Source organism: Sapajus apella, unplaced genomic scaffold, assembly GCF_009761245.1.
Source record: "Sapajus apella isolate SASKATOON/1434 unplaced genomic scaffold, GSC_monkey_1.0 scaffold3, whole genome shotgun sequence".
Taxonomy (NCBI): Eukaryota; Metazoa; Chordata; class Mammalia; order Primates; family Cebidae; genus Sapajus; species Sapajus apella.
The window spans coordinates 24,525,982-24,651,238 of record NW_022436943.1 but is presented as its reverse complement, the minus strand read 5'-3'; the positions used below and the strand labels follow the sequence as shown (position 1 = coordinate 24,651,238).

Below are 125,257 nucleotides of genomic sequence, written 5' to 3'. Positions count from 1 at the left end.
ACACACACACACACACACACACACACACACACACACACACACTCTCTCTCTCTCTCTCTCTCTCTCTCTCTCTCTCTTCACTTTCTTTACCTCTGTCCCTGGCTCTTATTTTCCTCCTTCCTCCTTTAAGTGAGTGATAAGGAGAAAGACATGCCCTAGTTTCTTTCCCTGGGCTTCTCCAAACCCCATTTGGCCTCTCAATCTTTCCCATCCTGGGATCTCCACCGAGAAACTCAGCTTCATCTTGTCTCCCAGCTTATACTAGCCTAGACTCCTTTGAGTGCATTTGAGAAAATGCAATATGTTAGTAGGCATTTTTATTTTAAAAGATAGGATGAGTTTTTTTTTTTTTAATGCTTTAATTTATAGATTCTAGATTTTGATCCCAATTTATTCACAGGTTTTCTTGGTCAGCAGTTTCTGGGTACCTCTTCCTAGACCCCTTTCCTTTGTGCAACTCAGGTCAGAGTGCATGCTAGTCTTAGCTACCTGGCCTTTCATCCCCTGTGAATTCAGGATGACCATGCTGCTGGGTCCAGGGTGGCTTAACTATTATTGATCTTTTATATATATATAATTTGTTTAGTCACTTAGTTTAACCCTCTGGTCTATGGTTCTTAAGAGCTCTATGAGCTCTTGTATTAAAAACAAAACAAAACAAACAACAACAACTTAACACTTTTCTTGATGACCTACTCTGAGCCAGGCAATGTGCCTTGTGATATGGAGAATACAATGCAAAGGAGGTGTCTGGCTGGAGTAGTTCAGAGCTTAGCGAGAAAGAGGGACAACATCCATACAATTGCAGTAGAATGGGGCCAAAACTTTGGTAGATGTTTAAATTTTTTTGAGTACCCAATGCCCAGGCCTCTTTTCTATTCTTGGGTAGCCGGCAGAGGTTGCAAATTTGTGCTAGGCAGGGCTTTCTTTCACTTTGTACGAACTATAGGAATTCGTTCTTTCATATCTCCAGCAATAAAGATACCAGCATGTGACCATGCTCAGCCAGTTTAATGCTCCTTCCAAGGATTTCTGTTTTGTTTTGTTTTGAGACAGAGTTTCACTATGTCACCCAGGCTGGAGTGCAGTGGTGCTGTCTCAGCTCACTGCAACTTCTGCCTCCCGAGTTTAAGCAATTTTCATGCTTTAGCCTCCTGAGTAGCTAAGATTACAGGTACACACCACCACGCCCTGCTAATTTTTTATATTTCTAGTAGAGATGAGGTTTTGCCCTGTTGCCCAGGCTGGTCTCAAACTCCTGAGCTCAGGCAATCTGCCGGCCTTGGCCTCCCAAAGTATCGGGATTACAGGCCTGAGCCACTGTGCTTGGCCCTGCCAAGGATTTTGAATCCAGATGGAGAGAAATAAAGATACAGGGACTACTATTGAGAAATGTTTTAAAGACTGTGGCCGCAGCACTCAGTCTAGAAACTACATTTGGTTCTAGCACATTTACCAATGTACTCCAGACTTCCAGGCACTCCATATCTTCCAATATATTTATTTTCATCTTTAATTATTTAGAGGTATGTCTGTGTGTTGTGTGTTGTTTTTCTTGTTTGAAATCAAGAACTTTGATACAGAAATTAATAATGGGGAGTGCAATGCAGACAACAGATCCTTAGAGATGGGAAAAACTAAAATTGGGAGGGGGGCGGTCTGTGAAACTTGCACTAGTATTGGTTATGGGATTCTGGCAACCATGACATGAAGTGATGAACACTAATTCAGTGACCACCTATGGTCACTTGTAATGAAGCACTCATTGAAGGCAAGATTTCAGGAACCACTTTACTGCTGACACAGAATAGTATGAAGGTATAAGAAATGAAAGAGTAGTGGGTAAGGTGGATTCTTTTAATGGCACTAGAAAATCTAAAGAAAGAAAATGATAGGTCCAAATATATTAATTCAGCCTTTGGCTGTTTCCTAAGTCTTGGGGGAAGAGGACTTTCTTTTGTTCCTGTAACTCCCTTGCTGTGTGAAGCCAATTCTTCTCAGGTCTTAGCCATCTGCCCTCCTCACTTCCTCAGCCTAACTTATCAATAGAATAGCTGCCAACTTTGAGTGGGGCTCAGGACAAGAAGATGCTCTCTGGCCGATATAATCAGAAGCACAGACAACTAACTATAATGGTGAGCAGTGCTCATGGCTCACAGCCAGAGCTGTATCTTAAAGGAAATCGTGCCATTGATTAGTTCAAAGTTTCTATCACAGTGCCTGGGATTCTACCAAAACCACAACATTTATCTTTTGTGAACCAGCTGAGCATTTGCCCAGAACTTTAATGTTATTTTTGCATGAGTAAATGTGCTCTAAACCTCCCCCAAGTCATTTACAAATACAGCTTTGAAACATAGGCTGTTTGTTCCTGACTGTGTGTGGGTGCATGCATACACACACAGATATGCACACAAATAGTTCCATGTGTAAACTCATTGAGCTTTGGTTTTTGCTTTGTATAAATATCTTTTAACTCAAGTGCATGTTTCTACTTAGCATAGTGTAAGATGCATTGTAAGCCTTTAATCAGTAATTTTTGTAATCAATAATTTGCTGAATCAAGACATCAGCACTAATAATCTCTAATTCCCTCAGATTCATAATGCAACATATTTTATTTTCCTCATGGATTGAATTTCTTCCTTGCTTGGTTTGACTCCAAACTTGTCAAGAGTTCATATCACAGAAAAAGTATCCTGTGGTGAAGAAAAATGAAAACATGTTTAAATTGTTGCATCTCTCTTAAATCTTTCTTTTGAAGGAATGCTTAACTAAAGGAAGTTAGCTGGCCACACTCACCTATAAAATGCCTTCTTTCTTAGGCTTATAGAGTTAAAATTTTATCTTTTAAAATTTTTTATTTAAGATGAGGTACTGCTCTGTCTCCCAAACCGGAGTGCAGTGGCAAGATCATAGCTCACTGCATCCTTGAACTCCTTGGCTAAAGCCATCCTACTACCTCAGCCTCCCAAGTAGCTGGGACTATAGATGTGTGCCACCATGCCTAGCTAATTTTCTCCTCCTTCTCTTCTCCTTCTCCTCCTTCTCCTTCTCTCTTCCTCTCCTTCTCCTCCTTGTCCTCCTCCTCCTACTCCTCCTCCTCATCGTCCTTCTCCTCCTTCTCCTTCTCCTTCTCCTTCTTCCTTGATGGGGTTGCCCAGACCAATCAAACTTCTGGCCTCACGAGATTCTCCTACTTTGGCCTCCTAAAATGCTAGCGTTACAGGTGTAAGCCACCACAGTCAGCCTGAAATTTTATCTTTTGAAATTAGTATGGTGTATCAGTTTTTAGAGGGCCCATTTCTACATAACAAGGGAAATTAAATACCTTTTACTGCTACAAAAATAGAATTAGGTACATGTGGTTTAATGAACAGATGTGGTTTTGGATGCTTAATAATATGTTTCATTTGTTAAGGCATATCTTCTATAGAGGTGTAACTGATATGAACTTGTTGTCACTGGAAACCTCTACTTTCTGAACAAATTTTAGAAATGAAATAAGCCATTTCATAGTGGAGTTGGGAGCTCTCATGGTAGGGTCTATGTTATAACTGAAACTTCTTTGAAGAGTTTATTCGAGTAGATATAACCTTTGTTTAAACAAATGATCTATTTGATGTAGATGAGGAGTTGGTAGATTTTTTTCTACAAAGGGCTAGATAGTAAATATTTTAGGCTTTGAAGACACTTATGGTCTCTGTTTCTCTTCCTCCTCCTCTCCATTCTCCTCCTCCTTTCCTTCCCTTTCCCTCTCCCAATTCCCTCTTCTTCGCTGGAGTCCCCTCTTCTTCCTCTTCCTCTTTTTCCTCCTTCAGTCCATTAAAAAGGAACAAACCAATTCTTTGTATACAAAAACAATCTGCAGACTGAATCTGGCCTACAGGGCACAGTTTGCTGACCCCTAAGGCAGATTATTATATTAGAATAGGGTAGGCAACAATAACAATTCTAAAATTCTGAAGTCTCTGTGGCTTAATATGTTTATTATTTATTTTACATCTGTACAGGTCAGGTGGCCCTCCTTCATCTTATAGACCTACTAGATCCTCATCCACCATCCTCAGACTTCCTGCAGAACAGGGCTGGGACCAGGATAAGGTAAGCGAGCTCTTCAGGGCACATAATCCAAGGAGGTCCCGACTCTTAGGTACATGAGGGCCTGCCTCTGAAGGGGAAGACAGAGCTGGGGGATCACAAGGCACTTTTTAAAAAATATTTTTTAGAACAGTCTTAGAATTACAGAAAAGTTGAGGAGACAATACAGAGAATTCCCAAAAATCTGTATCCAGGTTCTCCAATTATTAGCATCTTATATTCGTTTGGTGCATTTATTATCATTAATGTATGAATATTGCTACATTAACATTAGCCAAAGCCTATACTTTATTCAGATTTCCTTAGTTTTTACCAAGTGTGCTTAAAAAAAAAAAATTCACAGGATTGCATCTGGGATACCACAGAACACTTAGTTGTCCTGTTTCTTTAGGTTCCTCCTGGCTGTGACTGTTTCTCAGTTTCCTTGTGTTTGATGACCTTGACAGTTTTGAGGAGTTCTGGTCAGGCATTTTGTAGGATCCTCTTCTATTTGAATATGGTGTTTTTCTTACAGTTAAACCATTTTTGTGCGTTTTGAGGAGGAATACCACAGAGGTGAGGTACCATTTTCCTCACATTGTATCAAGGGTACACATCATCAATATCAGTTATTGCGGTCAACGTTGACCTTGATCCCTACACCGAAGCAGTATTTGTTACCCTCTTCCCATCTTCCCATACTGGAATCTTTGGAAACAGTAATGAAGTGTAACTTGCACCTAGGTAGTAGAGAGTAGCTACGTAAATTATTTGGAATTCTTTTGACTGGGAGTCCTGACTCTTTTTTCCCATTTATTTTCTTATTTTTTGTTTTATTTTAAATTGACAAATAATAGTGGTATGAAATGATCAAATCTGGGTAATTAGCATATCCACCTGAACTGTTTATCATTTCTTTGTTGTGAGAACATTTAAAATCCTCTTTTAGCTATTTAGAAATATGCAATACATTCTTATTAACTATAATCATCTCGCTGTGCAACAGAACAGCAGAACTGATTCCTCCTGTCTAACTATAACTTCGTCCCCACTGATCAATGTCTCTCCTTTCCCTGTACACCCCTGCACTCACCAGACTCTGGTAACCATCATTCTACGTTCTACTTCTATGAGTTTGACTTTTGTAGATTCCATATATAAGTGAGACCATACGCTATTTGTCTCTTTATACTGGGCTTATTTTACTCAGTGTAATAACCTCTAGGTTCAGTCAGGTTGTCAAAAATGACAAAATTTTCTGTGTTTTTTAAGGCTGAATAATATTCATTGTGTGTAGATATCACATTAAAAATTTCATCTGTTGATAGACACTGAGTTTGTTTCCACTTCTTGGTGCTGGTGAATAATGCTGCAGTGAACGTGGGCATGCAGATATCTCTTTGGCACACTGACTTCAGTTCCTTTGAGTGTGTACCCCACAGTGGAGTTGCTGAATCATATATATAGTGTTTCTACTTTTATTTTTTTGAGGAACATCCATACTGTTTTCCGAAATTGCTATACTAGTTTATATTCCCACCAACAATATATAAGGCACTCCTTTTCTCCACAGCCTCTGCAACACTTAATCTTTCAATCTTTTGATAATAGCCATTCTCACAGGTGTGAGTTATATCTCACTGCAGTTTTAATTTGCATTTATCTGAGGATTGAAATCTTGAGCATTTTTTATATTATATATGTCTTTTATATTATTTATGTCTTCTTTTGAGAAATGTATATTCAAGTCCTTTGCCCATTTTTAAACAGGGTTATTTATTTTCTTGTTATGAAGGTAGTATGAATTCCTTGTATATTTTGGACATTAACCCCTTTATCTGATAAATGGTTTGAAAATATTCCCTTTATTTATTTATATTAGTATGGGATCTTAGATATTTATTTTATACTTTGGATTATAATTCAGTACCTTATTTTGTGGCTTGAGTTGTTTAGTTTTGGACATTGGGACTCTTTCAGCGGGCTCCTTTGCTTCTTTGATATAAGTAAGCACTTCCTTATTTTTTGGCACAAGAGGATCCTTCAAGTTCATATTTTCTGCTCTGGCTTTAGAATCAGCCATTTCTCCAAAGAGCCCTGGTTCCTTCTGTTGGAGAATGGTATTAGAAACCAAGATTTGGGTGTTAGGTGTGCTCATTGCTACTGGGGTATTATTGCAACTCAATCTCTTACATTGTCATGCAGCATCTGGAAAACTCTATGATATACTTGTGAAAGCATGAGAATAAAAAGGGCAAATCAGAGTTTAGCATTATTACAAACATAGTTTTGACCTCCAGGACACCCTTAAGGGTCTTGTAGCTCCAGGGGTCGCTGAAGCACAGTTTCAGAACCTGTCCCTTATTGGATTCCAGCTTCATTATGCCACCTTGGGGGAGTTATTTAATCTTCTGTGGCTTAACTTCTTCCTCTTTCAAATGGGGAGAAAAACAATGCTTACCTGAGGGTTCACGTGAGGATCAAAGGACAATTCATGTGAGACATTTAGACCCCAGCCTAGTACAGAGAAAACTCCACAGTCATCAGTATAATTTTTAAACAAGCACAGAAGTTGATTATGACAATTTCTGATCTGTGATAGGGTATTTTTCACGTATAGGATTTAATTTTATGCCACTTCCTTGGTCAGGAATGCAATATAATCTTTTAAAAAGTAATGAATCTTTTAAAAACTCCATTACAGTTTTTTAATATTGATAATCTCTTTGTGATCAGAACTGGGGAAAACATGTTCTTCCTCTCCCCAGGTTGAAACATGCCCGTGTATGACAACTCTCCAAAGATAGATCTCATTTGCTCTTTACTGTTGCTGTTGATCTGAATTCCTGAAAGTCCAGGACTTCAAACACTGTAATAATTCCTTTGAGACCACTGATTTTTCAATGTTTCTTTCATTTATAACAATTTTGCATAGTTGATCTAATTGCTATAAAATAGTATGAATTAAAACCACCAATCAAGAATATTATCATGGAAAGCTGATTATTTTTCATGGTCAAGTTGCAGTGATTTTCTCTTAACCCAGGGTGTATGGCATTCACATTTTGTTTTATTGCACCATGTGAGTTAAAATGAAAAAGCTTCACATCACTTAAGTAACAGATGTATGATGCATGCGAAGTTGTGCAATCTTGTGATAACTATCTTAAATGTAAAAGAACTTCAAACGACAATAATGAGAGGTTAATCCAAGAAGTATTAACAGATTCCTCCTTATCCACCCTGAAAAGGGAAGCATTTATATAACTAATTAGTGTTCCATAGTAAATAATCCACTGACATTTATAAGAAGCATTCCTATTAGAGTCTGGAGTAAATATTATGTTGCATGTAAAACTATAAATAGGATGAATAGTGGTACCAGGCCCAGTTTTAAAATGCTATGGAAAATAAATGAGCACTGTCTGGGTAAAATGGGTGTTCTATGTCCTCTATATACCAGTGTCCAGCTGCCCAGCTCAGGTTTCCCTATAGCTGCTGTGGAAACTTGATGATTCATCTCAGTTTCCAGCATGACTCTACAAGGTGGCTAAAAAAGTGAGTGAATGTTTCTCTTGTGGAAACAAAATGTAGAGGACAAGAGAAAACAAAATTTCTAACTGACTTAGATATGTAGATTTCACCTAGCTTTAAGTAAATGTAGAAAACAGGGTTTTCTACATCATAGAATTTGAAGTTTCTACTTGTAAAAACTTAGACAATTTGAAGAGAGTTTAAATAAGGAAACCTTATGTTGTCTCAAATAATTTTTATAACAAATGCTTTTTGCCTGCAAGATCTGAATATTTGGTGACTTTCTTCAAAACTGCATATCAGTATAGAAAGAATAAAGCACAGAGTAGAAAAGTAAACAAGGAAATGACATCTCTACATGGAGAAAATTTCGTGAGCTCAAGATTTGGGTGAAGCATAAAACAAGTGCTCAATTTAAGACATAGTTAAGAGGGAGTAAAGAGAGGAATAGAAAGGAGAACCAGTCTTGGTGTGGTGGCTCAAGCCTGTAATCCCAGCATTTTAGGAGGCCGAGGTGGGGTGATCACCTGAGGTCAGCAGTTTGAGACCAGCCTGATCAGCATGGAGAAACGCTGTCTCTACTAAAAATACAAAATTAGCCAGGCGTGGTGGCACATGCCTGTAATTCCAGCTTCTTGGGAGGCTGAGGCAGGAGAATTGGCTGAACTTGGGAGGCGAAGGTTGTAGTGAGCTGAGATGGCGCCATTGCACTCCAGCCTGGACAACAAGAGCAAAACTCTGTCTCAAAAAAAAAAAAAAAAAAAAAAAAAAAAAAAAAGAAAGAAAGAGCCAGTATTTTTAGGGCTCACCCTGTCATGGCCAAAGCAGCAGCTGCCTTCCCGGGATATGAGGAGCCCAGAGATTCTCACTTGCTCCATTCCTGAAATTCCCACCATGAGAGCCACACATTCTGATTAAATCCCTTTCACTGGAATGATCCCATTCCTGTGTGCAACTATGTATTCATCGACTTAGCCCTTTACTCATTGATTAAACATCTGTGAATAATGGATTGGGCTACAAATACAAAGATGAAACAAACATAAGAAAAAGCTAGTTCCTATCTCAATGAGTTTATAGTCTGGTAGAGTGGAGAGAGGAAGATAAATGACATTTTAGTGTGACAGGTGCTTTGATGTGCAAGAGTACAAGAGATGCAAGCCCAACCCAGGTTGGAGTATGGTTGGAGTAGATACAGGTAATCTTCCTGGAGGGGTGGAGGACAGGTAAGTGTGGGAAGAGAGGAACGGAGTCCAGAGAATGGGCCTCAGGGCTTCTCACAAACAGGAGAGGATGGGGGCAATCATGTCTATCCTCTAGTTCCATGAAAGCAGACTTTACCCAGTGTTTCCACTGCTGAATCTTACCGAGGATAGAGTGTGGTACACCCTGGATAGCAATATTTGTGCATATAGGTGACAAATATTCACAGATCACCTGTTATGTACTAGGGATACTGCAGTGAACATGACACACCCTGATTTCTCCCCTCATGGAGCTGATCCCCCACTCCCCTACTTTTTTTTGAGACAGGGTCTTGATCTGTTGCTTAGGCTGGAGTGCAGTGGCATGATCATAGCTTACCGTAGCCCTCCACCTCCCAGGCTCAAATGATCCTCTCACCTCAGCCTCCTGAGTAGCTGGGACTACAGGCATGTGTCACCACACCCAGCTATTTTAATTTTTCTTTATTTTTTGTAGGGATGTGGTCTCCCTGTGTTGCCCAGGCTGGTCTTGAACTCTTGGGCTCAGGCGATCCTCCCACCTTGGCTTCCCAAAGTGCTGGGATTACTGGCATGAGCCATCACAACTAGCTGAGCTAACACTCTTGTTTAAAGGATGAATGGGTACCTATTGTGTACAATTTATTCAGAAAATGATTACACTAAAAGCTCAGATTTCAACTACTCAATATATCCTTGTAACAAAAATGCACTTTATGGCCCCTAAACCTATAAAAATGAAAAAAAAATCTTTTAATAGGAATGGATGGGGCACAGCATGGTGAATGTAGTTAATAATAGAGTATTGCACATTTCAAAATTGCTAAAAGTACATTTCAAATGTTCTCAGCACAAAATATTTTAAGTATTTGAGGTGATGAATATGCTAACTAGCTACATTTAGTTGTACTCATAAATCATAACATCACTTTGTACTCCATAAATGTATGCAATTATAGATGGTCAATATTCATTTGAAAAATAAAAATTGAATAAATGGAAATGGACGTGCAGAATGAGTTTAATTTCTTTTAGAGCTCCCTTTCTAAAGCTGCATAGGAAATGTAAATTGGACATATGGTAATTAAAAGATAACTGTGGTTACTTCTGGATACCTGGAGATGTTTATATTTTAATATTCTATTTCTGTATGCTTTAGTTTTACACAATTTATTGCCTTAGTAATTATAAAAATAATAAAGATGCAAAAAGAGAAAAGCGAGTATATGCTTGTGTAATAAATGATACTGCATTGATTTTTACACAGATATTACAGAAAGTCCTGTTCCTGTTTCCTGGGAAAATGTGAGTTTTTCATCTGCTCCCTGACTTTTCCAATTGCTGGGTCAGAATCCATTTCCCCTCAGTTTTAAGGCTGAGAACGTTTTAGCGCTTTCTGCTCCTTTAACACTTTTCTGTTTCTAGAATGATTGACAGACACTATTGCTGAGCTAACTGCATTCTTTTTTAAAAAATTCCCTCATCAAACACAGGACATCTGTAGTTCTTAGGATAATATTAGACCCATAATGTTAGATACTATATGTTGCTAATATGATATCTTCTGTGTGAACTATGCATCTGTTCATCCATCCATCCACTCATTCATTTATATTATGTGCTCTAGGGTGTCTGAATAGTTTAATAAGAGATACCAACAAGTAATCAGGCCAGAGCAATTGGATGTCATGGTGCTCTGGGAGCATACTATAAAAGCTATTTGGCTAAGATGGAATTAATTCAAACTTAGCAGAATGAGGAAAATGAAATTTTAAAATATTTATCATGCATAATGGTTATATTTTAAAATTTCTATTTAAAACTAAAATTATTTGAAGATTTTTGACAAGGCAAGATAGCTGATGGCCTAAATTATTAAATAGCCCTGCTACAGATCATGTTACCTACATGGACCTATGCTTTGAGGACGCGCTCCAGAATTGCACATTAGATAGGGTAAAATAGTACCCTAGGTGGTAGATAACCAAGTAAAGCAACAGTTTTGAAATAGTTCCTTCTGATTTGGGTGGAACTCTTAGACTGGTGTGAAAAAAATCAGATGCTCAATGTAAGGCATAATCAGGCAGGGAAGTGGTGCATGGCAGCATCTGCTAATCACAGAGACACACCAGTTACAAGGGCTTCTGCTGCTCCTTGTGCATGGTAGTTTTTCATTGCGTGCCAAAGTCCTTCCCCATGAGCCAGTTGCCATGAAAATCCTCCAGAAGGAGGAGCTTCCTGTTCAGCTGTGCCTCTATTATCCCTAAAAAAATGGAAAGGAGGCTACATCCACTATTAATGACATCAATTGATATTCCCATACTACTAATAGGCTTAGAAGAAAGAATATCAAGATGACAGTAAAGTCATGAGAAATAGTCCTTGCTGCATTACTGGCTCCAAACTTTTTTCTAGGTTAGCCCACCATGGTGATGTGCACCTGTAGTCGCAGTTACTCAGGAGGTTGAGGTGGGAGGGTCACTTGAGCCCAGGAGGTCAAGACTGCAGTAAGCAGTGATTGAGCCACTGCACTCCAGCCTGGGCAACAGAGCAAGACCTTGTCACAAAACAAAAACAAAAACCAAACAAAACCCAAAACTTTTTTCTAGGGCTAATATGCCCTTGAGGCTGAGGCTACCCACGTCTGTTGTTGTTCTCACATGAATCTTCCTGGGATGTGAAGGCTGAATGTGGTCAGCTGCAGAGGCCCAGGGCACGGTGCCCTTGGGAATCCCTGTACCATGGAGTCCGTGTCTATAATTAACTCTTTGCATTAGGAGCAGATAGGACTGGGCAGGGCTGATACTCATATACTCAGTAAACCTCTGAGCAGAGGACCAGCCTTTAATTCCCTGAAGCCACATTGACACATAGCATCTCTCTGAGGTTGTTCAAGGTTCTGACTATTGAGGAGTTCCATCTTTTCTGATTCCTGTTGTCTAATTAGCACATTTGCTTGGAGGCGGGTGGTCTTGGTGGTGGGGTTGGGCAGATACAGACTTGCAAGTAGGAGTATTCAAGGTTATTCTCCACCTGGTGGTTATGATGAATGTCACACCCAACCAAGGCCAGGGGCATGATGACTGACTAAAACAGTGGCTAGGGAGGCCACTTAGTGTCCTGTTGTGGATTTGACCCTGGCCCACCAGCTGTTCTGTTAACCACTGCTAGGCTGCCATTCCAGGACCTGTGTGGACTGCTCCAGCCAGAAGGTAGGTGAGGATGGGAGCATTTGCTGGAGATCCCTGACCCAGTCATCTCTCTCTTTGGGATGAATAATGGAGGATTACACCTCTTGCCTCCAAAGGATTCTTGAGAACAAAACCCAGATTTCTTGTCTACACACTGTATTTCCTGCTTATTTCTCTGAGGTCTAACACACTGTATTCCCTGCTGATCCCTCTGCTCTTTGCTTAACTCATGCCAGCTCTGCTGCTCCCTGGGCTGATGGTAGAACACACAGGCGGAATCCTGCTGCTGGGCATTTGTGCCTGCTTTTCCCTCTGCCTGGGGTGGTTTTCATGCCTTCACCATTCAAGTGCTTCTTACAAGTATCTGCTCAACTGTTGTTTTATCAGAGACCACTCTAAAACACTACCTTCCTGCCTCCTCTTCCTCCCTGCTCAGTCTGTGTTCCCTTCCTGGCTTTGTTTCTTTTCTTAGCACTTCCCACTACTTGACTTACTTTGTGCGTTTGATGTTACATGCTGAATGTATGTCTCCCATCACCCAAATGCAAGCTCCTTGAGAGGAGCAACGTGGTATCCCTAATGCCTAGAACAATATGTGGCCCCTGATGAGTACCGCCAAAGGTATTTTGGAATGTTCGTTGAATGGGTAAGGGTAGTTTTCCCAAAAAAGTCCTCTTCCTCTAACCTTCACTGTCTCTGCTTGTTTACCTTTTATTCATTTTGTGATTCATGGCAATGAAGCTTCACCCTTGGCAGGACCATGTTCTTTTACGGTTCTTTTTAGTTCCTATTTGACTTGACCTTTCTGAAGCAATTTATGCTGTGGAAAGAATACTATGGGCTTTGGAGCCAGTGAGGTCTGGCTTTGAATCCTGTTTCACCCCTTAGTAGCTATGTGATTCTGGGCATGTTATTTCACCTTTCTGGGCTACCATTTCCACATTAGTTAAATCAGGATACTAATGTCTCATTCATGAGATTTTCCCGGGAACACAAAGTGAAAGACACATGTGAAATTCCTGGTACAGGACTGAGTACATAATCAGAGCTCAATAAATGTTAGTTCTGTTGCTTTCTTCCCTTTTCTACTCCACTTTTTTGTGACTCCGCTTTCTTCTCTATTATGTTTCTTCTCTCTTGTCACTTCTTTGTGTCCCTTGCACACTTTTCTTTTTCCTTCTCCCTACCTTCTGAACTATTGTGTTTCCCCAAATCTGTCCTCAGCCTTGCTCTTTTTCTGCTAATGTATGCTCCCTGGGTTATCTCATCCACACTTGTCATGCAACTAGCATCTATCACTGATTCCAAAGTCCGCAGGCCCATCCCAGGCCTCTCTCCTGGTCTTCCAGCTCATACTTCCCAGGGCTGGCATCTCCATCCACATGTCCAATGGGCTTCTCTACCTCTGTGCATCCCGACTCAACTCATTCACCTCCCCCCAACCTCTCCTCTGACTTGGAGCATGGGCCCATCTTTCCAGTTGCTCATTGGAAATTTGAGTCAGTTTTTACTGTTGTCTCTCCTGTGTCTCATATCACAAAGCCCAATAATTTCTAATTGCCAAATATACTTTAAACATTTTCACCTTATCTGCTGCTTCCTTAATTCAATCTCTAATCTTTTCTCACCTACTTGACTGCTGTTTTAAACTATTCTCCCCATTTAGTGTGTTCTCTCTTAAATAATCTTCTAGAGTAAACTGGAAATCTGATTATATCACTTCCACTTAAAAACAAGATAATTCAGTGGTTGCCTGTCAACTTCGGGACTGAGTTCAAACTGTTTAGCATAGCAAACAAGACTTTTCATGAACTGGCCCCATTCCCAGCTACACTTGCAGTTCCCCCAACATGCGGAGCTATTACAGGCCCCCCGCCTTTGCCCAAGCTGTTCCTGTTGTCTGGAACACCGTCCTCTTCCCCTTGTCCACTTGGCAATCTCTGCTTAAGCCTTGCAGTACTCAGTTTCAACATCACCTCCTCTTTGAATCTTTGCTGCACTTTCTAAGCTGGGGCAAGTGCCTGCCTGGGAATATATCCCTTGTATTCCTATGATATGACTTACCTCACTCTCTGTAACCCCCTGATTTTCCTGTTTCATGTGCACTCCCACAGGCAGGAATGTCACAGAGCCACTCACCTCTGATTCCCCAGCACTTAGCACAGCATCTGGCCCTCAATAGATAATGGTTGGCTGAATGAAGGTTGGGGTTAGTGTTTGTTTTAGTAGAACAAACTGGTAATGGCCTAGCTCACCCTGTCGGGCTTTGAAGCTGTTGATAAGTTCAGCTTTGCCTCCCTCCACCATTGTTCCCCATCGTATATTGCATGTGAATTCATCGAACACTTGATTTAGCCTTCAGCTTCTTTTGTTTTCTTTTTAGAACGAGTTCATTTTTCCTCCTCAATCAAATCTGAAGGAATACATTAGACTAGTTTATCTTTAGGCTCTCTTCCCACTCTGATATACCATGATAAATTTCTGGTGCGAATAGAAATAATAGTCCCAAAGGCCTGTCCCAGCCCTGTCATCAAACAGCTGTAGGACCTCACTTAGCCTTCTTGAGCTTCGACTTTCTCTTTATAAAATGGAAGGAATATTCTTCTAAATGTTTGTGGGGATTAACTGTGAAAGCATCAAATGCAAGGCAATATTTGCAGGGTGTTATACCCCATATTTCTGTACTTTATGCATCTTGAAATAAAGAGGGACAAATGCCACATAGCTGCCTGGTCATGCTATTTTGGATCAGGAGAGGCCATATCAAGAACTTTGGGTGAAGTCGTGAGGAAATAGTGCAGTCCTCAAATAACTCAGAGCATTCAGAATATGCCAGAAGAAAGTGGTCTAAGAACCTGTCTTCTAAAACCTAGATGAGCTGAAATGGAATCACCTGGGGTGAAGCTATGAAGACTGGGGAGTTGTCCACCTTGCTGGATCTCTCTGAGCAATTTTGCTGGGCAAGTGAAGGGTGGTGTCCTGGAATGTTCTGCTGATGTCTTCCTCTGAGACCACTGACAGTCATGGATAAAGATGTCACTGCTGTGATTTAGAAATCCGGGAAATCCTTGAAGAGTGTTGCAAACTAAGAGCCCCAGAAGCTATCTGGTATCATGGCTACAAAAAAGACCTGGTCAGGACACCACAGCCAAGGATGGAGGCTGTCTGTGGACAGACCAGTTCATTCGAGAAGACTTAGTGAGCAAGTGGTATGAGTCAGGTCCACTGTCAAGCGCTGGGAAGGCAAAAATGAATAAGAGATGGCTTGTGGCTATAATAGAAGTTAAAGAAGGGGTTTGGTATCACCAGGATCTAGAGGAAAGGATTGCCACAAGAAGATGTGGCCCTTCCCACAGTGACTGAATACCAGAGTGCCACAGGGACACAGGGACCAAGGGTGTGGGAAGCCCAGCCTGGTCCCTACTTGTACAGTCCCCTCTCAATAATTGCATGAGTGACAGTTACCTGTTCTCCCATCTCTATGCCATGGTGGTCCAGGGACCTCCCAAAGGTTCAGATGCAGAACTGTGGGTGTGGTTTGGTCTGTGAGCAGCTGGACAGAGCTATCACTCACACACATGGTTCCAGTTGATAGGCACAAAAGGCCCTCCTACTTAGAAATAACTTCCCCAGAAGCCCGTATTGCCTGACCTTTCACTAATACAGATTCCTTGCTTCAGACTATCAATGAATGACCATTAAAAATAGGACTAATTCTGCAAATAGTAATGATACTGCTTTGCAGCTATTAAGTCATTTCATTCTCACAACAACCTAATGAGGCAGGTATTGTCATTATCCCCAATTTACACATGAGGATATGGAAATGCAGAACTATGAAGAAACTTTTCCAAAGCAGGTCACACGAGGAAGTAGTAGAAGCAAGATTTGAATCCAGGCAGACTGATGCCAAATTTGTACTATTAAACACTATGCTTTTCTAGAAAGAGCAGCATTGAACCTTATTAGTAATTAGTTCCTTAGTTTAAATTACAGCAGCTAATATTTAATGAGCATATATGGTGTGCCTGGCACTGCACCAAGTGGTGTTTATTATTAAATTTATTGTTAATAAAACCCATAGAGTAGGTACTACTATTTGCATTTTACAGATGAGAAAAATAAAACTTAGGGCAGATAAAGAATTAACTTAAGGTCATAATATAAGCAGGAAATATGGAAACAGAATTTGAAATCAGGCAGTTTAACTCCAAAATTTACACATCCAATGGCTACCTCTGACTGTGATGTACAATTGGGTGAGACCAGACACTTGTGAGCTGTCATGCTCAGTTTGTCAGGGGGAGAGCAGGTGTTGTGGGGAAGGTCAGTCCAAGGACTCTGTGGCACTCCTGGGGAGAAGAGGTCTTGGGACACTTTTCACCCCTCAGTTCCATCTGGGGCTCACTTTTCACACTGTCCAGCTCAGAATTTGAAGGTATGGCTTTATTTACTAAAGCCTTACCTACCAGACCCAACATTCTATCACTGAACTTTAAAACAAAAAAGGTTAAGGATCTTCTATTTCAACATCCCACCCAATGCCACACGTAATCTCCCTGACAGGTACCAGCATTCTCATTTACAAGAACTTGTCTTTCTCGAGGCGACCATTCCTCCGTTACAGCTCGCTATGGTAGTCAAATTATTGAACTGTAACCTCTCCTCGTGTAACTTCCATGTCTACCCTCCAGGGGCTAAATGAATCAGGTCCCTCTGAGGCAATCAAGAAAGCTGTGTTCTCTGCTTCCACAAGACCTTTGCTCCTGCTATTTCCTGGAAGGCTACTTCCTCTTCTCCAACCCATTTTGTTAATTTTGACTTGTCCTTTCACTTCAATGCGGTCATTTCCTCAGAAAGCTTTCCCTGACTTGGTCAAATCTCCCAATGATATACTTTCAGAATATCATTGTCTTAGATCATGTTCTTTAAAAGCAGAGCCTGGGGTGGGGTATGTGTGTTGTCATGGTTTATTGAGGGAGTGCTCCCAAAAAACTGCAAGGGAGTAAGGGAACCAAGATAGGGAAGGAGAAAGAGCCACACAAGAATGTTGTTTCAGGTGAGTCTGGTTCAGCCTGATTTGGAAGGCAGTGCAGGAGGGTAAACTGAATCTGTCCTGCCTTGAGGCAAATGTTGGGGGCTCTTGCACTACCACCTCTGTCAGTGGTTGGCCATAGGCTGTCATGGATGGGTGAACTTCCAAGCATTTCCTGCAGGAAATGTCATGGGCAATGCTCTGGAAAGGCTGCAGGCATCAGCCATTAGGCAGACTGGCAGCAGCTACATGGGCTTGCCCACCAAACAAGCTAAGGGCATCCCAGAGGTCTGAGTGGGGCACCAGCAGTGTGTGCTACAATCACAGCCTCTCCTTCATGGAACTTGCCCAAGTAAGACTTTTACATTTATGTGCATGGTTATTGGATTGAAACCTGACCCTTCTGTTGGAGCATAATCTCCTTGTGGTCAGAACCTGATTCTTGTTGAATTACTTAGCGAGTTAGTGTCTTTGCTTGCACGGTTTCCACAGTGCCAAGCACAGGGCTTGTAGATAGTTTGGTGTTCAGCGAGGACTAGTTGAGTGAATAAACAGATCAACACATAAATGATTGAAGCCTACTTCCTCTTCTAGATGGTAACAGTCTCGTTTATGTCCATATCTCCTTTTCTACTTTTCAGCTTTTAGACACTTTCAATTCCCTTCTGTCTTAGAGAATCTTTTCCTTTCTGGCTTCTTTGAATTACATTTTCCACCCTGTCTAGGAATCATATATCCTGGTTATTAACAAGCTGTGGTGTCTAGAGACATTTATCGAGTGTAACAACCCATAATTCCCAGGGGCCTCAAAGAAAAAGACAAACAGCAGATATCCTTTAGATAAGGTTCTTTCATGTTCTTTCAATGTTCCTTTCTGGATATCAGGGTAAACAGTGGTGAATTACAGTCATTTTTCTTCTCCTGCAGATTTTCATGGCTAACTTTACATTGGCCTTTTGCTGTATCCCACTACCCTGCTTTATACTATTTAGACTGCTGAGGATTTTTTATTCATTTTTGCTAATCTATCTACTGGCTAACTAAATTAGCCAAATCCCATCTGTTGTCATATAGATTGTTGAGGTGTCAGGGCCCAGAAGCAATGGGATGAGAGAAGCCTAAGTGTTGATGGTTGAGAAGCTGTTTGGAACCTAAATGCTTTTAGAATGTTTAGGGTACTGGGTATTGGGTAGAGAGTGTTCTAATGGGCGATAGAAGGTTCTGAGGCACAACTAGTCTGGCTTAAATTCTAGGAATGACTCTATTGGATTAGGAAATGGAGTTCCAATTGTGCTTTGCCTTGATGAAATATGTGCATGTGTGTGTTTTAATCAGTCACCCTTATTCATAGCTTTCAAATTCGTAAGCTTTCTTAAACACCGTGAGCTTTTTTTGAGTGTTTTTTTTTTTCTTCTCATCAGCTGTCGTCAGTGTTAGTGTATTTTATGTGTTACACTAAGGAGATAATTCTTCTTCCAATGTGGCCCACGGAGGCCAAAAGATTGGGCACGCTGTGGTTAGCAAGATGCTTGGAATATTGTGTCTCATTGGTGCCTACACACAAAAACTGGTCCCTGGCAGAGCTGTGAGGATGTTCACAGTGTGAGGCCATCTCACTTTGCACAGAAGGACTCTAAGTCACAAAGAGAATATGGAGAGGGTGACATTAGAGTATACCGGCACAACATGAGTTTGTGTTAATGAATTTCTCTCTGTTCCTGGGTATAATGTGTCACACCTAATACTTCCAGACTGGATGCAGGGGTGCTTCAATTTACTGAACAGAGTCAGAGTTGGAAATGGGATTTGGAGGTTAGGCCTTCCATACCCAGTACTGTAAATGCTGTGTATGTGTTTGGCTGATAATCCTTCCGTTTCTCGGTGTTGGCTCCCTGTTGTAGAGGCAGAAGCTGATGACTTTGAAGCTGCGTTACAGCAGAAGATTGCCTGAAGAATGTGACCATTATTCTAGCTTCTGGAAAATGTAATCATGAGGATTCTCACTTAGGTCGTTGAGCTCCAAAGACATGGCTCCCTAGGCCTGCAGTTTTTATACTGGCTGCCAGTCAATTTTAGAATTGGTGTCAACATAGAAACCTCTGCATGGCCTTGGAGTCTCTGATCCCGCAGTCTGACAGATCAGATTCCAGGATGATGGGATTTTGACTGTCTCTAAATTTCAGGCAAAGTCAGATGAGGACACCACAGGCAGGTGTTCTCATATATCCTTGGTTATAGCTCTGTCCCTTTGAGTTTCAATCATTCAGCAGAAATTCATATCCTTTTATGTATTGTGGTTTAAAATATTTTTGATTGTTTACTGCTTGTTAGGCTATGTAAAAGGCCTAATGAGATATACTAAGAAAAACAAGGATGTTGGGCTGTGCTAGAAAAAAGAGGACTTATATTTAATGTTTTGGTTAACTGGAGAAATAAAAAGAATTTATGGAATGGAATAGCTCCCAATCCACTGGCTGGGGTCCAGTGCCCTCATTTGTGTGCTGCTTACTAGGTTTCTAAAAAAAAAATTAACTAGTTTTTTTAATTGAAAAAGCAATACATGCATTAGTCTGGGAAGCCACCTGAAGAAAAGCTGAAGTGCTACTGCTTAATTGGGAGGTACAATGCCAAGGCAGCAGGAGCAAGGGAAGGCGTGTTGCAGCAGGAGCAGGGGAAGGCATGTTGCGGCAGGGAAGGATGGGAAACAAACACCAGGTGGTGTGTTACTGCACATATACATAGAAGGTGGCTGCTGTTCACAAGTGCGTCAGCCCCACGGAGTGGCTCTGGACAAGATATGGAGAAACACCATGTCCTGCAGCAGTCCACGGAGGGATGAATGATGAAGACATTTATTTGTTGGTTCTTTCTCATTTCCTGTCCTTCCATAGTTAAAGTTCACCCTATGGGGTGTTATTGGCCCTGTACCCTTAGGTTGCATCCCCTGACTGCTTGCCAGCTGTTGTAGAAGGCAGACCCCACAGGGTATCACTTCATCTGAAGCTGTGGGAAGAACCAGAGACTTTGACTGTTGATCTCACATGGGTGGACCAGTTTGTCAAAACAGCAGTAAGTGGGTAGGGCAAGTGAAAGAGGTCAAGGAGAGGGATGAAGCTAGAGAATCTGAGGTAGCCCATAAGGTGGATTCCATATAGACATGGCAAAAATTTCAGCGATACCAAAGAGTATACAATAAGTACATTTTCCCTCCAACCCAGACCACCAAGTTACTGTCAGTAGTTTGCCCCAACATCTTGTGTATACCAAACATTCATCTATGTTTATAAGATCATATGTTACAAGATTTTGCTGCTTGTAACAGAAACCCCACATACATGGCTAAAACACAAGAGAAATTTATTGTTCTTTGTCGTGTAGAAGTCAGAGGAAGGCAGGAAGGCAGACTAATGGCAGCTCCCTGGTGGTCATTCTGCTTCATCATGTTTAGCATGGTTTCTATCCTTGAAGCTACTTTATCTGTGCAAAAGAAAAAAAGAAAGGACAAAAGATTGTCTCCTAGCTGTGGTGGTCTCATTTAAGCAGCTTTCTCAAAGGCTCTATCCAATAATTTTAACTTCGATTTCATTGGCCAGGCCTAGCAGCAAAGGAGGCTGGGAGGCTGACAAATAGAACCTTTTAGACAGGTATTTTGCAGCCAAATAAAATCAGCGTTTATTTAGTAAAAATGAAGGAAAGAATGAATATTGGGTAGACAACTAGCAGGTTCACTTTACACAAATTCAACACCTTGCTTTTTATAATGTAACGCATCTTGGATATTGTTCAAGAGTAATGTATGCAGACACACTTCATTAATTTGAATATATGCATTGTATTCTACTGTGTTAAAATACTAAAATTTACTTAATATGTTCTCTATGGGTAGATATTTAAATTATTTATGATATTTTAGCTGTTAAAAACAGCACTACAATTAACATCATTAGACATATATACTAATTATTTGAATATATATTTCTAGGATAAATTTACAGATGAGGAATCACTAGATTAAAGGGTTAACTGCATTTTGAATTTTACTATATATTGTCAAATGGCCCTCCAAAGTGCTGGCATTAATTCTCATTCTCACCAACAGTACATAAAAGTGCCTATTGCCTTCCACCCCAGATAGCAATGTGAGTTTTTGAAAGTTATGGCATTTTCCAATATGTTAAGTAAAAATGGCATCTTATGAATTTGATTTTCATTAATTGTCTCATTAACCTTCTAAGTGATTATAGAAGTGGTCAATTCCACCTATTTTCTAGCCCAAACCAGTTGGATCAATGGGTGATTATGTTACTCTTTACAATTTATAGAAAGGAAGATTTAGATTCTCAGTGTGTAATCCATTCTAGTCATGAAACATTTTTTAAAAAGAACAGCTTTATTGAGGTATAATTTACATACCCTAAAGTGTACAATTTAATGTACAATTCAGAGGTTTTTAGTATATTCATAGAGTTGTACAACCACTGCCATTATGTAATTTCAGGACATTTTCATCATCTGCAAAATAAATCTTGTACCCATTAACGATCATTCCCATTTCTCTCCCTTCTTACAGTCCTTGGAAATCCTTCATTGACTTCTTTCTGTGGATCTGCCTATTCTGAACATTTAAATATAAATGGAATTATACAATATGTGACCTTTTGTGTGTAGCTTCTTTGACTTAGCATAATGTTTGTCAAGGTTCATCCATGTTGCAGGATGTACTAACACTTCATTCTTTTATTCCATTTTTCATTGTGGTAAAATGTACAAAACATAATATTTATTATTTCAAGCAATAAGTATACAGTTTAGTAGCATTAAATACATTCACAGTGTTGTATATCTATCACTACCATCCAACTCAGGTCTTTTTCATCTTCCCAAACTGAAACTTTGTACCCATTAAACACTAACTCCCCATTCTCCTCTCCCCTGAGTTCCTGGTGACCACTGTTCTACCTTCTGTGTCTATTAAGTTGACTACTCTGGGTACTTCATATAAATGGAATCATACAATATTTGTCCTTATGTGTCTGGCTTATTTCACTTAACATAATAGCATAGTGTTTTCAAGAACATTCATATTGCAGCATATATCTAAATTTCATTCCTTTTAATGGCTCAGTAGTATGCTACTGTATGTATATATCACATTTTGTTAATCCATTAATATGCTGATGGACATTTGGGTTGTTTCTACCTTTTGGCTATTGTGGCTAATATTGCTATGAACATTGGTGTACAGATATCTGTTTGAGTCATTGCTTTCAATTCTTTTGTATATATGTCAGTGCGTGTGAAGCAGTATCTGATGTGGTTTTGATTTGCATTTCCCTAATGACAAATGATGTTAAGCATCTTTTCATGTGATTATTATTTGCATAATTTTTCCTCAGAGAAATGTCTACTCAATCCTTTGCCCATTTTTTAAATAGACTTTGTTGTTGTTGTTGAGTTAAAACAATGCTTTAAACAATCTGTATTTCCAATACTGTTGATATCGTCTCCTGACTGCTTATTTGTCAGTTTCCTTTTTCCTCCTATTATCCCCCTGTGTCTTAGTTTGTTCAGCTGTGGTATCATAAAATACCATATACTGGGTACTGGGTACTTTATAAGCAATGAAAATTTTATTACTTATAGTTCTGGAGTCTGGGAAGTCCAAGATTTGGTGTCTAGTGAAGGCTTCCTCTCAGCTTTAAGATGCTGCCTTTTAGCTGAGTCCTCTAATGATGAAAGAAGTGAACATTTCCCTTGTACTTCTTTTGTAAGGTCACTAAACCCATTCATTAGGGCTCTGCCCACATAGCTTAATCACCTTCTAAAGACCCCACTTCTTCATGTCATCATGTTGGTGATCAAGTTTCAACACATGAATTTCCTCAACAAGTTTAGACTATAGCACCTTGCTTGGATGCTCTGCAATCATCCACCTCTTAGCTGTATCTGCTCTTTATAGAAGATCCCTTGATCAGAGTCATTCATAGCTCTCCACTGCCTTCTTATTTTTATTCTTCATACCCTAATAATTCCAGGTTACTCTTATTATTTAATTTTCAAGCTTTTAAGACCTCAGGACTTATTTTTTATGTAAGATAATTCTGAATCAATATGTGCCCTGATATTAAATTTGTAGTCAACTTGATGCATCTAAAATACATGTATATGATCATTTTTTTTTTTACTTTGTTTTTGTCCTGTTCCCTCTTAACCAGTTTTGTCCTGGTTAAAGGGACATAGAGCCCAAATGAATGGCCACTGGAAAATTGGTTTTCTTTTTTTTTTGGTTTGTCATTTTTGGTTAGTTATCTTGGTAGATGTGAATTGGTATTTCAATATGGTTTTGATTCGCTTCCCCTAATGACAGATGAGGCTGAACATCTTTTTGCATGCTTATTTGTATATATTCTTTGGAGAAATGCCTATTCAAATCTGTTGCCTATTTTTAAATTGGGTTATCTGTCTTTATATTTTTGAGTATAAATGTTCTTTATATGTTCTAAATACAAATCCCTTAAAAGATATATGACTTGAAAATATTTTCTGTCATTCTATAGGCTATCTATTCACTTTCTTGATGGTATTTTTTCTTTTTTAAAATTGTAGATTCAGAGAGTTCATATTCAGGTTTGTTACATGGGTATATTGGAGAATGCTGCAGTTTGGGCTTCTATTGAACTCATCACTCAAAGAGTGAACATAATACCCAATAGGTATTTTCTCGTCCCTTTCTCCTCTCCCCCCACTGGAGTCCCCAGTGCCTATTGTTCCCATTTTTATGTCTGTGTGTACTTACTGTTTAGCTTCCACTTATAAGTGAGAACATGCGGCATTTGTTTTCTGTTTCTGCATTAATTCACTTAGGATAATGGCCTCCAGCTTCGTCCATGTTGTTGCAGAGTATATGATTTCATTCTTATTTATGGCTAAGTAGTATTCCATGGTGTATATGTTCCACATTTTCTTTGTCCAATCCACCATTGATGGACACTTATGTTGATCCCATGAATTTGTTCTTGTGAATAATGCTATGATAAACATTGGAGTGCAAGGAGTCTTTTTAATAGAATTATTTCTTTTCCTTTGTGTATATACCCAGTAGTGGGATTGCTGGGTTAAATGGTAGTTCTATTTTTAGTTCTTTAAGAAATCTCTGTCCTGTTTTGCATAAGAGTTGAACTAATTTTCATCTCCATCAACAGTGTATAAGAATTTTAATCATAGCCATTCTGACTGGTGTGAGATGGTATTTCCTTATGGTTTTAATTTGCATTTCTCTGATGATTAATGATGAGCATTTTTTCATACGTTCATTGGCTGCATGTATGTCTTCTTTTGAGAAGTGTCTGTTCATGTCTTTTACCCACTTTTTAATGGAATTATTTGTTTTTTTTTTGTTGTTGTTGGTTTAAGTTTCTTATAGATTCTGGATACTAGTCCTTTGTCAGAGGCATAGTTTACATGCTTTCTCCCATTCTGTAGGTTGTCTATTTACTCTGTTAATTGTTTCTTCTGCTGTGTAGAAGCTCTTTGGTTTAATTAAGTCCCATTTGTCAATGTTTGGTTTTGTTCCATTTGCCTTTGCAGTCTTAGTCATAAATTATTTGCCTAGGCCAATGTCCAGAAGAGTTTTTCCTAGGTTTCCTTCTAGTATTTTTTAGTTTGAGGTCTTGCATTTAAGTCCTTAATCCATCTTGAATTGATTTTTGTATATGGTAAGAGGTAGAGGTCCAGTTTCATTTTTCTGCATGTGTCTAGCCAGCTATCCCAGCACCAGATACTGAATAGGGTGTCCTTTCCCCACTGTTATTTTTGTCAACTTTGGCAAAGATCTGTTGGTTTTAGGTATATGGCTTTATTTCTGGGTTCTCTGTTCAGTTCCATTGATCTATGTGTCTGTTTTTGTACCAGTACCATGCTCTTTTGGTTACTATAGCATTGTTTGCAGTCAGGTAAAGTGATGCCTCTGGCTCTGTTCTTTTTGCTTAGGATTGCTTTGTTTATTTGGGTTCTTTTTGATTCCTTGGTGGTGTTCTTTGAGCACAACAGTTTTAATTTATGATAAAGTCCAAGTTATCTAGGGTTTTGATTATTTTGTTTTTGTTTCTATTTGTGCTTTTGGTGTCATAGCTAAGAAATCATTGCCTAATCCAGGATTATGGAAATTTATTCCTATATATTTTTTTTTGCTAAGAGTTTTATAGTCTTAGCTCTTACATTTAGGTCTGCGATTCATTTTGAGTTAGTTTTTGTATATGGTATGGGCTTAAGGTGAAACATTTATAAGACCATTTTTATGAAGCAGAAGGTTTTTTTTTTTTTTTAATTATATCTAAGCAGTATACTTCCTCCCTTAGGTTTAGCTCATTTTCCTTCAGTAAAGATTTGTTCACTCATTCATTCAGCAATGATTTGTTGAGCAACTGCTTAGTGCCAGGTTCTGAAGAAGAATAAGGAGTAGTATCTATTTCCAGTGAGCTAACATTGGAAAAGTAAAAAAGAGAAGGAAATCAACAATTACTGCATGCTACAGTAATAGGAGAGGTGCTTAATTCTGCTTGAGGAGGTCAAGGGAGAGTGCTTCTCTGGAGAAACAATGACTGACTTAAACTTTGGAGAATGGAGTAAAATGTATCAGGTGGATGAGTGTGGTGGGAGAAAGATGATATTCCAGGAAGGTGAAAGCACATGGAAGAAAGTTACGGAGTCTATGAGGAAGCATGGTGCATTTGCAGACATGAACTGTGCAGTTATTTTTCAGGGCATCATACTGGGAAGTTTTAGTACAGTTCTGTTAGCAACACAAAAATAAAACAGAAACAAGAAAAACATAGGTGAACAGACCTTGTTCAGGAAGTCCTTTGCTGTAATGCAGATTAGAAGTTATTAAAGGCTTACCTGAATCAGAGTTAGTGAAAATGAGGGGGGACATAGAGTCAAGGAACACTTAGGAAAGTTGAATTGATGGGAGCTGGTAAATGATTAGATTTGGACAGTGAAAAGGAGATGCCCAGGAGACAGCTTTGGAGTATGGGGGGATTGGAGTGCAGTTCACTGAGATGATGAATTCAATTTGGGACCTAACTATGGTTTGTAAACTTATGTACCACATTTTAAGTAACTTTGGACCAGACCCAAACCTTTCAAGAGTTCCAAATAATGTCATTTAAGTGCTTTAGTCTTCAAAGTCCAATTCAGTTCTTTTACATTTGAGTTATTAAAATAGAAGAATTTCTTATGCTTTTGCTAATGTATCTCTGAATCAGGCTCATATTCTTTTCCCTACCTCTATCCTGCCTTTAAAACTTTTTTTTTCCCTTTTCAATACTCTTTTAAAATTTGTGTTGAGCTAGCTTACTGCAGCTGGGGAAAGAACCTAGGAGTTCTGATTCCCAGCACTGCTTTTCCCCACTGCTTCCCTGTGTAGAGTTTTCTCTCCATGTTGAAGAGCTTGTCAGATACCAATGGATGCAAAAGAATTTGCTTTTCTATTTGTTCCCTTCATAAGAGCATTGCGTGGAACTAGCAGATTCCTCACAAGGAGAAAACACTGCTTGTTAGAATAGGAAATGCAAATAATTGGCATGCTTCCTTTCCTGTCTGCCAACACTGGCCTAAAAACAAGCCATCATTGAGTGCAGCTTTTCCTCAGTGCAGCTGTGGCTCCCAGCACTCAGTGTCTGTTCTTTGGGTATTAGAAACACATTGATCTGAGCTGTAAAGGCTGATGGCTAAAGACAGTTCGATTGCATAAGTCATCTAAGAGGCTCTAATTAATGAATCACTGTTCGGTCAGTGGGGCTGCCTAGGTGGTGAGTGAGCTGCCTCTTCTGTTTCTCTTTTGCCATGACCCAGCATTTCAATGGCAAGGTAGTGAGCATCCTCACTGTTGGGCCAGGAGACCCAAGGGGAGCCAGAGAGGCAGTGTGTATATGTCTCCTTCGCTAGAGTGTACGCTGCTTGAGGACAGGGGAGTAGAATTTATTTTTGTATTTCCCATAGCACCTAACATGGTGTTCTTCCAGGAGAAAAGTTAGTTCAGCTTAATTCACCTAAGTAGCCTTGCTCTGAGAAGGTGGCAGATTGGCTTCATCTTTGACACTTTCTCTTTCTTGGCTTATTCTTAGGTGAGCTAATGGGGCTTGGAGTAGGCATTTGAGCCATGACTCCAGATCTCTAGAGAGAGAAGGCACAGGATTTCCTTCTCCCTGGTATCTGGAGAGGGCTGAGGGACTGGCAGAAGAGGAGAGATTTTCTCACCTTGAGGTCTAGGGAACACTAACCTTTCCTGGTTCCCCATGGAGGTTGAAGCCGGAGAACTCCTACCTATATTACTTTCATCTGGTGATCCCAATGGCCCCGTCTCTGAGCCTCAGTCATGTGGTCCTGGTGTTCTGGCTGGCTTGTGGTTCCATCTGCCCATGATGGTCTACCTTCCACCCATCATTGGTTTTCCCATTTGCCAAAGCCCCCAGCAGCGTAACTTGGTTGCTTATAGGGCTAGGGTGGTCACAAAATCATGAACAAAGAACCACAGTCCCTGGATATGAAAGGCAAGTGGGATATCTGGCCCAGGTGACTCTCTCCAAAGCTCAGCTCTTTCCATAAACAAGGTAAAAAGGAATTTGAACAAAATACATCATAAAAATTCTTAAGGCATTGAAATCACAGCATTAAAAGGGCTTTCTGAAACAAAAGAACTATGATTTTTAAAGAAATTCAGCAGATGCACTTTGAGCACTTAGTATTAAAAAAAACCCTTATGCTAAATGCTATAGATACAATGATGACTTGGGTTGTCCCTTCTCTTGAGGAGTTTACAATCTACGGAAGAAGACAGACTTACGGATAACCAGACATGGTACACAAGGAGGATGACATCAGAGCTTGTGTAAAGTAGGAAGAAAGTGTTTTGCATATAGAAGCAGGAGCCATTAATTCTAAATGGCAGATAATGGAACATTTGTAGAGGAAGTGTTGTTGCAGCTCAGTTCTGAAAGATGAGAAAGGTTTCAGCAGTGGGAGGATGAGGGGAAGGACAGGCAGGGCTGTGAGGAGTGCTGGGCTTGGGAACAGTGTGTGCAGGCCTGTGAGGCTGGAGAGAGGTCACAGGAGCTGGAGCTGGAAAGTGGATTTGTTCTACAGGTATAGAAGCAGCATCAGACACCTAAGACTGGCATCAGGCACACATAGCTTTCAAGGTTCGTTCTGTCACTCCCAGTTGTGTGGCCTTCTGCAATGGCACTGTTACTGTGAAAAGAGAAATGCTATAAGAACTAGGAATAATATATGCACAATGTTTAAGGTACATTGTGGTCTCTTGGGGTAGGTTTGCTGTCTGAATAAACAACCCAGAGAGGCATGGGTATGTTATCTCCATTTTTATCGTTGAGCTATTCAAGATGGAAAGAGTTGAAATAGTTTGTTTAAGCTATTTCAACAAGTAACAATTCCTGTCCAAATGTGAGCCCACCTTTTGCCCCTTGAAATACACTGCTCCATGGGGAGAAGGCATGACATGCAGAGAGGCAGTATAAATAATATGTGTCGCTGCCTTCAGAGCGTGCAGTCTGGCTTGTTAAACATGAAGGTTGGACTGCAAAACAGAAGAGGCCACAGTGAGGCAGTGCTAGAGGGGCTCAGAGGAGGCACAGTCCCAGTGAGGGGCAGTGGTGGTGGGGGATACCTGGAGGAAGTAGAACTCTCCCCTGGAGTTGCTGAAGAGAGCAAGCAGAGAGGGAACCCCTAGGGGTGTCCTTCGTAAGAATGAGGGACTTACTCCTCTGGCTGTCAGACGTGCTGCTGGCCCTCAGCCGCCAGTCCTTTGGGGACTGTCTCTGTTGAAGAGACTGCCTCTCCCAAAGTCCCACCTCCTTCCACACCCAGGAACTAATGGAGCAGGGCTTATAGGCTTGCGTCTTTTGCCCAACTTCTGCTAACTCTGAAGGCTCTGTCAGAGCTCATGGTCCTCATGGAGTCAGCTAAGGTCCTCTTTGGGGCTGCACCTGGGGTAACCACTCCCTCACCCACTCTATCCCCACCACAGGTGCTGCTGGCCCAAGAGTACTAATAGGCGTCTGTATGTCTGTGAATCTCTGTTTTAGCTTCCCAGGGAACCCAAACTGTGACATCCAGATCTGGATCATAGCTGGTAGCTTTGGACTGCAGCTGAGTCTGCAGGATGCAGCCCACCCCTGGGTGCTGGGTGGTGAGAGATGAAATCAATATAGGTGGCTGATGGATACCCCAGAGCCTGCTAGTGTGCCCTGGCACAGGACCTGTGGCCTATCATCCCCCACCTCCACCCACCCCCTTAACATTCTTTTCTGGGAGGGACACATTCTTTTATGCCTGATGGGTCAGAGCTTAGGGTATGCGTGTGGCAGGGTGGGGTGGTGGTCAGGGCGAGGGAGGACTGCAAAGTGGAGATGGCCGTCTTTTACATGGCTCTGTAGCCCTCACTCAGTGGAGAGAGGAGTGGAGTGTGGGAAAGGAAACCTGCGAGGGACTGGCTGAGAATGAGGCCCAGCATTGAGCTGGAAGGAGAATCAGTGTCCGAGAAGGACGCCTAGGTAGTCTCAATCTAATAAAAACCTGGGCTCACTTTTGATGAATATGAAAATATCATGCTCAGTTATAAATATTAATATAAGAGTACTTTAAGTGATTTTTTCCCCCTAAGATATATATATTTTTAATATATTTAGGGCTGGACATGGTGGTTCGTGCCTGTAATCCCAGTGCTTTGGTGGCTGGTGCCTGTAATCACACCTGAGGCAGGAGGATCATTTGAGGCTGGAAGCTTGAGACCAACCTGGGCAACACAGTGAGACCACACACACACACACACACATACACACGCGTGCACAACACATGCACACACACTTTCTTATACATATTTCATAACATTGTGTTATATATTCTAAATCACATATACTATATATATTGTTATATACTCATATAACATGATGTTATAAAATATATATATATAGTATAATAAAATGGTTACTATAGTAAAATAAATGAACATTGGGTTAAAACATAATTAAACAGGCATAAATAAATAGCACATCGTAAGACGAAAGCAGTTATGCCTGAAAGGATCACAGATGTGCAGAGTGGAGAGCCCAACTTCTGCAAATCCCCCCAGGAGAGATGGTTCCACTGGGATTTATTTTCTGTAGTTTGGATCAAAAAGCAAGTTATTCTTCATTCTACTTAGTGAATGTAATACTATCATTTATAAAGTAGAGACTCCCCATTGGAAGCACAGCAGCCTGAGGCTGTGTGTATGTGAAACTGGAAAATCTGGCTGGCCCAGTCTGTGGGGATCCCCTTAGTGTTAAGCAGCTCCTTGGGGAACTTGGGGGTCCTTCAGAAGTCCTCTTGCACTCCAGTCACAGGAGGGCACAGGCCTGACAAAGTACCTCAGGCCTGCGTGGCGTGCCTGTGTGTGCACAGATGTAGCCCTCAAGTTTCCAGTGAGTTTTTGGAGTGATTTACCAGAGCCTGCCCTCTGCCCCCTCCCCTGGCTGATTTCTCATGGCCAAGTACTGGCCACTGAAAAAAACTGAGACCCAGCAGGGGGCCTGGATCCCATGGTGGAGGTAGCCTCTGACATTCTTGAGACACTGAGACCCTTAATCAAAAAGAGGTGGATCTGATCCTAGGAATACACGGGGACTCGTTTCCCTGTTTTTTCCAATGTGTGGGGCAGCAAAGCTGGTGCACGATTTTGAATAAGAAAGCATGAGGCTCAGAGCTGAGTTTTGGAAAGATTTGGCTTTGTATCTCTGGCAGTCCTAGCTGCAGCAATGGAGAGGGCAGATTGAGGGCAGGGAGACCAGTTTGGATGTGTCTGTGACCCTCCAGCTGGCAGTAAGGAGGAGCTGTTGCAGTAAGGAATGGTGGTTGTGGGAATGGAAGAGGGGGATCATCTGAGGCACACTGGAGGCAGCAATAATGGCTCAGGCACAGAGAAGTCTGGTTTTAGCCCTGAGGGAATGGTGGCTGACAATGCCATTAAAAGAAACTGGGAAGTCAATTCTCACAAACTCTGTGAGACAGGCTTCAAAAATAGATCTGGTTTCAAATTCTAGCCCTATTACTACCAGCTGTGTGGGTGCCACTGGATATACAAGTTACCTTAGGGAGTCCAATTTGGTTTTCTTTTTTGTTTATTTTTGAGACAGAGTCTTGCTCTGTCACCAAGGCTGGAGTGCAGTGGCGTGATCTCGGCTCACTGCAACCTCTGCCTCCTGGGTTTAAGCAATTTTCCTGCTTCAGTCTCACAAGTGGCTGGGACTACAGGTGCATGCCACCATGCCCAGCTAATTTTTATATTTTTATTAGAGACGGGGTTTCACCATATTGGCCAGGTTGGTCTCGAACTTCTGACTTCATGGTCCACTTGCCTTGGTCTCCCAAAGTGCTGGGATTACAGGTGTGAGTCACCGTGCCCGTCCCTTGTTGTTTTTTTAATTTGTAAAATTGGGGATGATGATGATGATTTCATAGTTATTTATTGCAAAGAATAAGTGAGAAAACATCACATAGCATTTTCAAGAGGACAGCACAAAATTGGCACTCAATAAATGGAAGTGATGAAATAGAGTCTGATTAGTACAATTTATGAGGTTGTAGAGGAAGTCGGCCCCTTAGAGGAGAGTGAAAGGTTCTACTCGAGCTGCTCAGGGAAGGCTCATGGAGGAGCCAGAGATTGTGCTACTGTCTATTCAGGGTCTTTGAGGTCTTAGAAGCCCAACTATTCTAAGCACAGAAATGAATTTATTTATTTATTTATTTATTTATTCCCCTTTTATTTATTTTATTGCATTTTAGGTTTTGGGGTACATGTGAAGAACATGCAAAATTGTTGCATAGGTACACACGTGGCAGTGTGATTTGCTGCCTTCCTCCCCATCACCTACATCTGGCATTTCTCTCCTTGCTATCTCTCCCCAGCTCCCACCCCCCACCATCCCTCCCCTATTTCCCCCCAACTGACCCCAGTGTGTAGTGCTCCCCTCCCTGTGTCCATGGGTTCTCATTGTTCAACACCCGCCTATGAGTGAGAACATGCGGTGTTTGATCTTCTGATCTTCTGTCAGTTTCCAGGTTCATCTATGTCCCTACAAAGGACCCAAACTCATCGTTTTTGATGGCTGCATAATATTCCATGGTGTATATGTGCCACATTTTCCCTATCTAATGTTCATTGCAGCACTGTTTACAATAGCAAAGACCTGGAACCAACCCAAATGCCCATCGATGAATTAATTTATAAAACAGTCTCTTATTTTTCAGAGTTAGATGCAAATGACAAGCATGGAAATTATTGATAATCTCTTTCATACATAAGGTTGAAATAATTTTCTTCCTCTTTTTGCAATTTTAATAGCAGCTGAGATTTTTAAAACAGGGAATTAAACTATAATGACATTTATTGTTTCATAAATATGAAACATTCAACAATGTTATTAAGGATGCAGGTTCTTTCCCAATTCTTGTTGGATTTTTCATCTTATACTTGTTGCCTCATGGTTGCAAGATGGCTGCCATAGCAGAAGGCATCACTTTTAAGTTCAAGACAGACAAAAAAAAAAAAAAAAAGGAAGGTGCAACACCATTGAACTCTCTGATACCTAGACCTCTTATCAGCAAAACAAGTTTTCTTGAAGAGTTTCATTGGCCAGAATTAGGTCACATGACCAAGGATTAAAAATGTCTGAGAGGAAAGCAAATTATCTGGCAAAGAGGGACAGGATTGCCTGATAATGATTCTGTACCCTAGTGAAAGATTGTTAAGCAGCTGAGATTCTGGCAACTTAGAATTTTGGTTTATCCAGTGATTTATCATTTACCTGTAGACCAATGAACATTTTCATGGATGACTACTGTTTTCTAGAGGATCAGAGAACTGAAAAGGCATTTGAGAAGAAGAGATGTTTTTGCCTTTTTGGTTTTCCAAGGCCTACAGATGCTTTAATTCTGTTTCCTTTTTGTCTTTTCTTTTCATATTTCAGTAAGTAAGTAGAAGACCTCTCCAATTAGATAATGAAAACATATTGGTGGACTTCAAGATTAAAGTTTGTTGTTGCTTTTTAAATTTATTTCTGAGTTCAGCACTCAGTTGCACTGGAAGATGAAACAACAGGAAGGAGTACAAAGAAGCTCGTGTCACCTCCTGCAGGAAAGGGCTGTGCAGTAGTGATCAGCAGCAGTTCCTCTCCTGCCCTCAGGCCTGAGATTAAAAAAAAAATCTTTATTTCAATAGAAGCTGAGATTTAAAAAAAATCTCAACTGCTATTAAAATTGCAAAAAGAGGAAGAAAATTATTTCAACCTTATGTATGAAAGAGATTATCCTTCTGCTAAAGAAAAACCCTCCTTGCCCATCATGTTTCAGCTGAAGATAGCTTATGCATCTAAATATACTTAACAGTAGTTTAATTTATCAAACTCCTTGTTCTAAAATGAATTAGAAAAGTTGTCTATTTGATTAGATATTCAATAACTTCAGCGAGTTACATAATAACTTCAAACACCTTTGTAGTAAAAAAGAGCTTCAAGTAGTGAAATTACAAAATAGTTATTGTTTTAAAAGGCAATTTTAAGAAATCTTAATTTAAAAAAATCTACTGAAGATGGGCAGTATGATGGTTGCACAAAAATGTGAAAGTACTTAATACCACTAACCCGTACACTTAAAAAATGGTTAGAGTGGTGTATTAGACTGTTTTCACGCTGCTGATAAAGACATACCTGACACTGGGAAGAAAAAGAGATTTAATTGGACTTACAATTCCAAATGGCTGGGGAGGCCTCAAAATCATAGCAGGAGGCAAAAGGCACTCCTTACATGGTGGTGGTAAAAGAAAATGAGAAAGAAGCAAAAGTGGAAGCCCCTGATAAACCTATCAGATCTCATGAGATTTATTCGCTATCATGAGAATAGCACCGGAAACACTGGCCTCCATAATTCAACACCTCCTCCTGGATCCCTCCCATAACACATGTGAATTCTGTGATATACAATTCAAGTCGAGACTTTGGTGGGGACACAGCCAAACCATATCAAATAGTAAGTTTTATGTCATGTATATTTTACCATACTAAAACAAAAATTTACTGAATGTACCCTTGTTAAGCCTGCTTAACAAGAGGCCTGCTTCAATGAATAGGTAAAAAAATTCGTAAAGTGAAGAACAAACAATTGCATTTAAGTGTTTTCTTGTCTCTCTACACTTAATACATATCTTGATCACAGTGTTCTCTTGAACCTTGGACCTGTATATTCTGTCTACTTGGCATGTCTCATAGACACCTCAGGTTCACGTGTCTAAAAGTGAATTCAGTGTCTTCAGTTCACCTGTGGATACGGGCTCCTCCTCGTCTGTTCTCTATCTGTGCAGCCAACTACCCAAGCCAGAAATCTGGATGCCATTCGTCAATCCAACTTTTCCTTTTCCTTTATCCTCTACATCACTGATCACCATGTAGGTTAATTCTATCTCAATATTGCTCTAATCTGTCCACTTCTCTAACCTTCACAGTTGCCACACTAAGGTAAATAAGGACTCAGGAACTCTTATCTCTGACATAAGCTCCAAGCATCCATTTTGCCATGTACTGATCTTAATATGAGTCTTTCCAAGGAAGTAAGAAATCCTTTTCTCATCCAAGGTAGATGATCTGCTGGCCTTCTTGGAGATATTATCAAGTTGCTTAGCAAACCAATTTTACAAAGGCACTCAGCCATAATTTTTGAAAAATGGAAATGACTGATCTCTCAGCAGGACTTTGGCATATGCTTAAAACTTCTTACCCTTCAACAAAATATTCAACCCCCACTCCCCTTTTAGCATAGTGACACTGACAGTGTGGGAAAAAAGTATTGGGGGATCAGGTCCTCAGGGAGTGTTAGGGAAAATGGCTATCTTACAGTAATGTGTGAGTTGTCCAAGGACAAGTTTATTTTAGTTTCATCAATTTACTCATCAATTAATTAACACTTATTCAATATCTATATGTATGGGACACTGTTAGGGATAGAGAGATAGGACAGTCTCTACCTGCAGAAAGCACACGGCCTAGGGGTAGAGACAGATGGAGAAGCCGATGATTGCTTTGCAGGGTGGAGTGCTGAGAATAGAGCAAGGTGGTCTGGAGTCATGGAGAAGGGCATTTTTCACAGCCAGGGATGATCAGAGAAAGCTTTCCAGACCTGGAAAGTAAAGAAGATCTGAATTTAAGATCCAGTCCTGATCTCATATCTGGCCCTTTTCCCATTTCAGCTAAGAATGTAATCAATGTGACAAGGCCCTGGACTTTCATAGTCTCAGTATTATTTCACTTTGTACTTCCTGCCTACCAGTCAGGCTGAGCATCTTCTCATGTTTACTGACCCTCTGCATTTCCTCTTCTGTGTATCGAGTTTTATCATTTGTGGAAAATTTTAATATTGAGAATAAATCTCTGAGGCAGATAGGGAACTTGGTTTTTGCTCTTTGAAGGATTGATTTCCTAAGTCCTCCACACATCTACAGACAAAATAAGAATCAGGATGTGTTTTCCTAAAAGCCTCCTTGCTTCCTGCCAGTCTCTGCCTTCTTGCCAGTAATCTGGCTTCCTAAGGGAGGTCAGCAGGACATGATGGAATCTGTATGTACAGACACCATCATCATCTTTAACAGTTTTTTTCTTTCAAAAGTAAGCGAGAAAGTCAACCCAGATGGACAGAGGGAGTTATGTGTAGGTTTGCAAATGTGAGAACTGTCTGATAAATCGAAGTATTTGAGTGTGCAAATCTTAAAGAATGAGGTCCAATTTCATATCTGGTATGACAGAAATGTCTATAAACTACTACATGGATTTGAGAATAACTCTCATTCATGTGACAGAAAATGCATTGCCTTCAACCACAGTTATCAATGTCCCAATTAACACAAGGACTCAACATTTCTGCTATCTTGCCTCATGGCAGGCAGAAGGACTTTCCAACTGTGCTTTGTGTTTTAAATGCCTGGTGGCCAGAAGACAGAATTAAAGCTGCCTAAAATGTAGGGGAAGCAACACTCAGGACTTAGAGCCAGAAGTACCTGGGTAGGACTCTTGGCTCTGTTACTTACCAGCTGTGTTCTGTTAAGCAATTCTCTCTACCTCTCTGTGCCTTGGTTTTCTCATATGCAAAATAAAGGAAATACCTCCTAGCTCTCTGAGTTATTATAAGGATTAAATAACATGATAATAAATGGTTATACAGATGTTAGATATGTGTACATATTCTTTTCCAGTCTTTCTTCTCTTTACTATATCACACACAGCCAAGCAAAAGGCCTTGAGTATGTAGTTGATGCCTAATACTTGTTGATTGCTTTACTAAATACTACAGCAGTTCCTTTAGGGACCACTTTGATGTGGCTGCCTCATCTGCAGCATCGGTATCACCTGGGAACATATTAAAACTATAAACTCCTACACCTAATCAATCAGAAACTCAACAAGCTGTTTTCACTTCTAGGCGATTCTAATGCTTGTTAAAGTTTGAGAAGCACTGAAATAGTCTCCTTTCTATTATGGTCAATATAGAATGAGTTTGATAAAAGAATGTTTTACTGGCCTGGGCATGGTGGCTCACCCCTATCATCCCAGCACTCTGGGAGGCCGAGGTGGGTGGATCACCTGGGGCCAGGAATTCAAGACCAGCCTGGCCAACATGGTGAAATCCATCTCTACTAAAAATACAAAAATTCACTGGGTGTGATGGCAGGTGCCTGTATTCCCAGCTACTCGGGAAGGCTGAGGCAGAATTGCCTGAACTCAGGAGGTGTAGGTTGCAGTGAGCTGAGAGTGCACCATGGCACTCCAGTCTGGGCGACAACAGTGAAACTCCGTCTCAAAAAAAAAAAAAAAAAAAAAAGAAGTTTTAATGACGTAAAAGCTAATATTTAAAGTCCCAGGAGGTGACTTTCATCTAATGTCATATTTTCCTTAAAATAATTGATATGTTTAAAGTAGAATTGTTTCTTGTTGCTTATTGAAGAAAAGCACAAGAGTTTAGCTTAACACAGGATTTGAGATAAGCTATCTGGACGTCTACACTGAACTGGAATAGATACGTTTTTATCTTTTCTCTTCTTTATACATATGAATCACCGAACTTATAAACTAATGGTTGCTACCCTGACTACTCAGCTATGGAAGATCTAGCATGATACTTTGCCATGCTATTATTTCCGATTAAATATATTAATTTTATTTAAAGCCAAAACCATTTGTCTGTGTTCATAACCACAGTGATTAAACATAATGGCTAGGCCCGTTAACACATTTCTGCATATCAGTGAAAATCCTGAGGCTCTACACACACCAGGAAGTTTGTTTCTACAACCAAGAGTATAATCATTGTGGCAAGCCTTTGTCAGGCTCATTTCCTATGCACCTTAATTGTATCTTTTTATCATGCAGTCTTTGTAACAGACATTAAAGCATGGTTGTACCTAGTGGATATAATGAGTACTGTGTTATTGAATATTCCTAAGCCTCTTATGAAAGCTGCATCAGTAATCATCAGTGTATCTTCTGATTACCATTAAAAAACTTTGAATTTTATCTGCCCTTTGCTTTGGAGAAGAAACCCATTTAATTTTGTGAACTGCAATTTGATTCTGCATGTAGAGTACATTTCTTAGGGCAGGACCTGATGCTTAACGACCTAAGGCTCATAGGATTTTTTATTTCAGTGAATTTAAAGAAGCATCAATTAAGCATATAATAAATGTTCGATGTAGAAATAAGTAAAAATTGCTAATAAGGCCGGGTACAGTGGCTCACGCCTGAAATCCCAGGACTTTGGGAGGCCGAGGCGGGTGGATCACCTGAGGTCAGGAGTTTGAGACTAGCCTGGCCAACATGGAGAAACTCCGTCTGTACTAAAAGTACAAAAAATTAGCTGGGTGTGGTGCTGGGCACCTGTAACCCTACCTACTTGGGAGGCTGAGGCAGGAGAATCACTTGAACCCGGGAAGTAGAGGCTGCAGTGAGCTGAGATCGTGCCATTGCACTCCAGCCTGGGTGACAAAAGTGAACCTCCATCTCAAAAAAAAAAAAATGCTAAAACTGACATTATTAACATAATAGTATCTACTCTATGTTGAGAGTCTACTATGTGCTGAGGAGTTTACTAAAGTTACCTAATTTGATTGTTATTAAAAACACTATGAGGCAGATATTATTGTTCCCATTTTGACACCAAAGCAATCCTTAGAGTGTACCAGAATTGGACACATGGTGTTTGGTGCAGGCATACCATATGGGGATGACTCAAAAGGAAGTGTATGCTTGGTTTCATAAAAATGACATCTGAGAAAGGAAGATCAGGATGCCTAAATTCAGTTATTCTTACACTTCTCTAACTGAATTAATATCCCCAACTAATCTGACCTGACTGTTAAACTTCACTGGTGAACTCTGAGTCTGAGCATGCTACTGGTGTGGCGATGCTGACAAGGAGCTATGGTCAGGTGAGAGGGAGAGCTCAGGTTTTGCAGGGGACTAAGGGACTAAACTGTACTGAACACACAGGCAGTGTTAACATTCCTGAAAGCTTGCAGCAGGGGAGCAGAAGGTTTGGAGTGCTTCCTTTATAACCTACTCAGGTAGTCTTTAGAATGTCAAAACAAATCCAGGTGAATTGTTGATGGTTTGAGTGAACCAATGAAAACTCCCAAATATAGCCTGCCAGGGCATTTTAGATTAGTAATACTATTTTGTGAAGAAAAAAATGAACACTATTATTAGTAAAAATGGAAAACGATTTCTATACACAATAATTTGAATGGAATAAAGCAGACACCGAGACACAAAAATTATGCTGAATTCCCCACATTACTTGCCGTATCATGACAAATTGAATGTAGATAACATCAAACCTTAGTTTGAGCACATAAATATCTCATTCTTTGGTGCTCTATTGTGTGAGATTTTATAGATTCTTGCTTTGTTTCAGTGGATAACAGCACACTTCCTTTTCGATAATGTATGAATTAGAATGTTTCCAATCTTGACTTTTTATTTAGTCCAATTATCTGATGTAAAACTGCCTTTTTTTTTTTTTTGAGATGGGAGTTTCTCTCTTGTTGCCCAGGCTAGAGTGCAACGGCACGATCTTTGCTTACCCCAGCCTCCGCCCCCCAGTTCAAGCGATTCTCCTGCCTCAGCCTCCCAAGTAGCTGGGTTTGCAGGCATGTGCTACCACGCCTGGCTAATTTTGTATTTTTAGTAGTAGAGATAGGGTTTGTCCATATTGGTTAAGCTGGTCTTGAACTCCTGATCTCAGGTGATCAGCCCGCCTCAGCCTCCCAAAGTGCTGGAATTACAGGCATGAGCCACTGCATCTGGCCAAAACTACTTTTATGATTTATGTGTAGTTCTTAGGCCATGGATTCCACCACCTGTTGGTGCTATAGCAATTCCATGTTCGAGCACCTCCTTGGGGGCTTTATCCACTTCCAAAGCAGCTATGTGACTTCTAGGTAGGTACTTGCTTTACTGGTCGGAAGCAGTTGTTAAAACATGTCCATAAAATAATTAATCATGTCCATAAAATAATTAGATAATCTTTGGCTTCTCCTGACCTTTGCTTCCGCTTTTATGTGCAGATGATGTGATATTTGTGACTCTTTTCCTCCAAATATATGTTGTAAGTGGTAAGGCTGTGGCATATACATTGCTGAAACCAAAGACCTCTGTTTTCCCATAAGCAAATATCATCATGAATCTCAGTGCACATGTTTAATATAGTTCTTGACATTTTATGAACGAGTTTGCTTGGGTTGAGGCAGGGGACAAGGAAGAATGTATACATCAGTGTTATAATCTTCTGTTCATCTCTGCCTCCATTCAACTCTTTACCATACTAGGCAAACAGCTTTATCAACCACCAGCTGAACAAATTTTAGGGCCTCACTTTCGTGTTAATTCCATGATGGCTTATCTAAATCGGACTTCAGATTCAAGAGAATATCAGGGAAGGTTTATGGAATATTGACATAAGGTATCAAAAGAATACCACAACATTGGTCCAAACCTTTTTATGTCTTCTAGGTTTTATGTGCAACTTCCATGTTAATTATTGAGCTCAAGTTCAAACACAGATACCAAGTTCATGTATAACATGCCTCTTTAAAACACCATTACATAAATGTTAAATTTTGGTAATGATAGTTTGTATTTTATAAGGTTCAAACATATTACTATATAAATACCTTGCTAAAAGTGATAAAACAGTAGGATTGTAAATATATGCTATTCAGAACTTCTAAAAGACTCTGCTGTAGTAATATCAACTTAGAGGCATTAAGGAGCATATGATAGAAATGGGCTCATTCAACCCACACTGCTACCTTGGATTCATGGTATTTCCTATCATATCCTCATGGGTGATGGGTGGCAGTGTGGAATAATGCTAGCCAATATGTGAAATGAAAAAGCACAGGATTTAGTATCAGATCTGGGACTCGGATACAGATTTTTATGGTTTTATGGCTACGTGCTCTTGTGCAAGTCATTTAACTGCAGGAAAACTTTCACAGGGAGATTGTAAGAATCCAATGAGACACTGATGTGAAAGCTCTTTTTAAATCAAATGTCTCGTATTCTCCTATACTGGAAAACACATGTTAGCACAGAGAAGTAACTGTAGGTGCAGCCTTTAATTTTCCCAGCAAAACTCACTTGTCACCGCTAAAGCAAGGACATCCCATGACCCATGACCTAATTAGCCATTATAAAAAGACCCTGAGAATGGAGTCTTACTATATTTTCCAGTATGTCTGAGACACGAATAGGAATTTAATAATTTTATCCCTGCTTCTTTCAATCAGTTAAAAACATATACAAGGCAGTTACTATGTGCCAGGCACCATAGTAAACACTTAACATAAATAAGGTCATTTCATTCTCACCATCACCCTGTGAAACCAGTACTGTGACTATACCAACTTACAGATGAGGAAACCAAGGGCATGGATTAGAGAAGGATCCACAATCAATCATGACCAAAGCCAGAATTTCATCTATATTGACAACATTCACCAGTATTAATTGTCTTCTCTGTCTTTGCTATTTTCTCCTATTCCTGTAAACTAGACCCCTATAGAGGCCATTGCATTTCAGCACTTTTGGGGTGAGAGCAGACTGTCAGAACATATAATTCTTACACCTGGAATAACCAAACACAGTCTGATGAACTGTTACACTGTACTAGCAGAATATACCACATCTACAGCCACCTATTAAGTTGGGAAGATGAGGCCATGTAACTTTCTGAAGCATGGCAGGAAAGCTGCAAATGGCAGGGAGGGTATGCCTGGGGAACCTGCTAGCCACAACTCTTGAGAAACAGTTATTGCATTAAAAGGGCATGTAGAATATTTTCCAGACTTCCCAACCACACAAGCTTCACCCTAGCTTTGGCATCAGTGCTCAAAATGTGTGGCTTGGACACGAATCTGGAATCAACAATCTCTCTAGCACCTTGTGCTTCCCTTCCCTGCTTCCAAAGTCTGTTCTGCATTCTCTTCCTTTAGGATTTGCTAGGAGACCAATTACTGAAGTTGAGTAATCTGTTTAGCCCTTGAGGTGATAACTCTGTGCATTATTTATATGAGGGGCTCCAATATCTTAGCCATCAGCAGGGGTGATGAATCTGAGAATTTAAAATCACCATGGCAGCTCCCTGGGAAGCTGTTTTGGAGATGGTTCTTTTATCATAGTGCACAGGTGGCTTCCCTATGTGTTGAGCGAGCAGCTTAGGCAGGTACGTTGGATGATTTCAAAGGGAGCACAGCGGCTGGAAGTCCCGGTGCTGGTGGGTTTATTCAACCCATATTGTGCTTAACCTTCCAGGAGTGCACCTAAGCGGCAGGGGTCACAGCAACATATTAATTTATTTGAGGCACAATGGTAAAAAAAAATTCTAATTAATTGAAAAGTGCCCATGTAGGAGGGAGATTTACTTCATGTTTCTCTTTAAAAATAAAAGCAGTCTTTAAACTCTGGATAAGGCACTAATCCAACTAATGAAGGCATTAAGCAGAGCAATGAACCTTATTTTGCAAAATTATTTGAAAGGTCCAGGGTGAAAGAAAGGTAGAAACAATTGGGGGAGCAGTATAATTACCTTCTGCCACATGGTTTCTTTAAGCATTTTTTCCCCTTCTATTTCTGCTGTTAATTTTTCAGCAGATCTCTTTCAACACCACCACCAAACCATTCCACATAACTAAAGACAGTAATTTACTCACAAAGAAAACACACCTCTGCTTTATTAATAACCAACTTTTTTTTTTATTAGAGCAGATACAGTTGTGAAAACTGTACATTATACATTTTGGTTTCAAGGATTATAAATAAAGGAACTCACAGGTAGGGAGTTCTTTTTCACAGCAAGAAACTTTAAATAAAGTCATGTTTTATTAAGTACATTGGCAGACTTCATGTGCTGTCCAAAATGTTGAGTACAGTATAACAACCCATTAGAAAGAGCCTTCATGTAAAATACAGCTGTGCACATTTTAGAAAAATACCAACAATTTGAGCTTTGTTTTAAAAAAGCTTATAAATCATACATATATTTATAAATGGGACCAACATGCTCACTTTATAAACATATCCTCTATCTGTTACCCATTATTTCCAAAGCATTACACATTTTAAATAAACAATAAGATTAAATATTTTATTATTATTTTTTTAAAAAACCAGCTTTCCCAGCATAAGGAGCTATGGGGTTCGGGAGGGGCGGTGAGAGTACTGAGACTGACACAGAAACTTTAAACGTTTGTTCTCAGGTAAAAACAGACTTTCCTAAATTTAAAAGTCAAAGCAAAATGTAAAAAATGAATATACAAGTTGTAATTTTTCATTTGCTCTCTTTCTGCCTTCTTCTTTATTCCATATTGGTCACACCCAGGATTTTCAACATATTGCGCTTCTACAAGAAACATCACTGGGTTACTACCCTGCAGGTGACAACGCACTCAGTGCACATCTGTGCTAACCAGGGAATTGTGTGAACTGTCTCTTCTGCATTGAAAAGGTAGCTAATATGTAAAAAACAAAATCTGATGAAATCATGCAAATCATGAAAATATTTCAGAGTAGCTCCCCCTCTGCAATGTAATGTTTTTAAAAAGACTTAATAAGATAGATACCTTTCCTCCCCTGATTTCTTTTTAAGTAATTACTTTGATAAAGACCCTTTAGTTTCTCTACGTAAGCATGCTTCTGAATAATAAAGGGTAAATTGTAAAACAGCAAAACCCCAGAAATGTCAGAATGACAAAAGACTGCAAAAGACACATATTTGAAATAAAAATGTCTAAGCCTATAAAATTTGAAATGAAATTACAAAAGGACTTTGAAAAACAGGAAAGGCAGAAAACTGAGAGGCAGTGATTGAACAAGGCTTTATGTTCTACCTGAATGTATTCAACAGACATTTAAGTTGGAAAAAGAAAACAAGAAAGAGCAGAGCAGTTTATTAATAGCATCTTGCTTAACTTTCATGGGAATTAACACAGCCACCGACAAGATTTTATTTGGTTGTAAAGTACGTCAGCAAAGAAACTGAATCCTTTAAACACTGATTACTGCAATCCATGCAACGTTTGGACTATACTTCTTAGAATTCTGTTGTCTTTCAGCTTTTAAAATTTAGCACTTTCTAAGTGCATAAATAATTCACCTCAGTAATGTTAAAAATATTTAAAATTAAGTTAGTTCTTAGGAAGGCATAGTGTCTTCAAATTGCTAAATTTTAAAGATAAATAACCTTTTACAAGTGTAGGAAGAATAAATGACATAAAAGATGGTATATTGCTATCAAAATAAGCACATTTTCACTAGCATTTTGTTGTTTCTTTTCCTTGAGATGCAACACGTGTATTTCATCCGGCCAGGACTGCAGGTGGTAGATGACTATACATCATATTTAAATCAACAGCAAAAATGAACAGAGTCGTGCACAAGCAAACGAAACGTTCTCTCCCAGAACATTCCAGGAGATGTTAAAGCAGCAGGTCATGGCATAAGACTGGTGAGTGATGCTGCTACCTATTTCTTCTAATGAGATAGGAGTGAATGTTGGAACCACGTCCACAGCAACACAATCCTCCGACCGCATTCCTCGGGCAGTCGTTTCCCCAGCTCCCTACTAAAAACGTCAGATGGTAAAATAGTAAGGCAGCTGTTGACTTCCATCAAGAAAAAAAAAAAAATGCAGCTCCATACATTTCCAGTTTAGTCACACTCTGCTAGGACAGATGGAGTAGCCAATGCCAAGAACTTCGCCGGATGGGGCTGCTTCAGCAGATTTTAAAAAAGAATTATTATTAAGTTTTGCTCTCCAACATGGCTGTGTGCTTCAGCTCCCAGAGGACCCCAAAGCCACAAAGCATTCCCAGGGGAACCGAACAGGTCCTCTGGCTGAATTTTCCAAGTTTCATCTCTCTCGCGATCCCATCCTAATTCCAAGCCTCCTTCCCTGTGTCTGAGTCTGCCTGGGGTCGGCCATTTAAAGGGCTGACGGCACCACTGCAGAGAACTGTGGGCTAACACCACTAGTTGTCATGACTTCACTGAAGGGTCAAAACAGTTATAGCATTAAGTAACTATGTTGAATCACATTCAGGCATAGCCAAAATTAAAGTGAAGGACAATATGTCATTGTTAAAAAAATAGTAAATTTGAACATGAGAAAAGAATGTTATTAACTATGATTTTTAGATAGAAATTAAGGCGATTCTTACCTGTCCTAATTCCAATCAAGTTAGAAAGTGAACAAAAAGAATGGCCAACCCAATATTCAACAGCATGACAAGGACAATCATGATTGAATTAGGGCCCTGAAAATGAAACAGAAAAAAATAGTTGTAACTTTTCTATGTTAACATCAAGATAGCACCAAAGCCAATTACTGAAAAAATAAGAAAATTAACACGATTGCAGTAAATAAGGCATAAAAGATGATAGCAATTCCAAAAGGTATAGACTAAAAATGGCAAGACTATGTTTAGATGGAGACATTTCAGAACTTTCACTTAAAAATGAATCCAGGCTTGAATTAGTTTAAAAATGTTGTAAACAACTGATCTTGATCTACTTCATTCATCTCAAAACAATGGACAACAGCATGGGCTGAGACGCAGCTCACCATAACCAGGCCTGTGAACTGCTGGGAGTTAGAGGTGCATTTGTTGTTAGGATGAGTTGAGATGAGGAAGAGCTGCTTCCTCCTCAGGGAAGTTAGAATATGACAGCAAAATCTGTAGGACAAAGCTGACCCCAAGGAAAAATTCAGGGAAAACTCAAAGCGAGGTTCTCTACCTCTTGTTTTCTCCCTGGTCCTCTGTTTGGACACCACCCTTTCCGTTAAGTAAAAGCTGTAAGTGAGAAGTTGGAGATGTTCAGAAGTTATCTTCAGCCCTAGCTTTTTAAATTTTTCTAACCACAACCACAACATTTCAGAAATCAAGTTATATTTTACAAACTATAGGATCCAATTTTGATAAATATCATAATACCAGATAGTCCAAGGGCCCCAAATTTTACTTGTTTAAACAAACCAACTTCATATAATCCATCTTTTCAGATCTGCTCCATGAAGAAGCCACCTTTATTGTTATTGTGTGGTATTTACTGTTAAAATAGTGTCTAATTCTTATATAGCATTAAAAGTGTTCTAAACTGGCTTTACGAGGCAGGTAGTTTTATTGTCCTTATTTTACAGATGAGGAAACAGTGGACTCTATTAGGATGTTGAAGGAGACTACACTGAAACAGTGGCTTCAAAGGTATTAATGTTTTTTTTGGATGTGGGGTAAGTGAATAAGGGAGACTGAAGCTGTCATTAGTCAAACACTCATCACTTATTCAAGAAGGTCTCTTCCCTGACTGAGGCCACATCCCCATGGTAGAGGTCAGAGGACCCTTCCCTTTCTGTATAATAACATGTTTCATACTCCATTGTCCTTTGTTGTTTAACGGCTCTTTCTCCCCACAAGACTCTGAGCTTCAGTGGCAGGGGCCCTGTCTTATTCCCCGCTATGTACCCAGTGCACAGACACATGACATTGCCCAATTCATTCAGGCAACCAATATTTAATGAGACCCTACTATCTTCCAGCACTTTTCCAAGTGCTGTGGATGTGGGTTGTTTTGGTTTAAGACAGGCTCTTCTCTGTCGCCCAGGCTGGAATGCAGTGGTGTGATCTTAGCCCATCATAGCCTTGACCTCCCAGGTTCAAGCTATCCTACCACCTCAGCCACCTGAGTAGCTGAAACCACAGGTGCATGCCACCAAACCTGGAGATGAGGTCTCACTATGTTTCCCAGGCTGGTCTCAACTTCCTGGCCTCGAGAGATTCTGCCATCTTGGCCTCCCAAAGTGCTGGGATTCCAGGCGTGAACCACAGTGCCTGACCCAAATGTGGGTTGTTAAACAAAACAGATTAAATCACTGAATTAAATGAAGAACAAACCTGGTAATGAGTAAAATGGGGGAGGAAGAGGAAGTAAACATGGGTCCCCTTTAAGTGGGGACTATTTAGGAAGAGGAAAAGCATCAGTTCTTAAACCCCAAGTAAATGGGAAGAAAATAAACATTTTATTGCAGGTTTTTATAATGCCGGACAGTGGGCTAAGCATCTCTGACATCTCTGAGTAGATTTTTTTGTTTGTTTGTTTATTCTTTACGTGTGAATATTAGTTCCATTTTACGGAGCTTAAGAGGATAAGTGTCTTGCTCTAGTTTCCTCAGTCAGTCTGAACATATAGAACTCGACTTAAGCTTTAGTTTGGCCATTTCAGAGCTCCATGCTTTTTTCTCTATATGTCTATTAAAGATGCAGGCCTTAGTGTAAAGGCAATTTCCCATTAAGTTCTTAAAAAATGACATTTTCATCTATATTCTTTAATTTCCACAGTATCAGAAAAATATCAAATTGTGATAATAACCAACTGCTCTTTTAGAATAGTTGTGTTCTAAATTAACAGTAGAGTCCTAACCTGTGCAACTCCTCCATTATAGTTAATTTAGAGCATAGAAATATTACAGGAAATTCTTTTAACTCAGAAAATAGTGGAGATGCTCTTTCAATGCCACAACTGAGCACAGATTAAGGGAATGGTATTACAGGCTGAGCATCCCTTACCTGAAATACTTGGGACCCTAAGTGTTTGAGATTTCAGATTTTTCCTGATGTACAGGTTGAACATCCCAAATCCAAAATTCTAAAATGCTGCTATGAGCATTCCCTTTGAGCATAATGTTGGTGCTGGAAAAGTTTCAAATTTTGGAGATTTACAAAATTTTAAATTTTTGTGGATACACAGTAGTTGTATATATTTATAGGGTATATGAGATGTTTTGATACAGGCATACAATGTGTAATAATCCCATCAGAGTAATGAGGTATGCATCACCTAAAGGGTTTATTCCTTGTGTTCCAAACAATCCAATTATACTCTTTTAGTTATTTTATTTTATTTTTTGAGGTGGAGTCTTGCTCTTGCCACCCAGGCTGGAATGTAGTGGTGCAATCTTGGCTCATTGCAACCTCCACCTCCTGGCTTCAAGTGATCCTCCTGCCTCAGCCTCCTGAATAGCTGGGACTACAGGTGTTCACCATGATGCCTTGCTAATTTTTGTATTTTTAGTAGATTCAGAGTTTCACCATGTTGGCCAGGCTGGTCTCGAATCCCTGATCTTAAGTAATCCTAGCCTCCCAAAGTGTTGGGATTACAGGCGTGAGCCACCATGCTTGGCTCTCTTTTGGTTATTTTTAAATGTACAATTAAATTTATTGACTATAGTCACCCTGTTGTGCTATCAAGTACTAGATCTTATTTGTTCTAGGTTTTTTGCATCCATTAACCACCCCCCTTCTCCCCACGTCTTCACTTTCCTTCCAGCCTCTGGTAACCATCCTTCTACTCTCCATCTCCATGAGTTTGATCGTTTTAATTTTTAGCTCCTGCAAATAAGGGAGAACATGCAAACTTTGTCTTTCTGTGCCTGGCTTCTTTCACTTCACATCATAACCAGATTTTGGAGCATTCTGGAGATTCCACGTGTACTACTATATACTTTGATTAGATTTTGTTCATGAGTGTTTTAAGAATTTTGGATCATTTCAACCCTTCTGGGCTAGTGGATTTGTTTTATAATTCTCAAAGCTAATTTAGTGCTATGAAAGATGAGGAAAAATACACCTGGTTAGAACAATATAACATAGACTTCGGTGTCTTACAGTGGACCCAGGAAAGTGAAATAGCAGAGAACGTCCCTTCCATGAAGACCACTTCTAAAATCTAAGGGGTGCCTGAACCTTAACTCCCATTTCATAAATCCTTATAAGATTCTGTGAATTTATCTAATCCCTTTGAATTAGTATTTTGAATCTGTATATTCTCTTGATTTGAATTTAGTTTACTATCTTTTCTTCAGTTTTTAGCTCACATATCATTGTACTGGCAATCCAGATTCCATGAATAGTGAATGAGTGCTTTATCCAAAATGAAACATCCATACATATATATTTTTTCTATTGCACACACGCACATTTCTCCTGTATATATTCTAACATACACACTCATATATATTTATCCCACCAGGGTAGCTTCACTTAGAAAACTATTTTTAAAGGTGACTCAGTGAAGATGAGAGCAAACTAGGCATGAAAGAGTCAAACAGCAACCAGGTGAAAAATGAAAATCCGGGATGCTATGTTCAGTGACAGATACCGAGCCCTGGCCTCTGTGTTCTTTATATACCTAGGCACAGGATACAGGGTAAAAAGCTCTAAGGTAAAGAAAGTCCCATAAATATGACTGTGGTGGCCAGTTGTAGCTTAAAATAGCAAAATGAAAAAAAAAATCAGTCTTGCTTTTCAAGACTGACTGGGACAAGTGTAATACAAGAAGCTGTAGCGGGGCAAAGGGTAAGTCTTGATTGGAAGAGAAATTTTCAGGCGGTAAGAAAATAAAAAACAGGAAAGCAAAATACGGAAAGAAATCCTAACAAATGAAATTAACTTTTTTTTATTTAAGAGATTCTCACTCATATTTAAAACTGTGAGGAATTTTCTGCTAGAAGAGTTATTATGGTTTATGTGAAATCTAAAGCTTCCCTAGTTAGAAACACATGAGAAGAGCCAAGTTTAAGTATTAATAGCAAAGTTTAATTATATGTATTTACCTTTTCTTGGGGTGAGGTTCAAACTAATTTGATGGGGATGCTTTAAATTTTACACAAATTCAAAAGAAATACTAGATAAACCACACAGCAAACTTGGGAACAAATCACAGGAATAGCTGAAAAAAAAAGTGCAGTCGTTTTCCAGAATGGGCTGAGATACCTAATTGGAAAACTCCTCACTTGTCTACCTAACGGTAAGACGCTAAAGATGCCTCCTCTGATCCTACCGGAGTTGTCATGTTGCAAAAGACCTACAAAAATCTCAGGATCACATAGATGTGTGCCCCTAGGACATGAGTCCATATGCAACCATTGCCCACAGGGGTCACAGAAGTTTCTTGAGGAAAATCTTCCTCAAGGAATAATCAATGCCATAGCCTCCCTTCTCCTACCTCTCATACTCAAGTTAACTAATTTCCTGTGTTAGTCTGTGTCCCAGGAGATTTTCTGTGTCTAGGAGATCAATATCCAGGAGATCAATATCCAGGGTGATCCTGAGGATGGATCAAATCTATTTGAGTATTTCTGAACTGCTTATGCTTCAAATAGCATTGCGTTGAAACAAACATCATTATAATAGCCGATGTTTTTTGAGCACTTATTCTTGTGCTAGGCACTATGCTAAGAACTTCTAAAGTATTAACTCATTTAATGTTCACAACAACCCTGTGACAGGTACAGATGAGGAAACCGAGGCACAAAGCAATTAGTAAACTGTCCAGAGTCACACAGCCAGTAAGCAACAGAGCTGAGATTTGAACCAAGGAAGTGTGGCAACAAAGTTCAATTCTGTGAATTTTAAAATTATTTACAAATGTCTAACTTATACAGTGTCTTTTTCTCAAAACTGTATGTAGTACTCCACTGTCTTAAAGGTCATCCACTGACAACCTTTATGATGACTGTGTCACTTCCTAACTCTGGAGTAGGGAAGGCAGCTTTCTATTATACTATTAGGAAGACAATGTTAATTGTTAGAACCACATAAAGGTGTTGAGTCAATCTTGAATTTTGCAGAGGCAGTCTAAAGCTCAGGGTGGCTACGGACCTGCTGGGGTCTCCTTTTCCCCTTGGGGTGTAGAGGGGAACCCTAAGGACCAATTACTGTCATGGAGTATGCTTGGCTGACTCAAAGTATCAGAGGATTCTGCACATAAGTAAAACAGATTTTTTTTCCTAAATGAAGAGGCTATGAATTTATATCATATATATATCACTGCTTTACAGAGAGCCTCTTTCAGGTAAGAGCTGGGTAATTCAACATTTTTTCCCCCATCACAGCCTAATGTATAGGACACTGGGGCATACGCTTCCCCTAGAAGTCAACTAAAGCCCACAAATGGGTACACAAGGTGTAAAAAACATGGCCTTGCATTGTTTGAATTTTGCCCCTTGTAAATCAGGTAAACTAATATTGATATATGCGAGGCCTTATTAACCTGAGGATATGCATGCTGAAAGTTAAATGAGAAGTAACCATTACATTTAACAAATTCAATAGTGGTTATTATAGTTGTAGTATCAAGATACTGACATATTAAGGATAAAAAAATCTTTAAAATGAATGCTTACTGAAGAGTCAGAGTCTTAAAGTTAGTCTGTTTTGAAAATAATTTTTCTCCATGTAGGTGGACTCTTAGGAAGTTAGCTGAGTTAATCTGAATAATTTATGTTTGGCTAATTAAAAAGTTGAAAATTTGAAAAAAGAAGAGAACCAGAACTAGTGTTTTATAGATATTAACAAAATAAATGCACTTAAGAAATTTCAAGCATAAGTTAATTGAACAGAGAAATTTTAATTGTTTAATCCTGTGAATAAACAGACAAAAATAAGAAACTGATGGCTGTGCTATATTCTTGTTGGCCAAGACACTAGTTCACACCATTATGCAAATATGTCTCTGTAATTACTAGTGAACACTAGGTGTGCAATGTTCAATACCTCTGTTCTAAAGGGATGTGACCAGCTCAAGAGGTCAATGATTAATTTTTTAATCAATAATTAGTTAGCTTCAAATTTTATAAGCTCTATAGAATTTGATAAAATACTAATTGCATATATTATTCAAAAAAATCTCATTTGAAAGAGGGTATATAAAGATTTTTCAATAACACAGAGCTTTTGTGGCTGAATAATAAATATCTTAAATGCTCAAGATGAATTGATACTAATAAGCCACATCTACCAGAAAAGTGAAATTTTAAGAGTTCTTGCACATTGAAGACAGAAGACCAAATAAATTCTCTTGAACTGTTGGAAATTTTTAGTTCTCTTTTGGGAAAGAAAAATGTTCGAGCTGCGAAGCCTGGCTAATGAAAATCTAAACTAGACATGTATGAGAAGAATTCACAAAGGCTAGAGGAGACTTTCTTTTGTGTAAAGATGCTAACCGCTGTGGGGAAAACAGGAGGGCTAAGAACTTGGTGGCACCCTTTTCCTAGAGTTCTGAGAGTGGCTGGCTCTTGGCAGGCGTCACGATTCCTTTCCAGCAATCAGAGAGCAAGCTACCAGGAAGCTCACCAAGACACACTGTTAAAGCCTTGCTAAAATGTGCTAAGATGCTGTGCTAAGCTGGTCAGGTCTTACCTACCTGAATTACATCTATAGTGGGGCTGAGTGAACACAGGGGTGGTGGGGGGAATTTCTGCCTAGAGAGCTCTTTGCTGTCTCAAGCTACAAATGTGTTATGTGCTGCTCTAAACAACCCTGTGCTCCTAGAACCTTGGTTAGCTTGGCTGTGATCAGGATGCACAGTGACCTCACATAGCTCGCTGAAAGAACCAAAGGGAAGACAGAGAAAAACAGTATTTGCAGGACTTACTGAATTGGCTTCTTTTTCCAAAGCAGGACATGAATCATTGCTTGCTGGATTCTTTGGTATAGCAAGTTCAGACTTCTTAGCTTTTGGCTCAGCTTTGCTTTCTTTGGCAACTGGTTTTGTCACAGATTTGGAGGGACTCCACTTGTTAGCGGATGGCTTGTGCACCAGTGCTGAGGAAGACTGGCTGGATCCATCGCCATCCTCCACGTCTACTGGAGGGTGCTGGGGGGCGTTCAGCTTCACGTAGTAGCCGTGATACTGAGAATGCAGCTCCCCATTACTGGGGTTAGGGATGTGGTGGCGGCCAGAGTACTTGGACTGGGGCATAGCCACTCCTGCCTCCTTCGTGGGAGCCTTTGACATCAAGGGCTTATTGACAATGGCCATCACCTGCTCATCAGCCACACTCCTTTTGTCTTGGTTGAGTCTTGCCCCTGAGCTGGGGTTTTGCTTCTTCACGGCCTTTGGGGAGGAAGTGGGAGAGTGGCTGTGCATGGGACTTGTCTCAGGAGATCTTGGGGGTGTCGTGCCTTTGCGATAAAAATGAGGAGATTCCTTTGGTGTAGGTGGCTTTTCTGGTACCTTTTCTTCTGGATTTTCTTTAGCATCTACACCTTCCTGAAATCTCTGTTTGACGTAATCAGGGCCTGCCAAAAAAATTAAAAAAGAGAAAGGTGGTGATAAGAAGTACAAAGGTCTGTACTTTGTATATATTTTGCTAAATCAGATTAACCTTTTCTATTTTAAAAAAGATATATTCATAAGTCTTTGACTAAGTACACATTTCATTTTCTAGGGGAAAAGTTTATTTATTATGGAAAGGCTGCTTTTAAGATAATACAGAATATAGACAGTTCTGGCTTCCCTAATAATTACATTCTTTCTGCCTCCTTGCAGAATACAGAGGCAAAATTCATGTTGATGGAACACTGGTCGCAATATCATAATTAATCTGCTTATTCAAATTATGTGGTATAACTAAGACATAGGAAGTATATACTTGTATAAGGAAATAAGCTGACTACTATATGTGTATGAAAATTTAAAAAAGTACACTGCAAGGGGAGAACCTGTAGATAACATTTTTAATGATCTGTCATCAAACACTCGTTAAAACTTTCCAGTTTGAAACAGCTTCTGAGGCTTAGGTTGCACTACACAAAGTCACTTCCATGTAGCCATTCACAGCTATGGAAAACATGGATTTGCACAAGCCGTGTTTTGTAGGTATCAAAGTCTAGACAAGGCAGTTGTCTGGTACTATAGCTTCAGGATTTTTTTTCCCTTTTTCTTATATACCTCAGGATTATTTATAAAAATCATGTTATTTTTTTATAAATGGGAACAAATTTTCATTAAAAAAGTAGTTATTCTTCTAAGAGAGGAGGAAAAAAATGAAAAAATAAAAACAGCAAAAAAAAGTATCCCTGCTGCATTGGGATTTTATGGGGAGTGGGCTGTAAAGAAACAGGATGTGTGCCACAAGATGTCCAGGCCCTGGGAACTCAAGGAGGCCTGTGGTCCAGAAAAGGGTGGCTCTGGGGCTGCAACAGAAGCCTCAGACTTCTAGGGCCTTCAGCTCTCAGCAAGTCATGTGCGTACTTTGGCTACCACTCCACCCATCTGCCACTTTTCTCCTCGTAAGGTGAGGTCAAGGTCACATGCAACGCAGTTGGCCCTCTTCCTTGCAAATGGGCAGAAGGTGACAATAAACTCTGGAGTATACATGGAAGACACTGTTCCCACCGACATGCTTATAGAGAGCTGACAGGCTCTTGTCAATTCCACAGCACTGCATCTGTTCATTTTCCTTCCTGCCTTCCACCTTCAACCCCAGACAAACTCACTAAAAGATTTACACAGGGGCGGAACACCAATTATCCTTAATTATGAAAATACATACTGCATACTTATACTTTCAATTGCTGTTTTTTTTATGGTGGTCTGAGTAATAAGTTATTGTAATAAGACTGCTATTTAATTATACAAAGAATTTTCCAAAATGTAAAGCCTCACCAAAATCTTAGGGAGTAGGTGTTATTATCCCTATTTTACTGAAATGGAAACAGCTATAGCAGCTGAGAAATTAAAAAAATCACATAGCTCCCATGTCTGTTTTAAGAAAAAACATGATGCAACACATAATATTTTAAAGCCAGCAACAAGAATTCCTGAGCACCCACCATTGCAAGTTATACTCAGGGCACAAAACATAATAGTATTATCACAGTTTCCACCTTCTAGAAGATACATCCACTCCTTGGGATTCAAGGTTCCCAAATCTGTCAAGATCGCACATCGACAATTGAGACTTGCTTTCTAAACTGGGTAAGCGCTCCCTTTATGTAATTGACAATTTTCTTTGAATTCCTCCATCCAAAATGGCAGTGTGAATTCTCAGGCCAGTGAAAGGTATCTCGAATGACGAAAAGGGGCAACTGCAAGCATTCAAAAGGTGATGTCCTTCTGTTTCTGAATTCTTTCTTGGTGCTGTGTGTATGGACATAGCACCTAGAGGAAGCAGAGCAGCATGAGCACAAAAAAGTGGTGTTTTCTATTAGCCAAACTATCCCTGCTCTTTAAAACTCATCAGGTCATTGACACTGGTTTGTCATGGAGAGGCACCTTGTGATCAACTGCTGATGTATTTTAACAAAGTCCCTCTTCTTCTGTGATAAAGTATATTCTCTAATACATCTCGATGCAGTGTGATGCTTACATACTTTTCCCTCACTTCTCCACCCAAAATTTCACTACAGTTGGTTTTCTTTGTGTTTTACTGATATTTGACTTCATAGCATTACTAAAATACCCATCTAGGTATGGTAGTGAATGTACTGTGCAAAGATAATTAAAATAGTCAAGTGTCTTGGAGACAATGGACTTTTAAGTCACTTCATGCTGAACCAATTACACGAAATACAAAGTACTTTTAACATCTTCGATCTAAGAGATAAATGCAAGTTATTTTTGCAAAGAAAAATTGACAATATCTGTTATTAAGGCACATTAAAAGCTAATGTTTAACTTAAATATACAGAAAAGAGTGAAAAAATAGATTCTGGCGAACATTATTTATTATACATTCCCAAAGTTGGGGGGAAAAGATAGAGTCACTGTGCCCTGAGAAATGAAGCTGTCACAAACCCCATGTGTTTCATTTCAAAGATGTGAGACCATTAAAGCATAGCTTACAAATTTAGGATTTAAATATTTGTGATGGCCTCATCACAAAAAAAAGTCATTTGTTTGAGGTGATAAATAGGTTAATTAGCTTTATTTAATCATTCCATATTGTATTAAGAAATTGTAACATCACTTTGTACGTCACAAATACATACAACTATGACTTATCAATATATACATTAAAAACATTAAGATGTATCCTAGTGACCGTCAGTACCACCTGCCTTTACAGCAAAAAGTAGATTAGAAGCAGAAATGGGAGCTGCTTTGACAGATTCTAACAAAAGTGACAGCTATCAGCAAAGGATTTGACTGAGGAAGCATTAACAGCTACAAGAAGCCATTTATTTGGCAGAAACTCAGGCAATTAGATAATGGTAGCTCCCCCAAAATTAATAGTAATAATTTTTAAAAGTCAGCCTTTAAAGGAATGTGCTTTAGTTATCTGAAGAAAAAGCAAAAACCTTAATACTTGAATGCAAAATTCATTTTCACATGCTTTTAATAAGTAGTGAATAGAACTCTCCCTACCTCTTAACTTATACTGCCTATGGATAGGTCAAGGTGAGAATGATTTGGCCACTGGAAGAATTTATATTAATGAACTTATGAAGCTAAATTTTGGATTCCATTGAAAGTACTTCTTGTGATATTTATGAACTCTCAAATACCAGTCTAATCACTTCTTTAACCTTTAGAAATCTGATGTGTCACCTCTTTGGACACTGTTTTCTTATCTTAAATGTATTAAGAAAGACACGTCTTAGATGATTGTCATGCCCACTCTGCTAAATTTAGGTATACTCACTCTAATTGATCTATAGGGCTTCTGATGATATTCAAAATATGTTGAGATCAAATAATTTACTAGAATGGTAGAAGTACATTTTAGCGTCAACTTTCACATTTAAAAAATTTCTAGCTTTATTATTCATTCTAAAAATGTCTGGGTAAGAGAAAAAATGCACTCCCAGGCAGAGTCACCTATGCTTGCTGCCTGTCAGAGCATCGAGGTGCTATGCCCAGAGATCTTAATAAGTATAAATTGAAGCCTAGAAATATTTATGTTTAACAAATGATCCAAGTGATTCTAACGCACTGGGTTATAGGCATTTGACAGCATGCAAGAAATATGTTGAGTGGAGGTGGACATAGCACCGCCTTACATGACTATATCCCGTTGGAAATGGTTCCAATGTGTTGCAGTCATGGAAGGCCTAGCCAACTAAATGAGGATATACGGTTAGATTTTCCAGAGGAAGATTAAATGCTTTTAAAACAAGACATTTAATATAATGCAGAAGACAGAAGTTTTTCCTGGACTATTTTCTCTTGGAAGGCACATGTTGTGCCTGCTACTTGTTCTGTGTAGTAAATGTGTGTGTCAGCATTGCAAAGCCAGCAACATAAAGTTGATGAGATGCAGCAGTTCATTAAAAAGACTAGTCAGAATACTGCCAGGGAGGGAAATTATGACAAATGTTGCTAGTTGTTGCAGTCAGCATTTTCATCTGTTTTTATAGACAGTATATATGAATCCCAAAGGATTTTTTCCCCCTAGAGACTCACTGGGAGGAAGTCAGATACAGGTCACCTGCTCACAGATATGGCTGCCACACAATATGAAAAAAGAAACAACATTCAGCTTGTTATCCACCAACACTCAAAGGTTACTTGTTACAGTTGGCACGAAGGCTCAGAACAGATATGGCAGATGGTGGCAGCAGGGTATCCAGCTAATTCTTTGGAGGTGAGCCTTGGTGGGCTGGCTCGGGCAGGAGCACCATAAAGACTTCCCAAAACAAATGTCTATGAGGGCAGCATCAATATCAAATGCTTTGTAGCAACAAGAGTAGTCATTAAGTAGAAATTAGGCATTTTCTATGGAGACTTGACAATCAATGAAAAGAGGACCAGACTGAAAGAGTCTAAAAAGATTGTGTAACTGGTAACAGGGTCACTTGTGTTCAGTATGGGAAGAATGCTCTTTTCCTATAGAACTTCACAGTCCCATCTATAACAATCCTGCAGTTCTGTGACCACAGCCATAGTGCTCTAGTCTGCAAACTACGGGACATCCTTTCCAGTACCTTGCACTTGGCTGGCACTCAATACCCATTTGTGAAACTGAATGTACCGGCATGCATACGTGGTATGAGTAACCAGCAAACTCATGAATTATTAATTTCATGTCAACTAGTGGATTATTCAGTTTCCCTTTTTAATGAAAAAGTTTATTCAGAATTTTGGGTTTGGAAGGTGAGCATAGAAGTCATCTATTCCAGGATGCTTCCCTTTTCTTAACCACATCTATGACATATTAATGATAGGCCTAGACAATTATGTAATGAAGATACGCTTTGATTTCTAAAGTCTTCTAATTCATATCAGAAATGCAAACTTAGTTAACACTGGTCCATAATAAGCTATGCTAAATACTTCACTCTAAATAATCGATACACTGTGTGTATAAGCACATTTACACTTAAACATGGGAAGACAAAGCTTGTTGGCGATGCTACCCAGAGAAGCAGGCTGGCTCTCTCCCAAGAGGGCTCCAAGTACTAAATTCACCACATTCCAGTGCAGTGTTTTAATTTCTTTAAATAACGCTCAGCCCCTGCCCCCATCAATAAATATAAAAATTTTATATGCTACTTAATATCACTTGAAATTAAAAACAAAATGAATATCTCCATCAAAAGAAATTAAAAATTTATTTTTCTTTTGAGACAGAGTCTTGCTCTGTGGTCCAGGCTGGAGTGCAGTGGCACCATCCTGGCTCACTGCAACCTCCGCCTTCCGGGTTCAAGTGATTCTCATGCCTCAGCCTCTCAAGTAGCTGGGATTACAGGCATGTACCACCATGCCCAGCTAATTTTTGTATTTTTAGTAGAGATAGAGTTTTGCCATGTTGGCCATGCTGGTCGTAAACTCCTGGCCTCACATGATCTGCCTGCGTTGGCCTCCCAAAGTGCTGGGATTATAGGCATGAGCCACCACACCCGGCCTAAAAAGAAACTGAAACAGTAGGAGAAAGAGCCACAAATCTAGTCTCCTGATCTTCCTCCAGTGCCCCTGTCCCTCCTGCTTCCTCAGTGGTCACCCTCTAAAGCAAGCTTGTGCAACCCATGACCCAACACAAATTTGTAAACTTTTCTCAAAACATTGTTTTTTTTGTGATTTTGTTTTAGTTCATCAGCTATCATTAGTGTTAGTGTATTTTATGTGTGGCCCAAGACAATTCTTCTTCCAGTGTGGCCCAGGGAAGCCAAAAGATTGGACACCCCTGATCTAAAGGCTATGTCAGCTTTGCTGGCGTAGAAACCTGATTTTACCAGCATTTTGAAGCAGAGCCATCCCTTGGGGCAGACCCATGTTACCAAAGCTCATAAGACTGATGTACAATCCTAGAAGGCCAATTCACTAGTCTACAACAAGCAATGTAAATGTCACATAGGTCAAGGGACTCATGCTGATACCACCAGTACATGCTCTCTCTGTTGGCAGACCTCCATGGAAAGCTCAACCAAAATTAGAAAGTTACTGGTGAACATGGAATCAGAAAAAGAAGCATGAGCTGAATCAAATATCTAATGGCATCAAGCTGGGCTAGCCTGATGCATCCATTTCCTGAGTCAGGATGATCTTGCCAGTAAAGCCGTATGCCGCTGGGCTGGCCTGGTTCCCCGCATCCTTCCCCATAATAGAAATGTCCTTGCCAACGTGAGAGCAATCCTCCAAGGTTCTGGCTCAGGCTTCTCCTCCTCTGGACAGTGTTGGGATGAACACTGCCAATTTTTGCCTCTGTGACTCTCTTTTTTTCTATACTTCCTTGGTATATAAAAATTGGTGACCAATTTTTCCTTAGATGTTTTAATAACCCAATCAGGTTACAAGGAAATCTTGTGGTTCTTAAAGCATCTTATTACTTAGGATCACCTGATCTACCTCTATGCAGTTTCAGGGACTCATTTTCAAGTTGAACTCTCAGAGGGCAATCTTCTAGGTTCTTGGGGGATGACTCACTGTGTCAATCCCACTAACGGCAATTTAGGTTTCTGTGTATGTACACAATTACTTATATATATATTTACAAATATCCATTTGTATGCTTTTTGTTTATTAGAGCTTACCCCTTTGAAGGAGAAAGCTATGTCACATGGCTATGTTTTTTTTCTTTAATGACTAAAGTTATTCTTTAATTAAAAAAAATAATTTGATTAATCTACATATAATTTATTAGCAACCTGTTTTTTTTCATTTTTCACTTTTATAATCAAGAGGCTATGTTTTTTCCTTAGTTTCTAACTGAATTATAGAACGATACAGTTTTAAACTAGAAAATGTAAGCTTAAGATGGAAAATATCTGAAAATACTGCCAACTCCTGAAAATAGGTAATTTGCCATGGAAGTGTTCAACATGTAAGCTATGACAGGCATCCTTTATTCTAGGGTTAACAACTTCTACACACGAACACTGCATTCCAAACAATGGAGACTTTTATATCTGAGATATGTAAATTAGATGGCCAGCCTATTTTAGAAGTACTTGAAAGCCCTTTTTGAAAATGTCTATCTGATTTGCTCACCCTGTACATGCACAGTGGAGAGCATGAGTTATGCTCCCTTGAGAAGATCAATAATATCCGCGACAGAAAAGGCTTTCTATACCGTTGCTGAAGGAAGTGCTGGCTATGGGTCAAAGAGGACTGCAGCCTCCACCCCCAAGCTCTGGTCTCAAATAGACCTGCTGTCATCCATGCTACTGTGACGTATTCATTATTGATGGACAACTTGCTTATATGAAACTGTTTTAGCTAAGAAAAGGGTGGAATTACATTTTCCCACAATATTTTTTTCCCTTCAAGTGCTTTATACCAGAAAAGGCTTTTAAAACCATTCAGTCTGAGAAACTGAGATGATCTTTTGTATCATTTTATCTTGGTAATACCTAATAGAAATCTAAAGGGACCCCATTCCCCAAAAGAATTAACAGAACTGCGAAATTACCATCTGCAGACAATAGTGAGTTTGTTTTCTTTCAAAGTTGCTCCAGCCCAGTGTCTCCTGATCAGTCAGGTTCTTTGCAATGGCTGCACTGCTAGGGAGGAGAGAACAAACTCTCCTGGGTGGCTGTACTCTTTCCCCGACTCTCATGCCCTGGAATAGCTAATTTGCTAATGTACTTAGGTATCAGGGAAGTATGAGTTCATTTCACACCAGAAGAGCGTTTATTCCTACCAGAGGTCACTGCAAAAAATGCATATATATATTAAATGATTTAAATCGCAACCAGAGGTTTAAAAGAGATGCATGTGAAAGAAAACACCCTTCTCAGTGGTTGCTTTGGACTTGAACTCTTAAGAGAAGTCACTCTGTGACGATGATACCTATCATTCAACAACCATTCTGGGTCCCTCCCCAGCCTTTCCCTTGTAAAAACTGAATCTTCTTTGCCTGGCCTTTTACTGTGTTCTTTCTTTGCAGGAACCTCCTGCCCCCATTCTCCAGGTCATTTCTCATTGCTCCATCCTCGATTATACCCAAGTTTCTAGCTTTCCTATGAATCTTGCCATTTCGTTCACTTTGACTTAGTTGTTTGTTAGGACTCAGTGATACCCTGTGGGTTCCAATAGTGTATACCCCTTACCAGAACCAAATACGTTTCAAACAGCTACCTCATGCAGGGTGCTGGGCTAGGGACAGGATGCTAGTTATACAGCTTGATTTAATAAAAACCAATGTGGAAAAATTCTTTACCAAGAAATGTAACTTTTGAAAGAAATTGAGAACATTTATTTTGGTTTCTTTACCTAGAAGTCTGTTGATGCCTCAAACGATCATTAGAAAGATGTTCTTTAGAAAGCAATGGAGAATATATATAAAAAGGTGAATACTGCCTTTTTGAAATTCAAAACAAACACACTAGTATATTATAGAAAGGGGTGAAGAGAGCCTACTAGGAAACTACTAGAAGGTGAATTAAGTATTTAAACCTATTGTAAATATTTGTTGATGGCTATTTTGTAACATCTGAGAGGCAGATAACCAAGATCAATTTTTTTTGAGGTTGTCACTTTTATTTTTTCCATCATGACATGCATTTTCCTCTTAATCTGTGCAGATTAATCTCTTTAAGTGGTATGCTGCTTTACTTCCTAACTACACTCCTTTGAACTTTAGTTCAGATACGTTAAAAAAAAATAATCACGGTACTGACTGTCTCTTCCCTGACTGCTAAAAGTGCCTCTGCATTTGGGGGTATTTGTTACAGAATCTGTGGCTGTCACTAACACAATTTCTTAGAATCAGATACTTCTTTTAGATTCTTGTCTAGTTTATTGCTATCAGCTCAAATTTTGTTGGTCATATGTAGGGGGGAGGAAGGGCGATACCCTGGGGAATAACCCATCTCCAGGGCTAACGCTCAGACTTTGGCTGATATTTATTACTACAGTTGAACATTCCTAATCCAAAAATCTGAAATGCTCTAGAATCCAAAATGTTTTGGGCACCGACATGATGCCACAAGTGGAAAATTCCACATGTGACCAATGGTCACAGTCAAAACGCAGTCAAAACTTTGTTCTATGTGTAAAACTATTAAGAATATTGTGTAAAATTACCTCTGGGCTGTGCATGTGTCTATGAAACATAAATGAATTTTGTGTTTCAACTTGTGTCCCTGCCTCAAGAGATCTCATTATGTATATGCAAATATATCGAAATCTCAACAAATCTGAAATCTGAAACACTTCTGGTCCCAAGCATTTCAGATGAAGGATCCTCAAGCACACACACCCCTGCTTGTTTTGCATAATAGTATTGCTGGGGTTCAGGAAGCACAGACTCTTACAAATTGAAAGGAAAAGGAAAGAAAAGCAAACCAAAGCCAGTGCTCCTGCCTCGTCTGTCAAAGGAGCACTGTTTTACCTGGTTGGTAGAAATCAGGCGACAGCTCCCTGGCCACAGCTCTCGCGATGTCGCACTCCTGGCGAGCGGCCAGCGCGGCCTGGTCGGCAGCGTCGGCCTTTGCTCTGGCATGTGCAGTCCTACGTGGGGCACAAAAGGACAAGTCAGCACAGGTGACCCCTTGTTATAATACTTACACAGAGACAAGCAAATTGTAATCTGGGAAAAGAAATGTTAATTATGATTATGGCCCGATACGCACAAGAGGAAAAAATTTAGAGTCCTATTGCTGTGAGAGTTCAGTGAAGGTGACGCAGATGAAACTAAACTACCCATGAATTGCCTCAACCCTCCTCTCAAGGGAAATGAAAAGTAAGAGCAGGGTCTGTGTAGCTTGATGCTAAGTGTGGTTTTCAAAAATTACTGGATCAAATTTCCTGTTGACTTTGGTTGGCATTCCTCCCCACCCCTAAAATTATGGAAAGTAGAATTAGGACATAGGAATTAATACAGTGTTTATCTATGGTACAATCAGTATAAGAATTTGACTAAGAAAGGTGTGCCCGCTGGCATGTTGGTGAAGCGGCTCTTTGAAGAAGAAAATTAGCGAAATGGTGATTGGTAGTGTTTACTCATATCCATGGTGTAAATGCTCTCACCATGGCCAATTTCAGGTTACCAGCATGATGCGTTGGACATGTAGCAGGGAGGAGGTGTGCACTATGGGCTTTCACCAGCAGGAGCAAACCACAGGGCCCGCTCTAAGAATGTGCTCAGAAGGGTTCCCGAGAAGTCCATTTAGCTGACGTTTAGGCATGTTTCTTGTAGGAACAAAAAAGGAGACTGTGAGGCAGAGCTGGCAAGGATGAAATGGATCTTTCAGTCTTCCATCGCCTCCCTGGCCTGTCCTCACTCACAGAAACCTCTCATCTTTCTGGAGGACTAGGGTTACGGAAGAGGTGACAGGAAAAAGAATAGGGCTTCCTATGGCTGGACCGGGGAACGATGTCTACCAGCTCCAGAGAGGGTTGAAGGGAAGAAAACAAACTGGTTTGTCTGCTCTGCAAGGGGGAAGGCCTTGTCCCTTTAGATGGAGACAGAATTTGTGATAATCTTTAGATGATTATGGGTACCTGTTTCTCATGATTTTGCAAAGTTTCTGTTGTATTTTATTAGCTCTAGGCAGGGCTACAGATAACTAGCAGTGAAAGCTTAATGGAAGTCTGAGAAAGTGCTTACACTTATGTCAAAGACAGCAGGAGAGAGGAGGAGTTGGGGAAAGGCATGGGCTTTGGATGCTCTTTAGGGAGAACACACAGGCAGCAGCTGGAGGAGGCCAGCAGGTGGAACTCCTGGGACCACACTGCAGGGGAAAACATGCTGGGGAGCGGGCCTGGTCTGAGATAAGGGGGGCAACTGGTAGGAGGTCCGTTTTTCATATTACTCTTTTTAATAACCTCTTCTCATCCTGTGCTCTCATGGGGCCTCTTTCATTCCTATTTAGGCTCTAAGCAAGCCAACAGGCTTGATATACTAGAAGTAAGCTTTGTGAAGACTGGGACTTTTGATTTTTGGTCCTCTTTCATAATCCCGATGTGCAGAACACTACCCAGCACATACAATTTATTGAGGGACCACTTTATGAATAAAAGAATGAATGATGCTTCCAAAGCTGGGTAGTTCTTAGAATGAACAACAAAACTATAGAGATAGTAAAAAGATCAGGAGTTGCTGAGAGTGTGGGGTGTAGTAGGGAAGGATGAATTGGTGGAACAGAGCGAATATGTGGGGGATCTGCATATTATTATTATTATCTGCATATTATCTGCATATTATCTAATATTATTCTGCATGATACTGTAGTGGGGGATCCATGATATTACATATTTGTCAAAGTCTATAGACTGTACAACACAAACAGTGAAGGAAGCCTGATGTAAACTATGACCTTTAATACTAATGTATTAATACCAGTTCATCAGTTACATCAAATGCACCCCAAAATGCAAGATGTTAATAATAGGGGATACTGTGTATATGCATGAGGTGAGGAGAAGAGGTATATGAGAACTTTGTGGTTCCTGTTCAATTTTTCTGATAACTTAAAACTGCTCTAAAAAATAAAGTCTATTAATGAAAAGTGAGTGGATCAACTTTGAATCATCAAAACTGCTATTTCTAAACCATGGAGGATGCTTTAGATTATCTGTGTATGGGGTATCAGGAAATATGAAATGGAAACTACAGGGGAGGGACATATCCCTAAACAACTGGCTGTGGGGATAACCCCACATGGGTGCCATTGCTGATCTATGATGGGAATGCCTTAGTCCTGTGTGTTGTGCCTGAGAATCAATGGATGCCCTCTGCTAATGTTATTTCAGTTTCTCAGAATCTAATTTTTTCCCCCAAATGATTTTCCATTTTGTCTGCTATTCTTAGCTAAAGCCTAATTATGTCTAGGTATCATAATTAATGAAGCCATAGGAGTATAGCTTTGCTGCTTTATAATATAATCTCCTAGTCCTTTAATGATAAATTTACAAAACTCAAGTACAAATAACTTATTCTGATTCAATCACAACACACCACAATATAGTCAAATAAAACAGTAGTATCTTTACTACTTTTTATAATGTGCTAAATTAGAGAATAGACAAATACAGCTTAATCTTTATGCAAATATATTTTGGAAGCACAGCATCAGGGCAGCCTGCTAGTAATTAACCCTTTACTTTTTTACTTGCCGTTTCCTGTATGACCACACAGCAAAGGAGTACTGTTCTATCTATCCCAGCTCTGTGGCTCAGTACTACTGCATAGCTGGCCAGATGAGTCAAGACCACATTCAAACCTGAATCCTGAAGTCTGCTCAAGAGCTTTTAGAACTGATGACAAGATGGGAAGAACAGGAACCCACTCTGAGTTTGCTGTTTACACCAGCCTGTATGACTAAGGCCACTGGGATGTCTAGATTTTGCCCAGGAATAATCTGGACTTGCCTTTGGCTCATATTCGTGAATTCATGTGATCACATCCCAGGCTCAGTTCCAGAGTGACACAGGACCCCTGTAATCAGTCAATTGTGATTGTTCTTGCATTGGGGGGTGGAGTTCAGGTTAGGCAGTCTGGAAGAGATCAGCTGAAACAACTCAAACTGGATGCCCTGATACTGTTGCTGGTCACAGGCAAAACGTGCATACACCGAAGGGGCATACATGCCCAAAAAGCATTTCATTTATCAAAAGACTGCTAACATTTAGAAGTCTTCAGACCCTCAAGAATCTCCAAATACCATTATCACAAATACTTTCTCCCATCAAATATAGTAAAAAGTAACTGAAAAGCCACTTCTTTAAATTAAGCATCAGCTGTGGACTTTCTTTTAGGGCTATATATTTTGAACAAATAAACCAAATTTTTAACTTGTGAAGAGCCACACCTTATGGGTGAAGACACCACAACGGTGCTGGGCTGTGGAGAACTGGGCAGCTAGTTATGCTCACTGAGAAGCTATGGGACTCCCTCCTGGACATAAGCTCTGTAGAGGTCAACTGTGACCAGCTGCAACGGTACATGAGGAAATTCTGAATGCCAGGCATCACCTGTACTTAAAAACTTAATGACAAATTGTTTTCCTAACCAGCAATTGGATGAGTTAGTATCTGAGGTTTTCTTTGCTTCAGTGACTCAAATAGTGTTTCATGAGCTCTCTAGTGCGCTTAGGAGAAAATAATCTGTTTCCTTTTCTTAAATGTATAAGGCTTTAACAAAAAGCATACTCAATCATACATGGAACATGTTGAACATACTCTCCTCCTGCTGAGGTACCTGGGTCCCTGAGACATCTGTCCAAACTCCTTTCAATCTCTTACACATCTGTGGCCTCACATAGCTGATAAAGATTTTCATCTGGAATGGAGAATAATTCTGCTAAAGGTAAAGTGCTATTTCTACTTTTTATACATTCTTTTCTCAACAATAAACTGCTTCAAAGTTACGCTGATTTTGATTTTTAAAAATCTGTGACATTAAGTCTAAGTTAGTTTGCTGATCTGACTCTTAAAACTTGATAGCAGAGGCCACAACCTATTTGATTCAGGGGCTGTCCTTGTGATTTGCTTTGATGTCCAAGTATTTGAAGAAAATTATTAGAAAAATTTAAAAATAAAATCAGTTGGCACATAAAAACCCAGGTCTTGGATGATGGCAACACCATTCTTGCAGTTGCTCAAGAGAAACCTTTCAGTCCTCCTTGACACCTCCCGTTCTCTCACATATGACATCCACTGTCAGCAAATCCAGTGGGCACTACCTTCAGAGTATATTCCCCCCACCCAGCCATTTCTCGTTCTCTGGTTCACTGTCATCTCACCAGGGTTAGTGCAAAGGGAAGTGACCTCCCTACTTTGATCTTCCTCCCTGCCATTCTATTTCCTTCCAGGTGGTCTTGAAAATGGCTAATAACCAAAAATTCATTCCTGGGTTATGGCACCATGGGTAAGAAAATGCAAAAAATAGGAGCTGTTAGCCTTTCTTTTGGACTGTGACATTAGTCATTTATGAGAGACCTAGATTTGAGAAAATCAATTATCCTGTGCAGACAGTTGCAGCCCTGAAGAAGAAATCAGTCTGTTAAGCAAGGAATACTCTTGATAGAGACAAGAACCAACTGGCTTTACAGTGTCAGTTTAAAATCATAGGTATGATTTCCGAGTTACCTGCACCTAGTAAGAAATGGAGTGTTTCAATCTTGATTTGGTTCTCTGATAAGACAGACTCAGCAAGGCCAGCATAGGTACATGGAAGGCCCTGAGATGTCTGTCCCATCTTCTGACTTGCAATCTTTTATACATCTACTAACTGACGAAGCTGATAAAGACTTTGGTCTGGAACAGACAATAATTCTGCTAAAGCTCCATCCTCAGTAAACTTGATTTCGGAAGACGAGTTATGTGAACCCATCTTTACCACCTATTCATTACTGAATGTTAATTTTCTCCACAAATTCCTTTTGTTTAAAAAAGATAGGATCTGGAATAATAACTTTAAGACAGAATTCTCATGTCCTGGTTTAAAACAAGTTATATCACCAGTGAATAGTTGTCCTCTTTGCCAAGGCAGGAGTTCCTGTCTTCCTTTTCTCTAAAAGCCATATCAACTTATTTATATATAAAATGTAAACTATTGTTATTTAGTTATTTCTAAATAATATAAGATGTAAACTATTATGCCCCGTGTTAAAGTAAGGGGCATAATATCTCTAATGAAGTCTGGTATTTGATATTTCAAGGGCCCAAACTTTTGCAGAGGTGTTATGATACAGACTTTGAAAGTATTAATAGCCAGAGAGTAGGTGAGGCTATTCTGAGCCACAAGTGATTTTTGTCAATGAGATGAAAAGTTAAACCACATTACTTTATCATACAAATGCATCCACAGATTTGTAGGGAGAGGAGAGGAGCCGAGATTCACGTGAAGAATGTTCATATACCTTTTGTAAAAGGCTACGCCTTATGGGAAATCATTGTCATACTTACAAAGATCTAGGTGATACACTCCTCTTAGAGTTTGGTGCCAGGAAAATGTGGTCTCTGATGCTTAACTGCTGTGCTTCCTTCTATCATACAATATGTACAATAGGATCGATTGTTTTTCTTTCTGTCAAAGCTACCAGGAAACTTGGAATAAAACTATCTTCAACGTATGCGCATAGTAATCCTCTCTAACCACATGACTTTATTTTTATACCTCCAATATCAGGAATTCTATCATGTATATAGCTCATCATAGTGTCCTGCAAATATTTTTTGGAAAGCAGGATAAATGAAACAAAACATCCCTGAATCAATAAGCTCTTATAATACTAAGTTTTCTGAACTCTAGCCCCCTGTAGTGTGCTCATGCTCAGGGGATATATGTAATTATTTAGGCATAGCAGCATCTACTATTCAGCCTCCTTTTATAAGATTTCTTTTTATCTATCACCAGAACATTTTTTAAGCTTGGAAAATAAGTACTTATTTTTAATTAAGTACTTTATAGACTTTACTCCTTAACATTTAATCAAACTTAACAATCTTAAAGGCTATATTCTCTGGATAGGCCAGGTCAAAGCCACATTTTTAATCCTTGATTGGCATATGCCAAATAATTGGATATTCTGCTTCACTGAGCTTTATAAAACTTATCTAAGATTTACCTTCCCATGTTATGTATGCGTTGATAAAAATATGATGTAAAAATATTTAAGGGATGTTTTCTTCTAGAAATGATTTTTGGAGAAAGGTCCTTTACAATGAGGGTCATTCAAAAGTTCAAAAACATTACCATTAAACAAAATTAAAACTTCTCTTAAAACATAATCACTGCAACCCACTGAATGGGAGAAAATGTGTGCAAATCATGTATCTGATAAGGGGTTAGTATCCAGAATATATAAAGAACTCCACACTTCAACAACAAAACAACCTGATTGAAAAATGGGCAAAGGACTTGAATATCAACATTTCTGCAAAGATACACAAATGTCCAATAAGCACTTAAAAAGACACTCAGCATCATTAAACATAAAGGAATGCAAACCAAATCCACTATGAGATACTACTTCACACCCATAAGGATGGCTACTATATAACAAAAACAAAAAACAAAAAACACAGAGAATAACAAGTGTCAGCAAGGATGTGGAGAAACTGAAGACCCTGAGCACTGCCAGTGGAAGTGTAAAATGGTGCAGCTACTGTAGAAAACAGTATGGTCGTTCCTAAAAACATTAAAAGTAGAATTAGCACATAATCCGCCAATTCTACTGCTCAGTATATACTCAAAAGAACTGAAACCAGAGTCTCAAAGTGATATTTGTACACCCATGTTCATAGCAGTGTTATTTATAATAGTCCAAAGGTGGAAGCAATCCAAATGCCACTGAAAAAAATAAACAAAATGTGTTGTATGTATTCTAGATACCAACTCTATCAGAGAGATAATCTGCAAATATTTTCTACCATTCAGTGGGATGCAGTGATTATATACATACTGGAATATTAATCAGACTTAAAAAGGAAGTTCTGATACATGCTCCAACATGGATGAATCTTGAAGACATTGTGAAATAAGCCAGTCACAAAAAGAAAAATATTACATGCGGTACCTAGAGTAGTCAAATTCATGGAGACAGAAAGTGGAACAGTAACTTCCAGAGGGTTGAAGGAGGGGAGAATGGAGACTTATTATTTAATGGGTACAGGTTGTTAGTTGTGCAAGATGAAAATATTCTGAAGATTGGTTGCATGACAATGTGGGTGTACTGCTGAAATGTACACTTAAATGGTTAAGATGGTAAATTTTACGTTATACATATTTTACAACAACTAAAAATAAAAGAAAATCACCTGATGTGCTACATTATTTACAGACCATCCTATATGTCCAGAGGAAGTGAGGAGAGAAAAACCAAAGGCTGGGCTCTCTGTTGAAAAGTTGCTGCATGCAGCCCAGCCCTGGCATGCTAAGAGTCTAATGGAGGAAACAGCCGTAATGTAAAGCAATAACTGATGGGCATTTTAAGGAAAGAGGCGTCAGAACTTTGTAACACATGAGCAGGCATGTCTATTTCTCTAGCTCTTAACATAAAGCTTGGCAGAGAGGCTGTCTTCAACAAATATTAGCAGATGAATGAATAGGTAAAAAAAGAGAGAAACATAAAAGATAACCCCAAGATTTCTAACTTGGTATACAAATAGATGACCTTACTTATGGTCTGAGGGTGATGGATGACAAGTTCTGTTTTAGACAAGTAGGATTTTACATGACATCGGCATCTGTATTTAGAGATACAGGGTTGCTATGCAAATTAAAGGTCATGACTCTAAATGGAATTATGAGCTTCATGTCACAGAAGATGAATTCAATGCAAGGTGGTTGAACTCACCAAATAAGTGAGCCAAAAAAGCAAAGAACTGAGGACTGAGACAAAAGTGTCCTTGGGTGAAGGAAACAGGAAGGTAAATGGAACAGCAGTGGCATACAGGTGAAAGGGGAACTTCTAATAGAGCAGTTCTTGTTCTTGGATAAATCCTGGGCTTCTTTTAGGAGGTAAGTGGGCCAGATCTGAATTTGCCTTATCTCTGGGGCAGCTGCATGTTTCTCAGGCTGACTGGCTGATTTATGTGCAGTCACTGAAATAAGTCAGTCCTGGAGAAGGTGAAGGCTAGGGAAAGCTTGCTGAATTTGATAAGAACTTTTCAGAGAGCAGTTCTCATATGGAGGCCACCCCAGAAGCCTGACTAAAGGGAGTTGGTGAGGAAGTGGGCAGAGGAAGCTGAGGAAGCAGGTGTGGGCCACATGCTGGAGACTTTTGACCCAGAAAGGAAGGAGGAAACTTGGAAAATAACCAGAATGATTAGCTGGGTCAAGAAAAAAGACGTTTTACTCGTATTTTAAGAAAGTGAGAGCTGATCCTGTTGGGAAGTGGGAAGGATGCCCAGAGAACAGGAGAAAATGAAGCAGCTCTGAAAAGGTGGCAAATGCTGGAGTCAAGTCTTGGAGATGTAAAAGAAAGGAAACAGGAAAATATGTAAGAACAGTGAAAGGGGTGGTCCAGTGGTTTTAAGGATCCTAAAACTTGAAGGAGCCTAAGCTTGAAAAAGACCTAAGTGTCACGGGCTTTAGAACCAGGCAGATCTGGGTGCACACCCCACTTTCTCACATTTGCTGTATCATGTTGGTCTCAATTTCACCTGTAAAATGGGGAGAATACTACTTTGTAGTGTTGTCCTGGGATAAGGACGGATTTATATGAAGGACTTAGTACTAACATAGAGAGGTACTTAGTAGATAAATGCCCATTATTAGTCTTCTGTGGAAATAAATAGCTGGCAGGGAGAATCTGGGGCTTAAAGGAAAGAGGTAAAGATCTGGAATCAGCACTGTACAGAAGTTCTAAGGAATGAAAGGCACATTAGAATCCCTATGATTCTGCCTCGTTCTCTAGCAGGGCTGTCTCTTCTGGGAGAAGAAGAAGAGGGATAAGGTGGCTTTGATGGAGGGTCAGAGACATGGAGCAACAAGGATGCGGAGCACCCATGACAATGTTCTGGGTAGGAAGGAAGTATACAGAGCCAATGGGGGCCTTTGGACCAGATGAAATAGAAAGGGTGAAGTTAGGATCCAGTGAAAAATCAGGCAGGCCAAATTATTTTAAAATGGATGCATATTCTATAAAATGATACTAGATAGAATCCTGACTCCATGTTCTTTTGAGCATTGGAGCAAACAGCTGAAAGTGCTTGATAAGAACTTCAGAACCTGAGAAGACATTCGGGGTCTTCTGTTTTTGTTCACATATCAACGTCAATGCTGTTTTAGTTCACATATCAGTATTATGCTGCTCCTTTACCAGTGGTCCACTATGGGCACACATTAAGTATGACTAGGAATTAGAGCAATTCAAGACTACATAATGGTCAAAATACATGATGGAAGCTAGGACTATTCAGCTGAATGACGCACTGACCAAGTGATCGGATCATAAACTGACCTAATCTCCACTTAGCAGCTGCAAACGCCCATTAAATGCACACTGTGGTGCTCAAATGATTCCATTTTATAAATACTTATAAAGACATTTTAAAAAATGAAGCAAACACCGTTAACTCCTTAAAAGTGACATGCATACTCCAGAACTCCTCCTTAAACTCACAGTTGAAAAACATTCTCTAAGTTAGTAAGATACCTGTTTTATATTATCTGAAATGGCTCTCTAGAAATCTCAAATCCACCAGTCTGCCACCTCACTTAGTTCTGTCTAGATATGCTCAAGTAGTGAAGAACAAAAAGATCTATTCCTCTATCGGGCTTTTGATGCTGAACAGTATGAACATGAACTTGCTTGGGACTGGCTGCACAAAACCATTCTGCATCTTAAGCTCTATCCTTTTCAAGGTACACATTTTGAAGTTACAGAATTTATGAGAGAACTGTTTTGTAAGGAATGTTAAAACATTAGAGGTATAGTTATTCTCTCAGTGAACTTGTTTTATTCACTTCACATTTCCTTGTAGGAACTGTCGCTCTGTCACTCTATTTCACATCTGTTCAGTGACAAGGAATCATTCATTCAATAGTTCAACTAAGAAGCTCATGCATATTTTTACCTTAAATCTTCAGTTTCCTTGCTGCAACAGATATTGAGGACAAAAATATAACAAGCACAAGGATATTTGCTTTGATTTATATTACACTTCTGGCTTTGCTCTTGAAACTTCTGCTTTGACAGACATATTAAAAAACACTATTCTAACTGAAAGGGGCTCTAAGAGTCCATATGATCCCTCCTGGTGACCAGGCAATTACTTTCACTTCTGTAGAGACCCGAGACTCAGAGAGATTAAGGAACATATTCAGAGTCACACAGCGAAGTCATACGGCTGTCCAGAGGAATGAATGAGTGAAGCCCAGGTCTCCTAACCTTTAGGATGAAGACCGGTGACTATGTTGTGAAAAGAGTTTTTTTTTTTTTTTTTTTTTATTATTACCATTTTCTAGATTTGTTTTAGCAAATATTTTGTTATTACCATCTAGTTATGCAGTTTTCTTTCTACTATAGGAATTCATTCATATCTAGAGCTCATCTTTTCTTTGTGAATCTGCCACTGTTTTCCTTACTTCTCTATTCAATCTTTTATTTTAATACATTTATGCCCCTATTGAAAAATGCGTATTTTGAGCTTTCTTCTCCTAATGTATTTTTTTAACCAGTTTCGGCTGACCTTCAAATGAAATAACGCAGCTTAGGAAACATCTTACTAAAGACGATAGGACAGATTTGGTTTTCATCAAGGTTATTCTTTAGCAGGAACATTTTTAGGTGGTGTTAAAAATACTACAGATTCATCCAACTCATAGTTGCCTTCCCCAAATCACCAAATTAGTAATTAACGCCTCCAAGTTTAAAAGGAAATATCAGAAGATCATGTAGTTCTTCCTGAGTTCTTAAGAAGTTTTCTTATTTTTCCTCATGAAGAGTCTCAAAATGTGTTGAGCTTACCTATTTTTAGTATTTGCTGTGTTACATCAAAAACAAAATTTTTACCCCAATGCTCAACAGATAAAATAATAGCTTATCTGAAGACACTGAGAAAAATGGAAGCAGATACAAACATGCAAACCAGGGCGACTTGTTTTCTGTTTAGTATCCTTAAATAAAAGTAACACTGGTACAATTTGGGGAGCAAAATCAGTTTTGAAGATAAATACATGTACATCAAGATAAAAATGTTCAATTCTCCTTCATTAGAAATGGTTGTAGAAATGCAAGTCAGGATTCAAGCCAACTAAGTAGAAGAATCATGTTAAACCCTGGCTCAAATAACAGGAATCTTTTCCTCTGGTCCTGACAGATTGTTAGTGAACTGCTTCAATGCTTACATACTTACCATGCTTATAGCACTTAGGATATTCTTAACCAGCAGCCTGCTGTCTGCCTGGGTATCTCCTCTAGACACATTTTGATGAGCTTTTAACCTTTATCTTCGTGGTGGAATTGATTCTGGGCCCTGGGATGCCACGGCTGTCGGTGGGATGGATGGACTCCCACTATAGCCACTGAGGAATGCAGGGTCTACCCTCCTGGACTCTATTCCTTAGTGACAGATGCATTAACTTGAATGGAACTACTCCTCACTAATCCAAGGTTCAGATGGAGTCCAAAGAATCTCAAGAATTACTCTAGGCACAATGGGAATGTTGCACATCCCCCAAACAAGGGGGAAATTTAGGATGTCATTTACACCAATGCAAGAATTTATCTTGAGGCCCAAGAATTCAGAATCAGACTGCCATCTTGTAACTAGGGGGAAGTCAACTGAATCGAAAGGGGTAGGGAACATTACCTGCTACCCCCTCACCAGGTCTGCCCTCCCTCTTGCTGCAAGTTGTCTAGTATTAGTATTGGGGTCCAGGACCTTGCCTGCTGCTTTGCCAGTATCTGACAGCTACTTTAGCAGGGTCTGCAGGATTGCCCTAGACATCAGGCTATACTTGCCAAGTTAGACTTGTTCAGTGTGTTAAGTCTTGGCTAGCGACAGTAGTACTGGAAATAGTTCTTCCTGCCTTTTCAAGTCTTCTGACATGACAACAGACTTGGTGACAAAAGGATGTGCCCTCACCTTACTGGCTGACTCTGCCCTACCTGAAGCACAGATGTGAAAAATCCCCTTCCATTTAAGGTACAGAAACCTGTAGCCATGAGGCTCTCTAGGATTCTGGTGGAAACTGGGAAAATGTATTTAAAATTTTGGACCTTAAATGTTGCTGCAATGGAAATGAGACTGCATAGGCAATGCTTTGTTTTGATATGAAGAAAACAGGGGCACAGAAAGCCCTTTTATAGTTTCGTGTGGAGCCTTGTGGGATGAAAACATGAGGGCTGTCAGGGCAAGGAGAGGCCTGTGGGGTCCATCACATTGTTTTGGGGAATCACATCCTGCAGGGGCCCCAGGGCTTCTTCCAAGAGTTGGAACACCCTGGAAAATGGCATTTGTTCCACAGAGTAAGAAGGAGAGTTAAGAAGCCTCTTCCCATCCAAGACAAAGGAGCAGGTGACTGCACAGAAACTCCGGGGGGTGGGGGGTGCTGCTCACTGCTCACAGCTACGTCATCAGGAGTTTTTACTAACGTCACACATGTCCCGCTGTTCCTTGTCTTCCCAATGATACTTCTCCAGGTTTCAGATAACTTTTGAATTTGTGTTCCCTAAAATAATCAACCCTGGCCTATCTCCCTGAAATTTTTTCATTGCTGTCCAAATCCTCATTTCCTGATTGACTATATTTTCTACCTCCAGCGAAACCTCAACATACTTAATGATCTACACATGTCCAGAAATGCTTTTACATTATTTGCTGCTCTGGGCACACAGGTAATTCTTCTAGTTTAAAATATCATGTTCACTCTTCTTTCCCTACTTACTATATACGTTGCATACATCATCCTGCTCCAACCCCTCTGTAATGCTAGGGATGAAATGAAAGCTTCTTTTCCCCTAAATCTCTCACTGGCAGAACATTACTGCTGGCAACAGGCAATTATAAATATGAAATTTCTCTGTAATGTTTTTCTGAGACGTAACAACAGCTCCAAGAGTGATCTTGTATGGCAGAGCGAAATGAAAAGGTTTTGATTTGATCAGAGATGCCTCTGTTGGACCCTGAGCTCTGAGATAACTACAAGTACGGATTCTTGCAACTTACTTACTAAAATATCTTTTCCAGGGTGCTGGGATAATTCCTGAAAACAGGTTGTCTATCTTGTTTCTAAAAGTCTGAAATTAATTTTTCAACCAAAACCTTTTCTACTCTAAATATAATGGAAAGACCTAATTATTTTTAAAGTCTTCTTTGTAATCTTAGAATAAATAATTTAACCACACCATTTGAAACTACCAACTTAAATGTTATAAGGTGATGAATCTCTTGTATTATGAAAAATATCTCAACTACTGAATGTTTGCTCTGTGGGTTTAACATGACAGTGAATTCTTGGAGGAGAATATATAAATATGTACATACATTTTAAATATGTGTACAATATATTAGATTGAACTACATATATCTCTGCACCAACTTATGAGTATCTAAAGGTCTTTTGTTTTCATTTGGGGCAAATACTCAACTGAACTTCTTATCCTCTAATTTTTTTTTGCTGATTTCCAGGAAAAATAACAGAGTTGAAGTCAAGAAAAACTAATTATCATCATCAACAGAAAAACCCAACCAAACAAAAAACTTCAGGAATGAGTAATTTCACCAAAATATTAGATACAGCTCTTATACTAGCACTGCCTTGACACCAAGTCAGGATGGCTGATATTTTAAAGTTGTAATTTCATTACATACAGTACCACACTCCTCTGTCAAATAAGGCTGTATTACAGGGCTAGTATGTAATTCAATTCATGGCTTAAAAATGTCTTCTATGTCTGGAAAACCTAATTGCAATGGTGCTGTTCTGGACTCTTGGTAAGAAATCATTAAACTGGAATTCATTAACCAGATTTTATTTTAAAAATAATATAGCACATGTTATTCAGTTTTTGAAATACCCTTCTAAGCTTTTGAGTGATTTAACCAGTCTTCTTATTTATGCTCTGGGACCTTATGTTGACCTGAAGTTTAAGTTACGAAGGAGGTGTCCTATCTTCTGTTGTTACTTGAGCCTCTATAACCTCTCTCAAAAGCCCATTTTTCCCATCCCCTAGACATCTCCTGGCAAGAAGCCCCACTCCCTGCCATTTGCCACTTGTTCTGGGCTATTTTAATTCTGGACAAGTTGTGGTAGTAGGCTATATTTAAATTGGCCTGCTCTGTGAAGAAACACGGCAAATGCACGTGGCACCTTTTCCCTTTTTGACATAATCCAGTTGTGCTCTGGCTCTGAATCAAGCCGTGAGATTCTGCACCGCCCATCCTGGCTTGACTCCCACTCCCCGATTCCCAGGTGTTTACCACCCAATAGGTAGGGCAGTGGCGTTTTCTGTGAGAAATAAGCCATGGCAGGGACCTGTGGAGCAGTCACCAAAAACTCAAGAGAGTGAATTGAGAAACATGAACAATAATGAAAGGAAAAGTAAAGATGCTCCCTGGCTCCAGCTGAGCATTGCTGGAATATTTATAGAATAATTTTTCAAAGACCAATTTCCAGATATAAATTTTGTAAGGTGTACTACATTTATCAAGAGAAGCTTAAAAGAAACTGCACGCACATAAAAAAGCTGGCTTTCTCAAGTTTCTGAGCTTTCAGACATGGACACTCTAAGAACATTTGGTTCTAAGCGGTGCCTACCTCTTGCCCTCTCCACTGCCATCAGTTTAGACACCTTTGTGCTAGGCAGAGGGTATAAGTTCTTACCTGGAGTTATGCTACTGCTTCAAGAAGAAAAATAGGCCAGAAAATGCCCCCTCATCATTAAAAATTAAATAAAATGTACAAAACACCTTTTCAGAGAACAACTTTTGAGGGCTTGTAAACTTTCACAGTTCAAAGTTGATCTAAAACCAGAATTATCCCTCTGTCATGAAAAATCAGAAGACAGTTAACTTTTATGGAAATATTTTACATGTCTAGGACTTTTGCCTAAAGACCTAACACACATGATGTTGATATCAACATCTTCACTTTGCTGGAACTAAAATCCAGCTTAAATTATATGATCATATTCATTTACCTAGCAGATATAGAGGAATTTTAGTATAGAAACCAAGGTTTCTGTTTACTTTTAAGATGTTTATTTTGCCTGCCTGGGTTATGAGAATTTTCCTACTGTCAGCCAAATTTCTATTTGATTTTTTTTGCTGAATAAACATTACTACTCAAGCAAGTAGTAAATAACAGACTGGGCTTTTGTTTTCTGGAATAAGCAGGAAAACCATCTTAGAAATGTTATGTTAAAAAAGTTTTCATCCACCTAGACTTGAATTAATTCAAAGCCACCTTTAAATGTCCCTAAACACAGGAGGGGCCATTCACAGACTATTTGGTTACATGTAGTCAGGGATACAGACTTTCAAACTTATCTACATAGTAGCAAAACAGAGATGAAGAAAATGGATCAAAACAGAGATGTCTGTTTTTACTGGAGGGCACGTGAGTGCTACTGAATATAATTATGCTTTGAATATCATGAAAACACAACTCAAAATAAATTCCATGCTACCCTCTCTGAGCTTTCAGAGAGCAAATTCCAAATTTTAGTAAACAAGATGTCATCTTCTTTCCTGAATGCCTTCCCAAGCTCCCTGGTATTCTTTTAAGTAAGAAAATTACCTAAGGTCTTCTTAGTTTTTCTTTTCTTTTTCTGAGATGTTTCTCCAAGCTCATTCTTAAAGCCAGCATGACAACAAAAAACGTGAGCGACTCTTCCACTGTAACTATGCAGAACTGTACTTAGCAAGAGGTTGTGTATTCACTAGTCTGGATCAAGAACCTGCCTCGGAGGCTTGCTGTGGCTACATCACAACAGACAATGGGAGCATAGCGTCTTTAAAGGAACTTCCAATCCTTTAATGTAACAGTCATCAGTTTTTCTTCACAGAACAAGGATATGAGGTGGACATACTTCCCCACCCCCTGCTCTGAGAACGGGGAGAAAGGTCTCCGGTCTTCTTTCTTACGTCAGAATCAAATCAGGAAAGAGACAAATTCTGGCCTTAAAAAACAATCTAAGTGATTATTATTAAGCTTTAAAAATATTTTTAAAAATATTCCTAATTATTGTTAAAATTTGACTATATTGTATACTTCCCTGTAATATTATCAACTAGGAACACACATAACACACATATAGCTCATATATGCTCTAAGATTAAAATGAACAAAAGGGTTATGGGTCATTATTTCTAGGAATGACAGAGTAAAGGAGAAGTTAAGAAAAACTATATATTCTTTTAAGGAGGCCAGGAGAGAAACTTACATTAAACAGACACATAAAACCACAGGTGTTGGGAGCTAGAAAAAAGGGGCATAGGCCAAAGTTTTTAGATAAGAGTCATGACAGATGGGACAGGTTCCAGATGTCTACACTAGCCACAGGCCTGTGGTTCCACTCATCCTGAACAACAGGCTGATCTGACGCTGTGAAGGTGGGTGCAGGGAGATGACCTGTGAACTCTGCCCTCTGTAACATGGAAGTCAAGCCCCAAGTTCTCGTCTCTATGTGGCAGTAACAGGACAATTTATAAAGGAGAGTGGCAGACTCTTCCTAGTTAATGACTTGAAACCCATAAAGTATTACCATTGCAAAAATATAAATACCTGGGATATACTGACTATAGTAAGTCAATCAAGTAAGTGTGGATAATAATGATAATTACTGTTAACACTGAGTGCTTGTGATATGCCAGGTTTAACTAGCATTATCTAAGAAGTTTATGCACACCATCTATAATCTACCTTGGGCCACCAGCTGGTGAGTGGCGGAAGCTGGGATCACCTGAGGTAAGAACTGCACATGCACACCTGCACCCCACCCCACTGTCCTAGTCGAGCTGTAGATTTCTCCTATGGTGGCCTTTCTGTCCACTCTGTCTGTAAATCCTTGGTTTCCCTCGTCATCTGAATTAATAAAAGATGAACATTTTCTTCCAAGTGATTTAAAAAATTTTTCTCAAATCAACATATACAGTTCTCCTTATTGCATGAGTCCATTCTTCTATATAATGGCCTTTTAAGAGACGAAGAGTTTTTAGTTTAAGAGTATAATCGACCATATCATATAACAAGTGATTGTTAGCTATACTAGCTCTTCAAATTATTCTACTTTAAGATTAAAAAACTTACCAAGTTGCAACATCTCCCTTAAGTCCTTGTAAGATGTTGAAGTGTTGCCAGAGTTGTTTGTTCTTTCACTGAGGTTTCAGCAGGTGATGCCGGCCAAACCTGCTCTAGCAGGCACTTGATGATCTTGGAGTGGCATATGAAGCCCTCTGCCTGCAAGGCCACCCTGAGGCCATCCCATCCGGGTCCCTGCTGTGCTCCTACCATCTGGAGGCCCTGACTGTTCCCTTCCCACCCACTGCCCTTGGCATGTCTTCAGGTGTCTTGGCACCTGTAATATTTGACATTGAAAAACCAGCTACCTCAATCTACAGCATATTGTTACAACCACAGTATAAATGCAATCCTTAGATTAGATAACCATAACGGAACTTTAGTCTCCCTGGACTTACTCTATAGATGTAGACACATTATTTAGAATTCACAGACTTCAAAAGTGCCAAACTCAAAGTACCTCTTACACCATATTGGAACACAGCCAAAGTCGAGTTTCATGCTGTTTGTCCAGTCCATTCCTATGGTGGTTCTGGAATCAGACTGCCTGGATGTGAATCAGCTCTCACCACTCACTAGCCTGTAACCCACAGTAAGTTACTTAGCCTCATTGTGCCTCAGTTTCTTATCTGTGAAATATGAACAGTGGTAGAACCCACTTCTCAGGGCCGGATGAGGCTCAGAGATGATATACATAAATTCTAACCACAGATAATACACACAAAGCTGGGCACGGAATGAGCATTCAACAGCATGTTGACAATATTTATCCATTTTATTAATAACTTAAAATATATTGTTTCTAAATAAATAACATACTCATATGGCTCAAAAATATATTTAAAAAAAAACAGGAAGAGTCTCCCATTCATCCTTATACTAACCCAGCCATAGGTAATCAGTGTTGCTTTTTTTGTTGTTGTTAAACAAAAGAATTTCCCCAGAGTTTAAGTATATACAAGAAAGTCTGAATGTAAAATCCTATTTCCCATTTCCAAACAAAAAGAGGCAATATATACAATACTTATTGATATGGTTCGGCTGTGTCCCCATCCAAATCTCATCTTGAATTCCCATGTGTTGTGGGAGGAACCTGGTGGGAGGTAATTGAATCATGGGGGGCAAGTCTTTCCAATGCTGCTCTCATGATAGTGAATAAGTCTCATGAGATCTAATGGTTTTAAAAAGAGGACTTCTCCTGCACAAGCTCCCTTTGCCTGCTGCCATCCATGTAAGACATGACTTGCTCTTCCTTGCCTTCCGTCATGATTGTGAGGTTTCCCCAGCCATGTGGAACTATAAATCCAATGTATGGTACTGTTTTTCCCATAGCCAGGATTCACAGGTCCAGGAATCAAGGGGTGGAAGTGGAAGTGGAAGCACTCACCATCACCCATAGTGATCTACTAGCAAAATCCTGTGACATTACATTCTGCTGGCCTAGAGGTATCAGTTTCAGAGGGAGGAATGCTGCCACCAGAAGACACAACAATTCCATTAAACTGGAAGTTAAGATTGCCACCTGGACACTTTGGGCTCCTCCTACCTTTAAGTCAACAGGCTAAGAAGGGAGTTACAGTGTTGGCTGGGGTGACTGACCCAGACTAATACACTTATGTACCTTTGTAAAATGCTACCAGAAAACAGTAACCAAGCATAAGGCAATATGTTGTGCCAAACTACTGTATCCTTTTCCCTTCTTGAGAGATGACAGGGAAACAGGACAGCAGAGAGTTAATGGGATGCTGGTCAAAGACTTGGATTTGGGTCTTGTTCTGCCATTTGTAAGCTGTGTGACTCTGGCAGACCACTTAAAAGTCTTGGAGGAGTGGAACTGGTATAGCCAACATGTTTGTTGTGGGGACAAAATGAGGGATGTGTTCAAGAGTTTTGTAAATTACAAAGACAGACAGACAGACAGACACACAAAGCATCATTACAAGTTAGAAGCTGCCACAACCCACGATGCCACTCTTTCCACTCTGGAAACACCAGTATGTGGCTGTGGAAACACCAAATCCCTATTTCTGACTCAGTATCTGGCTGGCCAGAGATGTTCCTTGTTAGGGTCCCAAGGCCCTACTGTTCCTTAAGAAACAAAGACCTGGTGTGAGGTCCACTCTGACTTAGCCCAACCTTGTTCAATGTTTCCAACATGGATTCAGTTTCTTTGGGAGCTGAGCTAAAATGTCATCAACAGTAATTTTTACCTAATTCTAGGCTTAGAAACGAGGTAAATTGGGAAGGGGAGCAGATGACACCAAAGACTTCCCAGCAGTTTTTACTTCCTCAGAAGCAACCCAACCTGCTTAGTCCTAAAACCAGGGCTGCCAGGCTTTATTCCCTGCACATTCCTGACACTGGCAGCAGCTGTGATCTTAGGTTCCTAGGGGGCTGAGCACGGGTCGAGGAGTAGCTCTGCATGGGAGCTTAAGAGACTGGGTTCCTTCTATTGCAGACTCCTCACTACTTAGGCCTAGGGCCTTCTACCTACCTGTGATATATTCGTTTCCTTATTGTAAAATTAAGGGGTCAGAAATACAGCAATTCCAATTCATTTCTTATACAAAAATCTAACACATTCTCTACCCTTGCTATAAAGCAGATACAAGTGTGTGTGTTCTGACTTACAGCTACCTGCTATCTACTCTGTGGCTTCAACCGCCCTTCAATAAAACCTAGGGATTCTGAAGAACACAGTTTGAAAACCACTGGAAAACTAGAGAGTTCTAAAGTTCCCTTCAATTTGAATATTCAATAATTGTGGTAGCTACACTTTTATTTTTAGAGAAATTCATTTATTTGTGTAAAAAAAAACTAGACCTCTTTGTTATTGTTTTTAGTGATAGTCTTCATATTAAATATGATGAATTGTTTTGCTTTGGTAAATAAACATAGAGGTATCAGATTCAACTAGGGAGATGAAAATACACCTTCGAACTAAACTTGCCTATCATTTGAATGATAAAAAATCTTAAATAATGGCCTATGCCCAGCAATAAAATCATCTGTAAGTAAAAAATGAAGTTATATGTATTTGTAACTGTACACTGTAAAGTCTAGCAATAGATGTTTATGCATATTAACATAACACTCGAGAATAGTTGATTATTTTTATAAGTGGATCCCTAATGCTAGCCACAGTCTTTAAATATCTTGTAAACTGCTATTTAGACCCAGAATAATTAATCATTACATCAACATATTTCACAAAATCTGGAAATCAAGAAAGTCCTCAGAGATCTACATAAATGAGTTTCAACTCATATATAATAAGGAAGCTGAGGCCTGGAGCAGTTAAAGTTAACTCTCACCACTACTCCCCCACAAACATACTCATGACATACTAAAAATGTTTGCATGACGTGCAGGAAATCTATATAATTATATGGGCATTATGACCCTAGGCTACTTAGTTCCAGCATCCATGGTGACAGCCTCGTAGGAGGCATCATAACAGAATCATACAGGATTCAAAGTACAAATATCCCCATGGATTGGGCAAAAGGTATCACTTCCTCAGCCATGAGGTGGTGAAAACTTGGGAGGCTTTGCCATCCTCATAAGAACTCCTTATGTGCAGAAATGGCCATTTTAAATTTGACTTCCAAGAACTGGGCTACTCTTCAGCAAAGCAGACAGATGGTTCACATAATATTGGTTTTTAATTTTTGATTATTCCACTGACACATTCACCTTTCTTATTAGTGATGAAATGTATGAAGGTGGGAGGGAAGAAGGGAGGCAGGAAGGGAAGGATCAGCACAGAGAAAGGTGGATAACAGGGAAACTGAGGAGAAAAAGAAAATGGCGATAGATTGCCTACTGTGGATTCAACATGCCAGAGGGTAACTAACCAGAAGACATCCTAGAGTTACATTTAACGTCAAAAAACCATCTTAAGTTCTCAAAAATGTGGAAATTAAAAATATTTATATAAGACTAAAATGCATGAAAATATGTACTCAAATAATACACATACATAATACTGCCTGCCCTGCAATTACTGAGCATCTATATTTTAGGAACTTTGCTAAACACTTTATGAACAAATCATCATGCTGGCCTCTCACTACAATCCTGCAAGGTTATTATTCCCTCTATTTTATGTATAAGGAAATATGCTCTAGCGAAAAATGCTCTAGTAGGTAATGGTTTGTCCAAAGTACACATCAATATACAGCAGAATCAGGACTGAACCTGAGTGTATTCAATGACTCAGCTCATGTTCTTTCCTTCACATGGTTCTGCCTTTCACCTGGAAATAATTAAAATGTTATGGGGAAATATCTGCCAGCTTGTGCTATTGTTTGCTTATTACACGAGTTCTTGTGTTTAAATCTTAAACATCTTAAACTTTTGTATTTAAAGTCTTAAAATGAACTTTTACTAAATTGATCATTCAGAGAAAGATGATTTCTATCAATTCTGCAAGCTACAGATAAAATAATAATCAACTGGAAATTAACTAGCATCACTAAACCAGCTCTGCTTACCGTTATCCTCCCTGGATCAGAATGTTATCAGTGGTTACTTGGACATGTAAGTCTTTCCTTAATATAGTAGGAGCAAAAATCCTACTGATCCCTCAGTGAGCCAATTTGGTTAAGAGTGACGAAAATACTAAGTGGACAGATGTGTTTACCAATTATTTCAGTTGGACAGACCTAGCCTTAGTACCCAACACACTGAAATAGCCCCATACTTCTTTAGAAACAAGTGACTATGGACAACTTTCTAACTAATGTTTGATAGGAACATTTCGTTTTCATGAGAGTCTGTAAAAGATGCTAAGAGCTCTGATTGCGGGGAATCCAAGCTCCAAACCCCGGGATCACTGTGATGTGTTCCAGATTTGTTCTCATCTGTCCTGTGTGGTTGGTGGGAGCTACCCCAACCCTGACCTGACTCATTCCACAACTATCCCCTCACATTCATCCATCTGTGATCTTAGGTCATGGGATAAATCTTCTTGGATTTCCCCCTCCCACACCCTGCCCTTTTCTTACAACCACTGGTACCGCCCACTGCCAGCCTCTTTCTTCCCAGGAGAGGTGAATGGCAGCCACCTTTGACATTATAACAGACTGGAAGATGGGAGTGGCTACACAGAAATGACCAAACTGGATCTTGGCAACATGCTTAAGAAGCTGTCTAATTCAACCTGAGGTTAGGAGACTTTCCAGGTGTTCCATAGTTCCCTGTGTTGGAAGGCTCACTATGCATCAGGCATTACACAATATCCATCTCACACATGAACCCATTTAATCCTTTTGATTTCCCAATGAGGAGGGCTCTACCAGTAGCCTAATGTTATTGATAAAGACACCAAGGCTCAGGGAAGTTAATTTACTTGCCTAAGGTGGAGTCAAGACTTTGCCTGGCCCCAAAGCATGTGTTCTTCCCATACCCCACTACCTTAAATTACTAAGTGTGAATAAGATCAGCCCCCTTTGCATGCCTACTAGCTTAGGTCTTCCACCAAGTTTTGCCTATCAAAGACCCAAAGCTATTATTCAACAGATGTGTGCATATTTTATTCTAAAACCGAACACTCATGGGTGATCTGCCCAACCACAGAATGTATTCCATACCCTACTGGGAAGTTTGTTTTTTTCTGTGCCATTAGGACAGAGATGTCATGAATATGCATGCTGAGGTAGGTACCAACAGTCTTTTAAACTGTAGGAAAACATGGTAAGAGCTTTAGAATGTATATATCTGAAAATAAGCCGGGCACAGAAAGGTAAATACCACATGTTCTCATTCTTTTGTGGAAGCCAAAAAAGTTAATCTCATAGAAATAGAGAGTAGAATAGTGATTAACAGAGGTGGGGAAAGGTAGGAAGGAGACAGGGATAGCCAGAGGTTGGTTAACTGAGGCAAAATTACAGCTAGGTAGGAGAAATAGGTTAGTGTTCTACAGCATTACAGGGTGGCTATAGTTAACAATTCATTACATATTTTCAAATAGCTACAAGAGAGGACTGGGAATGTTTCCAACACAAAGAAATGATAGATGTTCGAGGTGATGAATTTTCCAATTATTCTGATTTGATCATTACACATTGTATACATGAATCAAAATATCACACAGTTCTCTATAAATAGGTGCAATTAGATGTGTCATTTAAACATAATAAATGAATTTAAATGGGGATATTTTACTAGAGGTGTTTTCATGAAGGGCATCTTAATTTTTAAAAGATAATCTTTATTATAGCAATGCTTGTGACAGTAAGGTATTAGGAGTTATTGGGGAGCAGTGAGTAAAAAGTAAAGCAGACTTTACTATGCAGCAGTCAGAATGAACCAGGTGTACCTATGGCTGCATGGATAAATCTGAAAACAGTGCTGAGTGGCAAAAAGTACATATAAATATAACTTAAAATGCATATAAAATATAAAATGTTACTAATATCTTAAATATATATATTTTTAAATTATAAATAAAAGAAAATGACCTGTGTGGCATAGTGTCTTTGATATAAATTAAAAAAATATGGAAAACAACACTACATTTTTCAGTGTCTATATAATCAATGACATATAATAAGCATATTACTGAGTGCATACAGAAGGGAATGGAGTGGGCTTGGGAAAAGAGAGCACAAGGGAGGGGCACTGCATTGATGGTTGCATACAGAAGGCCAGAAACTGAGGGCTATGATTACGTCAGCCCTCTACACTGAAAGGTTAAGAAAAAGGAAAGGAAGGTGGGAAGGAGGAAAGATGGGCAGAAATATAGGTAGGCAGAGTTAGAATACAAGTTATGAATCTAGCTCAGAGCTTTGACTCCACACACGCAGTTTTATCTTTTAGTTCTATTTTTATTTTATAGTGGTATAATATACAATCATCAGTTTCAGAAACTTCTTTAACAGCGTGCTGTGCACACACAGCTCCCCGCTCCCCAAGCCCTGATTAGAAGCCCAGATTGTAGCTTGAATACTAACGTACACTGAAAGTGGTACTTGCTGGCATTAGAATTGAACTCTTGGCTTTAGTCCTATTTTAAAAAACGCTCCTTTTTCTTTTTATAAATACATAGACTGGCAGAATATAAACACCACAGAGCAAAGAGTTGGAGGAAATGAAAAGAACAGTGGCAAGTTAGCACTTGGATGGGATTTAAAGTCTGAGTCTTTCTCCTTTTCCTCACTTTCCTCCCCTCCACCCAGGAGATTTAAGGGGTGGCAGTGATTGCAGATTTCTTTCCCTTGGACCCCAGAGTCCTCCTGTCTTTTAACCTCAAGCCAGCTGGGGAGGGCTGTGGTGATTGGGGAAAGAGCCCTCAGGAGCCAGGGCCGGTGAATGAACTCTTAAACAAACTCCCTATTGACACATCACTAAAAATAAGTATGCTTACATGCATAACACATTTTTGGAACAGTAGGCTGAACTCTCTCCTTTATCCTCTCTAGAGACTTATGTTTCATTCTTATTCAATGTTTTATAAAATAAAATGCAGGTGCAACATCTTCTAGCACTGTAAATAGTAACTTTTCATGTGATGAATGCACATCTGCTAAGAAGTTAAGGAATTGTGGAGAGAGTGGCTAGGTGCTGTATATCAGCTAGCTAGCCTGTATTCCGGTCAAACGCTGATAAGGCTCACTTGGACATTGCCTTATTTAGTCAGACTTCTCTGCTGAAACACCGGTGCACGGTGACAACTGTGCATGCTATTACAAGGCTTTCTCCTTTCAATCATCTGCTGACACACCAATTAAAAAAAGCGTCTCCATTATTGAAACAGTCTTTCCTACTAGCAACTTTCCTACAAAGACTAAAGATAATGATATTATAAATAAATCTGAATACGTTTACATGGCAAAAGAATTCTCATAAGGAATAATACAAATTGAGTTCTAGTTCTTAAGGCTTTTTTCCCCCAACACTAAACCAAATTATAATATTGTATATTATTACTCTATTAGCTTGGCTAAACTGCATTTTTTTTTCATAGACCAGTATGGTTATTATTTCTAACTGGAGATCTTTTTTTTTTTAAACCAGCAGACATTATAGTGTTGTAAAGAGCCGTACACACTCAAAGTTAGTGACTTGATCTAGACCTGATTCTGCTATTAATTGCACATACACACACACATGAATTTTTCCATATAAATAATGTATATACTATATTAATTTTTCCACATAAATACTACATATAAATACTACATGAATTTAAAATATTTTCTATAAGTCTAGCATGTGAGCCAGTATTCCTTATAGAATGAAGAAGCTTTTTGTGTAATGATATGGAATGAATTCCAACATACAGTATATTGTTAAATTAAAAAAAAAGAACTTGGGTGCAGTGTTTGCTGAGCTAGAATCCTTTATCTGCAACTTCAATATCTTTAAGGCTTTAGAAGCCAAAATTTCCTTTCTATAAATTTTGTGTCAAAACTTGACCGTAACACCTGAATGCAACTGACATGAGGCTATTTATGATTCTTCTTTATCCTCCTTAGCGTGACTATTCAGTTTCCCTGGAGGATTAATATGTTTGATTACTTGGTGCTGCTCAGACCCTCTGAGGATATTACAGAGATGTAATCTGCGTCATATGCAACATGTTGCTTTTCTAAAATCCAGTAAGTTCTGAATTCTAAAACATATCTGGACCCAAATTTCGGATAGCAATTATGGACTTGGAGCATGTAACCATCTGCATCAAAGAGGATAAAACACATTTCTATATAGGTAAATATCAGAAAAAGTTTTATGAATATACTTCACTGTCTTCAGGGAAAAACATGGTCAACTGGAGTGAGGAGGAGATTTATTAATCTATACTATTTGTACTTTAAAATTTTGAACCATGAACATGTATCATTTATTCAAAAAATATGGGAAGTTAAGTGTTTTAAAAATCATCACTTGTAAATACAGGGCAAGAGCCTGCTCTATTTAAAATACATCCTGTTAACAAGCCTTTAGTATGCAATGCTTTATACCCATTGCTGGTGGTTACCTTAATCCATATCCTGCTCCATTACCATAAACTCCCATTTCTCTTGACTCTCATCTTGCACATTTCCAAGTCTTTCCAATGCAGCTGTCCCTTCCTTTAAAACACTGTTAAAAGTTTTGTTTTTCTACTTTTCTTCTTAAAATTTTGAATATTTATAAGTGACATAATAATTGTACACATGTATGGGGTACAGTGTGAGGTTTCAATGAGTGTATACATTGCACAATCATCAAATCAGGGTCATTACCATATCTATTACTTTAAACATTTATCATTTCTTCGTGGTGATAACATTCAAAATCTCTTCTAGCTATCCTAAAAGAATACACTACATTGTTGTTTGCCAGAAGCACCCCACTGAGCAACACAACACCAGAACTTATTCTTCCGAACCGTGACTCGGTACCTATTGGCCAACTTCTCCTGGTCCCTCTTCCCCACTACCTTCCCCTACAGTTTTAAATGAAGCTTGTATCTCCCTAACCTACCTGACATTATAATTATGTCTGTGACTCTATAAAAATGTAAGTAATTGGCCAGATACATGCTTACTTATTTCTCTTACCTTCTCCATTACACTGGAAATTCACAAAAGCAGAAATAAAATAATCTGGCTTTAAGATTTTTACTTGGTACAGATTTTCTTACATTGATGGTTAAATATATGTTTGATCTTCCTAATGAGTCTTCCAGGGCCTGTCCAAACAGTAAGTGATAAATATTTGCCAAACTGAATTAAGCTTATAAAACACAATCATTTCCCAGGAAGGCTTTATAATGAAAATAAAATGGAAAAAATAATCAAGTCAGGCTTTTGAAGACTCACACACCACCTGTAATGACAAGAGTCTATGCAGGAGATAGGACGCTGGGCTACCAGGGAGCTACTCTGAATTTACAACTCTCAAGTGCTGAAACATGCACTTGTGGAGAAAACCCAGTAACACTTTTGGAACTCCTGCATGGGTAAGAAATGGGTTGGTAAGAACTACTATGAGTTGGCTAGGTGGCGGCGACTCACACCTGTAATCCCAGCACTTTGGGAGGCCGAAGTGGGCAGATCACCTGAGGTCAGGAGTTTGAGACCAGCCTGGCTAACATGGTGAAGCCCCGTCTCTACTAGAAATACATAAATTGCCAGGCATGGTGCGTGCCTGTAATCCCAGATACTCAGGAGGCTGAGGCACAAGAATTGTGAGGTTGCAGTGACCCAAGACTGCTCCATTGTGCTCCAGCCTAGGCAATACAGCAAGACTCTTTCAAAAAAAAAAAAAAAAGAATTAATATGAGTTTAAAATTACATTTTTTCTTGTAATGTTAAAGAAAAAAGTTATCTATTGATTGTTATGAGTCCCAAGTACCTACAGTTGAAATCTTTAAAAATCATGGGCTACTAAATTTAGAAACAGTCTAGATCTTTTTCTTAGAATCCTTGAAATCACTTCAAAATAATTTTTAAAAAGGTCACGGAATTGCATTAGTATACACATAAAATTTATTAGTCTAGGTTTTTTTTTTTTTTTAAGGCAGAAATTGGAGACTTTTAAAGAAGGGTGAAATTCCATCCAATGACGTGAAATTTGCCTCTGACTATACATTTCATTCACATCCACTATTTTGGCACTGGTAACAGTTGCACTCAAAACCAGCAAAAATGAAACCAAATAATGTTATTTTTTCTTGGAAATTAATCTTACTAACGAAATTAACTTTTAAGCTATGTCCCTATAATCACAAACTAAAGACAAAATATCTATGTAGTTTTCAATACAAATATGTACTTGTTTTAGCTGACAATTTTTTTTTTCAGCTAGAAAATCCTTGACAACAATTCTAAGTCACCATTCTCACTTTACTGCTAAGAAAATTAACTCCAGGGAAGTCACAGTTTATTGGATGCGTTCTATCTGCAAGGTATATACAATTATTAAAGAGAACTGGCTGGACTCAGTATAATATTGTCTAATAAGTATCATACCAAAACAGAGGTCTGCATTGAATGCCATGGAGAAGAGGGCAGATGGAGGCGGGTGGAGAAGCAGCTCCAGGAGGGGCTTTGGTGAGGACAGGTTTCATCTTCCCATCCTCCGTGGGTTGCTAAGCCTCCGCCGCCCTCTGCAGCAGAATTTCAGCTGCACCAGCACTTACGCCGTGCAATTGGCTGTGCACTTATTTGTCTCACCCAAGGGCTGCCTCTGAAAACCCATTTCTTCAACAGCATGCACGTCATCAGCATGGAGTAGGCTCTCAATCAACATCCAGTAAATGAACTAGATTGATGAACAACTTTGGAGTGAAGATGGGGAAAGTAGGACCAGACATCCAGAAGGACAGAGGATCATTGTCTATAAGTGGGGAGGTGGGAAGAGCAAGAAAATGGGGGTGGGCAGGAATGTGGGAAGAGGCAAGGAAAAGCAAGAGGGAGAAGGAAAGGGATAGTTAAGGAGCACAGGAACAGCCAAGGAAATGCTTTACTAGGAAGGTGAAACATAAAGTTAAGCCCATAGACAATTTCTCAAGAGGGATGAACGCATGTCATCTTTGGAAAGTATCAAGGTTGGTGCAAAAGTAATTGTGGTTTTTGCAATTAGGTTGGTGCAAAAATCGCAATTACTTTTGCACCAACCTAATATTAAATAAACAGATGGTGTGAAACCACGGACTTATGTAACTGTAACAGTCTCAGGTTATTTGAACAACCTTTTGTTTGTGTATTTCAGGTAAAAGCTTGTAGATATTTTAATCGTGTAGAGAACTGACTTGGCCTTAAAAATGACACTCAAACTATGCCCTTCTTTTGTGCATGGAGTAAAGACTTTACCTAAGAGTTCAGTGCTGGGCCAATGTGGGCTCACCCACCTGTGAAGGGAGTAGGGAAGCTGCAGCATAAACTCTGAAAGGTGCCAGCAAACTGGTCCAAGGAAACACATCTATACGAAAACCATGGGACCCTGTAAATCAAGCAGCCTTCAGTAACGGGAAATGATGTTTTCTATAGAAACCTGCCTGTTTGAGAAAATGGAGCAACAGTCCAGTCAGATTTGATTTTTATTTCTTTACAGGATTAATAGGAAATGGCTACTGTGGGTTAACACCACTGCAGTCACGGCAGTGCCTGCGCCCCTCCCACTGACACTGCTAGCGACAGTGTGGCCTTCTTCAGAGAAAGGCAACACCAGCTTAGCAAGAACGGACGGCCTAACATATTAATAATGGTAATTAATACGTTGATTTTTTAAAAAAGGAGGAGATAACCCTAAAGGTACATTTTTCATTTAAATTATATATTATGTATATTATACATAACCGTGCAGTAGCACACTAGGAACTGGCCATGGTCCAAGGTGTTCCCACGGGGCCTCGGGCGCCCCCAGCACCTGCGTTAGTGCCCTTTTCTCATTCCTTGCTCTGCTTAGAATACTCCCTCTCCATTTCTGCCTGCCCAAATCCTTGTCATGGTTCAGGATCCAATTCTAGCTCCCCTTTCCCCATGACCTTTTCTGATGCTGCCACACAGATAAGACCTTTGCCCTTATGAACACTACTTAACACTTAAAAGGTTCTGAAAAACACAACTGATTTCCTCATGGCACGTACTCTCCACCCTGTATCACAGTTATGTGGAATGTCCCACTGCTAGTGAATACGCCACTTGAGAGCTGGCATTATTCCATGCTCCCTTGGAACCCCCTGAATGTCCAGCAGTGTTTATTCAAGGATGTCCAGCAGTGTTTACTCAAGGATGTAACATCAAACGGCCAAGAAGCAAGGGGCTTGCTCTAGGTCTTCCACGAATTGCCGTAATACAGACGGCGGAGGGGGTCTGTGAGCACTGGAACTTCTAGCTCCCCGTGTTTTACCTAATTCTTCTGATGCCATTTTGCAGATTGCAATTTACCCAACTACATATGGGGAAGAAGAAAGGTTTCAGTTATTTCCTTAAAGCCTAAACAGACACACTTAGAAAAGGATAAAATGAAGATGTTTTAATAATCTTAACACAGACATTTCACATTGCTCTTAAAAAAAAAAAAAAAAAAGAAAAGCAGTGTAAGGAGAATTTCCTAACTTTAATATTATTTTCTCATACTTTAAATTCTGGCTATTTCTTCTGAATGGGTTGATCGAAGCCTTATGAAGTAGCAAGGCAGAAATGTAGACGTGTAGGTGGACAATTGTGTTGAAAAGGGAAGTCCAATCAAGTCCCGTTTAGCAAGGCAAGAGGCAGGACAAAGACAAAGGTGTTCAGCTCAAAGCTGTTTAAACTTCATAGCAGATGGCAGGCAGGGGTGAATCAGGCTGGTCCGAGTTTTAAAAAGGAACCCTCCCTCAAAAAAATCTGTCTTTTTAGTCACAGTTTACACACACCCTGGAGTGGCTGTTGGGAACGTCAAACAGAGGTGTGGCCATACAAACCGCAGGCTGGGATTTTTCTTCATATTTGTGTGCAAAGTATTAGGAGAAAAGCATTTACCCTTTTCCAGAATTTGGGTAGGAACCTGCACAACTATCTTTCTCAGAGAACGGTGAATGCCGACGAACTTCTACTACTAATCCAGTAACTGAAAAAATATATATTATGACCTGTACTTCACAAAAGCCTTAAGTAATGCCTGAAAGATACTATTATATCCTGGGATAGGCCTAGTGTGGCCACAGGAAAACACGTTCACCAAAAATCTCTTGATGTGCCCCCATAATAAGAGTATGGGCTCACACCCGCACAGAGTTCGAAACACTTAACATACACCAACTCATCGGGCACTCATTCTTACCCTGTGAGGAGGTGCCACTAAATAGCATGCCCATTTTACAGATGGGGAAACTAAGGCCTGGAGAGGCGAAATCAGTTGCTCAAGGCCACTTAAAGTGACAGAATCAAGATCTGAAGTTGCTCTGCCTCTCAAGTTGCAGAGCTGAACCATGACCCCATCTTGCAGAAAGATTTGAAAATAATTCCCTAAATCTGAGCAAAAACCAGGCTGTCATGTTACAGACTTTATAGACATGCTTTGCCTCTTCTCCCTTCCGAAACCCTTGGTGATGCAGCTCACATTCACTTCTTTGATTTCTAGCAACCGTAATTGAATTAGACTTGACTTACCACCTCTCCTTCCAGGACCGGACTGACCAAAAAGAGGGGAGGGCACTTTAACGGAGCTGAAACTATGGGACTGTGCCAGGGCTGTACCACTGCCCGTGAGATATTTCTGGCAAAAAAAGGATAGTCTGGACCCAACTGCTGGAAGACAAAGACACTGCGGCCAGTTGACATCCACCTCCCACTTAAGAACCAGCAGCCCGTAGATTGGACATGGGGTCTCTCTTATAGAGCACAGACCAGGGTCCCCCTTCACTGCAGAAAAGGGCTTTCAAAACACGGCTGGGGGGAAACCCTACACACCTGAGGGAGCTCCTCTGAATGTGGGAGGCGGCAGCATGAATGGCCCCAAGGGGAATTATGCGAATGTGCTCCACAGCTAGAGACTGGGGACTTCTCTGTAACCTGATTTCTTCTCATTGAAGATAAAGTTCCCCAGGTGCTGCCTGTCCTCAGCTCCTGCTCTTTCTGCACCTCTCTCAAGCAGCTGAGAAAACTGATAAATCAAACCTACCTTATTCACTTCTCCAGCTTCAATTCTAAGTGAATCATTTGAACACTGTCCAGGTAGACCAGACAGAAGCCAAGACAAAGTGGGCCACAATGAGGAAACAGGGCCAACAGCAGGCCTGGATGCACCTGTCCTGATCCACATACGGCCAAAACAAAGCTAGTTAAAATGAGCACTGGGCACAAATTCTACACCAATCTCTCTTCTCGCAAGAATTCTTCTTCTTCCTCAGAACAAATTTCTTTTTTGGTGATGCTCCCACACATTGCCTGAACCTCCACGTAGCTATTACTTAATTTCAAGCTGCATTGCTAGTTGTTTACATATTCATCTGTCTCCCGGAGGATACAGTCCATATCTTTTTCATTTGGTGAGGTACCTACCATACTTGCTTTACACAGAGCAGGCATTTGGGAAATGCTGGTTCAAATGACCACAACATTTACTTTTACATGAAATATTTAGTGTCCACTTGCTACTTCAAATTTATTGACTCTTTTAATCTTCACAATGGTCCTCTGAGTAGCTATTGCTGTTCTTTTCCCATTTTGCTGATGAGGGAGCCTGAGACATGGAAAGGTTAAGCCCTCTGTCCCACTCACAGCATTGGCAGGGCCAGGGTCTGAACAACTGGCTGGCTGCACAAAGTGTGTGCTTAACCACTAACCACACGTACTGCTTCTCTGTGCCCTGGACCTACACGAGTTTGAATGACAATAGCACTTTAGCAGGGAAGAAACCAACGAGGGCTCCTAATCCTCCATGCTTTTGCCCATGCAGGTCCCTCTGCTTGGAAAGCTTTTCTTCCCTTTTCTATTTCTAGAAACTCCTATTGGTTACCTCCAGGCAGTGCTCAAGAATCAAGTCTCCAGAAAGTCTCTTGGTTACTCCAAGTGATTAGGGACCCTCTGCTGGGCTAACATATACATCGATGATATAGCCACCCATGTGACTATATGAATGTGTGTGTGTATATAGTTCTATATGTGCGTCTATATAGTTCTTTGCTACATCACAGCTCTCATCACATTATATATTACCCGCTGGCCTTCTCAATTTCTTGGCCCAGAACACTCTTGAGAGCAAAGACTGTCTTTTCACAATACTTGGTATGAAAATATTCAACAATTGTCGGCTGTACCAGTTTATTTAGCAACTATTAAGTGCTATTCACTGTTTCAAGGCTGCTCACATATATTCGATCTCATTTAATTCTCCTAAACTCCTGTAAGCTGAATACCAAATCATCCCATTTTCTGGGCAAGAAATCTAAGACTTAACAGATCTCACAGACAACACTTGAATGAAATTTCCCCCCTTAGCTCAGTCTAATAAGGTCCCAGAGTCTTTCTGGCATTCTTGGCCCTAAACATAGGGCAGGGCTGGTATCCTGCAGGATATTCTCTTGCAGTTTGTTTGCAGATGGGTCTCTTGGGTTCTTGCTCATAGGCCTTCATCTGAAATCTGTTCAAGGAGTGGGTATAGTTTCCAGGTCATGAGTCAAGAAAACCTCCAAAACTACAAGTCACTGGTTTTATCTCACATCACTCAGGTGTCACATGTGTGTTTTACCCAAGTCCTGTGGAATCACTGTCACTGTCACTAACCACAAAGGACTTTCGGTAATGAATAATCATCATTTCCACTAAATGGAACAACTTCTATACAGCAATCTCAGTAAGGACACACACACACACACACACACACAGACACACACAGAGTATTGGGCTAATATATGAACTGTCATAAACCTGATTAAATCTTAGCCTACTACTGCCTATTCTAAATCTCCACGGAAAAATATTAACTCAAAGGAGATAAATCAAAACCAAGTATTTGGAATGCCTACAATGTCTTGATATCTGTGCTCGGTCCCATGCAAGATACAAAATATAGTTATTTTTATTAGCTATATTATATTAATAAGCATAAAGTAGGCCACTGACATCTAAAAATGACCTATTCATAATTATTACTTTCTTTCCCAGAGTGGTATAAGCAAACATTTTATTCTGGTACAAACCCAAAGTTAGTTCTCACTAAAAATGATCCTAACTTGCTTTAGATTTATGCTTAATTATTAGGAAAAATCTTTTATAGTAACTCTATCTGGCTTTAAAGTTCATTAGTTCAGTATTTATTCAGACTTCTAAAAGTTATTTAGAATTTAAGTGAACAGAATTTCATAGTAATCACAGAGATGCAATGAATGGGAAAAGGAGGAACAAAAAACTCAAAGGAAAAAAATTCTTCAAAATGTCATAAGAAAATCCAGTTATGTAAAGCCTATTTTAAGTTCTTAAAGGTCTTTATAGCTGCTTGATGTAGGACCTGCAAATAAATCAACTTGCCTAAAAATGTCATTTTTTCCTACCAAGAAATACCTTCTCTTCTCCCTATCTCAAGATATAATTAACAAATAAAAATTGTATATATTTATAGTGTATAAAGTGATGCTTTGATATATGGATACACTGCAGAATTATTAGATCAAGCTAATTAATATATCCAAGAAATCCCTTCTTAACCTCCATGGCTTGAAAACAAAACTTTTACATCTCTGGCTAACTCAAAGTCCACATATAGACAGAAAGTATAAGGCATGAGCCAATGCAAGCTATGATATTGTAGGAGAAATTGATATCTGAAGAGTTCAGGACATAAACAGTTCTATATTTTGACTCATTTGTTCATCATTTAGTAAAAATATATTTTTCTTTCCATATTTTCATGTTTGACGAACAGTAGGAAAAACTGCTGGTGGACTAGAGCAGAATACTCAATAACTAGTATTTTCTTAACAGAAAAATCAGACTGCCCAACAGAGGCTCCTGGACTTCATCAAACACACCCACCGCCTGGCTGTTTGTTTGCAGCAGTGGGGCTGATCAGACTCGGATGGGCAAGGAGTCCTCTCACTTAGGGACTTGCCACCGCCAAAGATTTGCAGCTGGACTGTGCTCCAGACCAGCTTTGGAGCCTATGTAGATTCTCTATTACAAACCAGAGAGGGATGTCAAACACAGTAAACCTGTGACAAGTTCCAGCAGGAACCAAGGAACGTAAAGACACAGATGGTACCGCTGAACGTAACACAAAACAGACCCTCAGCTCCCCTTGCTCTTGTTCTCAAGCCGCACCCAAGTGTGCTTCGCAAGACTCTTAACTCACTGTTCTTTGCCCTACCGACTCCATGCAGTAAAAATGCCTGGTAATGTACTCCCAGAGGTACAGCCCCAGACCACATGTTTGGGGCCTGAAACTAGCCATTGCAAAGTTTTCACACTGCTTAACTGGTAAGACAAGCATCTTCATTTTGATCCTGGGCTCATTCTTTTGCTCCATTTTGCACACAACTAATAAAAACTGGAAAATGCCTTTTCTAAGGCAAAGAAAGTCTTTTATATAAATTTAGTCAAAGAGAGGCAGCATGAAGAGTTAAAGCTTTGATAGTGTGTGGCTATCTGGTGTGATGACTACTTTTATTACACCTTAAATACAAAGGATTTGCTAATTTGATTTTAGATGAAACTATGCAAATAGAGAAATTACATTTATAACCACAATCAAACCTTGTCTGGCATTTAACAGTAGCACAAAATAATTCTCTGCTTCTTTCCACACAGAGGTCACCACCATCTCTGCCTCTTCTTTAGAGATTTCTCTATTCCAGCCCCCTCTACTCACTTTCCTAATAATTGCTGTTATAAATGACAGTGCCAATCTCTGATTTTGATTTATTCATTTCCATGGGAAGCTGCTAAGTGCTCAAGGCTTCAAAGTATTATTCTTACACAAAACTCATGTTATCTTCCACCCTGGATGTCCATGAATCAGATTCACTATGTTCCTCCCCATGTCCCGTCAGCCTTTACGGTGCCACTTGTGCTATTAGCAAATTGTACTCACATGCTTAGAATGTTAACTCCCTTATATACAGCTGGTTGTTGTATACAAGATAAGCTTTCCTTTACAAATTTTGAGGGTCTAGTTCTTTATTACCTAGATAGATTTATTCATGTCCTTTACGATCTCATCTCCAACTTCTGCTGCTTGCAATCTACCTTGAGCACTGTAGCTAAAATCACTCTCCTCAGATGTTGTTTTGCTCCTGTTAATAACTTCCTCGGCACTCTGAAACGGTTTCGACTTGTGTGTTGCATAATACCCTGGTTAGTGCTTTTCAGATCCTTTAATAGTCAGGCACCCCTTATCTAATTGTCCTCTTCTCTTGCCATGACTCAGCTGTACTCGACAGCACTGCAACGCAAAATCCAGGTGAGTCTGCAAGACTTTTCAAAAGAGGATGAAGCTCCAGAGTACAAAGCAGATAGAAGGGCTGTATCCAATGTCTCTATACCACTTTCCTAACTTTCTTACAACAGCATTCATTTTCAGAAATATGAGTAGTCGCACCATGCTGTTCTCCACAAATTTATTACCTTTCTAGATGTTTCTCCGGGTGGTAGGAGGAGGGGATGAGAGAGCTGTTTGCATATGAAAGATCCTTTATTTCAGGTTCTACTGGCAATTTGAGTCATTGTGGAACATCAACCCAGAATATCAGGAGAAGATTAAACAGGCTATGAAGCTAAAATTAAGGCTTATTACAAAAAGCCACGAAGACGACACTGTCCACAAATAATGAACACTGGTGATCTTTACTGCCTTTGAGGGGGTTTCTTCCTCCTCGGGCTGTGCGTCATTAGATGGGGTCTCCTTCTCCCACCTGGTAAAACTTCCATCCACTGTGACAAATCTTGCCTTTGCTTCCCTTCAAAATGTTGCCCAAGGACCAAATTCTTCACAAAGTCATTCAGATCAACTCTTCCTGGCACCATAGACAATAATCATATTGGGACCTTCTTTATTCACCCTGTCTCTCTAATATTTTTCCCTTTTTCTTATTATTCAGCATTTCTTTAGGGTGTTAAGTTTAGCCTAAAGCTGCCTCCTTAAATATTTTAAGTTCAGCCTAAAGGTTTCTCTGTACATCATGAACTATAACCTGAGTTTTGGGCCAATCAAAGGGGGTCAATGGTTCGAGCCATGTTCGAATAACACAAATGATGAGCTGTAGCCAGTCGGCTGTTTCTGTACCTCACCTTCCTTTCTCTGTCTATAAATCTTCTTCCACTACGCAGCTGCACAGGAATCTCTGAACCTCCTCTGGCTTGGGAGGCTGCCTGATGTGCGAATTGTCCTTCGCTCAATTAAACTCTGTTAAATTTAATTTGGCTAAAGTTTTTCTTTTAATAAGGGCCACATATGCATATTTACAGAGACACTGTTTATGGGGAGTGGGGTGCTTGTCTGATGCTTGTTTTTTTGTTGTTGCTGCATGCCTTCTATTATATTTCCCTTGAAATATATTTAACATGTTATCATTGGGCGTTGAATACAGGGGCAGTTCTGTAACTGTTACAAATATAGCAACTCTAATTTAAAGAAAACTTTTAGACAATAAAGTATAGTAGCTGAACTTTAATACCACAAAATTGATTCATTACTAAAAAGTTTAAAGAAAATAAAAAGAAAACCCCTTCAATGTGTTCTTCTTGCCCTCATTTTCACTTATGGAATTAAACATTAGTGACTGTTTACTCTAGAATAACATTTCAATAGTTCCAACAATGGGCTGTTTTCTGATCTAGTGAAGAGTTAGAATAATTTTTCAAAATGCTTTTACTATCAAATTCATGCAAATTACCATGAAACAAACAAACAAACAAAATAATCACTAGGATACAGGCAAAGTAAAAATTCTCTGGAAATGCTTTATAAACAAGTCAATCCACTCCTTTGTAATTCCTAGAAGACTAGCCATTTTGACATTTATATAAACTATGAAACCTTCATGGAATGTGGCAGAGCACTAGTAAACAAATACAGCTGACTGAATTGCTTCGTGTTATTTTTTAACCACCTCCCATGTGCATGCATTTTCTCCGACTCTAAGCTTGTGTGTGTGTGTGGGGGAGGGGGTCAGGCCCACCCGTTTTCCTCCCTTCACATCTAGCACAGTACTAAGTGTGTGAGTATTGATAATACTTCTGATATAAACAAGAATAACTTGTAAGTGAGTTGTGCTTGTGGAATGTTTACTGGTACTTCAAAATGGTTTTAATTTTGATTAGAGGGTCCTAACCATAATCTCGTTCCTAAGAGTACACAGTAGGACATTTTCCCTTTCATATCATCTTCTGATTGCAGATAAATCTGGAGTTGGAAAAGTAAAATGTCAATGATGTCTCACTACATTTACTAATTGAATACTTTCTATAAGAAACAATGGCGTTGTTATGTGAAGCCAGGTTCAAAAACAGGCAGAAGGACAAAAATTCACAAAAGAGTAGAGACCCAAACTCAGGTTTTCTGTGACAATCTGGTCTAGTTTCCCATTTCCTCACCCCTGTTTTATTGATAAGAAAGAAGGCTGGGTATGGTGGCTCACACCTGTAATCCCAGCATTTTGGGAGGCTGAGGCGGGCAGATCACAAGGTCAGGAGTTTGAGACCAGCCTGGCCAACATTAGTGAAACCCCATATCTACTAAAAAAAATTTAAAAAAAAATTAGCTGGGCATGGTGCAGCTTGAGTGTAATCCCAGTTACTCAGGAGGCTGAGGCAGGAGAATTGCTTGAACCCAGGAGACAGAGATTGTAGTAAGCTGAGATGGCACTATTGCACTCGAAAGAGAGAGAGAGAGAGAGAGAGAGAGAGAGAGAGAGAGAGAGAGAAAGAAAGAGACCCAGAAAGATTACTTGTTTCATATGTTTGAAATAAATCACCCATATACTGGGAGTGAGTTAACGTTTTTTATTAATCTTAATAGGGATATTAGAGTATCAACCACACAACATCTCAGACTTGCCTCTGTTCCTAACTCACTACTTGTATTCCATTAAGTCCTGCTAATTTTATCCCTTATGTTTCTGCCACACCTGACCTCAACCAGGGCCTTTTATCTCCTCCTCCACAGACCAGGCCTCCACTGCTGGCCCCACTTAAAATCTTTCTCTATGAAGCAGTCAGACCATCCATTCAAAGGCAGATGGCTCTCTTCTCAAATGCCTTTGAAGACTCCCCAAAACCAAAAGTAGAAAATATGACTCCCAAACCCTGGCAATTTTGTTTCCTATCATATCCCCTCCATGCAAAGTACCAAACTTTAGTGTGCCCAAATTTTAGAAATGCAAATTTCTGTACCTCATGCAAAGAAACATGAATTCAGTACTGGGTGGAGGACTAGAGAATTTTAAGCACCCCTTGTGATCTGCTGCAGTGGGAGGACAGAGAGAAAGCATTCTTCCACTATCCAGCTGGTTTCAGGAACTCACACTGTGTGCTTTCATTCCACTCTACCTTTGCTCAGGAGCTTCCTCCCATATGCAACACTGGCCACTGTTTGCTCCCTAACTTCTACTCATTCTTCGCCCGCATAGGCTCAGTTTCATCCTGCAAGCCCCATATGCCCTCAGTGTTCTTCCCTCTTTTTCATTTTCATAGTTTTTTTCTTCAAATTTACCATGTTATACTGACTTTATCTTTTTATAATTGTTTGGCTCCCAAGATTTGTGGCTATTGAACGAACAATGTCTATTAAATGAAACAGTGGCCAAATGAAGTCTATAACTAAATGATACCATTCCCGGACAGATCTTCTTTTATGAGCTTAAGGATAATACATGAGTTAAAAAAAAAATTCCTATTTTAATTCTCAAAATCCAGTGGAGGGGAAAGGCTTGGGGTCTGATGCTGTTGTGTGCTTGCTATGTGAATTTTCTATGCCTTAGTTTCCTACCAACTCACAGGGTTATCATGGGATGAGATGGGATGACAGATGTCAAATCCACACAGCAGGTAACTACTCAAGACCTGTTGGGTCTGGTTGTGTGTAGCCAAAAGGTATCACCCAAATTACTATCCTCAGACCACACGGAGAGAACAGTGTGCACCAGTGCATAACACACTTACGGGAAGCCTAGCAGCCTCTACATTGTTTCCCTATCTGGAAACACTGCCAAAACATTCATTTACTGCAAATAGCTAACTTTAATGTTTCTGTATACAAATACTGCTAATAAGATCCTGCTACCCCCCGAAATCGTACCTTTTAGACTCTATGTAGAAATAATTTTTTAAACTTTTTAAGGAAACCACTAATAATTTTTCCTTTTGCATTATAAAATTCGTATGTGTATTTTGTATGCTTTATTGATAGCATTCCTATTATCAGGTGTAAAATAACTTATTGGAAGAGGCATTTTGTTTCTTAATGCGGTCCATGCCTGCTATGGACCTTGAGTGTACATAATCGCAAAGGACTGACAGAGCTTAGGCAAGGAGGGGGACAAGGGAGAAGGCATTGAAGCAAGGAGCACTGCTGGTGCAAAGGGCTCCAGGAAAGTGTTGGTGATGAGCTCAGCCCGAATGGGTCACAGGTGCCTCTTAGTGGGTCCCTCCAACCTGCAGTCCCACAGCATCTGCCAGCTGCACAAAGGTACTGTGAACCTGGCAGGGTATTTGCTTTTAATGACAGGTTTTGTTTCTTATTCATTTCTGTATTCCCAGGGCCTACTGTTGTATTTGGACAGAGCTGGCACTAAATACATGTTTGCCAAATGATGCTTCTTTAGCATAATAATTTGGGAGAGTGATATTTTGTTCTAGTAGATTGCCAAGAAAAAAAAACACAGTCCAACAGAGCTTGCTCACTGGGTAGGTCCCTTGAGCACAAATCTTAGAAAGAATAACTTCACAAATTCAAGCATAGAAATTCAGATACCTGAATTGCATTGCCATAAAGCAACAAATTCCTAGTCACTTAATGTGAGAACTGATTTACTTGTACTTCTTTTTCTTTGAGGTGGAGTCTCACTCTGTTGTCCAGGCTATAGTGCAATGTTGTGGTCCTGGCTCACTACAATCTCTGCCTCCCAGGTTTAAGCAATTCTCCTGCTTCAGCCTCCTGAGTAGCTGGGATTACAGGCATGTGTACCACACCTGGCTAATTTTTGTATTTTTAGAAGAGAGAAGGTTTTACTGTGTTGGACAGGCTGGTCTCGAACTCCTGACCTCAAGGGATTCGTCCATCTTGGCCTCCCAAAGTGCTGGGATTACTGGCGTGTGCCACCATGCCTGGCCTATTTGTACTTCTTAAAAAGAGCTGTGTCTAGTATTATATACACAGATTTCCTCTTTCTCTGCATGTCCCATAAGAATCTTTTCCAGGGATTGGCTCCAAGTCTCTGCAAACACAGCTCAAATCTCTGAGTTCCAGACCCATCTTCCCCCATTATCTTTTGGGCTAGCATCCTGAAATTCAAGAAGCCAAAATCCAAACTTATCTTCCTCCCTAAATCTTTCCCTTCCTGTCTAGTATCCTTCTTAGTAAATGGTACCACCATCCAGTAGTTGTCTAAGCTAAGAACATGGAGCCAGTCTGACTCTTCCTTTTCTAGGCTTACCACGCTTACTCCACCAGCCATGGGTCCTTGTGAATCTGCCTGGGAGGCTCCCATTCAATCATGTGCTTCTTTCCATCCCACTTCCATGGCTTAGCCCAACACATAGGCTACAACCTAGATTACTAGTTAGCAAATAACTATTTTTACAGACAGGATCTTGCACTGTCCAAGGCTGAAATGCAGTGGTGTGATCACAGCTCACTGCAGCCTCAAACTCCTGGGCTCAAGTGATTTTCCTGCCTCAGCCTCCCAAAGTGCTGGGATTAAAGACCTGAGCCACTGCACCCAGCCTGTGACTATTTAATCTGTCTCCAGTTTCGCTACCCCTTACTCTCCCCAATACCTATACCACCAGCAGCCAGAGTGATCTTTCTAAAGATAATGATGTAATTCTGCCTAAGACCTATCAATAGCCTTCCCCTATCCTTGGGATAATGTCCAAACTCCCCCTTATAGGTTCAAGAGACCCTGCTCATCTCTCAACACCCTATACCTAGCACTCTTTTCCAACCATACTGCGCATTTTACTGGACCCCAAATACACATGGTCCATTGTCCTTTGCACCCACCTCTTTCTTCTGGAAAACACCCACACATCCCTTGGTTCTCACTCTGGATGCAGCCTGCAGACTCCTGCCTCCAGCCCCAGGCTATGATCAAGTCCCTTAGGGTTACCTAAGCAAGGGGCTGATAATCCATTGGGTAACAACTGCTTTTTCATCTGTCCTAACCAGACACATGATGAAAAGAATTAGGTCTTAATTACATTTCCATGGTATGTAACAGATTAATGTAACTAAGAATGATTAAAGTTGGTAATTCATTAAGAACTGAACCTTATAAAATGGGCTGGGCTACTATCACCCCTACCAGGGTATTTGGGTCTTTACAAAGTAATCTATTAGTCCACAGTTCAACTGATTTTCAAGTCACTTGACTGAGCAGCAAGGGGGCTGGGGGCATGGGTAAGGCCCTATCATCTGAGGCTTTTCTATTCTTACCCTTGAACCCTAAACTGCTGGCTTCTGTGGATTATCTCAACATGTCAAAACATGTCCCCCACATGTATCTCAAACGCTTCCCTAATGGATGGAAGGTGTGAAATCTTGAAATAATAATTCAAAAATCTCCCATGCCAATTTAAAAAATGACATTGATAGGGACTTCTAGACCAAGCAACTGAGATCAAAATTCTATTGACTCATTATAGTAAAAGTCACCAAAATTTTTGCCATATTTAAGATTAAAAATTTAAGAAAAACTTAAAAAAATTATTTGTTAATCTCTGACAATCTATTGTATTAAAAGTGCTAGAAAGTGAATTAATGTATTTTACTTGGCTTAAACAGCTTCCTTTTGGCCCATGTGGAAGTCCTAAGAAGACTGACTTCAAAGAGTTATGCTATTGAGAGCCAATCTTGATTCCTTACATATTAATTAAATTTTTGAGAAAGCAGCTTATTTTGAATTTAACATATTATACAAACAAATGTGAAGCACCAACTAAAACAGAAAGGTGAAATAATTAAAAGCTGATTTGACTTTATTCTCAAGAGGCTGTTGTACTAAAGCTGAATGACTTACATAAATACCTTTGGCATTTGTTGGATCCTGTTCCTAAACACAATGTTCATATTTCATCTATAATAAGAAAAGCATCTCAGAGATTTGCAAGGCACTAGTCTTGCAAGCGTCCAGTTTGGTGTCTTGAGTAAAGTGAGATTGGCAGAGTCAGCTTAATCCATAATGGAAAGTTGTGAGCAGGGTGCTTCGGCTGCCTGGCAGCTGCTACTTGGAGAAGTCTACCAGCTATGGCAGCGTGCATGCAGAACTCTGCCACTGGCTTAAAAACAGAGTTTCTCCAGGTCAAAGCTGAAACTCACACAAAGCATACAGGATAAAATATGAATGCAATCCCATTTTGCAGGGCTTTCCAGAAAACACAGGAGTAGGATGGTTTTCATTACAAATGATGCTACACTAAAAAGAAATTGCTGCTTTAACTCTTCATCTTTATACTATCGAGAAAGGGTCATATTTCAGGGCCTACAAGCTGGAATCTGTTGAAATTTGTACTATCTAAGCAAGATGAGGATTCTACAGTTAAAATAGGGCCAATATGTGTTCCTAAAACCTGGTTTATCATCATCTTGGAATTTTATTTTTCCCATCCAGTCTTCAGTGCCAGCTTTCACTAAGTAGATCTCTGCAAGACTGTATATTGTCTCATATCCCATTCATAACATATAGAGTGTCTTCTCCTTGTCCTCCCTGTTTAATCAAAGTGGAAGTCCATGCCTACACAATTTGAGTTTTTAAAAAACATGCTTTTAATGGCTTAAAAGTCTGGAGAACTGTGTGACCTTCCCATTTATTATGGCCCAAGACTAATTTTAATTACATCTGTATTCTCTTGAACCTACTTGTTAGTCACTAAAACATATGCCCATCTCAATGCCTCTGAGTGTCTGAATGGGCCTGGACTTGGGAGGGAGGGCTGGAGAAAGAATTTTTTTTTAAAATAAAGATCTTTAGAAATAAGATACCCTAAGGAGTTTTTACAACGCTGTCATAATGCACAGTGTTTGCATGTTATGTGTAATGACCTGTTGTATGGTGACTGATATGACATCGGAGCTGAAGGACAGGAGCTGGCCAGAGGAGTTTCTCTGTGCTCCCAAGTCACAGCTCTCAGTTGTATTACATCCAAGCCTAACCCCTTGCTTCAGGAGGCAGGACAGAGCTGGCACCTAGGTCATCTTTCAGCTGCTCCCATGAATAGAGAGAATGCTCAATGATTGCTCCTGGATCCCTTGATATGGATAATCATGTCTTTCCTTAAACAGCCAAGAAAAAATGTGAGGAAGTTAGACTAGGCACCCTCCTTTCTCCCATGGGAAATGGACATTCTTTGATAAAGAAGAGAAAAATGTATTTGAAAACTATATGTTCAATACAAAAATTATAAAGGATAACAATATAAAAATAAAAGGATGATGATCTACAGTAACTTCTGTTTTTTTTGAGACCTCGCTCTGTTGCCCCGGCTGGAGTGCAGTGGTGGGATCATCATTCGCTGCAATCTCCGCCTCCCAGGTTCAAGCGACTCTCCTGCCTCAGCCTCCCGAGTAGCTGAGATTACAGGTGCCCTCCACCGTGCCCAGCTAATTTTTGTAATTTTAGTAGAGATGGGGTTTCACCATGTTGGTCAGGCTGTTATCGAACTCCTGACTTCAAGGGATCCACCTACCTCGGCATACCAAAGTGCTGGGGTTATGGATGTGAGCCACCGTGCCCGGCCTACATTAACAACTTTAAGGTAAGACCTTTATTATCCTATGTTATCTTCAGAATAATACCTGGGGCATAACTTGATATAAATGAATATGCCATTTCCTTGCTCACTTTTCAGTCTTAAAAAATAAAATTGCCTGCTGACTTCACACAGCTCTGGGGCTGGAAATGGGCTGAGTTTTGATACAAGCTCATGTCTGCACACAGGTGGTCAAGCTCAGTAGATTTAACTGTCTTCTTTTTCCTTATCCCCATTTCTGCTTACCAAACCTTCCTTCCCTTCCTGTTTCCTTCCTCACTTCATCTTTACCTCCATCCCAGTTTGGCTTCTTGGTCTTCTATCAACTTTCACTTAAGAAGATGGTACTTCTAGGATTGCAACATTTCATGAAATATCAACTGCTATGTGTGGTTTACAGTTTACAAAGACCCAGGATACTCGCTCTCCCATTCAATCCTCAAAACAACCCTGCCATGAAGGGTAGGGTAACATGTTCACCATAACTTTTCTGAACTTCAGAGTCTGGGTGTTTCAACCAAGCCTCTGGAAGCACTGGTTACCAACAATTGCAAAGAGTGACAGGCAGCCAAGGTGCAGATATGGAAGAACACAGGTAGCAGAACTAAAGAAAATAACTAATGCTTTCCTTAGCAATAAATGCCCACATTTTAAGGTGATTTTGTCCTAAAATTTCTTTAACTATTTAACAACCTATTCATTACAATGACTTAGAAGGCATCAGATGGATTTCCTCTTCCCATAAAAATCACTTGTGCTAATTACTCAAAATTAACCAGAGCACCAGTAAAAGAAAAAAAAAAATCCAAGGAAAAGGTGATCTAAACTTTGTTTAAAAATGTAATAACACTATCATTACAGTACAGACATAAAGATAGCTTATAAACAGCTTTGACTTGCAAGAGAGAAAGGAAATCCCTCTTGTTAAGGAGAATTAAAAAATTTCAAAGTCTTGGCCCTTTATAATAACTTAGCAGAGGATGGGTTTTTTTCTAATATTGGTAATAGCCAGTGTTCTATCCCATCTAACTTTATGTGTTAAATTAAATGATATTGTTTGAGCCTAAGGAAAATGACCCCCATTCAAGAAAAACTTAAAAAAAAAAAAAGCTCCCACATTCTGACATATTACATGTTTTGGTGCTATCAAATACGGAAGCTAAGCCAATGTTATTGCAGTCAGGGTAAGCTGACTTCCTGGAGTTTTCACATCTAGAAGGGAATCTCTCATCCATATCACTGACTAACTCAATACTTATGAAGAGTGGAGATAACAGTTTGACTTAACCTGATACCCTTATTTCCTGGTTATATCTCATAACATTGTTGACTTAATTAAGGAAAAGGATACCTGTAGCACACACTTTGGCATTTTCATTCCTTGACTACCGTCATATTACAGCATGATGAATTATGAGAGCTAAGTTTCCATCCTTAAAATGTAATTTTACCCAGAAAAACCAAATCAGGAGCACTGGCAGTGGTCATACCCCATACCCTAAGTCGTGAAAATTTAATTAATTCATTCACCAAATATTTACTAGAGCACTTATTAACATGCCTTGATCTAAGCTTGCTGCTGGGCTTACAAGAGTGAGCAAAGCTGACTTCAGTCAGTCCATCCTTCCCATTCTAGTTGGGGTGAGAGATATTCAACAAATATTGTAAAATTAAATGTCAATTTAGACCAATGGGGGAATTTTAGACTAGAAGTGGGCTAAGAGGAAGTGGGGTTGAGGAAAACTTCCACTAAGAAGGGACTTAGGCTTAAAGCAGAGTGAAGACCCAGCAGCCTGAGGAGCTAGCCAGGGGGAGCAGGGACAGGGGCTGAGACCTCCCTTCCAACAGAAAGCAAGCTGCCGTGGTTGAACCATTCTGAGCATGGAGGAGAGGGGAACATCTGCATGAAAATGCAATATATCTTTTTTTATACAAAAGTATGGAGAATACTTTTAAAAAATCCTACAGGAAAGGTATGTATCATTTTTGTATTAAGTCCAAATTTGGCAAACATGGCATCAGATCTTAGTTCTGGGCTGGACTGGGGACAGAAGAGGACTTCCTCCTAAGATTACATGTCTGGGTGCCCCTATTATCACCTGAAGTGGCAGCAATGGTCAGGGAGAGGTTGGCAACAGGAGCAGCCCAGTCCCATGTGACCAGCTACCTATCCCCATCACTGACACTTCCTGGTAGTACTGGGAACCTGCCCAGCTGACTACCAGTGAGCTTCACTAGCTTCAGTGAGAGTGATCAGAGTTTGCCAAAGTCTACAGAATGGAACGGTTGCCTACTAACTTGCTAATCTCCTCACTTTATAGCTTTTTTCTTATAACAAAGCCAATAAAAGCAAAGTCTTGTGGTTATTAATTGCTTGAGGCCAGCTCTCTCCCACCCCTCCTACATCTTCCATATTCTTGCAAGATAATTATTTCTTCCAATACTTGGATCACACTAAGCTCTGCCTACACCTCTTCCTAAGTGATCTGTTCATTTCCACAGAAGTGGGGCTCTCTACAGGTCATCTCTTATTTGCTTTCTCAGCCAAATGCCTTACCTTAAAATTCTTTCTTAGAATATTTTTCCCAAGTAGTGATATCTTTGAACATCCCATTTAAGGAGTTATTGAGACAAGAGTCAATGGAGTAAAAATTGACCAAATGAGAAATGTAGTTGAAATGACAGGAACAGCTGAAGGAATTGAGGAGGCAAAAGCTAAGGGAATAAAAACTGAATGCCTAAGAAACAGAATGGAAACAAGAGGGATGGTGGGGTGATCTTAGGCAGAGCCTCAGTCCCTGCCTCTGAATGCGAGGGGCTTAGATCGGATGCTTTTTCTTGCCCTTTCCAGATCTGAAATTGGAGGCCTTCTGTCTCTTCCACCAAAACAGATTCTGCCTATATTCTCTAAAAAGTAAATTCAGCATACTGGGGGATCCAATTCTAAATTATAAGGCTCTAGTTATAGTTTAGGGCTCTGAAAAAGCACGCCAGGGACTCATAAGGGTCTGATTGGCCAAGTTGCCATCAAGGGTACACACTGACAAAGAAAAGGTCATGGAGCTTGGGCTTAGATACTAGCTCCACTCTCCCCAGTTCTAACATCTGTCTCTCGGAGTAGCATCTTCACCTAAGAGCAGAGATGCTGGGATCCCAGGACTAGAGGTGGTATGTCAGCTACTGGCATGGAGCAGCCTTGGTAGCTGCTAGGTACACTCATTTCTTGAGATATTTAGAGTTGCTCTCCCACCTTTTGAACATTTCTTAAAAAAAAAAAAGGTTGAGACCCTTTCTCAATCCCAGGTGATGATTTATATCCTTAGGACCAAGCAAAAGGGAAATAAAATTTTGTTAAATCTTATAAACGCAGTACTTTTTAGAGCAGAGCACAAGCCTAAAAATAAGTTCCAGGAGTCAGTAAATTATTAGCATCCCTATGGTCTTGACTCTTAAGTGCTAACCTGCTAGAATCTATCAACTCTATATCTACTATGTGACATCTACTATCTACCCTTATGTCATCCTGATAGTTTTTGACCTGTCAGAATTATAGAGAGGCCCATAATAAGCATTCGGAAACAAGCCTTCTGCGTGTGTTTACTGGGGAGCAACACAACTCCCTCTTCAGAGAAGCAAAGTAAAGATCCACAGATCTACCATGCTTTCGTGAATCTCTGGGCCAAAGATGGTTGGTTCTGTGTTTCCTGGAGACATTACTGGAGAATATAATTGTTTTCCTTTAGAGCCAACTTGAACCTTTGCTTCAAGATAAAATAGAATGATGGTACAAGGGCGGGCCCATTTCCCTGGGACTTAAAAAACAAATAAAAGTCTCTAAAGCATAAGTAACAGAAAGGGAATGAAAACATTACAGGAACAGTGGGGTGATCTTGGGTAGAGCCCAGGTCCCTGCCTCTGAATGCGAGGGGCTTGGACCAGATGCTCTCTCTTGGCCTTTCCAGATCTGAAATTGGGGGCCTTCAGTCTTCTCTACCAAGCCATCCTCACACCTCAGTCTCCTGAGTAGCTAGGACTACAGGTGTACACCACCACGCGTGGCTAACTTTCTTACTTTTTGTAGAGATGGGGTCTCACTATGTTGCTGAGAAACAGTGATTTACACTACCTGGGTGGACAAACTGAATAGTCAATAACTATTCATTGATCATCTCCGTTTGTTGCTAATGATGAATTAGTGACTTCAATAGCAGTAGCTGCCAAGAGACTTAGTTTCTAGTTTTTCTTCTGTCATCATTGGGCTAGGTAGGAAGAGTGTCATCTTATGTTCTTAAATTTTCAGTAGTTTTAAAAACAAAAACACCGATAACAGCAACCATAGAGGGGTCATACAGATGTTCTGTATGGACATTTTGTAGATATTCTGGCATTAGAAAGAGCTGTGGTTTATGACAATAATGTTGCTAAAAGTCATATCCCCCAGGCAGCAAATCTTAAGGGAATATTTTCTTATTTTTAAAGTTTTTAAAAGAGTTTAGAACTCTAAACTCAGAGCTATTTTAAGGGGAATGTCATTCCTTTAACTGCTTTCTCCAAAAACAAGTTATGAAGCTCTAATCTGAAGTATTCATTGTGTAATAGCAAGGAATCTGAGAAAAGGTCTAAAACAGTGAAACTGAGTAAAATATAGAAGGTTAATCAAATGCTTTTATTTTTAATTTGTTGATTGTGTCATCCGAATAATATTTTATTTACTGTGGTAAGAATAGTTAACATGAAACTTACCTTCTTAACAAATTCTTTGTTTGGTTTTGATTTTTGGGACAGGGTCTTGCTGTGACATGCGAGCAGGGGTGCATTGGCATAGTCACAGCTCACTGCAGTCTTGACCTCTAGGGCTCAAGCCATCCTCTCACCTCAGTCTCCCAAGTAGTTGGGACTACAGGTGTGTGCCCACCACGCCTAGCTAGTTTTCTTATTTTTTGTAGAGAGGGGGTCTCACTATGTTGCAGATTGGTCTTGAACTTCTGGGCTCAAGTGATCCTTCTGCCTCAGCATCCGAAAGTGCTGGTATTACAGGTGTGTACCACAGCACTTGACCTTGACAAATTCTTAAATGCACAATACAGGATTTTTAACTATAGGCACAATGTTGTAGTGCCGATTTATAGAACTTACTCATCTTGCACCCCTGAGAGTTTGTATCTGTTGAACAGCAACCCTCCATTTTCCCCACCCTACAATCCCTGGCAACTAACATTCTACTCTATGTTTCTATGAGCTTGACCACTTTAGATCAAGTGAGGTCACTGCAGTACTTGATTATGTGAGATCATGCAGTATTTGTTTTTCTGTGACTGGCTTATTTCATTTGCATAATGAATTCAGCATTTTAAACATAGCTAGGTGAAATCTTTATGAAGTAACTAACTGGCTAAAAGCATAAGGTCTTAAACTAAAGATCTCTTGATAATAACTATATAATACAGTATTCTCAAATGAAATAATACTACCCCCAAAAGGCTTTCAACAGAGAGAACGTGACTAGGACTTGGGTGATAGTTTTATAATACTGGCCTAATCAAAGATCATCTGTGCATTGCTAGTCCCTTTCTGTTATACAAACTCCTCCAATGGAAACTAATCATAAGTCATTTGTTGAAGTGTTCTGCACAGGTTCATTTTTCACCTGCCAAGACTGATCTGCCCTTAGCATATCACTAAGTTGTAAGGAGAAAATGACATGAAAGAATCCAAGTGTGCACTTAAAATTAGAGGCTAGGGCCTAACAATATATATCACTGGCTCTACAAGTAAGCTAGCAAGATTAGATGTGCTGAGTATCTGATCTATAAGCAAAATGAAAAGCAAAGTAGATCCAAAACTGTCATCTAAAGTAAAAGAGGCCTGGTAGAGAAGACAGGAGAGACCCTTCATCAAAGTTTGTGCTGATCAACAAAAAATATCAGCCTTGAAATGGGATTAGTTTGGGATAAAAATGAAAACCTTGAGGCCTTTTAACATAAAATATATAACATAATATACATCTAAAAGGGATGCAAAAAATGCAGCCTTACTTTACTTAGTAGCCCTACTTATTTTTTAAGTAGGGGCAGTTAAAAAATAAAAAAAAAGAACTCTAGAAGTACTAAGTTGAATCATATCATGTCACCATTTTTTTGTGCATTTAGAAGTTCAGTGGAAATTTCATATGGCTCAACCAAAAAAAACAAAAGAGGGGTTCATTAATACAATGCCAAGAATGAAAACCTGAAGACGTGCTAACATTTTGTGGTTTCAAAAGGACATTTACTTCTGTGTTAGAGTATTATTGAGGCAGAAACAGGATTTTTAATATTCTATGCTAAATTTATGCTTCAAGTCTTACAAAGCTGTGGCTAGTCAGTACCCACTTAAATCAGCCTAAAAATAAAATGTTCCATTTATAACCACACCTTTTTCTTTTTGTCTCACCTATGATGTCCTTCCCTAATAGAACTCTATTCCCAATAGATTTCTCTATCCGTCTTGCTGGATACCTGAAACCAGCTATTAATGGTAAAACTTCAAGCACATAGTCCTTCTGTGCCCACACATACACCCCACTTGTCAATCTATTATTCACCGGCTTTCTCCTACTCACTCCAGCCTTTCTCCACTGCTCTTCTTTCTTCCAACGTTGGCACACTGAGAGTCCCATCTGTCCATGTCAGGTTCTCTCCACCCCTTTCCTTTTAATACACCAGTGACCTAATCTCTTCTGCATAGAATGTGATGATTCTTGTGGGTCTCTTTGCCTTTCCCATGTAGCTCTGTTGTTTTAAACAATGCATGGCAGGTTTTGTCATGTTAGTTTCCACTTTTGACATATGTAGATTTTGGTGGCTGTCTCAAAATCAATTTCACCTCTAAGGTTTCAGTAAACAGAATATGAACTGTATAAGCTAGGATAAGTATATATACCTCCAATGTAAATATCAGAATAAAGGTACACATCTATACTAAGTATGTTTCTACATGGATTACTATTTTCTTTTGGCACACAAAACACAGTGCTTTCTATGGCAGTATTTCAGAGGTCTTTCTTAAAAAATACAAAAAACAAAAAACAAAAGAAAACAATAACTTCCCTGGCTCAGGAAGATGAGCACAGGGTCTCACGCTGTTAAATATTAGAGAAGTAATTTAGAATAGGAAGGGGAGCTTAAAGTGCCTTCGACATTTTTTGATGATGGCAAGTTTCAGAACAGTGCAGGTACATTTCTGATTTTCATTCTACTGTGTGTAATCATTTTTCACCTTTGATTTTTTAGCAGTTCTAGAACGCATTTAGCGATGCCACCTGCAGACAGACAAATATAACATTTGATACTCCATTGTTCTGACCGACCTGGCAAAACCGCCCACCCTGCATTTACTTACCTTGAATTTGCTATTTCCACTTTGGTTCTCGCCATGGCAGCTGCTCTTTGGGCGCCTTCAATTGCTCTGTCCACCTTCTCCCTAGTTTTTGTATGTCTTATTGGTATAAGCTGCTTCCTTATCCCACGGACCAGAATATTATTTTTGTATTTTCCCTCTTCTTTGGAGCCGTCAGGAAACACGGTACAGCCATATCCATGCCTCTTGTTATTTGCCCACTCGCCTTCATACTTCATGCCATTGGAGCGCTCGCTAACGCCAAAGCCATTGCGCTTGTCGTTCTTCCACTCGCCCATGTAGGTTTCCGTGGTGGTGGCGTCCACGTGGTCTTCCACCGGGCAAAAATCACAATCTACATCGCCGAAGCTGATCGTGGAGTTGGCATCGCTGGAACTAATTCTGCTCATGGCCGCGTCGCTGCGGACAGAGCTGCGCTTGCTCGAGATGGAAGACTTGGATTCCGACTTGCGAAGTTTCATGCTTCCGAGAAGGGAGCCCCTCCGGAAGAGGCCGCCCTTCTTCTTGCCCGCGAGCTCAGCGTCTGCGTGGAAGTTGAGCACGAAACCGCCGCGGGTGCCGGCCGGGCTGTCGGTGGCGGCCGCGGCATCGTGGAGCACGCTGCCGTTGCTCTGTTCGCTGCGCAGCGAGGCCAGCGAGGTGCGCAGCGGGGAGCGGATCACCGTGGCCATGCCGTAGGGCACGCTCTGGCGCACGCCGTAGCCATGCCGCATGCCTCCGGCCCACTGGCCCTGGTAGGTACCTTGGAGAGACCGCAAGAAAGCACCTTGTGAGCAGGGGGCAGAAGCTGCGCTACAGCCTGCACCATCCAGCGCGCAGTGGTGCAGGCCTGCCCAGGGTCAAATCTGACCCATTCCAAGTCAACCCTGGGGGATACTTTGCATCCACTTGTGAACCTCCCCCACCACCGTAATTCTAGGTGTAAGGATTTAATGTCATTGTATAGAGTTTTCCAGTACTCAGATGTTTTTTACTTTTCATTAAAAAATTTGTATATTTCAGAGGAAAACCACTACCTTCTAATACAAAAAGTTAATACTGGGAAACAACATTCCTCTCTGAAATTAATGCATCAAAAATTCCTCTTAGGAAGACAAGGAAAGAGGAGAAGAGGAAATGAATTCTATTCGTAAATTTTATTCTAAGATTACTAATTTAGCTGGAAAACTCTAAAAAATGACTTTTAGGTCTACGCCAGTATAACATTCCAAAAAGCACACAGGCTTAAATCTGAATACTTGGGACACAGTCATCAAATGAACGTCTAAAATTTTCCATTACATTCAGCATCTCTTTTTTTAGGGTAGAGAAAACTGTTGAATATTTAGGATTATCATTTGAATTTGGGTGAGCCTTTTTGAGCTAAGAGTGAATTGACAACCACAATATTATATATTTTGAACACAATGAATTATTATGAAAAAAACAGCAATTTAACATTTTTGTGCTTCTAAATGAAAAGATCAAAGCTTTGTGCCATAACACTTGCCCAATCTCTGCATCATCTATGGATTTCCCTAGCTGCCACTGCATTGTGAATCACGCCACAGACTAGGAGCACCCTGAAGGCAGGAATTACTTCGTATGAGAACACAAAATTTTCTTGTGTCCTGTGGTCTGTGTTTGTGGACTGAGGGTGTTTGATGACTATGTTGACAGTAAAAAGCTATGGTGGCCAAAAAAATATACCCCTTACCCCTGGGGAAACTGATATAAGGCCAGATGAAATCTTCCACTGTTAGCATTTTGGATTTCGTCTCAGAGGAAAGGTGTATTTGACAGTATCCATTAAAATGTTGTTGATGCCAGATCACTCTGTCAACAAATATTATGCTTTTTCAGGATAATCTCTAAACCATTTGTTTGTATTTTTTTGCTACTAAAATAAACAAAGACATTAAAAAGTAACCTGGTACAAGCTTTAAAATAATGTTATGAGGAAATGAATGTTAAATTAGGGAATTTAGAAGTTTCTTTTCAAAATCAAGGCCATTTCCTTTAATTAAGAATAAATTTTAGTTTACAGTATCCCTCAAAAGAAGCTATCTGGAAAATTTTAAATGTAATTACTTCTGTGTTATTCATAACAATTCACAATGTCATAGAAAATAAATCATGATTGGTCTGTCTTGAACTTTTTCCATTTCTGATTATATAGATCTACCCTGCAGTCACTTTGTATTTTATATTGCCATGTACAGATTTCCACTGTACGGCATACATTCATTTTTAAAACACTAAGCAAAAATGCTAGTGGTTTTATGTAACTGTTTTAACAATGGCTGGTTATTTCACTGCAATTGAAAGTTAAAACCATAATGACTCCCAAGTCAACAGTTTTGACCAATTTCAAGACTGCCTTCTCTTGTTCATTCTGACATATGTGACATAGGCAATAGTAGGTATACAATGAAATACTAAGTGGGTCTGGTACTCTGAATGTCATATTCTGAGTAGATGTGAAGTATTAACCTGACATCCATGAACTTTTGAGGAGGTGGGTGGCCCATAGTTTTCTCCAAAAGATTAACCCAAGAGGATAAGATAGTCATGTAAAACATTTCAGGCTGAGAAGCTTCCTACTGAATATTGGCCATGTCCAAATACCATCATCTCAACAGGAATGGGAATGGAATTACTAGGAAATTTTGACTGACTTTTTCTTTGCCTCTAGGTAAAATTTAAATTCTAGGATGAAAGTTATACAACCTGGCCTGAATGTACTAAAATAAATCACCTTATTTTTAGTATTCTGTTGGTTAAACAAATGCTATAATCATATCCTCCTAACTTTTATCTATAGTGACAAGTTAATTTTGCTAGAACAATTTGCAGAGATGCTGTTTGATATCAATAAGTAGCTGCACTTTTAAAACACAACCATACCATCTTGGTTAATGTCTAACACTGATGGAAAATTAACAGCTAGTTTCCTTAAACTGTTATCTCCAAAAATAAGATTAGTACAGTATTTAGAATTTCCAAAAAAGTATGGCTTGAAAATCCAAGCTGTTTAAGGCAACAGCAATAATTAGAAAGTTTAAGTCTCTGCTTAACTGTCAAATAAAGAAGGGAGGACAAGAGCATTGGCCACATTCCCCTCCGATTTTGTTAAATCACAGTATATGAAAGAATTCCTCCACAGAATTGCTAGAAACCAATTTACAGTCAAACTGTTAGCAGTTCATCTGAAATTTAAAATAGGTTTCGTTTAGTCAATGAACCTAGAAAAAAAGGGCCTATTTCTTTATGAAGCAGGTGGGTTCCAACTTCTTCCTGCTGCTCAAATAAAGTTCTAATTAGTTCCTCTTGATTCCTAAAATATAGATGCATATTTCACAAGTGTAAAAATTACTTTTACCAGTTTTAAACGGTATTCATTTGGGAGCTAATTTTTTAGATCTAGTCATTTTAAGTACACAGTCTTGTAGTGGAAGGCATCCAGCTTAGGAGTTTCAGTCAAATTTGCACTTTGCTATGCCAAACCTAAGTTTATATGCTACGAATGGGTATGTGCAAGAATGCATCTAGTTAACAAAACATTTGTGTTTTCCCAGATATTTTCAATAGTTTTATGACAAATGAAAAAAACAAAGTACAGATCAGAATTAGCACAAAAAATTCTGGGCACTTACACTTGGATTTCATGAGTATGATAACTTATTGTTAATATTCAGGGGGTTTCTATTTCAGCCACACTTCACGCACAAATCACTAATAAAATAAATTGATACTTGTCACATGGAATTACTGCTTCCTTCTTCCTCCAGTTTAATGTCACCACAAAATACACGGACTCAGATTTTCCCTGAGTCTGATACAGGGCGTACAGGAATGGACATGTGGCGGCAGGGAGAGTGGAGACAAAAACAAGCCAGCTCCTTAGTGAGAACAGGCAAACCCAAGCTAACTTTTTAGTGATATTCCTATTTTGGCCAAAACTTTTGTATAAAATAAGTTATAGCAATACCCTTGCTTGAGACTCCCTTTATGATTGAGGACTTTCTAATGAAATAATATGAGAGACAGCAGAAAATCCACTAGTATAAAGTAGATATTCAATAGTGATTTTTAAGGTTTTTCTTCCTAACTAGCATATTAGATTATTTTTGGGAAGAAAAAGAAAACCACAGTACCACCCATGATGATGCCAAATTTTAAGTTTTTTTTTAAAGTTTATTTTAAAACTGAAGGCAGATTATTCATAAAGTCATTCTGGAGACTTATTTGGGCTTCTATGACATGCACACAGACAGCCTCTACTGTGCTATATATATTTTGATTACTAGGTATAATGAATACTCTAAACCAAGAGTGTGTTTAGTGAATAGCATCTTTAAAAGGAGACTATTTTAAACCTTCCAAAATTGAAGAGAACCATCCCTGGCCTTCTTAAAAGGTTATAAAATGATGCACACATTAAAAAAAAATAAATTTTGCCTTCTACTTCTGAGCATGGAATTTAGTTATATGGTAGAACTGGGCCCTCCAATAAAATCCAGTCACAAAGTAACATATTTATAGGGCTGTCAACCAGGCATTTTATGCCCATTCAGAACATTTAAGGGTCCCAATTAACTACTGTGAAACTTGGGACTCATACAGCCCCACAGAAAAGTATTAGAGAAAGTTTTTCTCTTTTAATCCATGAGAACCATATGCTTTATTTATACTGCAGGATGAAAAGATGTCCTTTTTAGCAAGTTCTACCATTCTGCCATTTCGCATTTGAAACACGGCCCAAGTGTTCTAAGTGAAGTGTACAAATTGTGTGAGCTTTTATGCAGTGGTATAAATGGGGATGCAGTGGGCTGGAGAAACTTTTAATTGGATCCCTTTAGTATCCTCCAACTCTGAGCTGCTTAATTCCAAAAAGTGATATTGCCTCCTACAACCCTTTTCAATTAAATATGATGTTTATTAACAGGAAATGCACTTTGCTAAGGCATAAGCCATTCGCGAATATCTTTCTCCGCGTATTACACAAGGAAATTCAGCAGGTTTTGACACCTGTTTCAATAATGTATACCTTTCCTAATAAAAGAGGAACTTCTGTCCTGGTATATACACAATCTCTTTGGCAAATATTGTTAAATACTAAAATAAGGTGATCTTTGTTCACAGCCAGGCATACCGCTTAGGTCATACATAATGCAAATTATTGTTTCAGTATTGCCATTCTCAGGAGTAAAGTAGCTGCTAGGAACACACCTGTCAACTGTATTTTTTTTTTTTTTATGTAGACTTCGTTGCCCATTTCTAAAATATTTTCCTAGTAATTTGTCCAAGATCTCCAGGTCAGCAAAGACTGCTATGCTTTTCATGGACGACCCATACTGTAAGGAACAGAATGAAAACTAGGAACTCACACGCTCTGAACTCCACCTGCATCAGGTGGCCTTTCCGCTCGCATAACTAGGACGTTTCCAAATGCACCCCCAAATAAGGTACAATTCCCCAACATCCTAGTTACGGGGTTCTGGCTTCTATCTTTAGGCTACTAGAGGACCAGAAGCGAAATACGACTCCACGTGAAACCAATCCGGGGAGCGGTCAGCACGGACCGCCAGCCTCACCCGCTCAGGGTGTTCGCTCTAACTCCACCGGACTGGCGATTTCAAACCCGGCCGGGAGAGGGAGGGATCAGGAACGTAATGTGACGGGCTCAAGTGACAGCGTCCTCTCTCCAGCCCAGCCCTCCCGGGCAGCGCTCCCTCCCGGTGGCAGCGCAGCGCTGGCGCCGGCCAGGTACATTCACGCCTCGCTCTCCAGAGTGTGGACACACCGCCCGCTCTGAGAACGGGCTCAGATTCAGCCCTCGCGCCCCAGTCCGGCCCCAGCGCCCCCTCTGGGGAGGGCGGGCGCGGGCGAGGGGTAGGAGGCGCCCCCAGGTGTTTTGGCGGGTTTCCGGACACGTGCGCCCGGCGTCCTCCCCGCTTCCCCGCAGCCTGGGCAGAGCCCATCGCACCAGCTCGCGGAGCAGCCGAGCCGCCCGCTACGCCGCTCACCTCCGTCCCCGTAGGTCTCCACGCCGTACCCGTCCTGCAGCCCGTTACTCCAGGTACCCTCGTAGCGAGCGGGGGTGCACAGGCTCTGCCGGACCCCGTAGCGCCCCTTGAAACCATGTGACCACTCCCCCCGGTACATCCACTTGCCCTTCGTCTCCACCCCCAGCCCATGCCGCTTGCCCTGCGCCCAGTAGCCCTGGTAGGTGTTGCCGCTGGGCCAGGTGTAGCCTCCGACCACCTCGAAGCCGTGCGACCAGGAGCCAGAGTACTCGCCCTGGCCCTTGGGCCCCGTGCAGATGCCATGCCCGTGCGCCTTGCCCTCCTCCCAGCCGCCGCAGTAGGTGCCGCCATCGTCGAAGTCGAACCTTCCGCCCGTCATTCGGGGGGCAGCCCCGGCGCGCTCCCCGCAGGGGCACGGACGCGGGCAGTGCTGGGCACGGCAGGGTGTAGCGCGGGGGTGGGGGCCCGGCGGGCGAGCTCACGACAGCGGCCCGGGCAGCTCGCGCCGCCGCTCGGCTCCAGTCCGACGCCGCCCCCGTCCTCCCTCCTCTTTTGCCGCCGCCACCGCCGCCTTCCTCCTCCTCTTTCGCCGCCGCCGCCCCGGCCAGCGCCGCGCGCGAGAGGACAGCCCAAGCTCCGGAGCGGACCTTCAGCTGCTCCCGCCCGCCCACGTGAGCCGGGCGCCGCCCCGCGCCCGCCCCTCGTCCCCTCCCCGGGCGCCGAGGCCCGGCCCCGCTGCGCTCCCGCCCCACCGGGCCCTGCCCCCAGCCCCGGGAGCCGCTGCTTCCCCGGCGGGCGGGCGCGCGCGCAGGGACCGGCTGGCGCGCATGTGTTCGCGCAGTGGGATGCCGGTGGGAGGACGAGTGTACCCGGGGACGCACGAGAATCCCTGCCTGGAGATGAAGGCGCGGCTGCCTGTGTGGGGGCCGCTTGCGGGCGCCGGAGCCTCCTATGTTTGTGTTTGGGGTTTTTCAATGTGGTTAAGCTCCTGTGAGTGCGGCCACGTGTGTGTTGAGGGAAAACTCATTGTATGCGTGTTTGTCTGCGTGGGGTATGTAGTTGCATTGTTTTCAGCCTTCAAACTTGTGTACTGTTGCGTTTGTCATGCTCAGCTGTCATTGTGAATTAATATCTCCTAGATATATGTATGCATGTGATGTAAATCTGCGGCAGCCTAGATATAATTGTGCAGAGTGTTCTTTTACACCTACCCATTTCAAAGCACACGTGTTCGCATTTATTTAATGAAGACACTGAGGGAGAGCAGTACAGTTTGAAAAAGCACAGAATATATTGGTTAGTTTTTTATTCATAGTGATGAAGAGGATGTTTTTAATCGGCCTTTGGAGGGGTACAGGGTATTCCTTTTACATCAGAGCCTGCTCCCCCTCGTGCCTCGTTTGTGCTTCGTAACAACTTTAGAGATTCTTTCGCCTGGAGCTGTGTGCGCAACATGCAGACGGCTCGGTCTGTGTATATTGTGTCAGTGTCTCGAATGTACACCTCTCACTGGTATCCACTGTTTAAGAAAGTAAACAGAAGCTTGCAAGGAGCAATATGGTAAGTAAAACACTGCTCTAAACTTGCAAAGAGGCTGTGACCTACAAAACCAGGGAGAGATGTCAGCTGATCTGCTTTCTAGCTACAACACTGCTTTGTCGAATTCACTTTAGACAACTCTTCTAAACTTTTAAACCTCGATTTCACCGTCTTCCAAATGGGAATAACGTGATTTGCCTTTCTCTTTCTATATTAGGTAGTAACTGAGTATATTGTGGCTGCAGTGCCAAACCAAAAATTAGAGATTTGGTAATAGGCAAGTTCAGTCAGCATTGCCTCTGGTGAGAGCCGGCGTTGTTCGCCACCTCATCCTCACAATGTCCAGGGAGGACACTTCTCCCAGGTTCACGGCCTAGGGTCTTAGTTTGGCTTCTCGAGGAAACTGATTTGAAGTGTATTCCTGTTCTTTCTAAGGCTGAGAGGCCTTTGGATGACTAGGTGAGCATCAGAAGCTGCCAAAGATTCTTTCACTAAGTATTTGATATTCAGATATAAATATAAGGACAGCTGTCAGGAAGGCAGCCTGGGAAAAATTAGACTAAACTGCACAGAAAAGGAACTGAAATTGACCTTGATTGCCTTGATCTCAGGACCAGAGCCGACCTTTCCTGCTTACCTGGCCGAAAGACTGAAAGAAAAATCTCAGTTTATACAGAACCAAATCACCAAAGAGAATTAGAAGCCCTCATCCATGGCACTGCCCGCAGAGTTGCCAGGAATAGTGCTTACCCTAGTGGCCTGAAATAATTATGCATCTCTCAAAGCATCTTGTCCTGGACTGGGGATTGATTTAGGCCGCTGGGAAGATGAGGGCCAGGACTTTGCGACTGAGCCGTAATTCCATTTCCCTCTTATGGGATACACCAGAATCAAGAGCTTGTGTAGAGAGATACATTCCCATCTATTTTGAAGTTCTGTATGATATGAGAAAAAGTGTGGTTGCTCAAGCCAATATTTTGAATGGGGGAGTCTGTTTCTAAACCAGATTTCTTTACAGAGTGGTCTTTGTTGGTTTGCCCTTTTTTTTGGACCCACCCAGTGTGTTAGCACCCATATATATTCTTTAAGTGGATAAATTTTGGAAACCTTTATGTGTTTATTTATTACTCTTTCTAATTAGTTGTCATGCAAAGAACCTTAATTAAAAGTGAGATTTTACCACCAGATATCTATAATTAAATTTTAATTTTAGCCTAGGTCTGTATTGGCTTTCTTCATGGAAGAAATTAGTAATTTTGGTAACTTACTAAATAATTTTTGGCAAATAACCATATACACCATGTTTCCATTTACCTGCTGCCATCACAAGGGAATGTTTTCCCAGTCACGAAGATGTATGTGTTAGTGTAAGTGTTCAGGGTCAATGGTGATGGTTGGAGAAGACTGGGAGGGAGAAGTAGGAAGAGGAAGAGGTGCTGAGAGCGATGGCATAGCAGACAGTAGGCACTTGAATAATGTTGCAGTTTAATAGTCAGCGTTAGTAATGTCCTTATTTTCCCTCTCCCTCTGAACCTTTGCCCTGGATAAGGGGGAGTTGAAATTAGCTTTAAGAAGGGATTAGTAAGAAGAGAATGTGAATGTTGGTTTGACAGGTGGAATGGGGGAGGCCGTGAAAACCTAGGGGCCAGCAACTGCCCTAGCAGTTTGTTTCCCTTCATGTTAAAAACTAGTTATTTTATATTTCCATCCTAAAAAATTTTATGACATATTGTAAGCTCTTTTGAGTGTGACTGTGACCAGTTAACAACATATTAGTCAGGATGCTTCACTGGGAATTTAATGTATTTTAAAATATGAAGGTGCATTTAGAAATTTATTGGTGACTTCATTTTATTTACATATTAGATTAATTATTGGCTGGACGAGGTGGCTCATGCCTGTAATCCCAGCATTTCGGGAGGCTGAGGTGAAAGGCTTGTTTAAGACTGGGAGTTTGAGACCGGCCTCAGCAAAATAAGGGAGACCCCATCTCTAAAACCACAAAAACAGCAACAAAAAATGACTAATTATATACTCCAAGAATGTTGTTTAAAAAAAAAGACTAATTATTGAGAGTTTTTAATAAAAAATTTACAAATGACAAAAAGCTAATCAGTAGGTGTTTATTGTGTAAAGACCATGATTCAAAGTGTGTAGAAAAGCACATACAATTAAAGTCACTTGATGTGTAAGTCAAAAAGTATTACCATCTTGATTTATAAAATCAAATAATCAAAATAATTTGAATATTTGCAATAAAGCATTCATAAACATTCAAGAAATTTGTCCATGATAAATATAAAAATTAAGGAATATGGTCAGAAACTTTGTAGGCAACGTGAAATCAGAAGAGGAAGAGAATTCCAAAATTATCAACTACTGTGTGACAGATACCATACTAAGTTTTTTTTACAGGCATTAATTCACTTAAATCGCATAACTGTAGATGAATTGTACTAGTCATATAACCATTTTGCAGAAGGAAAAAATAAGGCTTAGCACATTCATATGCCCAGAATTATTCAAGGTAGAAATGGTTGAGGTGCGATTCAAACCCAGGTCTCTGTCTCTTTAGAGAAGGTTCTTTATTCTTGTCCTTGACTGGAGAAAGGATGAGAACACATTGAGAGTTTTCAGATGCTTGGCAGAGAGCAAGAAGGTGCGGTAAAGATGACTTTCATTTCTTATTTTTTTTTAGATTAGCTGCCTGGGTGAGTGATAACGCTGCTGTCTAGATTTTTTTTTTTTTTTTTTTTTCCTAAGGAGAAAGGAGAGTAAATTACAAGGACTGGGGAAGATATATTTATTTAGGAGAGAATGATCCAGAAATATACCCCAGAGATGATCAGTAGGCAATTGGCTAGGAGAGGTCAAAAATTAAAAATAAGTAAGTTGATAGGTAAATAATGCCCATTTTTCTCCTTCCTCTAACAGTCATTGTTCAGTAATGCCCCTTTCTGAGACCTGCACTGTTCCCTCAGGCCTCAGACATAGCCTGGATCTTACTTTGATCCAGCAAGTAAGGTCCAGTAAGGCCAACTCTTTGCAGTTTGAGAGTAAAGGTCCAGTTGAAAATTGTAAACTGGGAGTTTACAATTCTACTCTTTGACAGCATTCCCTCATTGCCACTCTCACTGAACACACCATTGGTTCTTATCAAAGTTCTCCATGCTACACAGCAGAACTTTTCCCAGGCAACTTCCAGATATTTATCACTATCCTGGAGCCCATCTCCATCCCAGCTTTCTCCTGCTGAGCAGAGGACACTGTCTTTTGTCTCACAGAAGCAGCAGCAGCTGGGAACATCTGCACCTTTCCTCTCTTCAAAAACTTTACATAGGTTCCCATTTTCTTCCTCTTC

At 39.9% G+C, this 125,257-nt stretch overlaps 1 protein-coding gene and 1 long non-coding RNA gene across 6 annotated transcripts; one reads left to right on the top strand and one right to left on the bottom strand.

Annotated features, from left to right (window-relative positions):
* Positions 1-4,016: 4,016 nt before the first annotated feature.
* Positions 4,017-5,406, top strand: LOC116529476. Its single transcript, XR_004259519.1, has 2 exons — positions 4,017-4,104; positions 4,641-5,406. It is a non-coding gene; the product is annotated as an uncharacterized LOC116529476 (long non-coding RNA).
* Positions 5,407-42,388: 36,982 nt separating this feature from the next.
* On the bottom strand, positions 42,389-120,980 carry JPH1 (junctophilin 1). Of its 5 annotated transcripts, none has more exons than XM_032250987.1 (6): positions 120,358-120,980; positions 114,332-115,091; positions 62,268-62,386; positions 52,145-52,791; positions 44,875-44,970; positions 42,389-44,703 (listed from the first exon to the last, which is right to left on the bottom strand). In XM_032250987.1, exons 1-5 carry the CDS (start codon positions 120,734-120,736, stop codon positions 44,890-44,892), a joined length of 1,986 nt encoding a protein of 661 aa, XP_032106878.1. In that variant the 5' UTR covers positions 120,737-120,980; the 3' UTR covers positions 42,389-44,703; positions 44,875-44,889. The 5 variants fall into 5 exon arrangements, with proteins under 5 accessions (XP_032106878.1, XP_032106888.1, XP_032106898.1 ...); XM_032250997.1 differs by having other exon boundaries at positions 42,389-44,425; XM_032251007.1 differs by having other exon boundaries at positions 42,389-44,428; positions 120,358-120,886.
* Between the last annotated feature and the right edge of the window lie 4,277 nt (positions 120,981-125,257).

Excerpts from the sequence above, each read along its gene's own strand:
- JPH1 (XM_032250987.1), bottom strand. The coding sequence starts at position 120,736 with ATGACGGGCGGAAGGTTCGACTTCGACGATGGCGGCACCTACTGCGGC. Across the intron at positions 115,092-120,357 it reads GGAGACCTACGGGGACGGAG|GTACCTACCAGGGCCAGTGG; the intron begins GTGAGCGGCGTA and ends GGTCTCTCCAAG. Across the intron at positions 62,387-114,331 it reads GTGGAAATAGCAAATTCAAG|GACTGCACATGCCAGAGCAA; the intron begins GTAAGTAAATGC and ends TGCCCCACGTAG.